The 144,179-nt window shown below is 42.2% G+C and overlaps 1 protein-coding gene across 1 annotated transcript; it reads left to right on the plus strand.

Moving 5' to 3' along the window:
- Positions 1 to 14,092: 14,092 nt before the first annotated feature.
- Positions 14,093 to 87,081, plus strand: LOC139412573 (zinc finger protein 804A-like). The gene is made up of 4 exons (XM_071159288.1): positions 14,093 to 14,203; positions 74,497 to 74,640; positions 83,527 to 83,657; positions 84,336 to 87,081. Exons 1-4 carry the CDS (start codon positions 14,093 to 14,095, stop codon positions 87,079 to 87,081), a joined length of 3,132 nt encoding a protein of 1,043 aa, XP_071015389.1.
- The last annotated feature ends 57,098 nt before the right edge of the window (positions 87,082 to 144,179 follow it).

Below are 144,179 nucleotides of genomic sequence, written 5' to 3' on the forward strand. Positions count from 1 at the left end.
TCTCGGGTCCGACGGTGTAGTAGTGGGGCTGTACAGACGTGAGAGTGCATCAGGCTTCACATTCTTGGACCCCGGGCTGTAGGAGATATTCCTGGTTCTTATGGGCCGTCACCATAAGCAAGGATATGCATATTCTTGGTACCATTTGAAAGGAAACAATGTTAGGTTTGTGGAAATGTGAAAGGAATATACTTCCGGCGCCTCCCCCTACTTCCGGCGCCGACAGAGATGGCCGCCTGGCTTCGCGTTCCTAGGAAACTATGCAGTTTTTTGTTTTTTTACGTGTTATTTCTTACATTAGTACCCCAGGTCATCTTAGGTTTCATCACATACAGTCGAGAAGAACTACTGAATATAAGATCAGCGTCAACTCACCATCAGTACGACCAAGAATACGCTTTTCGCGACGCGGATCCTGTGCTCTGCCTTACAAACAGGACAACGGAGTGGATCCCATGCAGCGACCCAAAAAAACGACTCCGAAAAAGAGGGAAACGAGGCGGTCTTCTGGTCAGACTCCGGAGACGGGCACACCGTGCACCATTCCCTAGCATTCTTCTTGCCAATGTCCAGTCTCTTGACAACAAGGTTGATGAAATCCGTCCAAGGGTAGCATTCCAGAGGGACATCAGAGACTGTAACGTTCTTTGCTTCACGGAAACGTGGCTTACTGGAGAGACGCTATCCGAAGCGGTGCAGCCAACAGGTTTCTCCACGCATCGCGCAGACAGGAAAAAACATCTTTCTGGTAAAAAGAGGGGCGGGGGCGTATGCCTTATGACTAACGTGACATGGTGTGATGAAAGAAACATACAAGAACTCAAATCCTTCTGTTCACCTGATTTAGAATTCCTCACAATAAAATGTAGACCGCATTATCTACCAAGAGAATTCTCTTCGATTATAATCACAGCCGTATATATCCCCCCCCAAGCAGACACATCGTTGGCTCTGAATGAACTTTATTTGACTCTTTGCAAACTGGAAACCATTTATCCGGAGGCTGCATTCATTGTAGCTGGGGATTTTAACAAGGCTAATCTGAAAACAAGACTCCCCAAATTTTATCAGCATATCGATTGCGCAACCAGGGGTGGAAAGACCTTGGATCATTGTTACTCTAACTTCCGCGACGCATATAAGGCCCTGCCCCGCCCCCCTTTCGGAAAAGCTGACCACGACTCCATTCTGTTGATCCCTGCCTACAGACAGAAACTAAAACAAGAGGCTCCCACGCTGAGGTCTGTCCAACGCTGGTCCGACCAAGCTGACTCCACACTCCAAGACTGCTTCCATCACGTGGACTGGGACATGTTTCGTATTGCGTCAGACAACAACATTGACGAATACGCTGATTCGGTGTGCGAGTTCATTAGAACGTGCGTTGAAGATGTCGTTCCCATAGCAACGATTAAAACATTCCCTAACCAGAAACCGTGGATTGATGGCAGCATTCGTGTGAAACTGAAAGCGCGAACCACTGCTTTTAATCAGGGCAAGGTGTCTGGTAACATGACCGAATACAAACAGTGCAGCTATTCCCTCCGCAAGGCTATCAAACAAGCTAAGCGTCAGTACAGAGACAAAGTAGAATCTCAATTCAACGGCTCAGACACAAGAGGCATGTGGCAGGGTCTACAGTCAATCACGGACTACAGGAAGAAATCCAGCCCAGTCACGGACCAGGATGTCCTGCTCCCAGGCAGACTAAATAACTTTTTTGCCCGCTTTGAGGACAATACAGTGCCACTGACACGGCCTGCAACGAAAACTTGCGGTCTCTCCTTCACTGCAGCCAAGGTGAGTAAGACATTTAAACGTGTTAACCCTCGCAAGGCTGCAGGCCCAGACGGCATCCCCAGCCGCGCCCTCAGAGCATGCGCAGACCAGCTGGCCGGTGTGTTTACGGACATATTCAATCAATCCCTATACCAGTCTGCTGTTCCCACATGCTTCAAGAGGGCCACCATTGTTCCTGTTCCCAAGAAAGCTAAGGTAACTGAGCTAAACGACTACCGCCCCGTAGCACTCACTTCCGTCATCATGAAGTGCTTTGAGAGACTAGTCAAGGACCATATCACCTCCACCCTACCTGACACCCTAGACCCACTCCAATTTGCTTACCGCCCAAATAGGTCCACAGACGATGCAATCTCAACCACACTGCACACTGCCCTAACCCATCTGGACAAGAGGAATACCTATGTGAGAATGCTGTTCATTGACTACAGCTCGGCATTCAACACCATAGTACCCTCCAAGCTCGTCATCAAGCTCGAGACCCTGGGTCTCGACCCCGCCCTGTGCAACTGGGTACTGGACTTCCTGACGGGCCGCCCCCAGGTGGTGAGGGTAGGCAACAACATCTTCTCCCCGCTGATCCTCAACACTGGGGCCCCACAAGGGTGCGTTCTGAGCCCTCTCCTGTACTCCCTGTTCACCCACGACTGCGTGGCCACGCACGCCTCCAACTCAATCATCAAGTTTGCGGACGACACAACAGTGGTAGGCTTGATTACCAACAACGACGAGACGGCCTACAGGGAGGAGGTGAGGGCCCTCGGAGTGTGGTGTCAGGAAAATAACCTCACACTCAACGTCAACAAAACTAAGGAGATGATTGTGGACTTCAGGAAACAGCAGAGGGAACACCCCCCTATCCACATCGATGGAACAGTAGTGGAGAGGGTAGCAAGTTTTAAGTTCCTCGGCATACACATCACAGACAAACTGAATTGGTCCACTCACACAGACAGCATTGTGAAGAAGGCGCAGCAGCGCCTCTTCAACCTCAGGAAGCTGAAGAAATTCGGCTTGTCACCAAAAGCACTCACAAACTTCTACAGATGCACAATCGAGAGCATCCTGGCGGGCTGTATCACCGCCTGGTACGGCAACTGCTCCGCCCTCAACCGTAAGGCTCTCCAGAGGGTAGTGAGGTCTGCACAACGCATCACCGGGGGCAAACTACCTGCCCTCCAGGACACCTACACCACCCGATGTCACAGGAAGGCCATAAAGATCATCAAGGACATCAACCACCCGAGCCACTGCCTGTTCACCCCGCTATCATCCAGAAGGCGAGGTCAGTACAGGTGCATCAAAGCTGGGACCGAGAGACTGAAAAACAGCTTCTATCTCAAGGCTATCAGACTGTTAAACAGCCACCACTAACATTGAGTGGCTGCTGCCAACACACTGACACTGACTCAACTCCAGCCACTTTAATAATGGGAATTGATGGGAAATGATGTAAATATATCACTAGCCACTTTAAACAATGCTACCTTATATAATGTTACTTACCCTACATTATTCATCTCATATGCATACGTATATACTGTACTCTATATCATCGACTGTATCCTTATGTAATACATGTATCACTAGCCACTTTAACTATGCCACTTTGTTTACATACTCATCTCATATGTATATACTGTACTCGATACCATCTACTGTATCTGCCTATGCTGCTCTGTACCATCACTCATTCATATATCCTTATGTACATATTCTTTATCCCCTCACACTGTGTACAAGACAGTAGTTTTGGAATTGTTAGTTAGATTACTTGTTGGTTATTACTGCATTGTCGGAACTAGAAGCACAAGCATTTCGCTACACTCGCATTAACATCTGCTAACCATGTGTATGTGACAAATAAAATTTGATTTGATTTGAGAACATAACACAATAGATCTGGTAAAAGATAATACATAGAAAAAAACAACCGTTCTTTTTTATTTATTTTGTACCATCTTTGAAATGCAAGAGAAAGGGCATAATGTATTATTCCAGCCCAGGTGCAATTCAGATTTTGGTCACTAGATGGCAGCAGTGTATGTGCAAAGATTTAGACTAATCCAATGAACCATTGCATTTCTGTTCAAAATGTTGTATCAAGACTGCCCGTATGTGCCTAATTTATATATTAATAACTTTTCATGTTCAAAATCGTGCAATGTCCTCAAACAATAGCATGGTATTATTTCACTGTAATAGCTACTGTAAATGCAGTTAGATTAACAAGATTTTAAGCTTGCTGCCAATATCAAATATGTTAATGTCCTGGGAATTGTCCTTGTTACTTATAACCTCATGCTAATCTCATTAGCCTACATTAGCTCAACCATCCCGTGGAAGGGACACCGATCCTTACGATTAACTAACTAACTAACTGATTAACTAATCACCTCCAATAATCCGTGAAGGAACGTGTCAAACGGGGCTTCCGGGTTCCAGGCACTTTCAGCTGCTAATATGCGAAATTCCAATGTGTAGTGTACCACACAACGGGAGTCTTGATGTAGTTGGAGCAGCTAACGAGCAGCCTCCCACTAGGCCCATCTAACACTTTTCGTACATCTGCCACAAACTCCTCCAGACTGAGGAAAATTGCTCTCACACCGCCTTAGCCCAGGCAAGGGCCCTGCCGAACATCAGCGTTATCAAGTACGCTATCATCGAGCGGTCCAAGTGGAACAAAGAAGGCTGCCGCTTAAAGAGGGAGCACTGGGAGAGAAACGCCTAGCAGGTTCCTGAATCTCCAGCGTAGTGCTCCGGATGAGGTAAGCAAGGTTCACGGGACACCGGGGTAGGCTAGGAAGAAGCGCAGCTAGTGGCGGGTTTCTGAGAGTCTGGGGGATTACTGTTGTGGCTTGCTGCCTAGTTGGGAATCTGCAGAATTGCTCCAGCAATGTATTGAACACATGGTCATGGCATTCTTGCAGGGTATGGAGTCCCTCCATAAGGCTTTGCAGCAACTCTGTGTCTTCCAATGGTGGCTCCTTGAGAATAGAACTTTGCAGAGCTGGTCCGAGTCTGATGGGTCAGTCATGGCCAGTTCGTACTATCACGGCTCAGGCTAAGATCCAGATGCAGACACAGGAGGTGGATAGTATGATTTTATTACAATACAAGGGGCAGGCAATCGGTAGGTCAAGGCAGTCGTAATCAGAGTCATGCAGAGTCATGCAGGTAGAGGACGGCAGGCAGGAGCAGGACAAGCAAAAATCTCAGAAATCTGAAGAATAGAAAAAGCAAAAACTACAGCACAGGAAGTACGGGAACACGCTGGTAGGACTAGACAAACTGGCAACAGACAAACAGAAAATGCAGGTAAAAATATACATGAGGTAATGGGAGACACCTGGTAGGGGTTGGAGACGATCACAAGATAGGTGAAACAGATCAGGGTGAGAAGAAATTGAAATTTAAACAATGTTTTGAAGCTATAATGTTTTTTATTATTTATTTTTTACAAGCAATCGAGTAAAGCAAGGTTATAGTTAGGGGTCTGATGGGGTAAGACAGTGGAACTCAGCTCATGACACATTAATAAGTTATATTATTCATTATAAACAGGGTGGTTTGAGCCCTGAATGCTGATTGGCTGAAATATGTGTTATATCAGAACGTATACCACAGTTATGACAAAAGAAAATCCTCATTGAGTGCTTAAGAACAGCCCTTAGCCGTGGGTTATTGGCCATAAACAAACACTTTCTCGGGCCTTATTGCTTAAATAATATATAGCTATCATAAGTCTAAAAATGTATATATCAATCCCAGATTTCCCCTTTAATTGAATCAGGTTTATATGTTGCGACTCTCTCCATACCAATATAATTTCAAGTTCAGTGTTATCTGCCAGAGTCTGGTTGAGCATATTCTGTCAATGCCCTTACTTTTTGTCTCCCTCTCTACTGTCTAAAATGAGACTCTTAACACAGATTATGCTTTTGTACCCATTGCTGAGTGCTTTGATTTCCAATTGTCGTCTTTGACATTTAAATGCTCCAGCCGGGGCCTTCTGTGCTCATCTGTCTGCTCTATTAGAAGGAAGGTTATATTACTATCAATAAGTCAATTTTGTTGTTGTCCAACAGGCGACTGAGTGCTTTTTACATGTCACTGTGGCATTAGGACAAACTATAATTAGTGGAACTTTTTCCATTTCAAAGGTCTTAGTTGTTGAACAATTTGTTCTTTTAGCTCTCCTTGAATTACCTTTGTCATGACCTCATAGGTTTTTGGGATGTGTATTGGATAGAGAGAGACAGAGGTGAAAGATAGGTGAGTGCAAAAAAAACATTATTGGTGGAATCAGGTGAGTAGAAAAAAACCTTCACACCTTTGGGTCTCTAGGACCAAGATTAAGAAACACTGTGGTGAAAAGTAAGGTGCATACCCTCTGGACTGTGCACAGGGCCATCAGGAACCTCAGAGGGGGCACAAAATAAGATTTAGAATGACTGGGGGTAGTCCGGAGTGGAGCTCGGGTCTAGAAGTTGGATCATTTTTTATTTTTCAAACACCTGAAACAGCGTTTTCCTGTAATCTAGTGCCATAATCATTATACTTGATTCTATGTAAAATATATTGATATTTTTCTGCATATCTTAGCATACCTCTTTAGCTGTGTGTATCTTTCTAACTGATGGTTAAAGTTTGAAATAAACTTAATATTCCTTTCTGCATCTCTGCTAAAATCTCAGTAAAATATTGTATTTATTCAGTTAATGTCATAATTGCTTGCTAATTCTACCAACCTGCCAGCTAAGATAGTTAGACAAGCTAGCTACTCTAAATTGATTTATACTCACAAAAAAAGAAGGGTTCCTCATTTTTCTTTGGGAAAGGTGATGGTTCTATGTGGAACCATACTGACCCAAAGAATCCTTTGTCACGCCCTGAACTGAGATATCTCTGTTTTATTTATATTTTGGTTAAGTCAGGGTATGACTAGGGTGGGTACGCTAGTTTTTGTATTGTCTAGGGGTTTTGTATTGTCTATGGTTTTTGTATGTCTATGTCAGCACTCTTTTGTATAGCTTCATGTTTTGTTATTCTGGTTAGTTTGTTCAGTGTTCATTCTTATATTAATAAAGAATGTACGCATACCACGCTGCGCCTTGGTCCGATTCATACGACGAACGTGACACCCTTTGAGTCCTTCAATGGTTCTTTGCATTAAAGAAAAGGGTTATTTTAGTGAAAATTTAAATGTAGGGGCAGTTCACTCGAAAATGTTGTGCACAGATTTTATTATGCAAGTGTCATTCCAGTTGTTGTACTCTGTTGTGTTATATAATTACATGTTGAATTTGACTATGCCCAGTGATGGTGTCTTGTGAAAGAGTCACGTGTGGCCTTGTGTCAATTGAGAATGGTTGACTAAGTCAGTAATTCTCAATTCTCTTCTCAGGGACCCCCCAGGAATTCCAGAGCTATCACACCTGATTCAAATTCTTTAAAAAACACAATAATTAAACGTATGTAATTTTGACAATATAATATGGCTATTAAACCATAATAGAAAAACCTATATGCTTCTACAAAGAACATTTGAGTTTGAGAAAGGTTATTTAAGGAATCATTCTCCTTAAAGGTTCTGTAAAGAACCATAAAAAAGTGTTCTGTATAGCCCAAAAATGGTTGTAACCATAACAGAACCCCTTTTGGTGCTATATAGAACTGTAAGAAAGGATTTCTTTAAACCACCATACAAATGCCATTTAGAACTTTATGATCATGGTTCTTTATAAACCCTCCATATTACACCAAAACGGGTTCAGCTATGGTTACAAGCCAAATAACCCTTATTTGGCACTATACACAACCATTTGTTTTTAGTGTATAGCCTGAAATGGCTTATTGGTAGCTAGTTGAGTTTGGGAAATAGCTAGCCCAGATTGGGAACCTAAAACCAACTTCCTAAAATTGCTAGGTGGCTATTAGTATTACAGAGTAACGTCAACAAAATTAACAAAAAAAAAATAATTATTATACAGGACTTATCTGAGGAGAAATGGGGTTTTAAAAAGGATTCTTTGGCTGTCCCGATAGGAGAACTATTTTTGGTTCCAGGTAGAACTCTTTTGGGTTCCATGTAGAAATCTCTGGGGGAAAGTTTCTACATGGAATCCAATAGGGTCATACCTGGAACCAAAAGGGTTATCATATGGGGACAACCGTAGGACCCTTTTAAATTCTAGATAGCACCTTCTTTTCTAAGAGTTTATTTGCGTGATGCCTCTGAGCACATACAGTAGCTGTTCAAGCATTAACGATCTCAGTGTCTTGAACACATCAGCCTGCGGTAAAATCAATAATTTCCAGGCCCAGGGACATGTACTAGTCTGTGGCGACCTAAATGCCAGAACCGGACAAGAACCTGACAAACACCTGCCTGGAGGTGAGAGCATCCCCTCCCCCATATACCCCCCAGGCACAACTATGACAACCTAACCAACAATAATGGGTCACAACTCCTGCAGCTCTGTCACACGCTGGGTATGTACATAGTCAATGGTAGGCTTAGAGGGGACTCCTATGGTAGGTACACTTATAGCTCATCTCTTGGCAGTAGTACTTTAGACTACTTTATCACTGACCTCAACCCAGAGTCTCTCAGAGCTTTCACAGACAGCCCACTGACACGCCTATCAGATCACATCAAAATAACAGTCTACTTGAACAGAGTAATACTCAATCATGAAGCATCAAAGCCAAAGGAACTGAGTACTATTAAGAAATGCTATAGATGGAAGGAATGTAGTGTGGAAACCTACCAAAAAACAATTAGGCAAGAACAAAACGTTCCACAGTAATTGTGAAAGTGTAAACTTGGCAGTAGAAAATCTAAACAGTATATTTAACCTCGGCTTCCTTATCAAATCTAAAAATTTCAAACAGAAAATCAAAGAAAATGAACAACAATGACAAATGGTTTGATGAAGAATGCAAAAACCTAAGAAAGAAATTGAGAAACCTGTCCAACCAAAAACTAGAGACCCAGAAAACCTGAGTCTATGCATTCACTATGGTGAATCACTAAAACAATACAGAAATACACTAAGGAAAAAGAAGGAACAGCACGTCAGAAATCAGCTCAATGTAATTGAAGAATCCATAGACTCTAACCACTTCTGGGAAATTGGGAAACACTAATCAAACAACCACACGAATAACACACACATTTCTTCCCACAGGGCCGTGGGATGAGACAGGGATGCAGCTTAAGCCCCACACTCTTAAACATATACACTGCTCAAAAAAATAAAGGGAACACTTAAATAACACATCCAAGATCTGAATGAATGAAATATTCTTATTAAATACTTTTTTCTTTACATAGTTGAATGTGCTGACAACAAAATCACACAAAAATGATCAATGGAAATCAAATGTATCAACACATGGAGGTCTGGATTTGGAGTCACACTCAAAATTAAAGTGGAAAACCACACTACAGGCTGATCCAACTTTGATGTAATGTCCTTAAAACAAGTCCAAATGAGGCTCAGTAGTGTGTGTGGCCTCCACGTGCCTGTATGACCTCCCTACAACGCCTGGGCGTGCTCCTGATGAGGTGGCGGATGGTCTCCTGAGGGATCTCCTCCCAGACCTGGACTAAAGCATCCGCCAACTCCTGGACAGTCTGTTGTGCAATGTGACGTTGGTGGATGGAGCGAGACATGATGTCCCAGATGTGGTCAATTGGATTCAGGTCTGGGGAACGGGCGGGCCAGTCCATGCCTTCCTCTTTCAGGAACTGCCACATGAGGTAATGCATTGTCTTGCATTAGGAGGAACCCAGGGCCAACCGCACCAGCATATGGTCTCACAAGGGGTCTGAGGATCTCATCTCGGTACCTAATGGCAGTCAGGCTACCTCTGGCGAGCACACGGTTGGCTGTGCGGCCCCCCAAAGAAATGCCACCCCACACCATGACTGACCCACCGCCAAACCGGTCATGCTGGAGGATGTTGCAGGCAGCAGAAAATTCTCCACGGAATCTCCAGACTCTGTCACGTCTGTCACATGTGCTCAGTGTGTACCTGCTTTCATCTGTGAAGAGCACAGGGTGCTAGTGGCGAATTTGCCAATCTTGGTGTTCTCTGGCAAATGCCAAACGTCCTGCATGGTGTTGGGCTGTAAGCACAACCCCCACCTGTGGACGTCGGGCCCTCATACCACCCTTATGGAGTCTGTTTCTGACCATTTGAGCAGACACGTGCACATTTTTGGCCTGCTGGAGGTCATTTTGCAGGGCTCTGGCAGTGCTCCCTCTGCTCCTCCTTGCACAAAGGCGGAGGTAGCGGTGCTGCTGCTGGGTTGTTGCCCTCCTACGGCCTCCTCCACGTCTCCTGATGTACTGGCCTGTCTCCTAGTAGCGGCTCCATGCTCTGGACACTACGCTGACAGACACAGCAAACCTTCTTGCCACAGCTCGCATTGATGTGCCATCCTGGATGAGCTGCACTACCTGAGCCACTTGTGTGGGTTATAGACTCCATCTCATGCTACCACTAGAGTGAAAGCATAGCCAGCATTCAAAAGTGACCAAAACATCAGCCAGGAAGCATAGGAACTGAGAAGTGGTCTGTGGTCACCACCTGCAGAACCACTCCTTTATTGGGCGTGTCTTGCTAATTGCCTATAATTTCTACCTGTTGTCTATTCCATTTTCACAACAGCATGTGACATTTATTGTCAATCAGTGTTCCTTCCTAATTGGACAGTTTGATTTCACAGAAGTGTGATTGACTTGGAGTTACATTGTGTTGTTTAAGTGTTCCCATTATTTTTTCGCGCAGTGTATATCAACGAATTGGCAAGAGCGCTAGAACAGTCTGCAGCACCCAACCTCACACTGCTAGAATCTGAAGTCAAATTTCTACTGTTTGCTGATGATCTGGTGCAAACAGCAGAACATATCATTATGTTAGGTCAGCAACTAGTCACAGAAAGCATCAGCCATTTTCAAACCAAAGAGAAGTGTCACAAAAAGCAGAAATATAGATACAATTTATCACTAACCTTTGATGATCTTAATCAGATGACACTCCCAGGACTAAATGTTACACAATACATGTATGTTTTGTTCGATCAAATTCATATTTATATCCAAAAGCCTCAGTTTACATTGGCGCCATGTTCAGAAATGCCTCCAAAATATCCTGTCACGCCCTGACCGTAGAGAGCCTTTTAACCTGTTGGATCTCTAGGGGCGCTATTTCATTTTTGGATAAAAAACGTTCCCGTTTTAAGCGCAATATTTTGTCACGAAAAGATGCTCGACTATGCATATTATTGACCGTTTTGGAAAGAAAACACTCTGAAGTTTCAGAATCTGCAAAGATATTGTCTGTAAGTGCCCCAGAACTCATTCTACAGGCGAAATCAAGATGATGCGTCAACCAGGAAATGAGCAGAATCTCTGAAGCTCTGTTTTCCATTGTCTCCTTATATGGCTGTGATTGCGCAAGGAATGAGCCTACACTTTCTGTCGTTTCCCCAAGGTGTTTATAGCATTGTGACGTATTTGTAGGCATATCATTGGAAGATTGACCATAAGAGACTACATTTTCCAAGTGTCCGCCTGGTGTCCTGCGTGGAAATCGGTGCGCAAAGCCAGGTGCTGGTATTTTTCCATTTGATTGAGGGGAGAAACCATGCTTCCACGAACGATATATCATTGAAGAGATATGTGAAAAACACCTTGAGGATTGATTCTAAACGTTTGCCATGTTTTCAGTCGATATTATGGAGTTAATTTGGAAAAAAGTTCGCGTTTTGAGGACTGAATTTGCGTTTTTTTTTTGGTAGCCAAATGGAATGTACAAAACGGAGCTATTTCTAATACACATGAATCTTTTTTGGAAAAACTGAGCATCTGCTATCTAACTGAGAGTCTCCTCATTGAAAACATCCGAAGTTCTTCAAAGGTAAATGATTTTATTTGAAGGCTTTTATGTTTTTGTTGAAATCTTGCGTGCTGGATGCTAACGCTAATGCTAACGCTAAATGCTACGCTAGCTAGCTACTTTTACACAAATAATTGTTTTCCTATGGTTGAGAAGCATATTTTGAAAATCTGAGATGACAGTGTTGTTTACAAAAGGCTAAGCTTGAGAGATGGCATATTTATTTAATTTCATTTGCGATTTTCATGAATAGTTAACGTTGCGTTATGGTAATGAGCTTGAGTCTGTATTCCTGATACCGGATCCGGGATGGGGAGATCAGAGAGGTTAATGTGGGTATTCTATGTTCATTTTTCTATGTTTTGTATTTCTTTGTTTTGGCCGGGTATGGTTCTCAGTCAGGGACAGCTATCGTCTATTGTTTTCTCTGATTGGGAACCATACTTAGGCAGCTCTTTTACCCACCTGTCTTTGTGGGTAGTTGTCTTTGTTTGTTGGCACTATAGCCTTTAGCTTCACGGTTGGTTTTTGGATTGTTTATTGTTTTTGTCGGCGTCATAATAAGAAAAATAATATGTACGCTCACCACGCTGCACCTTGGTCCAGTTAATTCGACAGCCGTGACACATCTGGAGAAATTGCAAAGAGTCACATCAAATAACAGAAATACTCATCATAAACTTTGATGAAAGATACATGTTTTACATAGAATTTAAGATAAACTTGTTCTTAATGCAACCGCTGTGCCAGATTTCAGAAAGCTTTATGGCAAAAGCACAATATTCATTAATATGAGAACAGCGTTCAGCCACAAAAGCAAGCCTAACAGTTACCCGCCAAATTGGGGAGTCAACAGAAGTCATAAATAGCATTATAAATCTTCACTTACCTTTGCTGATCTTCGTCGGAATGCACTCCCAGGACTCCCACTTCCTCAAGAAATGTTAGTTTTGTTCGATTACGTCCATATTTATGTCCAAATACCTCCGTTTTGTTCGCACGTTTAGTTCACTATTCCAAAAGGTACAATGCGCGAGCGCAAAATCCAGATGAAAAGTCAAAAGAGTTCCATTACAGTTTGTAGAAACATGTCAAACGATGTTTACAATCAAACCTTAGGGTATTTTTATAATAAATCTTCAATAATATTCCAACTGGAGCAGAATACCTCACCACTGTGATTGACCAAAACTTAAGAAAAGCTTTGACTATGTACAGACTCAGTGAGCATAGCCTTGCTATTGAGAAAGGCTGCCGCAGGCAGACCTGGCTCTCAAGAGAAGACAAGCTACTGCCCACAAAATGAGGTGGAAACTGAGCTGCACTTCCTAACCTCCTGCCAAACGTATGACCATATTAGAGACATATGTTTCCCTCAGATTACACAGATCCACAACGAATTTGAAAACAATCCAAATTTGATAAACTCCCATATCTATTGGGTGAAATACCACAGTGTGCCATCACAGCAGAAAGTTATGTGACCTGTTGCCACGAGAAAAGGGCAACCAGTGAAGAACAAACACCATGGTAAATACAACCCATATTTATGTTTATTTATTTTCCCTTTTGTACTTTAATTAAAACCTTTAACCATTTGCACACACTTACAACACTGTATATATACATAATGACATTTGAAATGTATTTATTATTTTGGAACTTCTGTGAGTGTAATGTTTACTGTTCATTTTGGTTTATTTCACTTTTCTATATTATCTACTTCATTTGCTTTGGCAATGTTAACATTTGTTTCCCATGCCAATAAAGCACCTTGAATTGATTTGAGAGATAGCACCTGATTGGCCGGGAAGCGCAGGCTGAGCTGGGAATGTAGGAGAGGTAGCTAGAGTGTGCGACGGCCCCTTCTCCTCCCAGCCCTGGCCATCAGAGTAGAGGGCTCTCAGCCATTGGCTCAGCTCAGCAACACCAAACGCTGTATAAAGGCATGCCTGTCGCCACGGTTTGTGGAAACATCCTCTCCCCAGCAGATGCTCGCCGACCGAGCCGGAGAATGAGCACCTCAGCAAGAGATGAATGAGGAAAAGAGAGCACGCTGCCGTAGAGAACATGAGAGAGAACAGAGAAATAAAGAGATAGTGTGTGAGAGGAACACAGAAGCCCAGAGTGTCTGAGCCTTCTGTTTTGATGGGCTGCAGAGTTTGGAGAGTCTCCCCTTGCTGTGAGGAGAGAATCTGAAAAAGCCCTCCCACCCTCTCCATCCGCATCTGGACAGCCCTGACTCTCACGCCTTACTGAGTCCATCCTATGCGTTCTGTGATTAGTAAAGTTGTTTACATCCGCACACTTTACTTTACTTTTTTCTCTTGCTTTACCAGACAGTGTGCATTTTGCACATGGAAGCCACTGGCCTCCAATGGCTTGTTACTACATTGTCATCAGCTCCACACACCTCAGCAATGGACACTTCAGGAACATCAAGGGAGTTTTCCGGGGTCCCCTCAATAAGAATGGCAGCAAGAACTTGGTAAGGCATGCACCATCTCATAAACCTCTGAACAAGACAAAATTTGACATTTAACTAATGTTGCATTAGGTACCATATGTATGCATTTATGAAAATATGTGCTATATAGAATCCTGTTTTATTGTGTGCTAAGGAAGCCGGGTATTAGTAATGACAACAGTGATAAAGCGTTACATATTACAGAATATCAGCTCTGTAAAAGAGATGACACACACACACACACACACACACACACACACACACACACACACACACACACACACACACACACACACACACACACACACACACACACACACACAAGCCTCCCTGTGTCCAAACCACGGGCCACTTCTTTATCACAAATGACATTATACATGACAATGATAACAATGATACGGCAGCAGCCATGCAGTGTAATTTAATTACAGTAAATTTGTGGATTCCTGGAAGGAAAAGCCTTGCAAAGCTTTCAAGGCACTATTGAAAATGCACACATTCCCTTGTTCCATTTCTTTCTCTCTCTAGTCCGCATTTACACCTCGCTAAGGCACTCCGGTTGCTTTCCCAGCGGAGGAGCCTCCGCTCTAAAGAAGTGGAATCATATTAGATGAGATATTGATGCACTCACTGTGAGGCTATGAGAGACCACTGCTTAGTAGGAACCCTGTTCCCAGGGTTAAATAGACTAATGCAGTTGGTGTGTTGGGCCTCGTCGCCATCAAACAGCAATAGATTGTCTCCAGTCAACTGGAAAGCAAAAGGGTACCCAATCCTCCCTCAGCAGACTCACTCTATCCATTTGACAGTTGATTTCTCACTACAGTCAACACACTTGCAGGCACCTTGTCCATATAACAGTAAGGATCCCAAATTTACCATATGTTTCATTCTAAACATGTGGAATCAATGTGACTGCTAAGAAGCCACCTCAATGGGGTGGATAAGGACTCTGAGCCACTCGGTAAGACTTAGTGAGATATCCTGTAATTAGAGCTATGCTACTCTCACTATGCTACCCTCGCTAAGAATCATCTCACTTACACTTCACCAGATTATGTATTTAGATATGCAAAGCAATGACTTCACTTGTTGCTCTAGCTGTGAATTATATTCTATCCAGGCTATTTATTTAACGGCCTGATTTGCAGATCCTACCTTTTATTTACCTTATGTTTCATGCTACATTATAGTACATGTACGCTACATTATTTGACTATTGACATGTCAGTGACATGACTGCTATTCGGGTCAAGTCCCAAGTCCATCCAGATCCAGCCGTATATATAGTTGCAGTCGAAAGTTGACATACACTTAGGTTGGAGTCATTAAAACTCGTTTTTAAACCATTCTACAAATTTCTTGTTAACAAACTATTGTTTTGGCAAGTCGTTTAGGACATCTACTTTGTGCATGACACAAGTCATTTTTTCCAATAATTGTTTACACAGATTATTTCACTTATAATTCACTGTATCACAATTCCAGTGGGTCAGAAGTTTACATACACTAAGTTGACTGTGCCTTTAAACAGCTTGGAAAATTCCATTAAATTATGTCATGGCTTTAGAAGCTTCTGATAGGCTAATTGACATCATTTGAGTCTATTGGAGGTGTACCTGTGGATTTATTTCAAGGCCTACCTTCAAACTCATTGCCTCTTTGCTTGACATCATGGGAAAATCAAAAGAAATCAGCCAATATCTCAGAAAAAAAATGTAGACCTCCACATCCTTGGGAGCAAATGCCTGAAGGTACCACGTTCATCTGTACAAACAATAGTACGCAAGTATAAACACCATTGGACCACGCTGCCATCATACCACTCAGGAAGGAGACGCGTTCTGTCTCCTAGAGATGAACGTACTCTGGTGTGAAAAGTGCAAATCAATCCCAGAACGACAGCAACGGAACTTGGGAAGACACTGGAGGAAACAGGTACAAAAGTGTCGATATCCACAATAAAACGAGTCCTATATCAACAGAACCTGAAAGGCCTCTCAGCAAGGAAGAAGCCACTGCTCCGAAACCGCCATAAAAAGTCCAGACAACGGTTTGCAGCGTCACAAAGATCTTACTTTTTGGAGAAATTTCCTCTGGTCTGATGAAACGAATATAGAACTGTTTGGCCATAATGACCATCGTTATGATTGAAGGAAAAAGGGGGAGGCTTGCAAGCCGAAGACATCATCCTAACCGATTAAATGTCAGGTATTGTGAAAAACTGAGTTTAAATGTATTTGGCTAAGGTGTATGTAAACTTTCGACTTCAACTGTAAATACTGCTAAAAAAAAGCTACAGGTACATTCATTCATGGTAGCTGAGATCAGACCATTGCACCCTGCACTCTAAGGGAAAACTCAGTCTCAGCATTCCAGTGCAGCACCACTCTAAAGACCCCAAACTGTTATCATTAGCAGAAAATTATATTTTATGCAGTATAACTGCTGAGCTTCTGAACACTTACCAGAGTCTGTGCTCACAGAGAGTGGCTGAGGGGCACCTAACAGCTGATGTGAGAACTGTGTTCATGAGGAGCGGTGCTCCCTCGCACAGCTCTTTTCAATGTGCAATCTCTACAAATAATGCCATTTATTTAATGCAATCTCACAATGGCTATAGGACTTGTTCTTGTTTTAGTGGTATACCATCGCTGCCTGAGGCTAAATTATTGATATGTATATTTCCTTTATATAACAGTTATTTCATTGACATATATGGCTTCCAATAATAAAAAACTAAGCTTTTCATATCAACAAATATACACATTACTTGTGATTATGGTATTTGACTTGGTTCATAATAGGGTTGGGCGAAAGCCAGAATTTCACATAGTCATTACCGTCCTTCTCTCATCCCGGGATTTATGGCATTACCGGCTTAGTACACAAGGGGGAGCCATTAAAATGTTTTAAGCCCATTGGGCGTCTATTACCGGAACAAAATTAGCTAAAGTAATAGCGAATTTCCATGGAGGCTGCTAGCTAAATATGCTAACTAGTGCAAACAGATTCTTTCAGTTGTTGCAAAGTCAGGCAGTCCAGCTCATAAAGTTATACATATATAGGTAGGAGCTACCGAATGTAATTTTTGATGAGTTTTGACATTTACACGCAAGTGTGAATGAGAGACATTGTATTGATGGTATTGAAAAACCATCCTGTTGCTATTATACAGTATATAGTATAACGCTCAAGCCTAGTTCACAAACTTTTTGTATGACATGATGATGGTGAAGTTGGCTCAAAACAAAGTCATGTATGTCAAGCATCTGGAATACCGGGATAATGTTCCATGTTGTCACATGCTACTGTTCAGTTTTAGCAGGGCGCTCTGACCTCACCAGTTTTGCCAGTCATGTGACTGGCCATAGCCCACTGCACCCTGGTTCAATTAAACTCATCCAATGTAATCTAAATACTTTGCCAGAGTCTTTCTTTTCATCACAGCAGCTGTTCCCTTGACATTTGCTGACCCAATAACCCAGGCTTTATCACAACCGGCCATGATTGGGAGTCCCTGTCACATCTGCTCCTGCCATGCCCTCTAGTGCTCATCCTGTTTCTCCTTGACCTGCAGCCACTCCCCCCAGTGCTCTCTCTGTATCTGTGTGTGTGTGTTTGTGTGTGTGACTGTGTGGGTGTACAGGTGTGCTAAAGTCAGAGCAGATTCCCAAAAGCTGCAACCTGTTCCATTATCAAGACCTCTACAAATACTCAGCCCTGCCACTTCCACACTGCCTGATCGTAATCTCTGCTCTGTCAGTCCATGTTTTTACCTGTTTGTTCCTGTTGTGCCTGTTTTCCCTTGCCTGCCGCTGTTTTCCTCTCCACAACAGTTCTGCCCGCTCTGACTCTGGTCCCTGTCTCCAGTCCGACTTCTCGTCAGTCCTGCTGCTCTATCCTGGATTCCCCACTCTCCTCTACCTTCGATTCCCCTCCAGACCTGCTTACCCTGTCCAAACACCTCTCGCTCCAGCCTCATCCTCCGCACCTGATTTCCGGCTACCGGCCCTAGCTTTCCCTGGCCTGCACTAAATCTTCCCCCTGTGTTTCAATAAATACCTTGGTTACCTCCTCCCATTATCCTGGTCTGAGTCTGCTCTTGGGTTCACCTGTTCCGCTCTGCGTGACAGTATGATCTGGCCAAAGACATGAACCCAGCAGACTCAGATCCTCTCCACCAAACCCTCGCCGGCCAAGGCGCCCTGCTCAAGCAACATTACCAAGCCCTGAAAACCCTTCGGGAGCACATCTTGATGTGGTGGCCCACCAGGAGCTTTCACGGAGCCTGTCTGTGCTACAGGGCTGAACCTTCGCCCAGAGCTCGCAACCAGCCCCAAATTCTCCTCCTCTGCTCCGTGAGCCGTTCGTTCCGGCCCCCGAGCGTTATGACGGCAACCTCAGAGCTTGCAGAGCCTTTTTGTTACAATGTTCACTGGTATAAGAGCAACATCCCTACGCATATGCTAGTGAACAGGCCAAGATATCCTTCCTGATTGGCAGCCTCTGTGGAGCAGCGCTTTCTTGGGCTACGGCTGTGTAGGAGAAACAGTCCCGTCTGCTCCTCCTACTCCAGCTTCACAGAGGAGATGAGGAGAGTCTTTGACCACCCTGTCTGCAATAAGGATGCCGCCAAGAAACTCCTGTCCCTCCGTCAAGGCTCCCATAGTGTCGCTGAGATGGCGATCGAGTTTCGCACCCTCGCCGCTGAGAGCAGCTGGAATGAGGAGGCCCTTCAGGGATCATTCCAGAACGCTCTCACCGAGACCATCAAGAATGAGTTGGTGTACAGGGATGAGCCTGACGGACTCGAGGAGCTCATCTCCCTCACCATCCGCATCGACAACCGTCTCCATGAGCGTCAGAGAGAGAGGGCAGATCCCGAACCCACATGGCTCGACCGGGTCCGTCTCTCTCATGAGGAGAGGCAGCGTTGAGTCAGCACTAGGAGCTGCCTATACCTTGGCAAGGTTGGTCACTTTATCTCCACTTGTTCACTGCGGCCAGCTAAAAGAAGGTGGCTCGACATTTGTGGGGGCTATACTGTTGAGTCAAAGAGCAGGTCCATCTTCACCCAGACCCTTGCTAGACGGCACTCTTGTTTGGCAAAGCCAGGCTTTTTCTCTACCTGCCCTCTTCAACTCAGGTGTTGACAAGAATTTCCTGGACGGAGGTGTTGTTACCCAGTTGGGTCTGAACACTGTTCTGCTCGATTCACCCCTCAATGCCAATGCTCTCAATGGACAGCTCCTCGCCCGTTTCAGTGAGAGAACCATTTTGGTGATTCTGCGTCGAAATCACCAGGAAAGGATCAGTCTCCACATAATCAGCTGCCCTCGCTCTCCCCTGGTTCTTGGCCATCCTTGGTTAACTTCTTTGGGATATGGGGCAGTATTATCACGTCCGGATGAATAGCGTGTCCAAAGTAAACGGCCTGCTACTCTGGCTTAGAAGCCAGGATATTCATATTAGTAGATTTGGATAGAGAACACTCTGAAGTTTCCAAAACTGTTTGAATGATGTCTGTGAGTATAACAGAAACCCCGACAAACCATCCAGGATCATTTTTTTAGGTCACCCTCTTTTCAATGAGTTTTCATTGGGAATCTAGAATTCTAAGGCATGGGCTTGCAGTTCCCATCGCTTCCACTGGATGTTAACAGTCTTTAGATATTGGTTGAGGTTTTTCCTTTGTGTAATGAAGAAGTACGGCCATCCAGAACGAGGGTAACTTGAAGTGTACTGTTTGATAGAGGCGCGTGACCAGAAATGCTCGCTACACTTTACACGTTATCATCCTGTATTGAACGCTGTTTATCCCGTCTTCAATTTTATCGATTATTTACGTTGAATACCTAAAGTTGTATTACAAAAGTAGTTTGAAATGTTTGGACAATGCTTACAGGTAACTTTTGAGATATTTTGTAGTCACGTTGCGCAAGTTGGAACCGGTGTTCTGGATCAAACGTGCCAAATAAATGAACATTTTGGATATATATCGATGGAATTAATCGAACAAAAGGACCATTTATGATGTTTATGGGACATATTGGAGTGCCAATAGAATAAGCTCATCAAAGGTAAGGCATGAATTATATTTTTATTTCTGTATCTTGTGGGTTGAAATATGCTTTTCTCTCTTTGGGGTGCTATCTTCAGATAATAGCATCGTTTGCTTTCGCCGTAAAGCATTTATGAAATCTGACACGTTGGCTGGATTCACAACAAGTGTATCTTTAATTCGGTATATTGAATGTGTAATTTCATCAAAGTTGATTATTATAATTTTTTTATATAATAAAAAAAAAATGAATTTTACCCGTTTTCTCCCCAATTTCGTGGTATCCAATTGTTTTAGTAGCAACTATCTTGTCTCATCGCTACAACTCCCGTATGGGCTCGGGAGAGACGAAGGTTGAAAGTGTCCTCCGATACACAACTCAACCAAGCCGCACTGCTTCTTAACACAGCGCACATCCAACCCGGAAGCCAGCCGCACCAATGTGTCGGAGGAAACACCGTGCACCTGGCAACCTTGGTTAGTGTGCACAGCGCCCGGCCCGCCACAGGAGTCGCTGGTGCGCGATGAGACAAGGACATCCCTACTGGCCAAGCCCTTCCTAACCCGGACGACGCTAGGCCAATTGTGCATCACCCCACGGACCTCCCAGTCGTGGCCGGTTACGACAGAGCCTGGGCGTGAGCCCAGAGTCTCTGATGGCACAGCTGGCGCTGCAATACAGCGCCCTTTAACCACTGCGCCACCCGGGAGGCCCAAAGTTGTATTTTTATGGTAATTTATTTGAATATGGCGCTCTGCATTTTCACAGGATGTTGGCCAGGTGGGACGCTACCATCCCACATATCCCATCGAGGTTAAAGCTGCACAACTCACAGATTGACTGACTGCTGGAAGGGTAACTAGGTTTTGGAAAACAGCAGCAGTGAGACCAGCGTTAGTGAGATCAAACACTCAAAGAGTCCAAGTGATGTGTTGAATGCCGTTTTCCACTCATTCCCCTCTCTGATGCGGACAAGGTGGTAGGCATTCCGGACATCGAGTTTAGTGAACACCGTGGCACCATGGACAGTGGCAAAAGCAGAACTGATCAGTGAGAGGGATAGTTTTTCCTAACAGTGATACTATTCAGCCCACGGAAGTCTATGCATGGCCTAAGTGACCCATCTTTTTTCTTGACATAGAAAAAACAGCCCCTACCGGAGAGGAAGAAGGCCCCTCCATAGCCTCTTGCTCGGGGTGCGAGAGGTATTTTTTTGAAATATGTAGCTTTCACAACAAGTACAATACAGCAAATGAAAGATAAACATCTTGTTAACAGTCTGATGGCCTTGAGATTGAAAAACATCTTCTGTCTCTCGGTCCCTGCTTTGATGCACATGTACTGTTCTCGCCTCCTGGATGATAGCAGGGTGAACAGGCAGTGGCTCGGGTGGTTGTTGTCCTTGGTGATCTTTATTGCGATCCTGTGACATCGGGTGGTGTAGGTGTCCTGGAGGGCAGGTAGTTTGCCCCCGGTGATGCGTTGTGCAGACCTTACTACCCTCTGGAGAGCCTTACGGTTGTGGGCGGAGCAGTTGCTGTACCAGGCGGTGATTCAGCCCGACAGGATGCTCTCGATTGTGCATCTGTAGAAGTTTGTGAGTGCTTTTGGTGACAAGCCAAATTTCTTTAGCCTCCTGAGGTTAGTCCATGTTTCTAGACATTTGTGCCTATTTTCCCTTGCCTGCCGCTGTTTTCCTCTCCACTACGGTTCTGCCCGCTCTGACTCTGGTCCCTGTCTCCAGTCCAACTTCTCATCAGTCCTGCTACTCTATCTTGGATTCCCCACTATATGATCCCTTGAATTCCGCTCTGGACCTGCTTACCCTGTCCTAACACCTCTCTCTAAAGCCTCGTCCTCTGCACTTGGTTTCCGGCAACCCGCCCGAGCTTCCCCTGGCCTGCACTCAATCTTCCCCTCGTGTTTCAATAAATACTTTGGTTACCTCCTCCCAGTATCCTCGACTGAGTCTGCAATTGGTTTCACCTGTTCCGCTCTGCGTGACAGTCCCATAGGGCGGCACACAATTGGCCAAGCGTCATCCGGGTTTGGACCATGTAGGCCATCATTGTAAATAAGAATTTGTTCTTATCTGGCTTGCCTAGTTAAAGGTTAAATTAAAAATACAAAAAGAAATTAGCAGCAACGAGGACAGTGTTACATGTATCTGTGAATGAAGCTTGTTCACCGTCTGATACGACAGACCCTCCATCTGTTACCCTATGGCAGGTATTCCAAGAAATGCCATTGGGGGTGCGCCAAATAAAATGTGATTCACATTTATTTATTTTTTACAAATAAAACAAGTGGTTCTATGAAAATTGAATTTTGAATTTTCTAAATGAAATCAGGTGTAGCCGAATACAACAAATCAACGCTACCTTACAATGTCTGCGCTCAGTATCTTGCCTTCGCAAATCGCGCTGTTAAAAAACCTCTTTGGGCTGCAATCCCGTTAACGGGATGATATGACAACAGCCAGTGAAAGTGCAGGGCGCCAAATTCAAAACAACAGAAATCTCATAATTAAAATTCCTCAAACATACATGTATCTTATAGCGTTTTAAAGGTAGTCTTGTTGTTAATCCCACCACAGTGTCCGATTTCAAATAGACTTTACGGTGAAAGCACCACAAACGATTATGTTAGGTCAGAGCCAAGTCACAGAAAAACAGCCAAAGAGAGGAGTCACAAAAGCACAAATAGAGATAAAATTAATCACTAACCTTTGATTATCTTCATCAGATGACACTCATAGGACTTCATGTTACCCAATACATGTATGTTTTGTTTGATAAAGTTCATATTTATATAAAAAAAATCTGAGTTTACATTGGTGCGTTACATTCACTTATTCCAAAAACATCCAGTGATTTTGCATAGCCACATCGATTCAACAGAAAAACTCATCATAAATGTTGATGATAATACCATTTATAGACATGGAATTATAGATATACCTCTCCTTAATGCAACCGCTGTGTCAGATTTAAAAAAACTTTACGGAAAAAGCAAACCATGCAATAATCTGAGACGGCGCTCAGAACAATAGTCAAATTAGCCGCCATGTTGGAGTCAACATAAACCATAAATTACATGATAAATGTTCCCTTACCTTTGATGATCTTCATCAGAATGCACTCCCAGGAATCCCAGGTCCACAATAAATGTTTGTTTTGTTCGATAATGTCCGTTATTCATGTCCAAATACCTCCTTTTGTTAGCATGTTTGGTATACATATCCAAACGCTCGTTCTGGTCGAGCGTTACTTCGGATAAAAACTTTTAAAAGTTATATTACAGGTCGAAGAAACATTTCAAACTAAGTACAAAATCAATCATTAGGATGTTTTTATCATATATCTTCAATAAAGTTCCTACCGGAGAATTCCTTTGTGTCTTGAGGAGCAACGGAACGCAAGTGGAAATCATGTGGAATGCGCATGAACAGAAAATGGCTGACTGCCAGACACCTGTTCATTCGGTTCTTATTCAGTCCCACAACACAGTCAAATTTCGATAGATGGTTGACATCTAGTGGAAGCCCTAGGAAGTGCAACTTCATTCATATCTCAATGGGATTTCAATGGGAACTGTGTTGAAAACAGACCAACCTCAGATTTCTCACTTCCTGTTTGGATTCATCCTCAGGTTTTTGCCTGCCATATGAGTTCTGTTATACTCACAGACATCATTCAAACAGTTTTAGAAACTTCAGAGTGTTTTCTACTATGCATATATTAGTAACTGGGACTGAGGAGCTGGCCGTTTACTCTGGGAACCTTTCATCCAAGTTACTCAATATTGCCCCTGCAGCCATAAGAAGTTAAGACAATGATGCCCTTTGCAACCATGTACCTATGTGAGAGTGGATTCTCGACCCTCACTAGTATGAAAACTAAATACAGTTACAGACTGTGTGGAAAATGATATTGGAGAGAGTCTATGTGCATCCTTTCAAGCACACTCTTCTCATTAACCTGTGGTGAATTATTCACAATTTTTGATGAACAAATACGTTTTTTTTGTAAGATGGCTAAAGAAAGAGCAACATTATTGATCATTATAATATTATTATTTGTGCCCTGTTCCTATAAGTGCTCTTTGTCACTTCCCACGAGCCGGGTTGTGACAAAAACTCACACTCATTCTTATGTTTAATACATGTATCGTATAGTGTGTGCGTGGCAGGCTTACAATGATGTAAAAAAACAGAGTGCGCTGACCCTGGTGTGTGAGGGGGTACACAGCTGGAACATTTGAAGGGGTATGGGACTACAAAAAGTTTAGGAATCACCGCCCTTTGCGTTCAAATGGTCAGGGGATTAGAACTGTAATTTGTTGAGGAAACAGGACAGATTTTAGATACTTTCAGTTTCTCTCTACACCTCCAGGGTTGTGTTAATAAAGCACTGAACAGAAGAAAACTGACTGAAACAGAGAGGGACTATTTGGATTTGTCCAATAAGAAACGATAATCCTCATTTTCCTTTGTAATATGTTTTTAAACGTTTTTAAACGATTTCATACCCCTAATTTAGAAGAAACTCAATTCAGCATCTCCAAGATGCAGTACCCCACCACAGATGCGTGCTTTGGCTTTCCCTCTAGTCTAGAGCAACACAAAGTATAGCTACTGTAAGTATGTGTGTCCCGAGTGATGCAGCAGTTTAAGGGACTGCATCTGAGTGCAAGAGGTGTCACTACAGACCCTGGTTCGATTCCAGGCTGTATCACGATTCGCTGTGATGGGGAGTCCCATAGGGCGGTGCATAATTTACCCAGGACCGTCATTGTAAATAAGATTTTATTCTTAACTAACTTGCCTAGTGAAATAAAAAATAAAATGTATACCGGGGAACACTGTCTTGACATGCTGTCACGTTACCGGGGAAACTGAACGAGTGTGCGAGGTGCGAGTGGGCGTTCACACATCTCTCAACTCTGTCAAACCCCGGGGGTATTGTAGGAGGACGGCAAGCGAGCCACCATTGCCGCACAAGTCAATTAGCCTTCTCTCTTTCTCTTCCTCATCATTTCTGTGCTTCAGAGCCCCTGATTGCCACACTAATGAGCTAGGTCTGAGGAGCACAGTCAGCTTCACACTTTTTGAAGAGAGCGAGAACTCCCCTCTCCTCTCCAGAGAGGTGTTTGAAGTCTATATTGGCAGTGATTAGTTATTCAAGTGTCCTCGCCTTCATTTCTGGGCAATATGCGACAGGTGGAGTTCTCCTTCCACACATAATGACAGTTTTGATGTACCTTCAATAGAGGTGGGACTAGCCTTAATTTAGCTCTCAGCATCACTAGAGTGAAAACTATATTCTATATGTTTGGCCTTGTGTAATGGAACACGCATTGGGATATAGGAGCTGATTAATGGTAATGGTTGTATTGAAGACACTACATGTAATGTATACCAGAGTAAATGTGTGTACAGTTGAAGTCGGAAGTTTACATACAATTAGGTTGGAGTCATTAAAACTCATTTTTCAACCACTCCACAAATTTTGTGTTAACAAACTATAGTTTCGGCAAGACGGTTAGGATCTAGACATTTTTCCAACAATTGTTTACAGGCAGATTAATTCACTGTATCACAATTCCAGTGTGTCAGACGTTTACCTAAGTTGACTGTGCCTTTAAACAGCTTGGAAAATTCCAGAAAATGATGTCATGGATTTTGAAGCTTCTGATAGGCTAATTGACATCATTTGAGTCAATTGAAGGTGTACCTGTGGATGTATTTCAAGGCCTACCTTTAAACACAGTGCCTCTTTGCTTGACATCATGGGAAAATCAAAAGAAATCAGCCAAGTCTGGTTCATCCTTGGGAGCAATTTCCAAATGCCTGAAGGTACCACGTTCATCTGTACAAACAACAGTACGCAAGTAAAAACACCATGGGACCACGCAGCCGTCATACTGCTCACACAGCCATTATACTCTTCTGTCTCCTAGAGATGACTGTACCTGGGTGTGAAAAGTGCAAATCAATCCCAGAACAACATTGTGAAGATGCTGGAGGAAACAGGTACAAAAGTATCTACATCCACTGTAAAACGAGTCCTATATCGACATAGCCTGAAAGGCCGCTCAGCAAGGGAGAAGCCACTGCTCCAAAACCGCCATTAAAAAGCCAGACTACGGTTTTCAACTGCACATGGGGACAAAGATGGTACTTTTTGGAGAAATGTCCTCTGGTCTAATGAAACAAGAATAGAACTGTTTGGCCATAATGACCATCATTATGTTTGGAGGAAAAAGGGGAGGCTTGCAAACCGAAGAACACCATCCCAACCGTGAAGCACGGGGTGGCAGCATCATGTTGCGGGGGTGCTTTGCTGCAGGAGGGACTGGTGCACTTCACAAAATAGATGGCTTCATGAGGATGGAAAAGTATGTGGATATGTTGAAGCAACATCGCAAGACATCAGTCAGGCAGTTAAAACTTGGTCACAAATGGGTCTTCCAAATGGACAATGACCCCAAGCATACTTCCAAAGTTGTGGCAAATGGCTTAAGGACAACAAAATCAAGATATTGGAGTAGCCATCACAAAGCCCTGACCTCAATCCCATTGAAAACTTGTGGGCAGAACTGAAAAGGTGTGTGCGAGCAATGAGGCCTACAAACCTGATTCCATTACACCAGCTCTGTCAGGAGGAATGGGCCAATTGTGGGAAGCTTGTGGAAGGCTACCCAAAACATTTAACCCAAGTTAAACAATTTAAAGGCAATGCTACCAAATACTAATTGAGTGTATGTGTATGTGTCACGTTCTGACCTTTATTTCCTTTGTTTTGTCTTTATTTAGTATGGTCAGGTAGTGAGTTGGGGTGGGCATGTTGTAACTTTAATGTGTTACAGAGTTAATGTTTAAGTTTATTATTTGAGCTGTATCTAAAGATATTTCTTTAGATTTATTTGCATATGTAATTGTATTGGGTTGTGTTGAATTACGCTTTTTGACTGCAAGTCCCAGAATGTCTTGCGAGAGGAACGTGCCAATTATGTGCAGGTGCAGTGATTGTGGCTGACTTTCCGATAGCATCTTACCTGCATTGCTCTGTACCAAAAAAAAGTTGTTAAATGTAACGTGAACAAGTATTATTACTAAAAGAAGCTTTCGTATCAAACCCAACGTCCGAGTCATTGCTTTGAAGTTAGTTAATCTAAAAGGGCAGTCTATGTTTGTGTTTCTATGTTTTTTCTATTTCTGTGTTTGGCCTGAAATGGTTCCCAATCAGAGGCAGCTGTTTATCGTTGTCCCTGATTGAGAACCATATTTAGGTAGCCTGGGGTTCACTGTTGTTTTGTGGATGTATGTTTTCTGTGTGAGTGTTTGTCGCCACACGGTATTGTTGCAGTTGGGTTATTTCACGTATTCGTTTATTGTTTTTGTATTTCATAGTGTTCAGTGCTTTTTTTTATTAAAATCATCATGAACACTTACCATGCCGCGTCTTGGTCCGATCCTTACTCCTCTTCAGACGACGACAGTATGTAGTCTCCTGACCCACTGGGAATGTGATGAAAGAAATAAAAGCTGAAATAAATCATTCTCTTTACTATTATTCTGACATTTCACATTCTTAAAATAAAGTGGTGATCCTAACTGACCTAAGGACAGGGAATTTTTATTATGATTAAATGTCAGGAATTGTGAAAATCTAAGTTTAAATGTATTTTGCTAAGGTGTATGAAAACTTCTGACTTCAACTACAATATATATATATATACATATTTGTCATGTAAATGCTGTATATAAAAATACCACATATACTATTCAACATGTATCTATCAAAGCAAAAATGTGGGGTTTATATGTATTTAATTAAAATAAATTCAAATGACTGCATTTACTGGAACTGGGAAAAACAGACTGTTTTATACACTACACCACATTGTGTGGGTGCTGGCATAGGTGTATGCATGTGTGCTTGCATGCTTGTGTGTGTGTGTACATTTGTCTTTGTGTTTATGATGATTATTGTATCATTATGATCATTGGAACAGTAGTCATAAAATGATTTCTAGTGAAAAGATTTGGTTGAATGGTTAGGTGGTATGCAGATGTTTTTTACACCACTTTTAAGCAACCAGAAAAATATATTTTCCTTGGTGTAATGTGTTTTATTTAACGTTGCTTCAACCAATATAAAATATTTGCCAGGCACGAAAAAGGCATGATGCTGTTAGGAAAGTGATAATTTTATGTAAGTTGAAACAGATTCAAACAGCAATGTTCTATCATTTGACATCCCATTATCATGACACAAACACATGACGCAAACACAGGAGGCAGATGGTTGGAGTCTTACAATATTTGTTAATCCAATAGGGGAAAGCAAGAGAATGTTCGTGGCCAGGCAAAAGGGTAAAAATCAGTTCAGAATCCAAAAGATATCGAAGGGCAGGCAGAATCAAGGGCAGGCCAGGCAGGATGATCAGGTAGGCGGGAAAGAAGTGCAGAGTCAGGCAGGGATCAAAACTAGGACTATCAAAAAGATAATAGAAAAAGGATTACGGTAAAAATACGCTGGTTGACTTGACTAACGTACTGGCACAGAGAGACAGGAAACACAGGGATAAATACACTGGGGAAAACAAGTGACACCTGGAGGGGGTGGAGACAATAACGAGGACAGGTGAAATTTATAGGGGTGTGACACCCATGGCAAATTCTGTGTTGCAGTGGTATGTCCCTTTCCTTTATAGGTCATTTGCTTCCCAAAATGGCACCCTATTCTCTACATAATGTATACTTTTGCACTATAAAGGCAATAGGGGGTAAATGGGGGTCACTCCTTAGGCTTTCAGGGTGACTCTCTTGGGTTCATGTCCCCCTCTAGAATAGTGAGAGAGATGTGCTACACCTCCAACATTTACCTGACCCCTGTACATGCTTCATACACACTTACATTTCTGTTTCTCTCAAATAAAGATTCCTGGGGTGCTATATTCCCCAGGTGTCTCGAGTTCTAAGATGATTTTCAGATCAACCTAGGGTCATACTATTTTCGTCTTGCATACACACACTCTGATAAAAACGTCCCCTATTAGAGCTCCTTGCTGAAATAATAACTTGAATCACTTGATTCAGCAGCAGTAATTGTAATATGGCCTCCATTGAATTTAGCATTTGCAAGATCCCAAAGTTAACAATACATGGGTATAAAAACATACTATTTTCTCAGAGATTTCTTTCTCATGTAATTTATTTTCCAGTTTCAGAAACAAACCAGCACTTTGCAACACATCACAGTGAGACATTACAGTGGCTCTTTGCTTGTGATTGCAAAGAGAGAGCTAGTTTGGGAGGCATACATCAGTTCATCAGCCTAAATCAAAATTATATATTTATTAGTCTGAAGAATGGCTTGAATAAGTATTAGTCAGGAATGGAGGGTAGGCAGGAGCACCAACATACGGGGTGACATGAATATGACCCAGTGTGTACGGGGTACAACACCAGTAACTGTTGTGTTTCTGTCACATTAGTACAAATGAGTTTGATTGCATGTGACTCAAAGCTAGTGCCTCTTCCCAGTGGGAAAAACTGGTTGTAATGATGTCTTTAATGACGTCATGGTGAAAATACTGGTTTTATAGGAGGTTTTTTATATAGGAGTTTGGAGTGTGACTGTTTGAGGTTGTGGACAGGTGTCTTTTATACTGATAACAAGTTCAAACAGGTGCCATTAATACAGGTAACGAGTGGAGGACAGAGGAGCCTCTTAAAGAAGGAGGTCTGTGAGAGCCAGAAATCTTGCTTGTTTGTAGGTGACCAAATACTTATTTTCCACCATAATTTGCAAATAAATTCATAAAAAATCCTACAATGTGATTTTCTGGATTTTTTTTCTCATTTTGTCTGTCATAGTTGAAGTGTACCTATGATGAAAATTACAGGCCTCTCTCATCTTTTTAAGTGGGAGAACTTGCACAATTGGTGGCTGACTAAATACTTTTTTGCCCCACTGTACATTATTTTAACAGTTTTGAAAACTTTTGAGTGTTTTCTATCCGGACCTACCAGTTATATGCATATCCTAGCTTCTGGGCCTGAGTAACAGGCAGTTTACTACGAGCACGCTTTTCATCCGGAGCTAAAAACACTGCCCCCTACTCAAGAGAGGTTAACTCACTTAAAAAAGGAAACTCATTGACTTCCCTGCCGAAGCAAATTACATCAGAATCTGGGATCATCAGTGACCGAATTTAAATGTGTGATGTTTTTAATAAGCGCTTTATTTCTGCTGGTTTTCTTTTTGAAAGAAAAAATGGCCAACATGATCTTGTCCGGTCTATTGTTTCAGTCCCTCGTCCTTCAACTGTCACGGAAAACAGTAAGCCGGTTTTTAATTTCCAAAAAGTCACAGAAGATGAAGTCTAAAGATTCTAAGAAATCTTTAGGCGCTAACAATCTGGATCCACGTTTACTCAAGTGTGCGGCACCTATCATTGCAAGGGCAGTGACCCATATTTTTTATCAAACATTAGTCATAGGAAAGATTCCTAAAGCTTGGAAAACAGCTTTTGTTTTACTTCTCCTCAAGGGAGGTGATGGTAGTGAATTGGTTAATTATAGGCCCATCTCTAAGCTCTCCTGTTTGGCTAAAATTCTAGAGTCATTGGTCTGTAGGCAACTACAATCATTTTTAACTGTTAACAATACTCTTTCTAGCAATCAATCTGGCTTCAGACAGTACCACTACGGCTACGGTACGTGTTGTAAAGATATTACTAATACCATAGATAATAGAAAGTACTGTGCCACCTTTTTTATAGATTTGTAATAGATTTGACTCTGTAGGCCATGCAATGCTTTTGGGTAAGCTGTCGTTAATAGGACTGGGATCGGACGCCTGTCATTGGTTTCATGACTATCTAAAGGATAGAAGTGCGGCTGTTAGAGTCGACGGCATCCAGTCGGAGTCATTGGAGTTGGTTAAAGTGGTCCCACAAGGTTCTATTCTATTCTCTTCATAAACAATATCGGTGATGAGATAAGAACGTGTAAAATGAATCTATGTCCTGATTACACTGTCATGTACTCACTCTATTCTCTTGCTTCAACAGCTGACCAAGCATTATCACAATTGGAGACAGATTTTAAGATATTACAAGGGTATTTTATAAAGCTTAAGCTTGTTTTAAATGCAAAGAAAACACATTTAATGATGTGGGTTGGACTTCGCTGTCCATGAGACGAGAACAACATGCTCTCCTGTTTGTCCATAAAGCACTTCTGAATAAACGTCCTTCTTATTATCATCACTCATCAACAGGATTAGAATTCCTAAAACCAGGTCTCAAGCATGGATTACACTTGATGCCCATGCGATCTCCACAGAGTTGGGTATGTCTGCCTTTTCCTGTTACTCTCTTTACTTATGGAATAGCCTGCAGACCAAACTTAAACTTGAGACTTGTCCCCCTTGTCCCATTTTAAACATTTATTGAAGGATTTTTATTGTTGTATTTTTATTGTTGTAAAACCTATGTGTAAATGTAACAATCTGCTGCTGTCTTTTTATAGCACTGATTGAACAGCACTGTGATTGTTTTGTTTGTCTTGTGTAGTTTCTTAATCATTGTGCTTAAACTGTATGTGTAAACATGTATACGCAGGGCCCAGCTGTAAAAGAGACCTTGGTCTCAGTCTGTGTTCCTTGTTGAAATAAAGTTAGAATAATAAAAGGGCCACATTTTTCCTGTGCAAAGAAAGATGAAGAAATGTCTCTGATTAGAGCTACTCTGCATTGTTCAGAACTGTCTGTTTTGCTGACACTGATTTATTTATATTATTAGACTAAATTATGACTATGCAATCTACTCATCACATTAGGAATAGTAGCATATTTTACATTAATCTGCAAACGCGATGATAGATGCATGCAATACCTTATTATAAAGGTGCAATTTTATGGTAAATATTTTGCTTCCCCAAACTTGAAACTCACAAGCCTATGGATGTCAGCATTTGAAGTCGGCCTTGCTGTGACATGATAGCTATATAACCCATCAATTTCACATTCACTGTATGTACATTTGTCAATTTATGATGAGGTTGAGTAGTGGTTGACATTGTATATGCTGTTCCACAGACCTTCAAACCAAATATTGCGACGATATTTAATGTCTGGGGTCTTTTAAAAAATGTGGGTATAAAAATGCTGTGAATGAGCTTCAACTTCCAACTTCCAACCCCGTCCTCCACACACACTAACTTTGCTGTTCACCGTTTTCACAAGAATGTATAGACACAACAAGCTTGAAGTAAGTGATGTCTTGGACGTCCTCATGTGAACTGATGTAATTGTCATGTTACAGTTGTGTCTTGGACGTCCTCATGTGAATTTATGTAATTGTCATGTTATAACATGAGATTCCATCAGTAAGTCATATCATGTGATGAGCTCAAATATCCAAATGTAAATAGGGGTATATGGGTACAAAATGGTGTCCTGTTATGGCATACCCCCCCCCCCCCCCCCCCCCCCAATTAGCTACTTGCTTAACATTATACAGCCAGGCTCAGATCCAACAGGCGGCATTAGACAGGATTAGCCTGCCATGATTTGTAAGGGCCAGACCTTCATTAAAATTCTCCCATAGTAAAGCATAGATTTTTCCTCCATCTCCCGGCAGATCCCACAGAATGTACTGTATCTGTGGCTGGACTCACTTCATCTCAGCTTGAAACAGCTGAATAGCTAATAGCAGTGGAAGGAACCATGGGAAATGTGCATGGTCAGCTTGGCCGTGCTTTTGCTGGCTGTGTGAATTAAAGAATTCAATCTAGCTGAAAGATATGTTAGATTAAAGAAGGGTTCTCTGGTTTTGTGTGTGTGTGTACTACAGTATTTTAGATTTCATCATCAATGACACCTCAATTGGCCATTCTTCGCCACTTGCTTATTTTACATTCTTACATGACCTTTACCCTCCTAATGTAGTTCCTCGACATAGCTGTTCGATATAAGCTAAACTAACATACATTTTTGCCAAGCGGGTGAATGTTCTGAAGGTTTTTTGTACAGCTAGGGGAAATGTATGGGAATCATATGTGATAAACTATGCTCTCTACCTCCTGCCATAAGCTTGATGGCTTATTATACTGTAACTCTCTGCCTGCTTAATGGTCTGTCTGGTGCTCCCAGCGCTGAGTCACTGCTGTAATGAGGGGTAGCGCTGTTCAGACAACCTCCCCCCAGCTCTGCCATCTAAAGTGATCAGACTGCAAGGGAAAAGGGAGGATGGAAAAGTTGGACAAGGAAAAGGGAGGATGGAGCATTTGGTCAGAACTTCCTGCGACACTAACCTTTTGTGACTGACACCAACTCCTTGTGATGCTGAGGCTGTCCTAATAAGGACACTGTACAAGGGGAAAGGATGGAGAGATTGGACAGGGGAGAAGGGAGGGTGGAGAAAATAGTATAGAAAGGTTGGACAGGGGAGGATGGAGAGATTGGACAGGTTTTTGGGAAAATGGAGATAGGGAAGACTATCTGAGTGGGGTCTCAATATATAGGACAGAGGGATCAATGAGTCTGCATCTTGATTAATGAGTCTGGACCTAAACTATAAAGAGAAGGGTTTGACTCCACACAATGCAGTAGACTGTCATGCATCCAGCACTCAAACACAAGCAGGTCCTAAATCAAGTCCTCAAAAATTACTTTATCAGAGCTTACCATCAGGGTTGGGGTCTAGTCCTTTTCAAGTCAGTCAAAACTGAAATTCTCCTATTTTCCTCAATGCTTCTCTGAGAAGAAATTGGAATTTAAATTTAAATGTACTTTCTTAAAATGGAATTGACCGCAAACAAGATGGTTACAGAGATGATGATACCGTCCAACGTGTAATCCCATCTAATCTTATCCAACTCAATCTCTCTCTCTCTCATCCTTAATGAACAGGAAGCCATAGGTTTATGTTACTACCGATCATCTCCTCCATTCTCCACCTTAGTCATTATGGCTGAAGGAGCCAGATCACTATGTATCATGATGCTTAAACTATCTTCAGAGGGCATTGATGTTTTGCGAGACAAAGGCCTAATTAAGCAGGTGCTTGTCAGTTTGGGTTTATCAAGGCAGAGGGCTGTGGGGGGAGGCATGTGGGCTGGCTGATTTCAGGTCAGTGACTTGGCACCAAGGCCATGAGCACCTCAGCCCTCCTGTCAGCCTCTGGTCAGTCATGATACATTTACCCTGGAGAGGAATAGAGAGAGGGAGGTAGAGAGGGAGAGATGCAAGATTAAAATCACCTTGCCCGCTATATATTACTGCTGTTCATCACAGCATTATGAAGTCAGAAAACATCAAAACACATTGCAACATACAATATCCCATCTTAGCGTTAGAAGAGCTTACCCAACTTTGATACGCAGTGGATGGATGATTAGATTTTTGGGTCAGCCTCAATCAGGTGTGAGTAGTATTTGGGCAGTCTAACACCAATACGTGCGTGTGCATGTGTGCATGCCTGCCAGCCTGTCACGTACACGTGTGTGTGTGTGTGTGTGTGTGTGTGTGTGTGTGTGTGTGTGTGTGTGTGTGTGTGTGTGTGTGTGTGTGTGTGTGTGTGTGTGTGTGTGTGTGTGTGTGTCTGTGTGTGTGTGTCTGTGTGTGTCTCTGTATGTGTACACACATGTGCATGTGTGTATGTGCGCACATGCTTTAGTGTGTGGGAAAGCCTTAGGGATTCAGTGTAGCACCTGGCTCTCTTCCAGGCCAGGCTCTGATGTCCTAATGGATAATTGCTGAGTGGTTTATTGCAGAGACAGCGCTAGCCCCATCCATCTTGTAGGAATGGAACAAGAAACATCAGCAAGCCTATAAACTGGTATCAGGCTTAAGTTCGCAGATAAAAAGACATTCGATCATTTAGAGGAGATTTTCACAGATTTTGTGCTTTTTCCTACGCCAGGCTTTGGGGGCACCCTTGGAAGAAAATAACAATGTTTTCTCTCTTCAGATAAGACCGACAATACCAAGTAAACAATAAAGTGCTATCAACAAGATTTCTTGGCCGAGATAAAAACCTGTTACGTCTCATAAACTCTCACAGCCCCTATATTTTTCATTGGCAATTACAATGCCTTGAACAAGATTCCTCTCAGAGGGTAGGCACGTCTGGTTATCAAGAGGGTGAGCACAATGTCTGGTGATCTTTTGTCTAGAATATATGAAACGTGTCAGCTTACAGATGGAGAAAAATATATATTTTTAATGAATGTGCACAGACAATGTCCCCTGCTTTGTTTTGATGATGCAGCCAGACTCTGAAACAGACGTGCAGAGCAGTAGAGTGCGTTGTGCACAGTGCTTCAGATGCTCTGCTGATAGAGGCAGTACCAATTATAGCCCAACCACCTCACATCTCTTATCCTTCTCTGATGTCAAGCTCCTTTCTGTCTCGCAATCATCAGCTGATCCAGTCCCCCATGCTCCCCCCTCAAACACACACACACACACACACACACACACACACACACACACACACACACACACACACACACACACACACACACACACAGACACAGACACAGACACAGAGCCCCGGAACTGTGAGTGCAGAGGTGTACACCCAGATGAGTTTCACCCTCTGGAGCTAATTAATGCAGAGAGTGCCTGTACCTGACATTCCCATACTGGATTGATCACACTACATATTGCAGCTGATTTGTGCATGGTTGGTATTTACAGTGCTATTCCTTTCCTAGAGCTGAATGTGTGGATTGAGACACTTTTCAGCACACAACAGGGTATTTCAAACCATGGCCGTAGGGTTGTAACACAAAATGTAAACACACAATTGCTGGTTGAATCAGCAGATGTTCAATCAGTGCTATATACCTAAAGAACAAAAGTATTAATAAAAGCACTATAAACAGTCTCTTATTGTGAAAAATACGATCTGAAAGGATACGTTTCAAGTAAAGAGTACATGCTTGACCCAGCTGGAATGAGCATATTCCTTCATATCCATTTGCTGAATTGCTTGGGGTATTGTTCATGCTGTCAAATCTTCACACGCTCAGCTCTCCCAAGATGCAATTGTGTGGGCTTGAAATTGTTAATGTACACAGAGCACTCCCTTTCTCACTGTCAGAAGGGTGGATATCAGGAAAGTGGAAATAGCTTTTCCAGTGACCAGCTTGGCACCCAAAGTCTATCAATTCAGCCATATCACTTTGTACTTGCTGGAATGTTTCTAAATAATGTGTCTTATGTTCTTCCATCTTGGGAGAGAGAGGAAAAGCAATCCAGAAATCCTCCTGCAGTTGATCGTTTTTTTGGAGCGACATTGTTCTCTCCCCCTCTTTCCTGGGATAGAGGGAGCTGTTATGGACTGCTTAAGCAGAACTAAGAGTGGTGCCATATGGGGACTGTGTTTAATAACAGCATGTTTCAGGGTCTCTCTCTGCATTCCTTTGCTCAAATGACAAATGAGTGTATGAGGGAAAGAGAAGGCCACTGTGGGTATTGATTTACTGGCCATAGATTGGATATTGTCTCAGGGTGTTGGGTTTCCTTTAAGAGTCACCATTTGTAATTTGGTCTTCACGTCCTTTTTAAGTGCTTTTACAGATGGTTTTATGCCAGCCATTTCTTTAGGCCCCCACCAGCCAGACACCTAGTTAATGCAGCCTTGTTAGTTGTACTTATACATTGGTACTGTACATAGCATTAAGATCATTGTTAGAACCATCATGCCATTTTTAAATGGAGTTGTTTCCAAAGTTCTAGTGTTCCAAACCATTCGCAAAGCTGCCAATCACAAAGAATGTTTATACCTTGATTTTTTTTGTATCAATCATTGCAGAGAAGCACATTAAGAAGTGAAGCAATGACAAAGAAACCTTAATAGCAGACTTGACTTTTTATACAAATGCCTAGGTTTTTTTTTTTTTTTTTACTGTGGTGAATATGTACAGCAGTAACAGTAGCAGTTTCAAGATGAATTTCAGTTGCCTAAATAACACAAGCACCTTAAAGTTGTTCAAATCTGCAATTTTTGTATAAACTGTTTGCTGGTGTGGTATCAAACATATGTTCTCCCTTTGGCATGGGTTGTGTTCATGGTACAGTATGTTAAGCAATAAAGCATGAGAACCCGTGGATCATTGTGAATAACCCATGACAAAAGGGCTGTTTTTATGTACGAGAAGTGGAGTGTTGGGAAACAGCCCTTATTAACAGTGCCTTTTGATTTTATAAAACACTTACCAACATATCTTTTTTTTAAAGACGAACATGTTTTCAATTAAAAACAGTTTAATGAGTAATCCTAGTCATTTGTTCTATATCTGAGGTTGCAAGCCAAAAGCACTGGTTATTCATTCTATTGGCAAGGTATTTGTATTTATTAAGGATTCCCCTTAGCTGCTGCCAAGGCAGTAGCAACCCTTCCTGGGGTCCAGCAACATTAAGGCAGTTATAAACATTGAGAAATATTACATGGCATTACATTTCATAACAATTTTCATAACACATTAAGTGTGTGCGCTCAGGCCACTACTCTACTACCACACATATTCCAATGTGCATGTGTGAGTAAAGTGCATGTGTATGCGTGTGCCTGTGTGTGTCTATTCACAGTCCCCGCTCTTCCACAAATTTAAAAAAAAATCTGATTCTACTGCTTGCATCAGTTACCTGATGTGGAATATAGTTCCATTTAGCCATGTGCACCTCCCATAGTCTTTTCTTTACTTGCGGATTGTGAGGAGACCTCTGGTGGTATGTCTTGCGGGGCATGAGTGGGTGTCCGAGCTGTGTGTTTTTAGCTTATTTTACCTTTATTTAACTAGGCAAGTCAGTTAAGAACAAATTCTTATTTTCAATGACGGCCTAGGAACAGTGGGTTAACTGCCTGTTCAGGGGCAGAACGACAGATTTGTACTTTGTCAGCTCGGGGATTTGAACTTGCAACCTTCCGGTTACTAATCCGACGCTCTAACTAGGCTACCCTGCCGCCCCACTTCTTACAAAAACAAGTAGTGAATGAAGGCAATCATGAGAGAGTGACATGCATATTATTAATGTTAGCTATCCGTGCACATTTAAAGGCCAGCCGTGCTGCTCTGTTCTGAGCCAATTGCAAAGTTCCTACATTTCCCTTTTTTGGCACCTGACCAAACGACTGGAAAGTAGTCTAGGTGCGACAAAACTAGGGCCTGTAGGACCGGCCTTGTTGATAGTGTTGTTAGAAGGCAGAGCAGGGCTTTTTTAATAGACAGTCTTCTCCCCATTTTAGCTACTGTTCTATCAACATGTTTGACCATGACAGTTTATAATCCATAGTTATTCCAAGCAGTTTAGTCAGCTCAACCTGCTGAATTTCCACATCATTCATTACAAGATTCAGTTGAGGTGTAGGGTTTAGTGAATGATTTGTCCCAAATACAATGCTTTTAGTTGTTGAAATATTTAGAACTAACTTACTTCTTGCTACCCATTCTGAAAATGACTGCAACTCTTTGTTAAGTGTTGCAGTGATTTCACTTGCTGTAGTAGCTGACGTCCTGAGTCATCTCTCAGCCAATCATCAGTAATTTGTGTAAGTGCAGTACATGTTGAATGCCCTTCCCTATAAGTGTGCTGAAAGTCTGTTTACTGTAAAATTGCATTGTATCTGGTCAAACACAATTATTTCCAAAAGTTTACTAAGGGTTGGTTGTAGGCTGATTGGTCAGCTATGTAACGTGTACGCTGGCAGTCGGGAAGCAAGTCCGGAGAGTGTATTTAATAACTAAATGAACATAGAACAAAACAAGAAACACGGGTAGTGTACAGACATGAACACTGGAACAGAAACAATAAACAATAAAGCCTGGGGAAGGAACCAAAGGGAGTGACAGATATAGGGAAGGTAATCAAGAAGGTGATGAAGTCCAGGTGAGTCTGAGGTGGCGCTGGTGCACATAACGATGATGACAGGTGTGCGTAATAAAGAGCAGCCTGGTACCCCCTTCCTGATGCACGTCTCCAGCCGCAGGATGCCGACCAAAGGAACCAGGAGCGAACCGGTCGCCTCTGCTGAGACGTGGGAGCCCGACGAGCCGGCTGAGGCACTGGAACCTGACGAACCGGCTGAGGCGCGGGAACCTGACGAGCCGGCTGAGGCATGGAACTGTTAACAGGCGTTACCCATGGATAATCGTGAATAACTAACGGATATCATCCAATCAGCGTCCAGGATCAGACTTGACCATTAAAACATTCCTTGAGCACTACAGTATATCGTATTAATCAAGCGCTATTTGCATGTGAAAATGGGATTGCATTAGCATCATTGTTTACATTTAGTTGATTGGTCAAGTCTTTGATGGTAGCCTATGCAGATCTTGCAAACCATGAGACTAATCCTAACTTGAAATAGCATTTAAGAGATTTGCATGCCACTTTATGCTGGCCATACATTACATGATTTTAAACGGCGACTTCGCAAATCCTATCATCGTAGGCTCCTACCAAAACGTTGTTGATCGCATTAAGTGATTGATTGAAAGACGTGCGATTATGGGTCTTGCACTCTACCGATCCGCATCCTAAATCCCGATAATTTTTCAGACATTTTTGGTCATAACTTGTGTAGTGAGGGGGGTGCTACGATGCGAATTGCAACTTGTTCTCCGTTGCTTGGCTACAGCCACAGAATAGGAGGCGGGCTACGACATATCTGGTAGTCGCAGGACATGGAGGGGTCTAGACAGGCAGCAACGTGACCAAACTCGTGTAATGTGAACACACCGGTCGCAGACTTCAGGATGACAAGATTATGCAAACAAATGTGCATAATGTAAGTGTTCCAATGATTAAAATATTTTTATCGTTGTCTGATGTATGCCTAGCTTTAGTTGTGCATACAGATCGCAAGTGGGAAATGCGTCCTCGGCGAGGTGAATTCTCACTCCTTGTCTATGCCTAATTACTGTACCTTAATGATGTAAACATATTTTGAGCAGTTTGTATCAGTGGAATTAGTCAAGTGTCTTCATAAGCTTTCTTTGGCAGTCATCAATAAATAACTAGAATAACAGAGACCACTGTGACTCATTGCAATTATCCATAATGAACCTCCTTTTTGGTTAATGTAAGCACATTTTAGAGCACTTCCCCCAATCTGGGTATAATTAACACTTCTAAATTTGGTACCCTATAGAGTCAGGGATTCTGCAGAATCAATGAATGTTTCATCCTTCATTAGCTGCCGTTATATAAGATTAATTCTCAAGTTCTCCCATGTAGGCAACCTATGCATCCTTTTCATCTTCCAATCCTTATAATGCTGAATGAGAAATAATTAAATGGCTCTTGAAATTTCCAGGTTAAGCCGTTCACAATGCCTGGAATATTTATTTTCTATCACGCTGAAAGATGTTGTTGTTGATGATGGTGGATTTCACTGTGTCAATTTTTATTATGAATGACATGCACAGTGCATAATACAGTATGTTTTCCAGTGAAATAAATATTTATTATAGTGTATGACACTACCATAAGATTCATGATTTGAAGAAAAAAGACAGGATGCTTCCAAGCACTTAAAAACTGTAAAAACAGTAGCCTACCTAAATATGAGGTACAAACATACACATGGTAATCAGGAAGTATTAATAAAATATGTGCCAGACAGCAGTGTAAACATAAACACAGCCAGAGGGAGAGATGGAGGGTCAGATAAGATATCAGGTGCTTAGAACTAGCACAATAATTTTGTGCACAAGGTTTTATGATTTACATCACAGGTTTTAGTCTTTTAGGAGTCACTCTTGTTAGTGCAGACAGGGCATGAACAACATTTTAAATCATCCAAAATATAAGGCTTTATTAGCTGCTTAGGTTCGTAAGTGTGTGAATTGCACAAACATACTCAGTTAAAGCGCTTCTTACAGGTGCTTAGAAGTATTGCTTGTCAAATGCATACCCTAATAATTTGATTTCCTACTCATCTCATTTACCTTCTACCTATCTATAAAACATCAGAGTTTCTTATCTTTCACAAGATGACTTTATGAAAAAGCTTCTGTAATCAGAACCATCAGCTTGGTGAGCTTCAATCCAATGGGTCAGTGATCCAGATCCTAGAGGCAAATCACATCAAATCTGCTCCCATCCCTGGGGCTGTGTGGCTGGCTACAGGGCCCCATGTGCTGGCAATGGAGCCCAGCTGTCCCTGGTAATGGAGCCCAGCTGTCCCTGGTGGTGTCCTGAGCAGATGTGTCCCCTATGCCTGCCTTCCTCGCTCCACTGCCTTTGGGCTTCATCATTCACACAAAGAGTCCCCGCTGCTAATGTCACCTGACAGGGTCCTGATCACGGTACACATTTATATTTTATTTCTTTAACTAGGCAAGTCAGTTAAGAACAAATTCTTATTTACAATGAAGGCCTACCCCGGCCAAACCCGGATAACGCAGGCCAATTGTGCGCCACCCTATGGGACTCCCAATCACGGCCGGTTATGATTCAGCCTGGAATCGAACCAGGGTCTGTAGTGATGCTTCTAGCACTGAGATGCAGTGCCTCAGACCGCTGTGCCACTCGGTCTAAGGCACTGGATGCTTAAAAGAAATACTGCCATTTCCTCAGATGAACCATCAAACAAGCAAAGCGTCAATACAGGAATAAGATTGAATCCTACTATGCTCGTCATATGTCGCAGGGCTTGAAAACTATTGCGGACTGCAAAGGGAAACCCAGAAGCAAGCCTACCAGACGAGCTAAAGGCCTTTTATGCTCGCTACGAGGCAAGCAACACTAAAGCATGCACAAGAGCACCAACTGTTCTGGATGACAGTGTGATAATGCTCTCGGGAGCCGATGTGAACAAAACCTTTAAACAGGTCAACATTCTTTAAGCCGCTGGGCCAAACGGATTACCAGGACATGTACTCAAAGCATGCGTGGACCAACTGTCAGGTGTCTTCACTGATATTTTCAACCTCTCTCTGACCGAATCTGCAATACCTACATGATTAAAGCAGACCACCATAGTCCCTGTGCCCAAGGAAGCAAAGGTAACCTGCCTAAATGATTACCGCCCTGTGGCACTCATGTCGGTAGCCATGAAGTGCTTTGAAAGGCTGGTCATGGCTCACATCAACAGCATCCTCCTGGACACCGTAGACCCACTCCAATTCGCATACCTCCCCAACAGATCCACAGATGATGCAACCTCAATCGCTCTCCACACCTATGTGAGAATGCTGTTCATCGACAGTGTTCAACACTATAGTGCTCATCACTAAGCTAAGGACTCTGGGACTAAACACCTCCCTCTGCAACTGGATCCTCGACTTCCTGACGGGCTGCCCCCAGGTGGTAAGAGTAGGCAAGAACACGTCTGTCATGCTGATCCCCTCAGGGGTGTGTACTTTGTCCCCTCCTGTATTCCCTGTTCACCCACAACTGCTTGGCCAACACCATCATTCAGTTTGCTGAAGAAACCACAGTGGTGGGCCTGATCACCAATAACGAGGAGACAGCCTGTAGGGAGGAGGTCAGAGAACTGACAGTGTGGTGTCAGGACAACAACGACTCCCTCAATGTGAGCAAGACAAAGGAGCTGATTGTGGACTACAGGAAAAGCCTGGCCGAACAGGCCCCCATTAACATCGACGTGTCTGTAGTGGAGCGGGTCGAGAGTTTCAAGTTCCTTGGTGTCCACAACACCAACGAACTATCATGGTCCAAACATACCAAGACAGGCGTGAAGAGGGCACGACAAAACCTTTTCCCCTTTCAGGAGACTGAAAAGATTTGGCATGGGCCCCCAGATCCTCAAAAGGTTCTACAGCTGCACCATAGAGAGCATCCTAATTGGTTGCATCACCGCCTGGTATGGCAACTGCTCGGCATCTGACCGTAAGGCGCTACGGAGTGCGTACGGCCCAGTACATCCCTGGGCCAAGCTTCCTGCGATTCAGGACCTACATAATAGCTTGTGTCAGAGGAAAGCCCATAAAATTGTCAGACTCCAGTCACCCTATAGACTGTTTTCTCTGCTACTGCACGGCAAGCGGTACCAGAGCGCCAAGTCTAGGACCAAAAGGCTCCTCGACAGCTTCTACCACCAAGCCATTAGACTGCCACTAGATAATTTACATTGACACACACCCTCTTGTACACTGCTGCTACTCGCTGTTTGTTTGTTACCTATGCATAGTCACTTCACCCCAGCTACATGTACAGATTACCTCAACTAGCCTGTACCCCTGCACACTGACTCGGTACCGGTGCCCGCTGTATATAGCCTTGTTTTTGTTATTCTTATTGCGTTACTTTTTATTATTACTTTTTATTTCACCCTACTTAGTAAATATTTTCTTCTTCTTGAACTGTACTTTTGGTTAAGGGCTTGTAAGTAAGCATTTGACAGTAAAGTCTACACTTTGTAAAGTCTTTAAAGTTTGATTTGATTTGCACATGCACACTCTCTACCTCTGGAACATCATCACTTGTGACAGTCATTTAACATCCAACAACTGCTGTTGGGGCCAACCAGGCACGTCCTATTGGCCAGATAATCCCTTTGATGTGGGGATATAGAAAGTCTGTAACCATAATTGAATTTCCACAAGGGGTGTTCAATCTGGACGAAAGGGGTGCTAATAAATGCAATTTTTTATTGTAATGGATTATAAGAAAGCATTTGGGGACTGTCCCAGTGTCTCTTTGGGTGTGTGTGCCAGAAGGCAGGTTGTTCTTTCACAGGTTTTGGTTTTGTTTGTAATTATAGTGTGGACATTATTTTTAATGACCGATAACTGCAGGTGTGAGTGAGATCATCTCCCGCAGACATCCTCAGATGTCTCTGTAGCTTGTTAACGGTTTCTACAGAAGCCTGTCTGCCCCGGTCTTCAATGAGGTATGCTACATGGCTGTATCCATCTTACTTTATGTCCAACAAACTCACCTGTATGTCTTTCTTGCCTCAGATGTCCAATTTTGACTTGAATTATGTCCCTTGACTCATCAACATTATGACATTTACTCGTCAAATTGATGTATTCAGTGACACAATGAAACTGAATTGGAACACCAACATGTTTAAGGTTAGGGCTGTGGTTAGGAGAGAGGATAAAACTGAGAGAAAAAACATGCTTTCAAACAAAAATTTGTTAGCCAGCTAACAGTCGGCTAAAACTAGCAGTATAAATGCATTTCTGATTCGAATAATATTACTACATCTAGATCATACACGTAACGATAGCTAGCGAGCCAGCAAGCCAAAATTTGTTAGCTAACTAACTGTATGCTTTACCTTGCAATAAAAACAATAAAAACTTTCTGACAAAATTAGAAACTCAAAATGTAGCTAGACTCTTACCCATATACAATACATGGATGAACGCTTCACGGCAGACTCAAACCATTTAACTACATTTTGTTTGTAGCTCCATCTTGTTTGGCCAGCCTTGTGTGAAGTCACTCCGGTTCACACTGACCATGGCGTGTGCAGAAAGTTGCCCATAACTTTTTCCAACTGATTTGTCGATAGTGCCTGTTAAATTCAGAGCATCAATGCGGTTGAGAAAAGTAGCAAAACTTTTGTAGTTCTCAATGGCATAATTGTCCTGTGATGATCGGTAAGGGACTTGATCATTGTCCATTGATGTAACACAATAGGTTAGAAGTGCGCGCTCCAAGCCACTCTCAGAGGTAATAACTATAAACAATAACTGATGGCCCACTCTCCCGAGCGCAACAGATAGCTCAGATGACAGATAACAGATACGGTGGACTTACGTTGATTCGTGGACACACACAATGTCTGGCTTAGACGGAGTTGGGGGAGAGAAAGCAGCAAGTTCGGGCGGGGGTGATTTCTTCCTTTTAATGAGTTGAGATCTGTTGGACATTTCCACCAATTCTATGGGCCTTTTCCACAGCCACCTCAATTGTGTTAAATTCCACACTCCTCAAAATGCTCGAGGCATTTTGAGTGTCCACTATCATTACTACTTTGCCAGTGTCCAGGCTGGCCATTTCTCTTCGCAATTTCCTTCTGCGCTGTAGGCTTGGTAGGTTATCCAAAATAAATTGGGCTCAGAGATCTGGCTGTGCTGCTACCGGTGTCTGTCAATGAGGTTGGCATCAGCATACATGGCTTAAGGAAATGAAGCGTCTAAGCGCTGCATAAAGAGCAGATTCGGTTTGACCGGATCTGGATCAGCGATCTCTGTAAAGATATATTCCAAAGGTTTGAAGTTCAGTATTCCTTCCACTTCTGTCAGGACGGTCCACAAGATGGTTTCAGTGACAGTTTGGTCTCACAGGTCGACATGTAAGGCCGTATTCATCGATTTCATCTCTCGCTCAGAGTTCCAATGCGGCAATTGTTTGCTTGCAGAGGATTATAGGCTTGAAGTGGCTTCCATGATAACGCAGGTTGCCAGCCTATGAAACTCGTGAAAATGCAGACTCAAACCTTTACCTTTTCTATGCCGGTGGCTGGATGGTGTTCATGCATGTTAGATGCATGTCTTGTCGTTGTCATCTCCTGCCTCTCCTCCCCCATCTGGTAGCGGAGTTGAAAGAGCACAGCAAGAGGAGCATGGAAATCAACGATATTCGCATGTCACAAGCCATGGAAGCTGAAAACAGCAGTCTCCCGCAAAGCAGTCTACACTCTCAATGAGCGGCAAGGAGTGGAAACAAACAACAAATAATTTTGCCGCCCTGGAGCCTGATCTTCCTACACCTTCGTCGCTGTAGGTACCTGTGTCTGCGGCCACTGTGCCTACTCCCTATGATTTTGAAGTCGACGTCGGCAACCCTCTGTCCCTGCTCTTTATCAAGTGGGTCTTCTCCATCTGTCGGCGGACTGCACCATCCTGTGAAGCGTGGGAGTGGCCGCATTTCCTAGGTCTTCTCGCCACCTGTGACTTTGGGGTGCTCCATGGTAAGAAATGTCACAGTACTTGGTGCAAAAAAATTGTCTTATCCTGGAGCTTGAGTAAATGACATTACTAAGCTGCTCTTGAACGTACTACACCAGGAAATGGACATCAATTCCCATGTGGGATTTAATGACACTATGAAGGGCAGCTCTGAACTGTTGAAACTGTGTTTCAAGGAGCTTATTGACTCTCTGCTAGGCACTAATAAAATACCCATCAGATCTGGCCCTGTGTCCTTCCTGAATCATGGCATTGAAAGCTTTAGCAGGATTCTTTCTTTTCACAACTGGCTACGTGATTATTGCAGCTCAATGGGTGTAACTTTTGGAAACAAAACACATTTTATTAGGAGGATGGGATCCACCCAAATCATTTGGGTATCTGGATCCTTTCAAAGCATAATAAGAATGCCTTGAGAAAATGACTTAACAATGACCTAAGCCTAGCTCAATTAATCCCAACCATTGTGTCACTGAGTCATCATAAGGCTTCAACAAATGTATATTTTACCAGGGGCATTGATAGACACAATGTAAGTAATCTAATGTACAGTTCAAGTCGGAAGTTAACATACACCTTAGCCAGATACATTTAAACTCCGTTTTTCACAATTCCTGACATTTAATCCTAGTAAAAATTAGGATCAGTTAGGATCATCACTTCATTTTAAGAATGTGAAATGTCAAAATAATAGTAGAGCGAATAATTTATTTCAACTTTTATTGCTTTCATCACATTCCCAGTGGGTCAGAAGTTTACATACACTCAATTAGAATTTGATAGCACTGCCTTTGAATTGTTTAACTTGGGGGAAACATTTTGGGTAGCCTTCCACAAGCTTCCCACAATAAGTTGAGTGAATTTTGGCCCATTCCTCCTGACAGAGCTGGTTTGTAGACGTCCTTGCTCGCACACACTTTTTCAGTTCTGCCCACACATTTTCTATGGGAGTGAAGTCAGGGCTTTGTGATGGCCACTCCAATACCTCGACTTTGTTGTCCTTAAGCCATTTTGCCACATCTTTGAAAGTATGCTTGGGGTCATTGTCCGTCTATAAAATTTGCCATTATATTTGCCATCTGGGTCTTGTTTTAATAATAGAGAAATCAGACCTTCCTGCTGAGTACCTGACAGACTACCATTTCTATAGGAGTAGTTAAGTTATTCCTCTGTAATTTGGCCTTCGCCCTGATTTTTCTGTACATTTGTTAATTTTCCATATCTATTCATTATGGCCATCAAAATGCTAGCTTTTAAAATCAGATCCAATAACAACATTAGAGGATTAGAAGTCAAAGGCTTGAAAAAAAGGTGTCCATGTATGCCGATGACTCAAGTTTCATGTTAAGTCCGCAAGCTAGATCCCTGCAATGTCTCATTAACTTCTTGTGGGACGGTAGCGTCCCATCTGGCCAACATCCAGTGAAATTGCAGAGCACGAAATTCAAAATTACCAAATTCAAATATTTAACTTTCTTGAAAATATATGTGTTATATACAGTGCCTTGCGAAAGTATTCGGCCCCCTTGAACTTTGCGACCTTTTGCCACATTTCAGGCTTCAAACATAAAGATATAAAACTGTATTTTTTTGTGAAGAATCAACAACAAGTGGGACACAATCATGAAGTGGAACGACATTTATTGGATATTTCAAACTTTTTTAACAAATCAAAAACTGAAAAATTGGGCGTGCAAAATTATTCAGCCCCTTTACTTTCAGTGCAGCAAACTCTCTCCAGAAGTTCAGTGAGGATCTCTGAATGATCCAATGTTGACCTAAATGACTAATGATGATAAATACAATCCACCTGTGTGTAATCAAGTCTCCGTATAAATGCACCTGCACTGTGATAGTCTCAGAGGTCCGTTAAAAGCGCAGAGAGCATCATGAAGAACAAGGAACACACCAGGCAGGTCCGAGATACTGTTGTGAAGAAGTTTAAAGCCGGATTTGGATACAAAAAGATTTCCCAAGCTTTAAACATCCCAAGGAGCACTGTGCAAGCAATAATATTGAAATGGAAGGAGTATCAGACCACTGCAAATCTACCAAGACCTGGCCGTCCCTCTAAACTTTCAGCTCATACAAGGAGAAGACTGATCAGAGATGCAGCCAAGAGGCCCATGATCACTCTGGATGAACTGCAGAGATCTACAGCTGAGGTGGGAGACTCTGTCCATAGGACAACACAAATCTGGCCAACACAAATCTGGCCTTTATGGAAGAGTGGCAAGAAGAAAGCCATTTCTTAAAGATATCCATAAAAAGTGTTGTTTAAAGTTTGCCACAAGCCACCTGGGAGACACACCAAACATGTGGAAGAAGGTGCTCTGGTCAGATGAAACCAAAATTGAACTTTTTGGCAACAATGCAAAACGTTATGTTTGGCGTAAAAGCAACACAGCTGAACACACCATCCCCACTGTCAAACATGGTGGTGGCAGCATCATGGGTTGGGCCTGCTTTTCTTCAGCAGGGACAGGGAAGATGGTTAAAATTGATGGGAAGATGGATGGAGCCAAATACAGGACCATTCTGGAAGAAAACCTGATGGAGTCTGCAAAAGACCTGAGACTGGGATGGAGATTTGTCTTCCAACAAGACAATGATCCAAAACATAAAGCAAAATCTACAATGGAATGGTTCAAAAATAAACATATCCAGGTGTTAGAATGGCCAAGTCAAAGTCCAGACCTGAATCCAATCGAGAATCTGTGGAAAGAACTGAAAACTGCTGTTCACAAATGCTCTCCATCCAACCTCACTGAGCTCGAGCTGTTTTGCAAGGAGGAATGGGAAAAAATGTCAGTCTCTCGATGTGCAAAACTGATAGAGACATACCCCAAGCGACTTACAGCTGTAATCGCAGCAAAAGGTGGCGCTACAAAGTATTAACTTAAGGGGGCTGAATAATTTTGCACGCCCAATTTTTCAGTTTTTGATTTGTTAAAAAAGTATGAAATATCCAATAAATGTCGTTCCACTTCATGATTGTGTTGTTTGTTGTTGATTCTTCACAAAAAAATACAGTTTTATATCTCTATGTTTGAAGCCTGAAATGTGGCAAAAGGTCGCAAAGTTCAAGGGGGCCGAATACTTTCGCAAGGCACTGTATAAAAATAAAGCTTAACTTCTTGTTAATCCAGCGGCTGTGTCAGATTTCAAATAGGCTTTACGGCGAAAGCAAACAATGCGATTATCTGAGGACAGCGCCCCGTGTACAAACACATGAAAATCATATTTCAAGCAGGCAGGTGCGCCACAAAAGTCAGAAATAGCGATAGAATTCATGCCTTACCTTTGAAGATCTTCTTCTGTTGGCCCTCCAAAATGTCCCAGAAACATCAACAATTGTCCTTTTGTTTGATAAATTCCTTTTCTATGTCCCAAAAATGTCAATTTATTTGGCAGATTAGATTCAGAAATACACCGGTTTCAACTCGCCCAACATGCCTAATATGTTACCTGCAAACTTGGTCCAAACATTTCAAACAACATTCCTAATCCAAACTCAGGTACCCTAAAATGTAAATAATCTATCAAATTTAAAATGGAATAAACTGTTTCCAATTTCCAATAAAAAAAATGTGAGGAGCGCTTCAGTTCACGCGTATCAAAAATGTAGAGTCCACCTGGAGTGACACTTACAATGAATAGCACTACTTCTTCATTTCTCAAAAGAAAATCATCACACAGTTTCTGACGACTGTTGACATCTAGTGGAAGCCATAGGAACTGCAACCAGGTTCCTAATAATAAGGGTATCACATAGAAAACAAGTGGAAAATCCTATGACCTCAATTTTTTTTTCCCTGGATGGTTTGTCCTCAGGGTTTCACGTGCCATATCAGTTCTGTTATATTCACAGACATTATACAGTTTTAGAAACTTTAGAGTGTTTTCTATCCAACTCTACCAATTATATGTGTATCCTAGCTTCTGGGCCTGAGTAACAGGCAGTTTACTTTGGGCACGCTTTTCATCCGGAGGTGAAAATACTGCCCCCTACCCAAGAGAGGTTAAAGATAACTTTTCTGTACTCTCTGGACTAAAACCTAATTATGATACGTGTACAATATTACGTATTGGATCCTTAAAAAATACAACCTTTACATTACCTTGTAGGTTACCTATAAAATGGGCTGATGGTGAAGGAGACATACTCGGTATTCATATCACAAAATAAATAAATAAGCTCTCTACAATGAATTTCAATAGAAAACGTGTAAAAATTAACAAGATCCTGCAACAATGGAGAGGTAAATACCTGTCTACTTATGGAAAAATGGCCCTGTGTCAACAATCTCCCAAAGGAGAAGTGGGTGTGGAGTCAGGAGCAAGAGAGAGCAATTTACTGTCCAAAGAACAGGACTACAACAAAGAACAGGACTCCTGTCCAAAGAACAGGAAACAGGACTACAACAGTAGCCTCAAAACCACCGGACACCGTCCAGGAAAAAAAACCCTGTTCAACAAAACACCAGAAAACTCAACCCAATCTAATTGACAGCAAACGTAACAATCCCGCACAAAACTCAGAGGGTATGGCGAGATAAAATACCCCCCCAATTACCCTAAATTGAACACAGACAAGACAGACATAACCAAAGGAATAAGGATCGGTGGCATCTAGTAGACCGGCGACGACGACACCCTGACTTCTTAGGGCTGAAATCCTGTTAACGGGATGATATGACAACAGCCAGTGAAAGTGCAGGGCGCCAAATTCAAAACAACAGAAATCTCATAATTAAAATTCCTAAAAAATACATGTATCTCATACCATTTTAAAGGTATTCTTGATGTTAATCCCCCCACAGTGTCAGATTTTAAATATTCTTTACAGCAAAAGCCCAACAAATGATTATGTTAGGTCACCACCAAGCCACAGAAAAACACAGCCATTTCTCCAGCCAAAGATTTTCCAGCCAGAGTCACAAAAAGCGCAAATAGAGATAAAATTATCAGATGACACTCATAGGACTTCATGTTACACAATACATGTATGTTTTTTTGATAAAGTTCATATTTATATCAAAATCTGAGTTTACATTGGCGCATTACGTTCACTAGTTCCAAAAACAGCCAGTGATTTTGCATAGCCACATCGATTCAACAGAAATACTCATCATAAATGTAGATGATGACAAGTTATACACATGGAATTACAGATATACCTCTCCTTAATGCAACCACTGTGTCAGATTTCTAAAAAACGTCACGGAAAAAGCAAACCGTGCAATAATCTGAGACGGCGCTCCGAACAATAATCAAATTAGCCGCCATGTTGGAGTCAACAGAAACCAGAAATTACATGATAGATTTTCCCTTACCCTTGATGATCTTCATCATAATGCACTCCCAGGAATCCCAGGTCCACAGTAAATGTTTGTTTTGCTTGATAATGTCCATTATTTATGTCCAAATACCTCCTTCTGTTAGCGTGTTTGGTATACATATCGAAACGCTCGTTCTGGTCGAGCATTACTTTGGATAAAAACTTCAAAAAGTTATATTACAGGTTGAAGAAACATTTCAAACTAAGTACAGAATCAATCATAAGGATTTTCTTATCATATATCTTCAATAAAGTTCCAACCGGAGAATTCCTTTGTTTCTTGAGGAGCAACGGAACGCAAGTGGATACCATGTGGAATGCGCATGACCAGGACATAGCTGACTGCCAGACACATGGCTCATTCTGCTCTTATTCAGTCCCAAAATACAGTAGAAGCCTCATTCAAATTTCTATAGACAGTTGACATCTAGTGGAAGGCCTAGGAAGTGCAACTTCAGAGTGTTTTCTATCCAATACTAATAATAATATGCATATATTAACAACTGAGACTGAGGAGCAGGCCGTTTACTCTGGGCACCTTATTCATCCAAGCTACTCAATACTGCCCCCAGCCATAAGAAGTTAAGAACAAATGCTTATTTACAATTACGGCCTACCCCAGCCAAACCCTAACACGGATGACACTGGCCCAATTGTGCACCACCCTATGGGAATCCCAATCACAGCCGGTTGTGATACAGCCTGGAATAGAACAAGGTCTGTAGTGACACCTCTAGCGCTGAGATGCAGTGCCTTAGACTCCTGCACCACTTGGGAGACAATTTAAAAGCCATTGAAAAGCCATTTAAAATTGCATTGTCTGATGTATAGTTCCCTGTGCCATAGTGGGCCTTTGATTGAATCCCCCTAAATCAGGACGCTAGTCAATGTGAGCACTGTGTGAAGTCAGAGGTAAAAAACAGTCAAATCCATTAGGCAACTCGGTTCTAAACAAGTAGGAACGTGCACCTGGTTTTACAACCTGCTCTCAGAGCATTTCATACTCTTCTGTATCTAAATCCGAGATACTAATTTAGTATGATATGTTGCGTTTGGTATGGTTACACAAGACAGATGGTTACTAAAGGCAAAAACGGAAGGAGGGTGGTTGGTCGGAGTGGATGTGTGGGTGTATAACGCAAACGTCTAGCAACCCAAAGGTTTCAAGTTTGAATCTCATCACAGGGACAACTTTAGAATTTTAGTTAACCCTTCCCCTAACCCTAACCCTTTTAGCTAACCCTTCCCCTAACTCCTAAACTTAACCCCCAACCATAATCCCTAGCCTAACTAGCGTTAGCAAGCTAGCTAACATTAGCCACTTACAGTGCCTTGCGAAAGTATTCAGCCCCCAACTTTGCGACCTTTTGCCACATTTCAGGCTTCAAACATAAAGATATAAAAAAAAAATTGTGAAGAATCAACAACAAGTGGGACACAATCATGAAGTGGAACGACATTTATTGGATATTTCAAACTTTTTTAACAAATCAAAAACTGAAAAATTGGGCGTGCAAAATTATTCAGCCCCTTTACTTTCAGTGCAGCAAACACTCTCCAGAAGTTCAGTGAGGATCTCTGAATGATCCAATGTTGACCTAAATGACTAATGATGATAAATACAATCCACCTGTGTGTAATCAAGTCTCCGTATAAATGCACCTGCACTGTGATAGTCTCAGAGGTCCGTTAAAAGCGCAGAGAGCATCATGAAGAACAAGGAACACACCAGGCAGGTCCGAGATACTGTTGTGAAGAAGTTTAAAGCCGGATTTGGATACAAAAATATTTCCCAAGCTTTAAACATCCCAAGGAGCACTGTGCAAGCGATAATATTGAAATGGAAGGAGAATCAGACCACTGCAAATCTACCAAGACCTGGCCGTCCCTCTAAACTTTCAGCTCATACAAGGAGAAGACTGATCAGAGATGCAGCCAAGAGGCCCATGATCACTCTGGATGAACTGCAGAGATCTACAGCTGAGGTGGGAGACTCTGTCCATAGGACAACAATCAGTCGTATATTGCACAAATCTGGCCTTTATGGAAGAGTGGCAAGAAGAAAGCCATTTCTTAAAGATATCCATAAAAAGTGTCGTTTAAAGTTTGCCACACGCCACCTGGGAGACACACCAAACATGTGGAAGAAGGTGCTCTGGTCAGATGAAACCAAAATTGAACTTTTTGGCAACAATGCAAAACGTTATGTTTGGCGTAAAAGCAACACAGCTGAACACACCATCCCCACTGTCAAACATGGTGGTGGCAGGACCATGGTTTGGGCCTGCTTTTCTTCAGCAGGGACAGGGAATATGGTTAATATTGATGGGAAGATGGATGGAGCCAAATACAGGACCATTCTGGAAGAAAACCTGATGGAGTCTGCAAAAGACCTGAGACTGGGACGGAGATTTGTCTTCCAACAAGACAATGATCCAAAACATAAAGCAAAATCTACAATGGAATGGTTCAAAAATAAACATATCCAGGTGTTAGAATGGCCAAGTCAAAGTCCAGACCTGAATCCAATCGAGAATCTGTGGAAAGAACTGAAAACTGCTGTTCACAAATGCTCTCCATCCAACCTCACTGAGCTCGAGCTGTTTTGCAAGGAGGAATGGGAAAAAATGTCAGTCTCTCGATGTGCAAAACTGAGAGAGACATACCCCAAGCGACTTACAGCTGTAATCGCAGCAAAAGGTGGCGCTACAAAGTATTAACTTAAGGGGGCTGAATAATTTTGCACGCCCAATTTTTCAGTTTTTGATTTGTTAAAAAAGTTTGAAATATCCAATAAATGTCGTTCCACCTTATGATTGTGTCCCACTTGTTGTTGATTCTTCACAAAAAAAATACAGTTTTATATCTTTATGTTTGAAGCCTGAAATGTGGCAAAAGGTCGCAAAGTTCAAGGGGGCCGAATACTTTCGCAAGGCACTGTATTTCGTTTTGCCCCATTTTTAATTACTTTATTTTATTTCACCTTTATTTAACCAGGTAGGCCAGTTGAGAACAAGTTCTCATTTACAACTGCAAACTGGCCAGGATAAAGCAAAGCAGTGCGAAACAAACACAGAGTTACACATGGGATAAACAAACATCCAGTCAATAGCACACTAGAAAAATCTATATACAGTGTGTGCAAATTAAGATAAGATTAGGGAGGTAAGGCAATACATAGGCCATAGTGGCAAAATAATTACAATTCAGCAATTAAACATTGGAGTGATATATGAGCAGAAGACAAATGTGGGTGCAAAGGAGCAAAAATAAATAACAATATGATGAGGTAGTTGGGTTATGTACAGGTGCAATGATCTGTAAGCTGCTCTGACAGCTGATGCTTAAATATAGTGAGGGAGATATGTGTCTCCAGCTTTTTGCAAATGGTTCCAGTCATTGACAGCAGAGAACTGGAAGGAAAGGCAGCCAAAGGAGGAGTTGGCTTTGGAGGTGACCAGTGAAATATACCTGCTGGAGCGTATGCTACGGGTGGGTGCTGCTATGGTGACCAATAAGCTGAGATAAGGCGGGGCTTTACCTAGCGAAGACTTATAGATGACCTGGAGCCAGTAGTTTTGGCGACGAATATGAAGCGAGGACCAGCCAACGAGAGCATACACGTTGCAGTGGTGGGTAGTATATGGGGCCTTGGTGACAAAACGGATGGCACTGTGATAGACTGCATCCAATTTGCTGATTAGAGTTTGGAGGCTATTTTGTAAATGACATCGCCGAAGTCAAGGATCGGTAGGATAGTCAGTTTTAAGAGGGTATGTTTGGCAGTATGAGTGAAGGATGCAGATTCTAGATTTAATTTTGGATTGGAGATGCTTGATGTGAGTCTGGAAGGAGAGTTTACAGTCTAACCAGACACCTAAGTATTTGTAGTTGTCCACATATTCTAAGTCAGAACCATCCAGAGTAGTGATGCTAGACAATTGGGCAGGTGCGGGCAGCGATCGGTTGAAGAGCATGCATTTAGTTTTACTTGCATTTAAGAGCAGTTGGAGGCCATAGAAGAAGAGTTGTATGGCATTGAAGCTCGTCTGGAAGTTTGTTAACACAGTGTCCAAAAAAGGGCCAGAAGTATACAGAATGGTGTTGACTGTGTAGGGGTGGATCAGAGAATCACCAGCAGCAAGAGCGACATCATTGATGTATACAGAGAAAAGAGTCGGCCTGAGAATTTAACCCTGTGGCACCCCATAGAGACTGCCAGAGGTCTGGACAACAGGCCCTCCGATTTCACACACTGAACTCTGTCTGAGAAGTAGTTTGTGAACCAGGAGAGGCAGTGATTGACAGAGTCGAAAGCCTTGGCCAGGTCGATGAATACGGCTGCACAATATTGTATTTTATCGATGGCGGTTATAATATCGTTTAGGACCTTGAGCGTGGCTGAGGTGCACCCATGACCAGCTTGGAAACCAGATTGCATAGAGGAGAAGGTACAGTGAGATTCAAAATGGTCAGTGATCTGTTTGTTAACTTGGCTTTCGAAGGTAGGTAGGTCTGTAACAGTTTGAGTCTAGGGTAACTTCCCCTTTGAAGAGGGGGATGACCGCGGCATCTTTCCAGGCTAGTAATAGGGGTTGCAGCAATTGCGGTGGATCATTTCAGAAAGAGAGGATCCAGATTGTCTAGCCCAGTTGATTTGTAGGGGTCCAGATTTTGCTGCTCTTTCAGAACATCAGCTATCTGGATTTGGGTAAAGGTGAAATGGAGAGGCTTGGGCAAGTTGCTGAGGGGGGTGCAGAGCTGTTGACCGGGGTAGGGGTAGCCAGGTGGAAGGCATGGCCAGCCATAGAAAAATACTTATTGGAATTCTTGATGATCGGATATTTATCGGTGGTGACAGTGTTTCCTAGCCTCAGTGCAGCGGGCAGCTGGGAGGAGGTGCTTTAATTCTCAATGGACTTTACTGTGTCCCAGAACCTTTTGGAGTTTGTGCTGCAAATTACTGTTTGAAAAAGCTAGCCTTTGCTTTCCTAACTGACTGTGTATATTGGTTCCTAACTTCCCTGAAAAGTTGCTTATCGTGGGGGCTATTCGATGCTAATGCAGTACGCCACAGGATGTTTTTGTGCTGGTCAAGGGCAGTCAGGTCTGGAATGAACCATCTGTTCTTTGTTCTACATTTTTTGAATGGGGCACGCTTATTTAAGATGGCGAGGAAAACACTTTTAAAGAATAACCAGGCATCCTCTACTGACGGAATGAGGTCAATATCCTTCCAGGATACCCGGGCCAGGTCGATTACTAAAGGCCTGCTCGCTGAAGTGTTTTAGGGAGCGTTTGACAGTGATGGGGGTGGTCATTTGACTGCGGACCCATAACGGAAGCAGGCAATGAGGCAGCGATCACTAAGATCCTGGTTGAAGACAGCAGAGGTGTATTTAGAGGGCAGGTTGGTCAGGGTGATATATATGAGGGTGCTCTTGTTTACGGATTCAGCGTTGCACCTGGTTGGTTCCATGATCATTTGTGTGAGATTGATGTCATCTAGCTTAGATTGTAGGATGGCTGGGGTGTTAAGCATATCCCAGTTTAGGTCACCTACCAGTACAAACTCTGAAGATAAATTGGGGGCGATTAATTCATATATGGTGTCCAGGGCACAGCTGGGGGCTGAGGTGGGTCAATAGGAAGAGGCAACAGTGAGAGACTTATTTCTGGAAAGATTATTTTTTTAAAGTAGAAGCTCTAACTGATTGGGCACAGACCTGGATAGCATGACTGAACTCTGCAGGTTGTCTCTGCATTAAAGGACAACTACACCCCCTTTGGCAGTTCTATCTTAGTGGAAAATGTTGTAGTTGGGGATGGAAATTTCAGAATTTTTGGTGGCCTTCCTAAGCCAGGATTCAGACATGGCTAGGACATCACAGGGTTAGCAGAGAGTGCTAAAGCAGTGAAAAACAAACTTAGGGAGGAGTCTTCTGATGTTAACATGCATGAAACCAAGGCTTTTACTGTTACAGAAGTCAACAAATGATAGCGCCTGGGGAATAGAGTTAATACTGGGGGCTACAGGGCCTGGGTTAACTTCTACATCACCAGAGGAACAGAGGAGGAGGAGGATAAGGGTACGGCTAAAGGCTATAAGAACTGGCCATCTAGTGCATTCAGAACAGAGCAGATTTCTGGGCATGGTAGAATATATTCAAGGCATAATGTAAAGACAAGGGTACGATAGGATGTGAGTACAGTGGAGGTAAACCTATGCATTGGGTGACGATGAGAGGTTTCGTCTCTGCAGGCATCGGTTACCCTAGGTGAGGTCTCCGCATGTGTGTGGGGTGGGACGAAAGAAATATCTAAGGCATTTTGAGTGGGACTGAGGGCTCTACAGTGAAATAAAACAAAAACTAGCCAAGACAGCAGTAGAAAAAGCATAATTGACATTAGAGAGAGGCTTAAAGCAATCACAGGTGTTGATCAGGAGAGCTAAGACAACAACGGGCAGAGTGGGTCAGTTAGGTACATACAGGACCTGAGTTCAAGGCTGGGGCCAGTAGGTAAACAAAATGAGGTGCCGTGTTATTGAAACAGTCCAGGGGGCAGCTGTGTAGCCGAGTGATCATAGGCTCAAAAGAGCAGCAATAGGTGAGTCAGGGTGCTGTTCGGTAGTCACTACTATGCTAGGCGAGCAGGGGACACAGCATTCAGAAAAGCTAGTGGGCCGGGGCTAGTAGATGGTTCTTCGGCGATATCGTAACAGAATAGCACGTTAAGACCACATTGGGCGATCAAGTTGGCAGTCCAGTCGTGATGGATTGGCGGGGCTCCATGTCGACAATAAAGGGTTGAGGCCAATTGGCAAAGGAGGTATTGTAGCCCTATAATTAGCTGGTATATGGGCCTAGCTCAAGGCTAGCTCAAGGCTAGCTGGTGCTTGCTTCGGGACAGAGGCGTTAGCTAACATTAGCCACTCGTTTTCAGCTAGCTAGCTGCGATAATCCGGAGTAATGATCCAGAGGGTCAAGAATCCGTTGAAATGGTAGAGAGAAGCAGCCCGATATGCTAAGGGTTGATATGGCGCTGTGCAGACTGGCAGGTGATTGTCCGAGTTAAGGCTGGCTCATCCCTATTAAGCACAAGTTATACATCAGCAAGGGATTCCTGCATAGCTATACAATCTGACTGTAGTTTGACACAGCCAGATCAACAGTCAAAGGCAATAGCATGCATAATAGTATCAGCCACATATAGATGAAGTTTTAAAAAATGTAACAGATTGACCAATGGCGTTTATATAAATAGTGAAGAGAACAGGTCCCAAAATCAACCCCTGTGGCACACCTTCATGCACTCAGACTTAACACCATCAATCACGATGGCCTGGGTTCTGTCGCTAAGATAATCATGAAACCATAAACAGGCATCAGACCTCAGGCTTATCGAGGACAACCTATTCAATAAAATAGTATGATCAATAGTAACAAAAGCTTTTGACATGTCAAACAAAGCAGAACATTTCATTTTAGTGTCTAAAGCATTGACAAGATCATTAACAACTCAAGTGGTTGCTGTAATAGTGCTATGACCATGCCTAAACCATTATTGTTTTACATTCAAAATACATTTCTCAGATAAAAAAAAGAGCAAAGTTGTACATTTACCAAGGATTCAAGAATTTTAGATACACAATGGAGCCTTGAAATGGAGTGATAATTATTAAGATCACTACTATCCCTGCCCTTATGGAGTAGCAGCACAAGAGGTGATTCCCATTCTTTTCAAAAATGTCCTGATCACAACGTTAAATAAAACATGTGGGTTATTGAGCCAATAATGATTGGCGCTGCACACTTAAGCAGAACAGGATCCAATTGATCCGCCCCTGTGGATTTCTTGTTGTCTATTGCCAGCAAATCATCCAGGACATATTTTTCTGTAAGTAGCCTAAAAGGAAAGCTTTGGCAACAATGTATTTGATCATTCAGCAAGTTTCCCCTATCAGCATCCAGCCCAGTATCATTGTGAATAGGCTTCAAATTTCTTTGAAAGAGAGAGCCCACTAAAATAAAATGGTGAAGAAATGCACCAATGATAGCATTTTCCCATAATGAGGCCAGAGTCTGAATTAATGTTTTGTGGCAGAGAGGAGGAAGTAGAAACCTTTAGGGATTTGTGAGTTTTCAAAACTTTTTCTGAATTCCCATTAAAATCTTGATTCCTCAGTTGATTAAAAGCTTGCCTGTTCAGGCCTAAGCCTGTGTTCCTGGCCTTGACCGAAGCATACATTATTTTATGAATGACTTCTGATTATTCTGGCGTGTTCCAGGCATTCAACCTGCCTTTAACCCTTAGTGTTTTGAAGGTAGCATGATTATCCATAGTATTATTGAAGCCATCTACCAGCAGCATACCACCCTGCATCCCACTGCTGGCTTGCTTCTGAAGCTAAGCAGGGTTGGTCCTGGTCAGTACCCGGATGGGTGACCAGATGCTGCTGGAAGTAATGTTGAAGGGCCAGTAGGAGGCACTCTTTACTCTGGTCTAAAAAATATCCCAATACCCGAGAGCAGTGATTGGGGACACTGCCCTGTGTAGGGTGCTGTCTTTTGGATCGGACGTTAAACGGGTTTCCTGACTCTCTGAGGTCATTAAAGATCCCATGGCACTTATTGTAGGGGTGTTAAGCGTGGTGTCCTGGCTAAATTCCCAATCTGACCATCATGGTCACCTAATCATCCCCAAGTTATAATTGGGTCGTTCATCCCCCTCCTCTCCCTGTAACGATTCCCCAGGTCATAGCTGTAAATGAGAATGTCTTCTCAGTCAACTTACCTTGTAAAAAACATCTGTTGAAAGATAAATCAGGTTCAAGGAGAACTAAAATAGAATCAAGGTCACAAAAATTATGTTTAAAAAAAAAGCCTGCTCACTGAAGTTTTTAAAGTTTGTCTATGTGATGTTATGAGGCTTAGATGTTTGTATCTCAAACTCAAACAACTGGGCAATGGTCATTAATATATTGGGAGAAGACACCAGTAGCAACATTAGAATAAGTTGACTTTGAAGAATTTTTAGGGCTGGGCCATTTAGGCTTAGTCACCAGCTGGGTTAGGTTTACATTATTACACATCATTTAGATTGTCTGAAGCCTGCTTTTCCCAATCATAATTTTGGTCACACAAGATAATAACTTCTGATTTAGTAAAAGAAGACAACAAACTTGTTGATAACTCCTCAAGTGAACAAAGGTTAGCTGGACGGTAGACCCTTATAATGTTATGACAAAAAAAATCCCCAGACAAAGGTAGCTAAAATAAATTGGCAAGGGAAATGGATTTCCGTAAAGAGATATCATTTTTTTTTAAATAAAATGGCCAATCCACCACCTCTACTCTGTCTGTCAGCTCTAAACACATTGCAACCCTTAATATTAATATCAGGGCAAACATTGTGATGACCATCCCCATACTGGTTGACACAAGTGGGCAGAGTGTGTTTGATGGCTTATAACGCCATGTTGGAATGAGATATGAGGAAACAAATGTCAACCCAATACCGTGGTCTTTCTCCTAATATTGAAACAAGTCATTTAAGATATACTGGTGCTGAGAAATGCACAAAAGAGTCAAACGTGTGACAACCAACCCCGTCTCCCTTACTTTGAATGGACCATCAGATATTTTTTCCTTTTACCATGTTATGAATGAAGATATCAATAAATATCTGAAATTCAGGCACAGGAAGAAGACAACATTTAATGTTAAAGTTGAAATATCTCAGCCTTCAAATTTTGTCTCTGCTTTTACAGCTGCCAAAATGTGGAGCAGCTGGCATAATGTGTGTGTCAGGCAGCTGGCATGTATTTATCAACAAACTTACACACTTTTTCTTTAGCAGGGTTAAGGGGACACTCAAGCAGGGTAGAAGAAAATCTATGACACCAATCATTAATGGCTCAAGTCACCACACTTTTCAAACATGGGCATGGTTATGACAGGATAGAAGAAGAGTGTATTTGTATTTATTAAAGATCCCCATTAGCTAATGCCAAGAAAGTTCAGGGTAACTCCAAGCTGTTTAGTCACCTCAACTTGCTCAATTTGCACATTATTTAATACAAGATTTATTTGAGGTTTAGAGAGTGTTTTGTTCCAAATACGATGCTTTTAGTTTTAGAAATATTTAGGACTGACTTATTCCTTGCCACACACTCTGAAACTAACTGCAACTCTTTGTTAAGTGTTGAAGTCATTTCAGTCGCAGTAGTAGCTGACGTGTATAGTATTGAGTCACCTGCATACATAGACACTCTGGCTTTCCTCAAAGCCAGTGGCATAGTAAAGATTACCTTTTTCAATGGGCCTAGACAGTTGCCTGTGAAATTCCTGATTCTACCTGGATTATGTTGGGGAGGCTTCCAATAAAGAACACCCTCTTTGTTATGTTAGACAGGTAACTCTTTATCCACAATATAGCAAGGGGTGTAAAGCCATAACACATACACTTTGCCATCAGCAGACTATGATCGATAATGTCAAAGGCCGCACTGAAGTCTAACAAAAGAGCACCCACAATCTTTTTATCATCAATTTCTCTCAGCCAATCATCAGTCATTTGTGTAAGTGCCTGCATGTTGAATGTCCTTCTCTATAAGCATGCTGAAAGTTTGTTGTCAATTTGTTTACTGTAAAATAGCATTGTGTTTGGTCGAACACAATTTTTTCCAAAAGTTTGCTAAGGGTTGGTAACAGGCTGATTGGTTGGCTGTTTGAGCCAGTAAAGGGGACTTTACTATTCTTAGGTAGCGGAATGACGTTTGCTTCCCTCCAAGCCTGAGGGCACACACTTTCTAGCAGGCTTAAACGGAAGATGTGGCAAATAAGAGTGGCAATATTGTCCGCTATTATCCTCAGTCATTTTCCATTCAAGTTGTCAGACCCAGGTGGCCTGTCATTGTTGATAGACAACAACAATTTTTGGTTTCATAGTGTAGTTCTTCTTCTTTTTATTCAGTTTAGTCACATGATTTATCAATTTGCAATAAGTTTGCCAATCGGTTAACCATACAATTTTTTAATTCCTCATCAATCCACAGAGATTTAAGTTTTTACAGTCATTTTATTAACTCGAGTGACTCTCCATCCCGCATGCGGGAGCGTAATCATCGCCCAACACTAATTAGCATAACGCAACGGACATAAATATCCCTAGTAAATATTCCTATTCATGAAAATCACAAATGAAATATATTGAGACACAGCTTAGCCTTTTGTTAATCACCCTGTCATCTCAGATTTTCAAAATATGCTTTACAGCCAAAGCTAGACAAGCATTTGTGTAAGTTTATCGATAGCCTAGCATAGCATTTTGTCCAGCTAGCAGCAGGTAACTTGGTCACGGAAATCAGAAAAGCAATCAAATTAAATTGTTTACCTTTGATGAGCTTCGGACGTTTTCGCTCATGAGACTCCCAGTTAGATAGCAAATGTTCCTTTTTTCCAAAAATATTATTTTGTAGGCGAAATAGCTCCGTTTGTTCTTCACGTTTGGCTGAGAAATCGCCCGGAAATTGCAATCACGAAAACGGCTAAAAATATTCCAAATTAGCTCCATAATATCGACAGAAACATGGTAAACATTGTTTATAATCAATCATCAAGGTGTTTTTCAAATATCAATTCGACAATATATCCATCGGGACAATTCGTTTTTCAGTAGGACCGATTGGAGTAATGGCTACCTCTGTATTTTACGCGAGAATCTCTCTGGCAGCATCAGGTGACCACTTGTGCAATGTAGCCGCTTACGGGTATTCTTCAACATAAATGCGTAAAACTACGCCACAATACTGTAGACACCTACGGGAATACGGAGAAAGAGTAATCTGGTTGATAGCCCATTCACTGCTCAATAGGGACTCATTGGAACGCAGCGCTTTCAAAACATGGGGCACTTCCGGATTGGATTTTTCTCAGGCTTTCGCCTGCAACATCAGTTCTGTTATACTCACAGACAATATTTTTACAGTTTTGGAAACGTTAGAGTGTTTTCTATCATAAGCTGTCAATTATATGCATATTCTAGCATCTTGTCCTGACAAAATACCCCGTTTACTACGGGAACGTTTTTTTTCCAAAAATGAAAATAGTCACAACAGGTTTGGGTGCATGCTTATTAGCAACTGGAATAAGCAATTTCATAAATGGATCAAGTGCAGTGTCTGTTTGCTCCTCATTACACACCACAGATCAGCAAATATTCTTTACATCAATAACATAAGAATCGCTACAAAACTTATTGTATTACCTCTTATACACTATATTAGGTCCAGCCTTTTGAAATTTGGTTTTCCTAGATATGGCAACTATATTGTGATCACTACATCCAATGGATCTTGATACTGCTTTCAAGCTAATTTCTGCAGCATTAGTGAAGATGTGATCAATATATGTTGATGATTTCATTCCTCTGCTGTCTGTAACTACCCTGGTAGGTTGACTGATAACCTGAACCAGGTTGCAGGCACTGGTTACAGTTTGAAGGTTTTTCTTGAGTGGGCAGCTTTATTAAAACCAGTCAATATTTAAAAAGCACCCAGACAATATACCTCTGTTGATATCACATAGAATTTAAAGCATTTCACACGTGTTTTCCAGATACTGACGTTTAGCACTTGGTGGTCTATATCAGCTTCCCTCTAGAATTGGCTTTAGGTGAGGCAGATTAACCTGTAGTCATATTACTTCAATTGTACTTGACATGAGATCCACTCTAATCTTTACAGGAATGTGGTTCTGAATATAAAAAGCAACACCTCCACCATTGTCATTTCTATCTTTTCTATAAATGTTATAACCTTGAATTGCTTCTACTGTATTGTCAAAGGTGTTGTCTAATTGCGTTTCAGAGATTGTCAGAATATGATTGTCATCTGTTACTAGCAAAATATTGATTTCATTAACCTTGTTTCTTAAGCTACATATATAAACGTGGGCTAATTTTGAGCACTTTTCTTATGGGATGCTTACTTGCTTTCATTGCTTTACTGGGAAGCTTAGCAGCAGTAGATGTGCTCATGTTCTTTATGTTAGTGCAGAGTTAGCTGCTCACAGCGGACTTCCTACTAGGGCACACCGGCTTAGTGCTAACAGTATAAATCTGGTTCATAGGCACATTATTACTGCATACAATAGCTGTAGCATCAGTAGAGGCATTCAGGGCAAATTAGGTTACTTATATTGTTTCTACTGACACCCCTGGTGTAATGTACAATTGCTGAAGCATTATGACAACTCTGCATCACAATGGTAGGGATTAGCTGAGCTGGGCTTAAGTCATTGATAAATCATTGTCTCAATGCAGCCTTATAGTGTAGTGAGGATGTGTACAGATGCCGTATCTTAATTTGGTCATCCTGTTGTTTCAGGAATTTTCCTGCATAGAATGATTCTAAAGTTTGTAATTTCCACTTCAAAATGTCATATTTGATTTGCCCTAACAAAAAATGCATCAACCCCTACAAAAAGTCTCTATTAATTATAATCCACATAATAATTAACTTTCTGTTGCTGCAGGATTATTTTCCTACTGTAGCAAACTGGCTCAAATTAAGATCCTATATCTGTACCAAGAAGATAATGAATTAACCATAATTTCAGCACATCAAATCAGACTCTAACCTACTTTGTTTGCGTTACTTTTCAATCTTTTTTAACCCAGGCTTACCTGTGTATTTTCTAAGCCCTTGTGTAGTATTAACATTGTGTATATTCCCCTTGCCCTAAGGGTAAAACATTACCCGCCTTCACTAAACCCCTTAAATAAAGCAGCTTAATTGAATTTTAAACCCCAAATCTATTTTGCATGAAGAATCAACCTGTCATTCATCACAAACTTTGTGAATATCTGGGTTTTCCCTCTTCACAATGCAGAAAGACTGCATTTAATCAGTGGACACCACTCGTTTTTATTACAACACATCTGTCATAATTGTTTTCTTTACTAAAGTAGAGGTTTATTATTATTATTGCTAAAGGTGTTGCAGAGGTGTAAAAAAAAAACTCAAGCGATAGCACTTGTATAGCCTAAGAAATTTGCAGAAATTTGCAGAAAGTAGTTTGTATGCATTTTATTGAAGGAAACAATAACAGTCTTGAACTTTTTTTGCTACATAGTGATATATTCCTATATACACTGTACAATTAAGAATTCAACTACAAAATACTAGTCTTCTCCCATTTTTTTAACCATTTCCCCACCCACAGGGTGTATAAACAACAACAATAAATAAGAATAAAATAAGATAATAGATACAAAACAAAAATGTGAAGAACGTAAATCAATCAACTCTAATTAGCATATGTAGGACAGTATGCATGGGTGTGTGCATGGACTTTGCAAATGTATTTCTCACGTGCAGCACATAGTATTTGTTTCTCTTCCTCTTCCTCTTCCTCTTCCTCTTGCCTGCCCCAGCTGCAGCCACAGGTGGATCAGGACAAGATTCAGCCCCCTGAACAGCTTTCACAAGCGTTGCAGAGGCTGCTGTGCGGGGGAGGCGCTCCCTTCTTTGAATGTGTGGAGTTACAAGTGTCTTTCCCAGCTGCTCTAGGAATACCCTCCTCTTGTTCCGCTTATATCAGGCATCCAGGTAGGGTTGATCTTGTTCCAAATCACGAAGGCATTGTATGAGGACACATCAATGATGTTATGGAAGATGACCAGGGGCCAGCGGGCAGTCATCCTCCTGCAACTGTAAGTTCCAATCACCTTGTCCAGGTTGTCCACACCTCCTTTGTTGTGGTTGTAGTCCAGGATGATGGCTGGCTTCCTGTCCTCACGATTACTGATCTCAGCCATTTTCTGTGGTGTGCTCAGTAGGACCACATTCTTGTTCCTCTTTGGGAGGTAAAAAACTATAGTGGTGGTGGCGGTGAAGCCAAACTTTGATGAGAAGGCCTCTCTCTCCCTTGTTGCGAGGAGTGCAGGGGGAGCTCAGGATTGCTCTTTCTAACTGTGCCAACCATGCTGATCTTCCTCTACAGGAGTTCAATCAGTAGCACACATAAATCTCAATTTCTCATTGTGTGTGTGTGTGTGTGTGTGTGTGTGTGTGTGTGTGTGTGTGTGTGTGTGTGTGTGTGTGTGTGTGTGTGTGTGTGTGTGTGTGTGTGTGTGTGTGTGTGTGTGTGTGTGTGTGTGTGTGTGTGTGTGTGTGTGTGTGTGTGTGTGTGTGTGTGCGTGTGTGCGTGTGTGCGTGTGTGCGTTGCGTGCATGCGTAAATGATTTTAGAACTGCCGGGCAAAATGACCCTAAGACAATATTTGTACTCTGGTGGTGTACAGGTTTTATGGGAATATTGACAATGGTAATGTTTCACTTTTTCTAATGTTGTGGTCACTCTAGGAAAAGTCATCCAATTTCAAGTTTCTCTGCTGTTATACATAGTGGCAGGTCATTTTTTTACCCTTAAGACAACACAAGGGTTAAGCACTCAGGAGAAGCCAGCACCTGAGTGATTTTTTTAAAGCTCTGTTCTCTTTAGCCCTTTCAGAGGAAAGCATTACAGTGGAGTGAAAGACCAGACATTATTGAGTTTGTAATACAATGTTCTCTTGGGGACGGAAGCTCTATTCAATTCCATCATGATCTTTTTCCCCGTGTAAGGGCTATAATAGAATACCAACACCTCAGTCACAAAATTCAACCACAATCTGATTGAGTGTGAGAGCAAAACAAATTGCCACACAGCCTACAAAAATTGATTCTGTGGTGTAGAACCACTTTACTACTGCCATTGTTGACAGGTTTCAACAGGTCTGCCATATGTGCTTGGAAAAAAAGTCATTATTTCCAAACACAGAGGAGTAATTTTCGCTTACATTTTTCACTTACAGTACCACCAATTGAATTTTGCTCTGCCTAGAGTACTCCTGAAGTACCCCCTGATGTGCATTTTACCAGTAGGCCTCAAGTATATAGGCCAAGTACCTCTGGTTGGGAACCACTGCTCTACAAACTCCTCCACATTATACCTTGACTATATTGCAATTTGAAGAGTTGTTTTATAAATCTTTGTAGGGCTCCCTTGTGAAAGAGACCTAATATATACAGTACCAGTGAAAGGTTTGGACATACCAACTCATTACAGAATGTATCTTTATTTGTGCTATTTTCTACTTTGTAGAATGATAGTGAAGACATAAACTATGAAATAACACATATGGAATCATGTAGCAACCAAAAAAGGATTAAACAAATCAAAATATATTTGAGATTTGAGAATCTTCAGAGTAGCCACCCTTCGCCTTGATGACAGCTTTGCACACTCTTGGCATTCTCTCAACCAGCTTCATGAGGTAGTCACCTGGAATGCATTTCAATTAGCACGTATGCCTTGTTAAAAATTAATTTGTGTCATTTCTTTCCTTCTTAGGATAGGGGACGGTTGCGTCCCACTTGGGCAAAAACAGGGAAATTGCAGCGCAGCAAATTAAAAAAATGATATAAAAATCTAACTTTCATTAAATCACACATGTAAGATACTTAATTAAAGCTACACTCATTGTGAAACCAGCCAACATGTCCGATTTTTAAAAGGCTTTTCGGCGAAAGCATAAGAAGCTATTATCTGATAATAGCACAATAGTAAACAAAGAGGGTAGCATATTTCAACCCTGCAGGCGCTACACAAAACGCAGAAATAAAATATAAAACATGCATTACCTTTGACGAGCTTCTTTTGTTGGCACTCCAATATGTCCCATAAACATCACAATTGGTCCTTTTGTTCGATTATATCCGTCCATATATATCCAAATGTCCATTTATTTGACGCGTTTGATCCAGAAAAAAACAGCTTCCAAAAAACGCAACGTCACTACAAAATATTTCACAAGTTGCCTATAAACTTTGCCAAAATATTTCAAACTACTTTTGAAATACAACTTTAGGTATTTTTAAATGTTAATAATCGATCAAATTGTAGACGGGTCTATCTGTGTTCAATACAGGAAGACAACAAACCATGCTACTTTTCACGTCTTGCGCACTCTCAACAGTGTTACCCAGTTCCTAGATGGCCTACTTCTTCATTGCACAAATAAATAACCTCAACCAAATTCCAAAGACTGGTGACATCCAGTGGAAGCGGTAGGAACTGAAAACGGGTTCCTAAGAAATATCGTTTGCCAATGAGAACTCACTGAACAGACAGAGACCTCAAAAAACAAATCTGAATGGTTAGTCCTCTGGGTTTTGCCTGCTACATAAGTTCTGTTATACTCACAGACATTATTCAAACCGTTTTAGAAACTTCAGAGTGTTTTCTATCCAAATCTATATAATCTTATATTCCTGGCATGAGTAGCAGGAAGTTGAAATTGGGCACGCTATTTACCCAAAAGTGAAAATGCTGCCCCCTATACCTTAAGAAGTTAATGCGTTTGAGCCAATCAGTTGTGTTGTGACATGGTAGGAGTGCTATACAGAAGATAGCCCTATTTGGTAAAAGATCAAGTCCATTTTATTGCAATAACAGCTCAAATAAGCAAAGAGAAAGGACAGTCCATCCTTAAGACATGAAGGTCAGTCAATGCGGAAATTGTCAAGAACTTTTAAAGTTTCTTCAAGTGCAGTCGCAAAAACCATCAAGCACTATGATGAAACTGGCTCTCATGAGGACCACCACAGGAATGGAAGACCCAGTGTTACCTCTGTAGACGATAAATTCGTTAGAGTTACCAGCCTCATGAGAGTCCAAATGAATGCCTCAGAGTTCAATAACAGATACTGTTCAGAGGAGACTGCGTGAATCAGGCCTTCATGGTCAAATTTCTGCAAAGAAACCACTACTTAAATGACACCAATAAGAGACTTGCTTGGGCCAAGAAACACAAGCAATAGACATAGTGGACCAGTGGAAATCTGTCTTTTGGTCTGATGAGTCCAAATTTGAGGTTTTTGGTTCCAATCACCGTGTTTTTGTGAGATGTATCTTGACAAAGAAGGAGTGCTGCATCAGATGACCTGGCCTCCACAAACACCTGACCTCAACCCAATTGAGATGGTTTGGGATGCGTTGGACAGCAGAGTGAAGGAAAAGCAGCCACCTAGTGCTCAAAAACTCCTTCAAGACGGTTGAAAATCATTCCAGGTGAAGCTGGTTGAGAGAATGCCAAGAATGTGCAAAGCTGTCATCAAGGCAAAGGGTGTCTACTTAGAAGAATTTCAAATATAAAATATATTTTGATTTGTTTAACACTTTTTTGTCCCCATGAGTGACAGAACACTGAGCCAATCACAGCGCAACTAGAGAACCAACCCCTACGCTCCATATATTCCGCTGGCTGCCCCACCACCACAGAAATCACTGAGCTAGGTTGAAACACCTGCATTTTGAAGCTGTCTTACTCAAGAAAACAAAAGAGAGACCATGTTTGTATGCGGCTTTATTGACTCAAATAACATTTTGCATTTTTACATTGTTTGCAAAGTGATATGTGATATCTGCCCCACTTGCTCTGAATGAGGGGTCGCCACTGGTTATGACATGGTTAAATAAAGTGTTACCTGTCAACATAAGTGAGCCAGATAACAATAAAGGGACTTGGTTCTGACATTGATCTTCATTATAGAGATGGACTGAGTTTCCCAGATCACTGTCTGCTACATTCACCCCCCAATCACACTCCACGGTGACCCCAGCAGTTGAGCTGAGCGCAACTGTAGATCCAAGTCCACGCGTACAATTGTAAAGAACGTTACACTGCTTGCTTAGTGAGGACCACTTCCCCATGATCTGGCACCTACAGTAACTGGTTTGAACTTGGGACATCTGCCTTGCAAACACATGATAACCCTCCTGAGGCTTTTCAACCCATCACACCACCAAATATTCATTTTTTAGTGGTGCAATCAGCGATAATTCAGGCTGAGGCTTGAGTTTCACAGATCCCCAGATCAAAATGATGGGATTGGGCCAGACAATGTGTTAACGTTTGGTTTGGGTGGTATACCATATTACCATATGTCGGGGTATTTATAAATAGCCACGGGATGGTTTTTCCAATAAAACTATTTATTTTAAGTGTTTCAAGACATTTTCATATTAGGAGCTACTTTTAAGTAAATACCTGCAGTCAACTTGTGCAATACTTTAGGAGATAAAGCATTTTCCATTTCACTTTGAACATTATTTTAACTTATAAAGCATACCAGAGTTCCCCAGAACAGTTGAGCCAGCCACATGTTTGTTTGTAAATAACATAAAGGGAGAAGGTCAGTCCAGCTGGGGTCGCATTTTATAATGAAAGTTAAGTGTTTTTTTGCTCTAATATAGTGATCAGGAACTTGCATCTACAGTTCTCTTTCACACAAAACACAGTAGAGCAACACATTCGGCAGAACATTTTAATCAGATGACAACAGAAGTGCAACACAATTTGGCTGGCAGCCACACAAGTAAATGAGTGTACATTGAAAAAGCAAGGTAGATAATTTATCATTTTACCGGAGAAAAATTGTCTGGATTGACCGAGAAAGTGTACCAGAGAAACGTAGCTACACATCAGTCTGCTAGTTGCCGGTTTCTGGTCCTTTATTAATCTGGATTGGATTAAATAAATGCAATACAATGAATGGTGAACCTCAATGCTGCACACAGTGCATACATCTCATCAGAATCAAAACAGATAGTGTACATTCAAGGGATCTAAAAAATTTATTTGAAATAATACCATTACTCCAAAGTAATGGTGAAAAAAAGGCTACATTTTAATCTCATTTGACTCAAATGAACTTCTTCCATATGTTTGGGGAGTCTCCCACATGCCTTTTGGCAAACACCAAGCGTCTTTGCTTATTTCTTTCTTTAAGCAATGGCTTTTTTCTTGACACTCTTCCGTAAAGTCCAGCTCTGTGGAGTGTACGGCTTAAAGTGGTCCTATGGACAGATACTCCGCTGTGGAGCTTTGCAGCTCCTTCGGGGTTATCTTTGGTCTCTCTGATTAATGCCCTCCTTGCCTGGTCTGTGGGTTTTGGTGGGCGGCCCTCTCTTGGCAGGTTTGTTGTGTTTTTTTTATAATGGATTTAATGGTGCTCCGTGGAATGTTCAAAGTTTCTGATATTTTTTTATAACCCAACCCTGATCAGTACTTCTCCACAACTTTTCTCCTGACCTGTTTGGAGAGCTCCTTGGTCTTCATGGTGCTGCTTGCTTGGTGGTGCCCCTTGCTTTGTGGTGTTGCAGACTCTGGGGCTTTTCAGAACAGGCATATATATACTGAGATCATATGACAGATCATGTGACACTTAAATAAAGTCCACCTGTGTGCAATCTAACTAATTATATGACATCTGGAGGTATTTGGTTGCACCAGATCTTATTTAGGGGCTTCATAGCAAAGGGGGTGAATACATATGCACGCACCACTTTTCCATTTATTTTTTTTAAATGTATTTTTTGAAACCTTTAATTTCACTTCAACAATTTTGACTATTTTGTGTATGTCCATTACATGAAATCCAAATAAAAATCTATTTAAATTACAGGTTGTAATGCAACAAAATAGATGACAATGACATTTTGCTTGTTAAAAATGTTTATACCATATGTACTTTTGCACTCACGTGAACACATACTGTACCTCTCCTCAGTAGAATCACTTGAAGATACTGCAGGCCAGAGCAATATACCAAAAAGCAATCGATACACTCACAATCCATGGATATGGTAAATAAAAACCAAATGAAAGGATTTAGATGAAATATATATAAGACAATATTAATACTCGTTACATCGGCATTATGCAATCTTTGGTTAGCAATAACTTTGAGTTAACTGAATCTAGCTGTAAAATCAATCATTTCAGTCATCTTTGAAATACAAGAGTCACACATAATTCCTGTGTGCAAAGCTGTCTTCATAACATTCAACATATGGAAATCAGTAACTACTTCAAAAAGACCAAATATAATTACAACCACAAATCAAATAATGAATAAATAATGAATAGAATATAATTATCTTTTCACGGTGTGAATACTACAAGGTTAAATGCCTCTAGTCTAAATTCCCTGGTGGCAGAGAATAGATTAAAAGCAACCTGACATTTTAAATATTCTCCCGCCCAGAATGAAACACCCATACTTGAGTGACTTGTGATCTTATAAACTTCAAATGTTGTTTTTTCTGTCAATACCACAACCACTTAAAACATTTACCTTCTTATGCATTGCTTTTCTTCTCTTTTACTGAGATAATTGAATTCTCTTTTACTGAGATAAATTATTCACTGATGATTCACTTTGATTCACTCTGAAACACTGATGTTTCAGAGTCATGTAAGATCATTCTTGAACTCTCAAAACTTTCCAAATGTAGTGGTCCCACATGACCTTTTGTGAGTGTATGAAAGATTATCTCTACTGCTAGAGCCATGCTGGTCTACATATCGGTTTATCACAGCGTGAGAGTGTGGGTGGGTTGATGTACAGTAAGTGGTGTGGCAGGAGAAAGCTGATTGATCTACTGTTTGGTGCTGTCAGAGCAGACATGGTGCAGACATGGTGTTGTCATCACCAGGTCCTCAACAAACAGAACCTTGACCCATTCAGCAACGGTCTTATTCATGGCTGACCAACCTGGTCTCAGACTATTTCGTTTTATTCTGTACGTAAACCCATAAATGGGCTCCAACACAAAGACAACGTTGTTAGTAGCCTAAAGTCAAATTAAAATGGAGATTGTTTAAATGAATTAGGCCCTCTCGAATTAGCTTACTTTTAGCACCATAATGCTTTCCATCTCCGTGGCTGCCACTTCATAGTAATGTACGTTATGTAAATTACTTGAATATGGCTTATTGTGAGATCAATAACTCTGATAAATAGCTTCCTTATGGGCAACAAAACATACTGTTTTTATTTAAATTAATTATAGCCGTAGCAAGCTTTTTATTGAACCTTTATTTAACTAGGCAAGTCAGTTAAGAACAAATTTTTATTTACAATGAAGGCCTACCCCAGCCAAACCCGGACGACACTGGGTCAATTGTGCACCGCCCTATGGGACTCCCAATCACAGCCGGATGTCATACAGCCTCGATTCGAACCAGGTACTGCGGTGACGTCTCTTGCACTGAGGTGCAGTGTCTTAGACCATCGGTCTCCTTCTTATCTCAAACTGAACAGGACATAAGTAGGCCCAGTCCACACAGCTATTGTATTTTTTAATACAAATGTACTCACCTCCTGATGTGCCACTGTACAGTCATTGTTTAGGCACTACACAAGGGTTCACATAAGCAAGAGCAGGGTGGGTCAGGGCTCATAATTGGGAATGCCTCTCCATTGCAGTGTAATGCAATGTAGCCTAGTTTTGTATACACACCATCCCAGCAGTGCAAAATAGGCTATGGATAATTTTATTGAGACCACATTAGGTACACTTATATTGAGTGCCCAGCAGAGAATCAAGGATGGGGGGCATCATCGGGCACACATGAGATACTTAAATAAGCAACTGATTCTCAAACCCTGAGAAATATAACATGTAATCGATTACAAATTACATGACCCTCCCCTGGACAAAAATAAATAAATACTAAACCCTCCCCCACTGACTGAAATTGAAAAGTAGGACCCTCCTCCATTTTCCTCCGGGTAACTATTGTATAAATGTATATATATTTCCATAATTATCTCATAATGTAGGTAACCTACATGTATCTGCGAGCTGTTGGTTAGAGCGCACGTGCCAAGACCAGAGTGTGCACATTTGCTATATAACGCAACAGTTTTTGTGACCAAACCATCAGCAGAGTTGAATGCGATGGAAACCCATTTTTAATTTGTCACATTGGAATTTAACCACAAACATTATTGTCATGTGCACTACGTCATCACGTACAGACTTTTTTCCCCAATAAGTCTGTTTGATGGAAACACATCTCTGGTGGAAAAAGGTGCATATTAGTTAATGCACATTTTTGAATATTAACTTGAAATTTTCCCTGACCAGGATTACTCACAGAAGGAGAGGACTATGGCCGAGGCACTTGAGGACCTGAAGGCTAACTTCTACTGTGAGCTGTGTGACAAGCAGTACTACAAGCATCAGGAGTTTGACAACCACATCAACTCTTACGACCATGCTCACAAACAGGTATGGTGCACCTAATACCTCCTACCATGCAATTAATTCAGACTAGTTACATTTCAACGTTGCCAAATGCAAAAAAATTATAATCTACGAATGACAAAGAAAACACTGTCAACATAGCACTCTCCAAAAAAAGGGCATATTTGATTTCAGAGTACAGATCAGATGAATATGAGGGGATAAAAAGGTGTTTGTTCTTCCATACTACAGTATTTGCATGACTTGCTTAACCTGAGAAAAATATTTGACCTGTGCCCTGAATGAGCATTTTCCCCATTTATTACAGTGTACACATTTATATCCCCTGTTGCCCACAGCAGCTTTTCTCAAACCCTGTCCTGGGGACCCCAAGGGGTGCATGTTTTGGTTTTTGCCCTAGCACTACACAGCTTATTCAAATAATGAACTCATCATCAAGCTTTGATTATTTGAATCAGCAGTGTAGTGCTATGGCAAAAAACTAAATGTGCATCCCTTGGGGTCCCCAGGACTGAGTTTGGGAAACACTGAACTACAGTGAACACATTATTCCACTAAAGGGGATTCTTGTTCATGCCTTCAACAAAGTTTGTGGTCCTTTGAAGCTCAGTTGGTAGAGCATGGCACTTGAAATGCCAGGGAAGTGGGTTTGAATCCCTGTGGGATGCAGAAACTGACATCTGTGCAACAATGTCTCTGGGAAACGTCCACATTATTTCAAGGATTAGCCGCTTCGATCACCGAGACAGCAGACCAGCTCGGCGGCAGAGAGACAAGCTAGCTGTAATCAGGTCAGTATGGGACAAGTGGGTGGACCGCCTTCCATGGTTTTACAACCCTGGGCCAACGTTACTGTTGATGAGCAGTTTATGCCATTTTGGGGCCGCTGCCCCTTCAGGCAGGACATACCGTCTAAACCTGCAAAATATGGAATCAAGCCCGCAAAATATGGAAACAAGTCTGGGATGCCTGTGATGATGCTTCATCATATGCGTGGAACTTGCAAGTGTACAGTTGAAGTCGGAAATTTACATACACTTAGGTTGGAGTCATTAAAACTCATTTTTCAACCACAGTTTTGGCAAATCAGTTAGGACATTTACTTTGTGCATGACACAAGTAATTTTTCCAACAATTGTTTCCAGGCAGATTATTTCACTGTATCACAATTCCAGTGGGTCAGAAGTTAACATACACTAAGTTGACTGTGAATTTAAAAAGCTTGGAAAATTCCAGAAAATTATGTCATAGCTTTAGAAGCTGGATGTATTCAAGGCCTACCTTCAAACTCATTGCCTCTGCTTAACATCATGGGAAATCAAAAGAAATCAGCCAAGAACTCAGAAAAACATTGTAGACCTCCACAAGTCTGGTTCATTCTTGGGAGCAATTTACAAACACCTGAAGGTACCACGTTCATCTGCACAAACAATAGTACGCAAGTATAAACACCATGGGACCACGCAGCCGTCATACCGCTCAGGAAGGAGACACATTCTGTCTCCGAGAGATCAATGTACTTTGGTGCGAAAAGTGCAAATCAATCCCAGAACAACAGCAAAGGACCTTGTGAAGATGCTGGAGGAAACAGGTCCAAAAGAATCTATATCCACAGTAAAACGAGTCCTATATCGACATAACCTGAAAGGCCGCTCAGCAAGGAAGAAGCCACTGCTCCAAAACCGCCATGAAAAAGCCAGACTACGGTTTGCAACTGCACATGGGGACAAAGATCATACTTTTCATACAAAAGTACAAAAGTAATGACCATTGTTATGTTTGGAGGAAAAAGGGGGAGGCTTGCAAGCTGAAGAACACCATCCCAACCGTGAAGCACGGGGATGGCAGCATCATGTTGTGGGGGTGCTTTGCTGCAGGAGAGATTGGTGCACTTCACAAAATAGATGACACAATGAGGTAGGAAAATTATGTGGATATATTGAAGCAACATCTCAAGACATCCGTAATGAAGTTAAAGCTTGGTCACAAACTGGTCTTCCAAATGGACATTGACCCCAAACATACTGCCAAAGTTGTGGCAAAATGGCTTAAGGAAAACAAAGTCAAGGTATTGACTCACAAAGCCCTGACCTCATCCCTAGAGAAGATTTGTGGGCAGAACTGAAAAAGCGTGTGTGAGCAAGGAGACCTACAAACCTGGCTCAGTTACACCAGCTCTGTCAGGAGAAATGGGTCAAAATTCACCCAAATTATTGTGGGAAGCTTGTGGAAGGCTACCCGTTTCGGGTTTGACCCAAGTTAATCTAGCCACCGTTTCACATTTCAAAAAGGCTTTACGGCAAAAGCACCCCATCGAACAAACACATGACAATCACATTTCAACCCACCAGGCGCGACACAAAACTCAGAAATAATGATATAATTCATGCCTTACCTTTGAAGATCTTATTCTGTTGGCACTCCAATATGTTCCATAAACATCATAAATGGTCCTTTTGTTCGATAAATTCCGTCGTTATATCTCCAAAATGTCCATTTATTTGGCGCGTTTGATACAGAAAAACACCGGTCCAACTCGCGCAACATGACTACAAAATATCTAATAAGTTACCTGTAATCTTTTTCCAAACATTTCAAACAACTTTCCTAATCCAGCTTTAGGTATTTTTTTTTACGTATATAATCAATCAAATTTAAGACTGGATAAACTGCGTTCAATAGCATATAAAAACAAAGTGGAGCGAGCTTTTAGGTCGTGCGCCCCAACCACAACAGTACACTTTGCTATCCAACCAGATGAGAAATGAAGAAGTAGCCATTTCCTAAAGGAAAAACATCAACCAATTTCTACAGACTGACATCTAGTGGAAGCAATAGGAACTGCAAGCAGGTGCCTTAGAAATCTAGATTCATATAGAAAACAATTGAAAACACTGTCACCTCAACAACAACAAAAATCCTGGATGGTTTGTCCTCGGGGTTTCCAAATAAGTTATGTTATACTCACAGACGTAATTTTAACAGTTTTAGAAACTTTATAATGTTTTCTATCCAAATCTAGATATGCATATCCTAGCTTCTGGGCCTGAGTAGCAGGCAGTTTACTTTGGGCACGCTTTTCATCCGGACGTGAAAATACCGCCCCCTAGCCCAAAGAGGTTAACAAAAAGTTAAGCTGTATTTTGGTGTATTGCACTTGTGATTGTATGAAAGTTAAATATTTCGAAAAAAAAGTATTATTAGATTTCGCACTCTGTTGTCGAAACATTCAGCTAGTGGAACTCCTAGTCGTAAAAGGTTAAATAATTTAAAGACAATGCTGCCAAATACTAATTGAGTGTATGTACACATCTGACCCAGTGGGAATGTGATGAACGAAATAAAAGCTGAAATATAGTTCTCTCTACTATTATTCTGACATGTCACATTCTGAAAATAAAGTGTTGATACTAACTGACCTAACACAGGGAATTCTTACTAGGACTATATGTCAGGAATTGTGAAAAACCGAGTTTAAATGTATTTGGCTAAGGTGTATGTAAACTTCTGACTTCCACTGTATATGGGGAAGCCAGATGGAGGAGCCCCTGAGAAGAGCCAAGGGATGAAGGTTGTCCTTGGATGTGACACAGTGACTACGTGGCCACAACATCATATGCAATAACTTTTTAACTTTGCACAAGCTGGGCCAGGAGTTCCTCAAGAGGAAGCTGACGATGGTAGGAAGAGTACGAAAAAACAAGCCAGAACTCATACCTCAGCTGTTGAATACAGCTATCAATTCCTGTAAGTTTGTGTTCACGGCCGACACGTCCCTAGACATAAATATGGCACTCATGAGTAAATCCATTTGCACCACACAGACAGTAAAACTCTGTCCCTCATGTGGTGTGTAGACCGGCCTTAATTTGTGTTCAATGGGGTTCATTTGTCATTTCCGTAAAGTACTGTATGTAAAATGTGTCCTTCCAATTTGTTCAGGTCAAAGCAATAAACATCAATAGTGATGAAAACCTTGTTTCATTTATATTTGTTCAAGATAAACATGATTTATTCCACCCATGTCTTGATTTTGTTTGCAAATATATTTTTTTTTACAAATAGCTCTTTTATTGATAAATGTGATCTGGCAGAGGTAAATAGCAAATATAAAAGAAGGATTTTTAAGTCTTGAGACATGGACTGTGTATGTATGCCATTTGAAGGGTGAATGGGCAAGACATACGATTTAAGTGCCTTTCAATGGGCTTTGGTAGTAGGTGCCAGGCTGCTGGGTTTTTCACACTCAACAGTTTCCTGTGTGTATCAAGAATGGTCCACCACCCAAAGGACATCCAGCCAACTTGACACAACTGTGGAAGAATTGGCGTCAACATGAGCCAGCATCCCTGTGGAACGCTTTCGACACCTTGTTAGAATCCATTCCATGACAAATTGAGTCTGTTCTCAGAGCAAAATAGGGTGCAACTCAATATTAGGAAGGTTTTCCTAATGTTTTGTACACTCCATGTATATTAAGTTTTTGAGGTTTGATCAAATGTGACCAGATATCTCTATGAATGTCAAATTTAAGTGGTTCCCTTAATTTTTTATTTGATAAAAGTACAGACTCCAAGCTTCAAAATGGTACATACACTGTAGTTGGAGGAAACATGGGAAAGTTATGCTGCTTTGAAAGTTGATAAACTTGATATCCCACTTAGAAGACAAGCAGAAAATACCCTTGAAAGATTTTGATGAGGTTTTCACACTTGCTAAATAGGTTTTCTTTGTTTACTCCCATTCAGCATTGTTCACAACATCTTAATCATTAGTCCCATCCATCTCTTGAAGAATTCACATGCAGATGCATGACCAATTGTCACCATAGTCAACCTCCATGATCTCAGCCAGTCTTTGTTAGCCAGGAAGTATCCTGTCTTTCTCCATATAAAGCTCAGCGCTTCTCCTTGGCTAAACTAGGCTCATAATCATATTTACGGATCACATACATGTTTGTAATTAAGGCCTAGAAAGTTCACATATGCAAGAAGGCATTTCTGGATAAAAAAAATATTATTTCTTTATTTTTCTTTCTTTCTTTCTCTCTTTCTTTCTTTCTCTTTCTTTCTTTCTTTCAAACAGCATTACTGCGAGGTAGGAACTATTGTCAAACGTCCCTGATTCTGTAACGAGTCACAAATGTAATTCATATTTGTTTAAAGATCACATGCTAACCTAAGCTGAACTGTATCTGCATTATTAATTTAGTATTAACATCCATTCTCACTTAACAAGCACAGGTCAATGAATAAACCAGTTTTCCGACATATACTTAACACTGACAGAGCTAATTCCTCTAGCTGGCTGTGTTATCCTACACACAAGGAGTAGGGTGAAGTTTCCCTTAGATCTTGGGTCCGAATTGCATTGTCAGTATTGCAAGGTAAATATTGGGGGAGGGGAAGCTGATCCTAGACCTGTGCCTAGTGTAAACTACTTCCCGGAGCAGCCTACAACAGCATAGTTGGAACAGTCTAAATATCAGTTCCACTTTGACCCCAGCTAAAAAGCAGATTGATGAGAACCAAAAAGACAGTAGCCTGGTTTAGATCTACATGTGATTTAGCAAACTCCTGTGACCAGGGCAGTTGTAGCTAAAGCGTCACACAGATCTGGTCTAGGCTAGCAGGTGAGTGTTTAAAGGTGTCAAAAATTAGAGTACTTCTGTGATGGTTCTCTCAACAGTGTCCGATAATTATTAACAAAAAAAACGTTATTCTGCAAAACAATAACATGACAATGTCACATGCATTTCATTGTGCATTGTGTATTTCCATGTAAGTGATAATGCCCAAGAAGCTGGTGTTTGGAGGATATATTGGCATGGGTGGTGTTAACTGTGCCAATATATCCTCCAAACACCGGCTTCGAGGGTGTTATCACTCTTATCCCTTTATTGCTAGCTAGCCAACTACGGCTAATTTACAGTCAGTCAAAGTGCAGCCAGATTAATAGCAAAGTATCTGCATTTGTTTAAGCTGTGTTCTAGTGACATTTATTTGGATATATCCATAATAATGAGCTAATGAGTTGCAATTTCGCCTGGCATAGAAAATGTGCTTTCTCGTAGGGACACGGTTGTAGCCAACAACACAGCTAATGCAATCACTTCAAACTGAATCTGGAAAGACTGCAAACTAACAGACATTTTTTCAATTGACAATTCTTTGTATATATCCATAAAAATTATGCTAGCTGATTCATGATTTCGACTGGGTGGGAAACTTTGCCTGTCTGTTCCGACGCGTTCATTACTATGGGACAGCTGGAGATCGAATTTGAATATTGAAACAATGTTGCAAAAGTCGGAGAGACAGAGAGCAAGGTTTTTTCAAATCTCGGCTGTTGAAAACAAAATGTTAGTTCAAAAGGAATGTGAGATAATGTTGAGATAATGTGAGATAATGCTTTTTATAGTGGAGATCAAGTGTATAAAGTGCCTGGCTGTGCTGGATTGGATTGCACAGTCAGATGGAATAGAGTAAATAGGCATTTTAAAAGATTAAGCCGGTGGTAACTTGTGGAATAGACACAGGATGTAATGCGATTTTAACCAATCAGCATTCAGGATTAGACCCACCTGTTGTATAATATATTAATAAGTAATGTAAAGACTATGACATTTGGCTGAACAAAAGATTGTGTCTGCATATACAGTCATTTATCTACATTACATTCTACCTTCGAGGGCAACATTTGCATCAATAGTCACTTGTACCTACACCTCACTTGTAGAATGAAAAGGCTAAACATTTTGGAGAGCCTGCAAGAAGTAGAAGCTCAATAGCATGTGTCTATTGGACAGGCTCGTCCTATACTGTAAGCCCAGCACATTAACAATTGCCTGGCCCCTCTGCTCGATAATCCTGAGAGAAGAGGCTACTTAACATGACAAAATTATCTCGGATGCATACAAATTATCTTCTGGCTTTGTGATCCAGCCACTCTAAATGCAACCACCAGAGTACTTCAAAGAGGTAAGGTCACATAGCCTTGCTGAGTTGTGTGTAATACAAAAGAGCCTGTGTAGAATACATAAGGTGGAGCCATTCGTGGGTTTGGGTAATTATAGAGCCCTATAGATGATCTATTCTATTAGGTGAAAAATAAAGATATATTATGGCAAATGTAGGGTTAGTTCACTCAAGGGTGACAACAGTTGTACACACAATAGTTGTGGGTGATTAACGCTAAACACTTCTTTAAAGAACACTAGGTGTATAAACACTAATTGCTAAATGTGCATAATCTGCATTTGTGTTTATGGTCACACAACAGTTGTGGGAAAAATGCATTGTCTAACTTCTGTTCCACTGAGTGTGAACTCAGTCCTAGGGTATGAGTCTATAATTAAACATGTTGTAAATTGTGAAGCAATGTGATCAATAAACCTCACTTTCCCAATCACTGCAATGTTGTCTTGTTTTGATATGTGCTTGCTTCATTGAATTAAAAACAGTTGTAGGGTTAACTGTAAGGATATGGTAACCAATTAGTGAACGTCAGGATTGCTGATTTAGAATAAGTTGGATAAGGTTAGCCAACGTGAATGAATGAGATGTGAGTTGTTGTGGCATAAAATGTGTGCATATAATATTCTTACAACACATGCCTCCAGAGATTTACAGCACTGTGGGTGGCTGTCTGATACTGTACAGTTAGTTTAAAACCTTCTCCATAGAGAAATTATATCTCCACTGGGTTCCAATGCCTTATATTGGAGAGGACCATCTAAGGAAATAAAAAATGATCTGAAAGAGTAATATCACTTAAAACCTCTTACTTCTACCCCCTCCTTTTTCGAACATTCTGTTAAAAATCGCGCAACTTTTCAGCGTCCTGCTACTCATGCCAGGAATATAGTATATGCATATGATTAGTATGTGTGGATAGAAAACACTCTGAAGTTTCTAAAACTGGTTAAATCACGGCTGTGACTATAACAGATTGTGTGTTTCATTGAAAAACGCAAGAAAAACTGCTCTCTGAAAGCTAAAAATAATTTCCATAAGTCACTTCCATGGGTTGTTAAAAGAGGACAAAATGTAATATCGACCTGCATGCAATTCATACAAATTCCACACGATGTCGCCATTGTCGTCATTTTCAATTGAATTTATTGTTGGAAAATCCATCTATCTGGCTTCCGTTTCTTCCAGTCTCCACCCGGATGTTGTTAATGTGGACATTGGCAGCCATTGATTTGCAAACGAGGAGCTATTGAATATACATCGCCCTGTAATCATTTTGATAGATTATAAATGTTTACTAATACCTAAAGTTGGATTACAAAAGGATTTCGAAGTGTTTTGTGAAAGTTTATCGTCGACTTTTTTAATTAAAAAAAATTACGCAGCGTTTAAAAACGATGTTTTTTTCTGAATGACACAGCTTCCATAGAAAGCTATTTTGGGTATATATGGACCGATTTAAACGAAAAAAAGACCCAATAGTGATGTTTATGGGGCATATAGGAGTGCCAAGAAAGAAGCTCGTCAAAGGTAATGAATGTTTTATATTTTATTTCTGCGTTTTGTGCTGCGTCGGATAAGCAGAGTCTTTGTTTACGTCGCATTCAGGCATTTTCAGGTGGTGCATGCTATCAGATAATACCTTCTCATGCTTTCGCCGAAAAGCATTTTAAAAATCTGACTTGTTGGCTAGGTTCACAACGAGTGTAGCTTTAATTCAATACCCTGCTTGTGAATTTTGATCAAGGTTTGAGTTTTAACGAGTACATTTAGCATTTAGCGTAGCGCATTTGCATTTCCAGGTGCCTACTTGAGACATATGCGTCTCAAGTAGAGTCAAGAAGTTAATTCAATTAGTTTGGCTGGAGTAAGCTACTCCAATGGCTGACTCTGTACAGTAGATAATGAGTCTGGTGATATTTCTTCTCTCTGCCAGAGACTGAAAGAGCTGAAGCAGCGGGAGTTTGCCCGGAACGTGTCCTCCAAATCCAAGAAGGATGGCAGAAAGCAAGAGAGAGCACTACGACGTTTACATGAGCTGGCCAAACAGCGGCTGGAGGGCCAACGGTGGGTAGACCAGCCAATGGACTCGTATGTGTCCCTATATGACAGAATTGCAACAGGCTGTAAATTAGTTTTAGAACTAGTTGGAATTGTAATTTACGTAAGTTAAAATACCTATCAAAATAAATGTTAGATGTATTTATTTTTGGGGGATGAATAAGACGATGAGCACGGCAGTTACATGCACACAATGTGATTAGTGTGGATAGTCTAGTTAATATAATAGTTCATTTAGAACATGTCCATGCTTTGCAAGAAGAACAATTTCCCTAACAATTATGTTTACATGGACACATCTCAAATCTGGCTGCTGATGGGACTTTTGATAAATGCAGAAAATCGGCAATCAAAATAAACGTTCTACCACAGTGACCATGTTATTGTGTTAGAATAACAATAACACTATTTGATTCTGAGTTCAGACATATACAGTTTGTATGAAAACCAGGTGTTTTAAATCGGTGTATGTTTACTTTGATTATGACCTTACGCCGATTACGATAAGCAGAGTAAGGTGTTTGCATGACTAATGCCATACTCTGCCTTCTGCCATAATCAGTAAAATATATAATTATTATTGTGCATGTAAACATACTCATTGTCACCAGTTGTTTTTTGGTGTTGATTTTTGGATGTTGGCTGCTATCATACTGATTCTAGTGTCAACTCCTTTCTGTGCAGCGTACCTGGTAGTGGACCCATGTTCCGATCTACCACTGTGGCCGTGGAGGAAGGCTACAGGGGAGCCCGTGGTGACAGAGCCAGCAGCCGGGCACAGAACAGCACCCAGGAACACACAATGTGTCCAAACATCACCTTAGACACACTTGCAGATAACACCAGCACCATTCAGGCCCAGCAAACTCCCAGCACTGTGACCGGAAAGTGTGGCCAAAAAATCTCTTTCTCCTTCCCTAAAAAGGCCTCTCTGAAGCTGGAGTCTTCGGCGGCGGTGTTCTGCCAGGCCGGGGAGGACGGGTCAAGCAGGCATGCATGTAGACAGAGGCTCAGTGTGCAGCTCAACTCCCCACGGCCTCCCACTGGCCTAGACTCCCCCAGCCCCCCTGCCAGAGAGAAGGCTCTGCATAACAAGGGGAAGATTCACATTGCAGGCTCACAGGTTCAGGGGTTAACCAATGCACCATCAGGATCAGACAGCTCGATGCCCCCAGCTGATTTGTGCACTATCCTCGTTTATTCTGAGGATGTGGCTTTTCCCTGCACAGTCCAATCTTCCATGTTTCTCTCCCATTCAAACACATTAGATGACTGTGAACTGGACATGGTGCAGGGAAGTCTAAAATGCAACCTGGCTGAACAAAGACAGGAAACTGAGGTGGAACAGGGACAGAGGACAGAGCCTGACAAAATCATGTTAGCAGATAATGTCTCCCATAAGGGAGGACACCCATTGTCGAACTGTGCTAATCATTCGAATGAAGCAATTTACACTCAACCCCAAGACAAAGATCTAAGTGTGTCAGAGGATGAGAAATGGACAGTTGCAAGGCCATGTAAACCTTTCTACTCTATCCTCAGTAGAAATGGGAAAACAGTGCTCCAGTGGCCCTCTGAGATGTTGACATTCACCAGGACAAGTCCATCTATTTCCTTCAGCTGCAACCCACTCCATTTTGACTTCAGAGCCTCCACTAAAGACGCTGGCTGCAGAGTGGTGGAAAGAGATGTCGAGAAATCAGCTGAATTAGCTAAGAAGTCCTACAGCGATGAAGCAACCCTGGAAACACGTGAGCTGTTTAAGAGCTTGCCAAGCCCAGAGCGCATCCTTGTTCGGGAGGATTGCGAGAGGCCTAAAAGTCATGGTTGCGAGGAGCCAAGCAACACACTCATCAGAAAGGATGAGCAGTGTTGCAATTATTCAGCACAGTTGGCAACCACAAGCTTGACACACACAGCTATGGCTGTGGACACACGCAGGTGTTGTAGCACAAGCCAGAGGAGGAGAAGGCGGCAGGGGCACAGACGGATGACTCACCAGGGGGGTGACAGATATGAAGGGGCAACAGAAAGATTTGGTAATTGCCTGACACTTCCCAATCATTGTGAAAGACTTGATGACCAAATAAGTGATAGCAGTGCAAAACAATTTCAGCCAGACGAGCCCAAGAAATCACCCTCAATTGAGGGCAACGAGGGGAGAATTGAAGCTTACAGAGACACAGCAGGTGTTGTGAGGCAGGCATTGGCAGAGTGTGTGAATGGCCCAGCAGCTAGTCTGGCCCACTCTAATGAGGCTCTCCAGGGTCCAGGACAGATCAACGAGGGCAATATGCGCAATCAGCAGTCCAAACACATAAATGCCATAGAACACACATCTCTCAACTGTGGATCTCTCCAGACCAACCCGGTCATCACAAGCGCAGACCAGATTAATAAAATAGATCCCACACTCTTAAAACACCAGCCACTCCCTGAATCACTGTTACAGGAAGGTGGAAGATGTCGAAAAAGGACTATGGATGACCAAACTGTCGGTAGTACTTGTGTGAACTCTTTGCATAAACCAAACAAGAGGCGAAGAAGGAGGAGAAGGGCATGTGGAGCTCATCAGAGTTCAGTGGCTGATGTGAGCGGTGGAGAGAGATATGAGCAGAGTCGAGGAGCAAATGGCCTTAGCCCATGCACTGGCTCTGACTCCCCTGGACCTGAGGATAAATTGAACCCTGATGCACTTGAGAAGAGTATTGACAGTGTAAATGGCAGATCCAGCTGCAAAGGCCAGATCAATGGGTCAGATCTCAAGAGGTATATTTTTGATTCCGGAGCTAAGGGCTCAGATGTTATTGTTGCACATAAGTCTGTGATGAGCCCAGATCAGCCCAACTTTCACAGTAAGAGTGATGGCTCCTGTAAAGTATTTCTACCAATAGGCAATGGGAAAATGTCAGAGACCTTGAATGCTAGCTACACAAAATTAGAGCAGGAATCATTTAACTCAAAGGACAGTTACAGGTCCACACTGGACAGACTGGAGAAGCATTGCCTCCAACATCTCCAAGCCCACAGGAAGGCTATGGACTATCAAACGTTCCCTGACAAACTGAAACCAGTTTTAGCCAGCCCGCACATCCCTGTGTCCTCCCCCATAGTACTACAACCTATACAACTTCCTCTACCATTATCCACCTCCATCACCATCCACCAGACTTTCCTGCAGCACCATGCTGACTTCCTCCAGCCACAGCCCCTACTCATGTCACCTATCCTCCCCTTCACTCACCTGCCACTGGGGGCAGAGGTTTGCCCACACAGTCACTCTCCCTTTATTTACCAAGACCCAATTTCGGTCATGGCACGACCGAGCCTGCACCCCATGACTATGTCCTTTCACCCCCTGCCTCGCACTATGTTTCCTCATATGTTCCCACATCACCACACTGTCATCCCCCTACAACCTCTGTTTTAAGAATACATTGTCCCCTATAGAATTATAATTACTAGTGTAGCCCTCTTTGCTTTGTAAAGTCTGGTTTTGACGACATAGTATATACACTATATGTACACAAGTATATGGACACCCCTTCAATATGTGGATTCGGCTATTTCAGCCACACCTGCTGCTGACAGGTGTATAAAAATAAGCACACAGCCATGCAATCTCCATAGACAAACATTGGCAGTAGAATGGCCTTACTGAAGAGCTCAGTGACTTTCAATGTGGCATCGTCATAGGATGCCACCTTTCCAACAAGTCAGTTTGTCAAATGTCTGCACGGGTAGAGCTGCCCCGGTCAACTGTAAGTGATGTTATTGTGAAGTGGAAACATCTAGAAACAACAACGGCTCAGCCGAGAAGTGGCCACACAAGCTCACAGAACGGGACCGCCAAGTGCTGAAGCACTTAAAAATCATCTGTCTTCAGTTGAAATACTCAATACCGAGTTCCAAACTGCCTCAGGATGAAACATCAGCACAATAACTGTTTGTCGGGAGCTTCATGAAATGGGTTTCCATGGCCGAGCAGCAGCACACAAGCCTAAGATCACCATGCGCAATGCCAAGCGTCGACTGGAGTGGTGTAAAACTCACCACCGTTGGACTCTGGAGCAATGGAAACGCGTTCTCTGGAGTAATGAATCACGCTTCACCATCTGCCAGTCCGATGGATGAATCTGGGTTTGACGGATGCCAGGAGAACGCTACCTGCCTGAATGTATAGTGCCAACTGTAAAATGCCGAATGCGAGCCTAATCACCCAACATCACTGCCCGACCTCACTAATGCTCATGGCTGAGTGGAAGCAAATCCCCATACCAATGTACCAACATCTAGTGGAAAGCCATCCCAGATGAGTGGAGGCTGTTATAGCAACAAAGGGACACCAACTCCATGTTAATGCCCATGATTTTGGAATGAGATGTTTGACGAGCATATAGTGTACTGGTAGTGCTTTGTTAGAGCGTTAGAACGTTTATCTATTATTTTAGGGCAGCTCTCATTGTATTTATTTATCTATTGTATATCAGCCAGCATAGCGTTCTGTGTGAAAATGTGTGAAGACAGCTTCTCTGTCGAAACATTGATTATTAAAATATTGCATAGGAGCTCTTAGAGGATGCGGCTCTCCTTTTCTTGTTCAAGTGTTCTACTCCGCTAGCCAGCAACTCGCCTAAACAGATGCGTGTTTCTTTCGCCTCCGAAAAATCTATTTCCAGAATGGGTTATCGAACACCCAAGTATTTGATAGAGGTTTCCAACACTTCTCCACTGTCAGTGTGTTTTCTTGTTTTGCATAGTTCTAGAGCAACTTTAAGAATATTTTAAATACAGACCATTCCATTTTAAGGTTTTATCAGCATCAGCTTTATCAGACTATGAGGATTGAGTTTTTAATAATTCACTATGGATTCTAATAGTGTTTACCATTATGTAATGGGAATATGTTTTAGAATTAATATATTGTGCTTAAATGTTATCGTTTTAATGATTCCTTTAAAATAGTTCAAATATAATTCCACTTGGGTGGAGGAAAGATATTCCATTGTGTCATCTATTATGTAGGTACAGTTGAAGTCGGAAGTAAACATACACCTTAGCCAAATACATTTAAACTCAGTTTTTCACAATTACTGACATTTAATCATAATAAAAATTCCCTGTCTTAGGTCAGTTAGGATCACCACTTTATTTTAAGAATGGCAAATGTAAGAATAATAGTAGAGATAATTAATTATTTCAGTTTATATTTCTTTCATCTGTAGTGGAAATTTCCTGTATTTACCAAATCATGAGAGCAAACCACACACAAGTCAGAGTTATCATAAAGTCCATCTTTAATTATATGAGCTCCATCACAACCCTGTGACTCTCAGATTAATTCAGTGTCCATAAATGAATTCTCTGAGAGTGCTTACAAAACAGTTCTTAGTATAATTTATAGCCAAGACACACCCATCTCAACTCACATGACAAATAACAGATCTTAGGAACATTATAAAGGAAGACTTTACTTGAGAGAGGAGTATCCCATAGCCAGACAGCATTGGCTATGAATTATCGATCAGCTTTGTCTCCTAAACTATGTTCTTATCTCGCTCTTAGTACCACTCAGGACAAAAAAACAAAACCTCATCCCCTAGCATATATCAAATACACCCCTCCTGGACAAGACCACAGAGACACAGTGACTGGCACACAGACATTGTGGAGCCAAGAGATAATTGGTTCCCCGTCAATTATCCCTTCACATGGTTTAAAAGATATGTTTACATATGAAGACAAGCTTGACCTCTCCCCTCTCTGCAGCCCAAGTAACTGAACCCAGGACAGAGAAAGGATAACTGCCAATGGCCACCACTGTAGTAAAACAAGATACATTCTAAATGAGAAGTAACTCACAAGCATATAATGAAAATAAAACATCTTATCTATGTTACCCAACTATTCTGATACATCCCCAACACATCACATTCACAGTGGGTCAGAAGTGTACATACACACAATTAGTATTTGGTAGCATTGCCTTTAAATTGTTTACCTTGGGTCAAACATTTTGGGTAGCCTTCCACAAGCTTACCACAATAAGTTGGGTGAATTTTGCGCCATTCCTGCTGACAGAGCTGTTGTAACGGAGTCAGAGCACACGCTTTTTAAGTTCTGCCCACAAATTCTCTCAAGGTTTGAGGTCAGGGCTTTGTGATGGCCACTCCAATACTTTGCCTTTTGTTTTCCTTAATTAAGCCATTTTGCCACAACTTTGGAAGTATGTTTGGGGTCATTGTCCATTTGGAAGTCCATTTGCGACCAAGCTTACACATCCTGACTTATGTCCTGAGATGTTGCTTCAATACCTCATGATGCTATCTATTTTGTGAAGTGCTCCAGTCCCTCCTGCAGCAAAGCACCCCCACAACATGATGCTGCCATCCCGTGCTTCACGACTGGGATGTTGTTCTTCGACTTGCAAGCCTCCCCCTTTTTCCTCCAAACATAACGATGGTCATTATGGCCAAACAGTTTTATTTTTGTTTCATCAGACCAGAGGACATTTCTCCAAAAAGTACGATCTTTGTCCCCATGTGCAGTTGCTTTTTAATGGCGGTTTTGGAGCAGTGGCTTCTTCCTTGCTGAGCAGCCTTTCAGGTTATGTCGATATAGGACTCATTTTTCTGTGGATATAGACCATTTTTTACCGGTTTCCTCCATCATCTTCACAAGGTCCATTGCTGTTGTTCTAGGATTGATTTGCCCTTTTCACACCAAAATACATTCATCTCTAGGAGACAGAACGTGTCTCCTTCCTTAGCGGTATGGCGGCTGCGTGGTCCCATGGTGTTTATACTTGTGTACTATTGTTTGTACAGATGAACGTGGTTCCGTCAGGCGTTTGGAAATAGTTACCAAGGATGAACCAGACTTGTGGATGTCTACAAAAAATGTTCTGAGGTCTTGGCTGATTTCTTTTGATTTTCCAACGATGTCAAGCAAAGAGGCACTTTGCAGGTAGGCCTTGAAATACATCCACAGGTACACCTCCAATTGACTCAATTGATGTCAATTAGCCTATCAGAAGCTTGACATCATTTTCTGGAATTGTCTAAGCTTTTTAAAGGCACAGTCAACTTAGTGTATTTAAACTTCTAACCCACTGGAATTGTGATACAGTGAATGGTAAGTGAAATAATCTGTCTGTAAACAGTTGTTGGAAAAATTACTTGTGTCATGCCGAAAGTAGATGTCCTAACCGACTTGCCAAAACTAGTTTGTTAAAAAGGAATTTGGGGATTGGTTGAAAAACGAGTTTTAATGACTCCAACCTAAGTGTATGTAAACTTCCGACTTCAACTGTATGCGGATGACTCAACACTATACACATCAGCTACTACAGCGACTGAAATGAATGCAACACTCAACAAAAAGCTGCAGTTAGTTTCAGAGTGGTTGGCCAGGAATAAGTTAGCCATAAATATTTCTAAAACTAAAAGTATTGTATTTGGAACAAAATACTCAATAAACCCTAAACCTCAACTAAATATTGTGATAAATATTGTGGAAATTGAGATGACTAAACTGCTTGGAGTAACCCTAGATTGTAAACTGTCGTGGTCAAAACATATTGATACAGTAGTAGCTAAGATGGGGAGAAGTATGTCTATAATAATGCGATGCTCTGCCTTCTTAACAACATTGTCAACAAGGCAGGTTCAACAGGCCCTAGTAATATTCACACCTTAACTACTGTTCAGTCATGTGGTCAGATGCCACAAAAAAGGACTTTGGAAAATTGCAGTTGGCTCAGAGAGCTAATATTAATAATATTCATGTCAATCTCTCCTGGCTGAAAGTGGAGGAGAGATTGACTTCATCACTACTTGTATTTATGAGAGGTATTGACATGTTGAATGCACTGAGCGGTCTGTCTAAACTACTGGCACACAGCTCGGACACCCATGCACACAGTACTGTATAGAGCCATGACTACATGGAACTCTATTCCACATCAAGTAACTGACGCAAGCAGTAAAATTTGATTTAAAAAAACAGATTAAAAAAATAACTTAAACACCTTCACAGCGGGGACTGTGAAGCAACACAAACATTGGCACAGACACATGCATACATAGACACACACAAACACGATAACATACGCACTATACATACACATGGATTTAGTACTGTAGATGTTTGGTATTGGTGGAGTAGGGGCCTGAGGGTACACAATGTGAAATCTGTGAATGTATTGTAATGTTTTTAAAATTATATCTGCCTTAATTTTGCTGGCCCCCTGAAGAGTACAAATACAATGGTAGGGACTAACTGAGCTGGTCTTGGGTCATTGATTGTTTCAACGCAGCCTTGAAATGCGTGGACAGAGCCCAGGAGCAAAGAGGATTTTGATGGACTGCCTCATTCCTATAGAGTATCTTTAGAATTCAAGGCACACTTCCACAGCATTCTGCAGCGATACGTCATCCCATCTGGTTTGCGCTTAGTTTGACTGTCATTTGTTTTTCAACAGGACACTGACCAAAACACACCTCCAGGCTTGGTAAGGGCTATTTGATCAAAAAGAAGAGTGATGGTGCTGCATCAGGTGACCTGGCCTCCAAAATCACCCGACATCAACCCAATTGAGATGGTTTGGGATGTGTTGGACAGCAGAGTGAAGGACAAGCAGCCAACAAGTGCTCTGCATATGTGGGAACTGTTTGGAAAGCATTCCAGGTGAAGCTGGTTGAGAGAATATCCTGGTAGTGTGGTGCCAGGATAACAATCTCTCCCTTAACATGACCAAGACAAAGGATATGATCGTGGACAACAGGAAAAGGAGGGCCGAGCATGCCCCCCATTCTCATCGATGGGGCTGTTGTGGAGCAGGTTGAGAGTTTCAAATTGACTTGATTTGGCACAAAAAAAAGATTGGCAAGGGTCCTCAGATCCTCAGAAAGTTCTACAGCCACACCATCGAGAGCATCCTGACCGGTTGCATCACTGCCTGGTATGGCAACTGCTCGGCCTCCGACCGCAAGGCAATACAGAGGGTAGTGCGTATGGCCCAGTACATCACTAGGGCCAAGCTTCCTGCCATCCAGGACCTCTATACCAGAAGGTGTCAGAGGAAGGCCCTAAAAATTGCCAAAGGCTCCAGCCACCCTAGTCATAGACTGTTCTCTCTACTACCGCACGGAAAGCGGTACCGGAGCGCCAAGTCTAGGTACAAAAGGCTGAAATACATCCACAGATTCCTGAACATTTAATTAAATGGCTTCCCAGACTATTTTAATGTATCCCCCCCCCCCCCCCCCCCCCATTTTTACGCTGCTGATATTATCTATGCACACTCAATTTATCTCTACCTACATGTACATATTAGCTCAATTGCTTCGACTAACCTGTGGCCCCACACATTGACTCTGTACCGGTACCCCTGTATATAGCCTTGCATCTGTTATTTTGTTGTTGCTTTTTAGTTATTTGATATTTGTATTTTTTTTTTCGTCTAATATTTAATACTCTTTATTATATATATACAGTTAAAGTCAGACGTTTACATACACTTAGGTTGTAGTCATTAAAACTCATTTTCAACCAATTAATTAGCCTATCAGAAGCTTCTACAGCCATCATTTTCTGGAATTTTCCAAGCTGTTTAAAGGCACAGTCAACTTAGTGTATGTAAACTTCTGACCCACTGGAATTGTGATACAGTGAATTAATCTGTCTGCAAATAATTGTTGGAAAAATTACTTGTGTCATGAAACAAAGATGTCCTAACCGACTTGCCAAAATTATAGTGGTTGAAAAATCAGTTTTAATGACTCCAACCTAAGTGTGTGTAAACTTCGACTTCAACTGTATATATATATATATTGTTATATAGTTGTTATATAGTTGTTGTGTTACTTCAGTTTATTTTAGTAAACACTTAACACTTTCTGAACACTGCATGGTTGGTTAAGGGCTTGTAAGTAAGCAATTCACTATACTGTATACAATTTGATTTGACATTTTATTTGATTGTATAACCAATGTGTATTTTTGCATGCTGTTGATGCAATGTTTACAGCCTCAATACTTTATAGTGATTTGCATGTCAGAATAAAGATTCTGGAAGCATCTAAAAAGTTTGGAGAAAGTTGCCAACTAGCGCTGAGCAAAATTGCTAACTAGCATTAGCGCAATGACTGGAAGTCTATGCTAGCAGAAACCCATAGACTTTCAGTCATTGGGCTAAATGTAGTTATAATTGGCTCTCAAAACTATCTCTAACTTCCTTCATAATGGACACAGAGACATAACAGTGGTATCGACAAGTTCATCTGACTGGGGAAGTAAACTGACTTGCCTAGTTAAATAAAGGTGAAATAAATAAATACCGCTTGTCCTGCTTGGTTAGTAAAGTGCAGCCAGGATCCATACAGAGAGAAAGTTTTCCACTTTCTCTCTGTTTATCATACTGGCGCGTGTGTGATGAAGTGTGTTTTGTTTGTGTGTGTTTGTCATTTCACTTTGTTTTGTTTTTGGGAAGCGGGGTGTGGGTGGTGTTTGAGTACTAATTTTAGCTCACAACAAGCTTGTAGCATGATGAATACTAGACAGAAAATCTTTGCAAAGCTCAATGCGGAAGAGGAAAATTATCAAGCACTACACTCATGAACTACTCGATCGACAAAAAGTTCTATAAAGATCTAATAGATTTGCAGGAAAATAACTTGAACTCTTTCCTGCAACCCTTTATGGATTCTACCAACAAAAAAAATCTGTTTAAGGATGTAATGGAATTTAAACATAGTTTGGAATTTAGGCAGTTGGAGGTGGAGGAGCTAAAGGGAATGTCAAAAGCCAGACTACATTCTGAGCATTTTGCAATTTTCCAAACACTTGACAAGCACTTCCAAAAGGAGACTTCCTCGAAAATCAATCGAGGCACAATTGCATTTGAATCGATGGTTTTGAAGACTTGGCATAACACAGAAGTCAAGGCCAAGAAACTCCTGGCAGATCAACTCAAATTGGACACCAAACTCATCGAGGGTGCACAGGAATTGCACTTTGTTCTCCGAAGGACAGCCCAGATCTATACTGGTGAAACTGCTCAGGTTCAAAGACAAGGAAGGAGATTCTCAGGAGAGCGAAGTGCCAGAAGGTAACCAACATCTTCATCAATTAAGATTTGTATGAAAAGGTATGCCTCAAAAGAAAGGAACTGCTGCCATGACTAAGTGAAGAATTGAAACGAGGCAACATCACATACCTAAAGTATGATCAGCTGGTCAATTCACCAGCCCACCCCACCTTTCTTAGGCCTATGGTAAGTGACTCCGCTATAATCAACTGATTTGACACACACACACCCACACATACACACACACATATTTATTCTACTTTGTTCATGTGTTTCACCTAACCTCTGAAGTCTTCAGTGGTGTTATGTGGACAGTGTCAATGTGCATTCCATAGGAAGTGCACGCCTATTGATAAAACTAAGACAAACGTTTGGTTGTATTAGACATGTAAGGCATGCAGTACTGTGTTTCCGTTCCATTCTCTGAATGATTCCGACTGTGTATATCTCTTAGTTGGGCAGGATATCAACCCTGATAACATTGTCTTTAACCCATTAGCTATTAATGAAGCAAACAATAAATATAATGATTGTGTCGATCCAGATTCATATTTCCTGAGATTTACAAGAGATGAGTCTGTCACTTGTGATTACTATAATGTTAAGCAATTTAACAACCTGTATAGCCGTTTATCTATTTCCAAGACAAGCTTATTTTCTAGATTTCATTTGAACGTTCACAGTCTTGCTCAAAATCATGACCTCCTTGTTCAATATCTGTCTTCTCTCAGTCCTGAATTTTCCATTGTTACCCTTTCAGACTGAAGATACAACCATGCTTTATAACAAGTCTCCTTATAATGCTGTTCACCACTGTAGAACCTCAAGAATGGGAGGATTAGTGTCCATTTTTGTTCATTATTTTATTTTATTTGTGAGAGAGGACCTTGCAATTACATTTGATAATATTGATGTTTCATCTCTTTTTACATGAATTCCCTTGTGTACATTTTTTGGTGGTAAGAAAATGGAAATTGGATGCATCTATCGGCCTCCCGATTCTGAAATTGGTCATTCCATTGATATCCTTACATCAACCTTGGATTTGTTTAATAATGAAGATAAAAATGTGTTTTCTACAACAAACAATTAAAAGTGAGAACTACTCACTGACATCTGACTTTTTGAAAACTTTATACAGCTATCTGTATCCCCTCATCTATAACCACACAAGGGAGACCCGTTCATCTTCCACCCTTACTGATATTTTTACAAATCTTTTGAATAATGTGGCTAATACAGGCTAATGACATTATTGACCACTTTCCAATGTTCCACTTCTCTTTGGCAGCTGGAAATGAACAGATGGGAGTAGAATATTTAACCAAAGTACTGTAATTGTGAGCGCTTTAAAAATGTTCATGGGAACATTTTAATAATCAGGCCAAAGTGGAGTCTGCTGACCAGACTTTTTTCACCACTGCTTTCCCTTAGTTAAACCACTTAAGAGAGCAGGAGATGGCATCTGGAAACCTCTGTTTTTATTTATAGATTTTTACCTTTATTTAACTAGGCAAGTCAGTTAAGAACAAATTCTTATTTTCAATGACAGCCTAGGGACAGTGGGTTAACTGCCTGTTCAGGGGTAGGACGACAGATTTGTACCTTGTCAGCTCAGGGAGTTGAACTTACAACCTTGCGGTTACTAGTCCAACGCTCTAACCCTGCCTCCCCGGTAAAAACAAAACCCAAGTGGTATAAAAAGTTACTCACCTACTTCGGATATCTCAAAAAATACATTTTACAAACAAATTCCAGTAATCCTTAAATAATATAAAGTCAAGTTGGAAAATAATGAATCAACTGCTGGATATGAAAAAAGCATCGACAACTATCCAATCTCAATTTATTGTTGGAAATAAGACAGTGATCCTGATGTTATTCCATGTGAATGTATTAACTTTGTTCATGTGGGTTCCTCTCTGTCAAAGAAAATATAGAACTGATGGAAATCCCTTGGATTACATTAGGGACATTTCCCTTCTCTTACTCAGATTGATCCTTCTAATGTAATGGGGGTGATGGAGGTAATTGGTCAATTAAAGCTATTAGCAGCAGGTCATGATGAGATTGGTGCCCCTTTGGTGAAATCAGTGTCTTTCTTCCTCAATTACTGAGCCTCTAATGTAAAGTCGAAAGTTCACATATCCTTACGTTGGAGTCATTAAATCTCGTTTTTCAACCACTTCACAAGTTTCTTGTTAACAAACTATAGTTTTGGCAAGTTGGTTAGGACATCGACTTTGAGCATGATACAAGTAATTTTCCCAAAAATGGTTTACAGACAGATTATTTCACTTATAATTCACTGGATCAGAATTCCAGTGGGTAAGAAGTTTACATACACTAAGTTGACTGTGCCCTTAAACAGTTTGGAAAATTCCAGAAAATTATGTAATGGCTTTAGAAGCTTCTGATAGGCTAATTGACATCATTTGAGTCAATTGGAGGTGTACCTGTGAGTGTATTTTAATAAGAACTCAGTGCCTCTTTGCTTGAAATTATGGGAAAATCAAAGGAAATCAGCCAAGACCTTAGAAAAAGGTACCACGTTCATCTGTACAAACAATATTAACGCAAGTATATACACCATGGGACCACGCAGCCGTCATACCACTCAGGAAGGAGAAGCGTTCTGTCTCCTAGAGATGAGCATACTTTGGTGCAAAAAGTGCAAATCAATCCCAGAACAGCAGCAAAGGACCTTGTGAAGATGCTGGAGGAAACAGGTACAAAAGTATTTACATCCACAATAAAACGAGTCCTATAACAACATTACCTGAAAGGCCACTCAGCAAGGAAGAAGCCACTGCTCCAGAAAAATAACATAAAAAAGCCAGACTACGGTTTGCAACTGCACATGGGGACAAAGATCGTACTTTTTGGAGAAATGTCCTCTGGTCTGATGAAACAAAAATAAAACTGTTTGGCCATAATAACCATCATTATGTTTAGAGGAAGCAAGCCAAAGAACACCATCCCCAACTGTGAGGCACGGAGGTGGCAGCATCATGTTGTGGTGATGCTTTGCTGCAGGAAGGACTGGTGCACTTCACAAAATAGATGGCGTCATGAGGAGGGAAAATTATATGGATATATTGAAGCAACATTTCAAGACGTCAGTCAGGAAGTTAAAGCTTGGTCGCAAATGGGTCTTCCAAATGGACAATGACCTCAAGCATACTTCCGAAATTCTAAACTCAGCAAAAAAAGAACTGTTGAATGTGTTTATTTTCAGCAAACTTTACATGTGTAAATATTTGTATGAACATAACAAGATTCAACAACTGAGACATACACTGAACATGTTTCACAGACATGTGACTAACAGAAATTGAATAATGTGTCCCTGAACAAAGGGGGGGGAAAGTAACAGTCAGTATCTGGTGTGGCCACCAGCTTCATTTAGAACTGCAGTGAATCTCCTTCTCATGGACTGCACCAGTTTTGCCAATTCACGCTGTGAGATGTTACCGCACTCTTCCAGCAAGGCACCTGCAAGTTCCCGGACATTTCTGGGAGGAATGGCCCTAGCCCTCACCTTCCGATCCAACAGGTGGGACCCATGTGCAGTTGCTCAACAGGTGCTCAATGGGATTGAGATCCGGGGTCTTCTCTGGCCATGGCAGAATACTGACACACCAGTCATGCAGGAAATCATCTACAGAACGAGCAGTATGGCTGGTGGCATTGTCATGCTGTAGGGTCATGTCAGGATGAGCCTGCAGGAAGGGTACCACATGAGGGAGGAGGATGTCTTCCCTGTAACGCACAAACTCAGTCCAATGATGCTGTGACACACCAACCCAGACCAAAACAGGACCCTCCACCTCCAAATCGATCCCGCTCCAGAGTACAGGCCTGAGTGTAACGCTCATTCCTTTGATGATAAACACAAATCCGACCATCACCCCTGGTGAGACAAAACCATGACTCGTCATTGAAGAGCACTTTTTGCCAGTCCTGTCTGGTCCAGCGACGGTGGGTTTGTGCTCATAGGCTACGTTGTTACCAGTGATGTCTGGTGAAGACCTGCCTTACAACAGGCCTTCAAGCCCTCAGTCCAGCCTCTTTCAGCCTATTGCGGACAGTCTGAGCACTGATGGAGGGATTGTGCATTCCTGGTGTAACTCGGGCAGTTGTTGTTGCCATTCTGTACCTGTCCCGCAGGTGTGATGTTCGGATGTACCAATCCTGTGCAGGTGTTGTTACACGTGGTCTGCCACTGCGAGAATGTTCAGCTGTCCGTCCTGTTTTCCTGTAGCACTGTCTTAGGCATCTCACAGTACAGACATTGTTATTTATTGCCCTGACCACATCTGCAGTCCTCATGCCTCCTTGCATCATGCCTAAGGCACGTTCATGCAGATGAGCAGGGACCAGATGAGCAGGGACCTTGAGCATCTTTCTTTTTGTGTTTTTCAGAGTCAGTAGAAATGCCTGTTTATAGTGTCCTAAGTTTTCATAACTGTGACATTAATTGCTTACTGTCTGTAAGCTGTAAGTGTCATAATTACTGTTCCACAATTGCATGTTCATTAATTGTTTATGGTTAATTGAAGAAGCATTGGAAACAGTGTATAAAACCTTTACAATGAAGATCTGTGAAGTTATTTGGATTTTATCGACAGGGTCCTGAAAAAGGGCTGTTTCTTTTTCTGCTGAGTTTATGTAGCTTAAGAAACAAGGCTCATGAAAATCAATAATTTGCTAGTAACAGATGACATTTATATTCTGACATATTCTCTGAAACTCACTTAGATAATACCTTTGACGATACAGTGGTAGCAAGGATATAACATTTATAGAAAATATAGAAATGCTGTATTTCCTGTATAGAAATGCTGTATTTCCACATTCCTGTAAAAATTAGAGAGGATCTCATGTGTCAACTACTCTTGAAGTAATATGGCTACAGGTTCATCTGCCTTACCTAAAGCCCATTCTGGTGGGAAGCTGCTATAGACCACCAAGCTCTAACAGTCAGTATCTGGATAACGTGTGAAATGCTTGATAATGTATGTGATATCAACAGAGAGGTATATTTTCTGGGTGATTTAATTATTGACTGGCTTTCGTCAAGCTCAAGAAAAAGCTTCCAACTATATCCAATGCCTGCAACCTGGTTCAGGTTATTAGTCAACCTACCAGGGTAGTTACACGGGAATAAAATCATCAACATGTATTGATCACGTCTTTACTAATGCTGAAGAAAGTTGCATGAAAGCAGTATCCATGTACATCGGATGTAGTGATCACAATATAGCAGCCATATCTAGGAAAAACAAAGGACCAAAGGCTGGGCCTAATATTGTCATGCTTGCTCCCGCGCCACCCTGCACTCCTGCCACCATAATTTACCCATGCCTGCCTTCCCTCGTCACGCGCTTCAGCGATATTGGACTCACCCAATCACCTGTTTATTACCTCCCCTATATCTGTCAGTTCCCCAGCTCTGTTCCCCGCTGCTGCATTAATGTTTGTCATATGTCCGTGTTACCCGTGTGCTGACGCTGTTCCTGTCTTGTTCTATGTCTGTTCCCGAAATAATGTCTGACTCCCCATACCTGCTTCTCCTGTCCGGCATTGGCCCTTACAAATATAGTGTATAAGAGGTCATACAATAAGTATTGTAGTGATTCCTGTGTCATTCATGTAAATAATATCTGTTGGTCTGTGGTGTGTAATGAGGAGAAAACAGTCACTGCACTTGACACATTTATTCCAGTTACTAATAAGCACGCACCCATTAGGAAAATTACAGTAAAATATGTTAAATCTCATTGGATTGAAGAGTAATTGAAAAAGTGTATGGTTGAGAGGGATTAGGCAAAAGGTATGGCAAATAAGTCTGGCAGCCCAACTAACTGGCAAATATACTGCAAATTAAGACATAATGTGACTAAACTAAATTAAAAGAAACTATTCTATGAAACAAAGATAAATTATATAAAGTGTGTGCCCTCAGGCTTGGAGGAAAGCAAAATTCATTCCGCCATTAAGAATAGCAAATACCCCTTTACTGGTTCCAATAGCCAACCAATCAACCTGTTACCAACCCTTTTGGAAAAAAATGTTTTCAACAAGCACAGCACTTACACAAATGACTGATGTGTAAGTGTGGCCTTTGACATTATCGATCATAGTCTGCTGCTGTTATGGCTTCTCCAAACAGAATCTTTCCAGATCCTTGACATCCTTAGGACTGCCCTCCACAATTCAAATCACAGGTTTTCATTGGTGTTCAAGTCTGTAGACAGTGATGGCCATTGCAAAATGTTGATTCTGTTGTCAATTAACCTTTTCTTTGTGTATTTTGATGTGTCCTTGGGGTCATTGTCTTGCTGGAAGATTCATTTGCGGCCGACTTTCAGCCTCCTGGCAGAGGCAATCAGGTTTTGCCTAAAATGTCCTGGTACTTTGTAGATTTGATGATGCCGTTGACCTTAACAAGGGCCCCAGGACCAGTGGAAGCAAAACAGACCCATAACATCAAAGATCCACCACCATATTTTACATACCGTATGCATATGCATCCTTCTTTCGAGGCCAAACCCACCACTGGTGTGCATGGCCAGAGCTCTATTTTCATCTCATCTGACCATAGCACCCGGTTCCAATCTAAGTGCCAATGCCGTTTCGCAAAATCCAGGAAATTACATGTGTTGGTTGCTCTCAATAATGTATTTTTTTATGGCAACCCTTCCAATTGGCAGGGAGGTGCCTAATTGTATATTTGGAGACTTGATCATCTCAAGTTGCAACTGTTACAGCCTTTGGTTTTTCCATTTATATTTTGAGGTGGGAGGTTAGCAAATGGGGCGAACCGATTGATGTTACCTCGTCAACCTTTTCTGGATCGGTGTCCCTTCCACAGGACGGTTGAGCTAACGTAGGCTAATGCGATTAGCATGAGGTTGTAAGTAACAAGAACATTTCCCAGGACATAGACATATCTGACATTGGCATAAAGCTTCAATTCTTGGTAATCTAACTGCACTGTCCAAATTACAGTAGCTGTTACAGTGAAATAATACCATGCTATTGTTTGAGGGGAGTGAACATGGAAAGTTATTAATAAACAAATTAGGCACATTTGGGCCGTCTTGATACAATATTTTGAACAGAAATGCAATGGTTCATTAAATCAGTCTCAAACGTTGCACATACAATACTGCCATCTACTGGCCAAAATCGAAATTGCACCTGGGATGGAATAATACATCATGGCCTTTCTCTTGCATTTAAAGATGATGGTACAAATACAAAAGAACAGTTGGTATTTTCTTTAACCTCTAGCGTCGAGCAATCCCGTATCCAGGAGCGTAATCATAGCCTCAAGCTCATTACCATAACGCAACGTTTCCTATTCATGAAAATCGCAAATGAAATGAAATAAATATATTGAAACACAAGCTTAGCCTTTTGTTAACAACACTGTCATCTCAGATTTTCAAAATATGCTTTAACCAAAGCTACACAAGCATTTGTGTAAGAGTATTGATAGCCTAGCATGGCATTAAGCCTAGCATTCAGCAGGCAACATTTTCACAAAAACAAGAAAAGCATTCAAATAAAATCATTTACCTTTGAAGAACTTCGGATGTTTTCAATGACGAGACTCTCAGTTAGATAGCAAATGTTCATTTTTTCCAAAAATATTATTTGTGTAAGAGAAATAGCTCCGTTTTGTTCATCACGTTTGGCTAAGAAAAAAAAATGAAAATGCAGTCACTTACAACGCCGAACTTTTTTCCAAATTAGCTCCATAATTTCGACAGAAACATGGCAAACGTTGTTTAGAATCAATCCTCAATGTGTTTTTCACAATTCTATTCGATGAAAAATCATTCCTGGCAGTCGGTTTCTCATCAGAGTCAAACAGAAAAATACTGCAGCTGGAGATTACGCAATAATTGCGACGGAGGACACCAAGCGACCACCTGGTAAATGTAGTCTCTTATGGTCAATCTTCCAATGATATGCCTACAAATACGTCACAATGCTGCAGACACCTTGGGGAAAACGTGGAAAAGGTCAGCTGACTCCTAGCTCCTCCACAGCTATACAAGGAGTCATTGCCATGAGGCGGTTTCAAAAAATGCGGCACTTCCTGATTGTATTTTTATCTGGGTTTTTTCTGTGGCACTCACAGACAATATCTTTGCAATTTTGGAGTGTTTTCTTTCCAAAGCTGTCAATTATATGCATAGTCGAGCATCTTTTCGTGACAAAATATCTTGTTTAATACGGCTACGTTTTTCATCCAAAAATTAAAAGAGCGCCCCCTATTTCGAAGAAGTTAAAAGTATGTGTTACACCTGTGCTGGCTTGTCCACCTTGTGATATTTAAGAGTGGCTAGCCCAGTGCTTCAGTTATCTTGAGAGACGTGGAGGGTTAACACCTTTTAGTTGGCTATTCAATTTCTAGAAAAACAATCCTTTATCTAAACTTCCCAGTTTTCGTTTTGCTCCACTTTTTGGTTTGCTTCCTGTTTTTAAGTTTGGTGTAGTTTTTTTTTTTTTTCTATTCTTGGGCAAATTTAGTGAGCGCTAATGTTGGGTGTCTTTTAGGTTCCAGTTGTTATTGCTAGTCAACTTTCAGTGGACACCCCCATGACTGTCTTTCTTAACCCCTCCTAAAACCCCACCTGTTTCATTTTATTAGTTCCCCCTTCTGTTTGTGATGTTATCAAATCTAATTTTATTGAGTCAGTATGTTGGCAGCAGCTACTCAATGTTAGTGATGGCTGTTCAACAGTCTGATGGCCTTGAGATAGAAGCTGTTTTTCAGTCTCTCGTTTCCTGCTTTGATGCACCTGTACTGGCCTCGCCTTCTGGATGATAGCGGGGTGAACAGTATACCCTATCCACTACTGTGAACTTTCTACCCTCTCAACTACTGTCCCTTCGATGTGGATAGGGGGGGTGCTCCCTCTGCTGTTTCCTGAAGTCCACGATCATCTCCTTTGTTTTGTGATGTTGAGTGTGAGGTTATTTTCCTGACACCATACTCCGAGGGCTCTCACCTCCTCCCTGTAGGCCGTCCCGTCATTGTTGGTAATCACTGTAGTGTCGTCTGCAAACTTGATGATTGAGTTGGAAGCGTACATGGCCACGCAGTCGTGGGTGAACAGGGAGTACAGGAGAGGGCTGATTGATTGAATATGTCCGTAAACACACCAGCCAGCTGGTCTGCGCATGCTCTGAGGACTCGGCGGTGGATGCCGTCTGGACTTGCAGCCTTGCGAGGGTTGACACGTTTAAATGTTTTGCTCACGTCGGCTGCAGTGAAGGAGAGACCGCAGGTTTTGGTAGCGGGCCATGTCAGTGGCACTGTGTTGTCCTAAAAGCGAGCAAAGAAGTTGTTTAGCCTGTCTGGGAGCAAGACATCCTGGTCCGCTACGGGGCTGGTTTTCCTTTTATAGTCCGTGATTGACTGTAGACCCTGCCACATACCTCTCGTGTCTGAGCCGTTGAATTGCGACTCTACTTTGTCTCTATACTGACACTTAGCTTGTTTGATTGCCTTGCGGAGGGAATTTGACAATGCAGGGGTGGCTTCGGGACAGGTCTCTGAATGTCCTTGAGTGGCCCAGCCAGAGCCAGGACTTGAACCCGATCGAACATCTCTGGAGAGACATGGACATAGCTGTGCAGCGACGCTTCCCATCCGACCTGACAGAGTTTGAGAGGATCTGCAGGGAAGAATGGGAGAAACTCCCCAAATATAGGTGTGCCAAGCTTTTAGCATCATACCCAAGAAGACTCAAGGTTGTTATCGCTGCCAAAGGTGCTTTAACATAGTACTAAATAAAGGGTCTGAATACTTACGTAAATGTGATATTTAATATATATACATACATATTTATATATACACACACACACATACATTTGCAAAAATTTCTAAACCTGTTTTTGCTTCATCATTATGGTGTATTGTGTGCAGATTGAGTGGGGGGGATAATTTAACGTAACAAAACGGAACGTAACAAAATGTGAAAAAAGTCAAGTGGTCTGAATTACTGTCCAAATGCACTGTACATCCATCTCTCTCGTTAAAAGGCGGTACAAGACGGCTGTTTCGACCAAGATCAAACTCTGTTGAGGTTGCAGGATGTGTTGAATGAGTGTTTCCAGATCTATCACTCTGACGAATGGCATGCTCACATTCCCGTTCTTGTTGTTTGGCTGCATGCTCATTTTGTCTTTCCATGTGCTTCAATTTATTTGTTGCTCCAATCTCTCCTCACGTTCTTGAGCTCTAATGCTAATTTCTATTGTTCCTATTGTTTCTATTGTGCACGTTTACATCAACCTCCCTCTTCAAAGGGATTTCCTCCTCCGCCAAAGCAGTACCGATCAACTCTGACTAATGCTTTTGGATTGCCAAAAGAGCATATTCACCTTTGTACATTTGTCTAGTGTTTTCCACAAATGCTTCCAACTTAAAGTCCATGGCTTTTTCAATTTGTAAGCCTTTGTTTATGAAACTTTCAAAATGATTCCACCAATCTTATAACCACTCAAGGTGGATGTCTGTGACCAACTCTACTACAAAAGTGTATTTTGAACACTCAAATATCTGGGCACAGCAGAGCTTCTGAGTAGGTGACAAGAACGAGTACCATACTCATGGGAAACAAGATCTTGGCCGAGACCGCATTTTCTAACATTCCACAGCAAAAAGGTTGCTAAAAAATAAGAGGGAACTAACAGTCAACAAAACAGGTGTGGTTTTAGGAGGTGTTCGGAAAGACACTCATGGGGCTGTCCACTGAGAGTTGACTAGCAACAACAACTTCTAAGACACCCACAACATTTTACCCAAGAGGAAAACAAATGAAGACACCAAACTTAAAGACAGGAAGCAAACCAAAAAAGTGGAGCAAAACAAAATCAGGAAAATCCGATAAACGATTGTTTTTCTAGAAATAAAAATAGGGAGGGCCAAATAAAGCTGTTAACCCTTTGCATCTATCCAGACAACTGGAGCACTGGGCCAGCCACTCTTAAATAGCACAGGTGAAACACATTCCTACCATTGAGATGGCAACCAGCACAGTTGTAACCCATACTGACTAACGAGTTGACGCCAATCCGTGCACCCTAACATGCTACACGTGGAACATTTTCAGCACATTTTAGAGTGGCCTTTTATTGTGTACACAAGGTGCACCTGCGTAGTGATCATGCCGTTTAATCAGCTTCTTGATAGGCCACATGTGTCAAGTGGATGAATTATCTTGGCGAAGACAAAATGCTCACTAACGGACGTAAACAAAATTTGTGCAGAGAAATAAGCTTTTTGTGTGAATCAAACATTTCTAGGATCTTTAGTTCCAGCTCATAAAACATGCAACCAACGCTTTACATGTTGTTTTTTAAAACCACGCCACCCCAAGACCTCTACATCCGGATTCTTCATCTGCGGTATTGTGTAATGGGGTGGAGGGGGGTGCTGATGAGTATTTCTGTCTGTAATAAAGCCCTTTTGTGTGGAAAAACTTGTTCTGATTGGCTGGGCCTGGCTCCCAAGTCTGTGGGCCTATTCCCTCCCAGGCCCACTAATGGCTGCACCCCTGCTCAGTCATGTGAAAGACATATTAGGGCCTAATGAATTCAGTTCAATTGACGAATTTACTTATATGAACTGTAACTAACTAAACTGTTGCGATTTATATTTTTGTTCAGTAGTTACCACAATAGTGAAGTATTTTTATACTGTAAGAAATCATTGCATTCAGGTGCCTGTCACTCATTGAGTTAGTGGAACGGTGTGTGTGTACAGTAAAATATGATAAAGGCATTTTCATTATAATTTTTAACCATGGTTGTGCAGCTTATACTTGTCTGTAGACTGCAGAACAACTTCAGTTTGTTGGAGCCAGGTGATGAGCCAGGTGATGAGTTCCTTGGGCATAACAATTGTTTTTGCGTGGATGTTTACTTGAAAGAATACATGTGTGCATATCCGAACAGAATACTGTTCTGTTTTGACAGCCTCGGATAATGTATGTAGATTTGTGAATGCAATGCATCTACAACAACAGTTCCTTTGAAATAACAACCTCTGGCAACTGGACAGAGATTCCAACCTAGTCCCCAAAATATATATTTTTTAGGGCACATTACTGATTTACATTTGTGGCATGGAAATATTCAGTGCCTCTTCACATCTATTGAAGGTCCTGATCTACACGATCGTAAACTGCTGAGAATAAAACAGTGACCAAACATTCTCCAACCTGAGGGTGTGTCTGTCAGCAAGCCTGTCTTTGAGCTGTTCTGTGAGTCAAACTCATCCCCAAAGGATGAGTGCTTCAGACAGTGATCGAAACAGCTCAGGGCCCCATGTTACAATGTTTAAGAGAAATTCACTCCCTGTGACTACACAGGTCATTCCCCAGAGACATATAGTCACGGCAAGCAGTCTAAACATAGTATGTCATTCCCACAATTGTCCTCTTCCCTCCCTCAGAAACGGTTATTATCTAGATCATAGCTTTGATGCACAAGGACTTATTTGATTCAGGAGGACTCATAAGTCATAGCCTGCTCACTTACGACATTGTCTTCACCTTTTAACAGCACATGGGCTGTGTGCTGTTCTGTCAATGTGTTTCTTTGAGTGGAGTGTCTCATTGACTGCATTGGCACTGAGGGGTAATAGACCAGCATTAAACCTTCCCCCTTCTCCTCTTCCTCTTCCTCTGCTCCACTGTTATGGGGTAGTTCCAGAGCATCCAAACAGTCCTGGGGGAAATAAGCTCTTAAAATGATGGCATTTTGATTCCTAGCGTTTCTAGCCAATAGCTTATCAGCCATCTGGGCATTTATGGTCACTGAGCAAAGGAGAATTGCCTCCCATTGGTGTCCGCATCAACGTGCTTCTGACCTGGGGTGAAAAAACACCCTACGGCTTTTGCAGAGCATTTCCATAATCACAGTCATTTGTATGATCTGTACAGAACCTCATTTTAGGAGAGTAGTGTCAAGGCAGGCGAGGCAATTGGTCCAGAGCCTGATGCTCGGTTTTCCCTGCATGGTTAATGCAGTAAGCAGAATTTCTAATGCTCTCCTCCACTGATACGGCACCTTCCTGTTGCCTGGGAGCAAACAATTACAGTACCAATTGTTAGGTTCTTATTTTTCAGGGTAAATAACTCACGGACAGTAGAGAAGCTTTAACCAAGTTTAATTCTTCCCAAAGGATCTGTACAGCTGTATTTCAGACAACCCAATATTTCTCCCATCGCAGATATATACAGTGGGGAGAACAAGTATTTGATACATTGCCGATTTTGCAGGTTTTCCTACTTACAAAGCATGTAGAGGTCTGTAATTTCTATCATAGGTACACTTCAACTGTGAGAGACGGAATCTAAAACAAAAATCCAGAAAATCACATTGTATGATTTTTAAGAAATTAATTAGCATTTTATTGCATGACACAAGTATTTGATTACCTACCAACCAGTAAGAATTCCGACTCTCACAGACCTGTTAGTTTTTCTTTAAGAAGCCACTCATTACCTGTATTCCACTCATTACCTGTATTAACTGCACCTGTTTGAACTCGTTACCTGTATAAAAGACACCTGTCCACACTTTAATCAAACAGACTACAACCTCTCCACAATGGCCAAGACCAGAGGGCTGTGTAAGGACATCAGGGATAAAATTGTAGACACATGGCTGGGATGGGCTACAGGACAATAGGCAAACAGCTGTTGGCGCAATTATTAGAAAATGTAAGAAGTTCAAGATGACGGTCAATCACCCTCAGTCTGGTGCTCCATGCAAGATCTCACCTCGTGGGGCATCAATGATCATGAAGAAGGTGAGGGATCAGCCCAGAACTACACGGCAGGACCTGGTCAATGACCTGAAGAGAGCTAGGACCATAGTCTCAAAGAAAACCATTAGTAACACACTACGCCGTCATGGATTAAAATCCTGCAGCGCACGCAAGGTTCCCCTGCTCAAGCCAGCGTATGTCCAGGCCCATCTGAAGTTTGCCAATGACCATCTGGATGATCCAGAGGAGGAATGGGAGAAGGTCATGTGGTCTGATGAGACAAAAATAGAGCTTTTTGGTCTAAACTCCTCTCGCCGTGTATTGAGGAAGAAGAAGGATGAGTACAACCCCAAGATCACAATTCCAACCGTGAAGCATGGAGGTGGAAACATCATTCTTTGGGGATGTTTTTCTGCAAAAGGGAACAGGACGACTGCACCATATTGAGGGGAGGATGGATGGGGCCATGTATCGCGAGATCTTGGCCAACAACCTCCTTCACTCAGTAAGAGCATTGAAGATGGGTCGTGGCTGGGTCTTCCAGCATGACAACGACCCGAAACACACAGCCAGGGCAACTAAGGAGTGTCTCCGTAAGAAGCATCTCAAGGTCCTGGTGTAACAGTATAACTTTAGACCGTCCCCTCGCCCATACCCGGGCGCGAACCAGGGACCCTCTGCACACATCAACAACAGTCACCCACGAAGCATCGTTTACCCATCGCTCCACAAAAGCCGCGGCTCTTGCAGAGCAAGGGGAACCACTACTTCAAGGTCTCAGAGCAAGTGACCTCACCGATTGAAACGCTATTTAGCACGCACCAACCCTAATTAAGCTAGCCGTTTCACATCCGTTACACTCACCCCCCTTTTGACCTCCTCCTTTTCCGCAGCAACCAGTGATCCGGGTCAACAGCATCAATGTAACAGTATAACTTTAGACCGTCCCCTCGCCCATACCCGGGCGCGAACCAGGGACCCTCTGCACACATCAACAACAGTCACCCACGAAGCATCGTTACCCATCGCTCCACAAAAGCCGCAGCTCTTGCAGAGCAAGGGGAACCACTACTTCAAGGTCTCACAGCAAGTGACGTCACTGATTGAAACGCTATTTAGCGCACACCAGCACTAACTAAGCTAGCCGTTTCACATCTGTTACACTAGAGTGGCCTATCCAGTCGCCAGACCTGAACCCAATAGAAAATCTTTGGAGGGAGTCGAAAGTCTGTATTGCCCAGCGACAGCCCCGAAACCTGAAGGATCTGGAGAAGGTCTGTATGGAGGAGTGGGCCAAAATCCCTGCTGCAGTGTGTGCAAACCTGGTCAAGAACTACAGGAAATGTATGATCTCTGTAATTGCAAACAAAGGTTTCTGTACCAAATATTCAGTTCTGCTTTTCTCCAATCCTTACATCTTATGGTTCAATAGGAAGAGAGTAACAGGATACTAAACCCTTATTACTCCCTACAGGGGATGTAACCTCCTGATCTCAAACGCTCCTTCGCCTAGTCCACAGATGTCCATCTGTCTCCCCTATAGCAATCCTTTGAGCTCCTCCCAGCCAACCAGCACATTCCACAGCCACTCTGTCTTTCTACAGATCTTACTCCTTAATATACTATGGGTCTGATCTATCATGTCTTTAATATCTCAATGTTCAAAATGTTGAATCCAACAGTCCCTCCTCTTGAACAATAGCATCCTAATGTTCAATTTATATAAAATTGGAAATTAATAAGAAATGGATAAACAATGATAAAAAAACAAACAAATGATTGTTAAACATGAATTAACTTAAGGTATAGGGGGCAACATTTTCACTTTTGGATAAATAGCGTGCCCAATTTCAACTTCCTGCTACTCATGCCAAGAATGTAAGATATGCACATCATTAGTAGATTTGGATAGAAAACACTCTGACGTTTCTAAAACTGTTTGAATCATGTCTGTGAGTATAACAGAACTTATGTAGCAGGCTTATGTAGCAGGCAAAACCGTTCAGATTTTTTTTTTTTAGGTCTCTGTCTGTTCAGTGAGTTCTCATTGGCAAACGGTATTTCTTAGGAACTTGTTATCAGTTCCTACCGCTTCCACTGGGTATCACCAGTCTTTGGAATTTGTTTGAGGTTATTCATTTGTGCAATGAAGAAGTAGGGCCATTATGGAAAAGAATAACGCTGTTGAGAGTTGGCTAAGACTTGAATAGTAGCGTTAGTTTCCTCTCATCCTCTATTGAAAACAGATAGAACCGTCTTCAATTTGATCGATTACTAACATTTAAAAATACCTAAAGTTGTGATACAAAAGTAGTTTGAAATATTTTTTATAAGTTTATAGGCAACTTTTGAAATATTTTGTAGTGACGTTGCACATTCTGGATCAAACGCGACAAATAAATTGACATTTTGGATATATATGGACGGAATTAATCGAAAAAAAGGACCAATTGTGATATTTATGGGACATATTGGAGTGCCAACAAAAGAAGCTCGTCAAAGGTAAGCCATGTTTTATACTTTATTTCTGCGTTTTGTGAAAATATAATATAAAATATAAGAGGACAACAGTACTTGTGCAAAGTTTCAGAATGATAACTTCCAAAATGAGTGTGCTACATGACATTTATCATGAAGTCACCCAGGTGTCCCACACAAGTAGCCCAAATATACCCAAGTGGCCAAATTGGTGAAGGTATGCATTTTGAAACAAATAACTATATACAAAATGCCAAAATGGTATTCTAACACACACCGCCAAAAATGGAGAAAAAAATATGGCAAAAAAAATATGGCAAAAAATATATATACATTTACAAAATAACATGGCTAACTATTTACACACTTTCAACATTTGGAAGACCCTCAGTCCTCTATCAAATCAAATGTATTTATATAGCCCTTCGTACATCAGCTAATATCTCAAAGTGCTGTACAGAAACCCAGCCTAAAACCCCAAACAGCAAGCAATGCAGGTGTAGAAGCACCGGATAACACAGAAGAAGTACTCCAGATATAACAAACTGACCCTAGCCCCCCGACACATAATCTACTGCAGCATAAATACTGGAGGCTGAGACAGGAGGGGTCAGGAGACACTGTGGCCCCATCCGATGAGACCCCCGGACAGGGACAAACAGGCAGGATATAACCCACTTTGCCAAAGCTCTACACAATATTGTGCTGCTGATGCCAGGTGCCATAGCAGTCTCTTTCTGCTGTAAAGCAGAGGGTCACCAAGCATGTGACGCAGGTGATGGGGGACTTAATTTTGCAAAGAACACAGCGACGCCTCCATGCTGTGCCCTTTTGGCCCTGAGGCACATCCATGCCTGCGGAAATACATTTGGGCAGATGAACACCAGTTGTGGCAGGAGCTGGATGAACCAGCTTCAGTGGAGGATGGACACCTTGGCCCTGGGGGCTGCCATTCGGAGTGAGTGTCACTGTGAAAGAAAATGTTCAGTTAGAATAGTTTCACATATGAGCCCTGTATCAACAGGTATAATAAACAGATATATATATATATATATAGAGAGAGAGAGAGAGTACAGGGAACATAAGATTGAATATATTATGACACACCAGTTAGATCTACTGTCTTTATTATGTTACAACAGACCAGCTGTATCTACTGTCTCTATTTCACTTTGGCCATTGTTGTGGGCCTGCCCTCCCCTCAACAGCCTCAAATAGGCTATTTCATGTGGGTTGGGGTGGGGCGGCAGACACATTTCATCACTTTTCATTACATCATCTCATTTTTATATATTGCTTATAACATTTTTAAAAATCACAAATAATATTTTATATTATTAATTTCAAACAAGGGTTTCTTTCAGTCAATACGTCCCACGAAATGACCCATCAGGTTTGGTCGTGTTACAAACAAACCAGATGATTGCAGTGAAACCAAACATGACTGGAAAAGTCACGTTCTGTGTGGGTATTTACCTCGAATGTGTCGTTGAAAATGGAATGAGACGGAATTCACGACACAAGCGGTTCATAAAATGTTTCGTGTTAGGCTATAAAAACTGATTTTATCAAACAAAAGATCATTCATTGTGTAACAATGAGCATTGGGATTGCAAACAGACGAAGATAGTCAAAGGTAAACTATTTATTTTAATGCAGTTTGTGATTATGTTATGCCTGTGCTGGTTGAAATTGTTGTTTTTTATGGGGCTCTATACTCAGATAATCGCATCATATTCTTTCGCAGTAAATCCTTTTTAAAATCTGACAACGCAGTTGGATTAGCAAGATTCTAGGCTTTCAATACATGTGAGACACTTGTATTTTCATGAATGTTTAATATGACTATTTATGTAGCGATCACCGTATGTTGTGGAATTTCAGCCCGCTACCGGTTCCGTGCTCAGAGAGGTTAAAGTAGCTCCCAGACCCAACCCATCTGTATGTCTTACGGTGGAATCTAGTCTCTCTCTCTCGCTCTGCTTCCTCTGTCATGGTGTCTTCACTCACCCATTATGCAACTGTACCTCACGTCACATGAGAACTATGTGAGAACTGGTCCCCCAGTTACCAGTTACCAATCCATGTGGCATGAGTCCTCATAAACTGATATCCCAACAATGCTACTAAAGTAACCACTGCTACTTCCAACATGGCCCATGATTATAGTCTCACAATACCCCTCATTTGCGCAGAAGTCCAATTCCATGCTATCAATACAGCATTCTTCGCTAATAGTTCTAGTCCTTCAGTTACTGTCCCTACAGCGCCTGCCGTGAGAATACCTTCTGCATGTAATCTGTCAAATGTTCGCCGGCTGTTAGAAATTGGAGAAAAATTAATGAGAAGGGAATAGTATCCAACGCACCACTCCCTAGCATACTACTTGCCAATGTCCAGTCTCTTGACAACAAGGTTGATGAAATCCGAGCAAGGGTAGCATACCAGAGGGACATCAGAGACTAACGTTCTTTGCTTCACGGAAACATGGCTCACTCGAGAGACGCTAACGGAGTCGGTGCAGCCAGCTGGTTTCTTCAGTGCGGCGAGAGAAACAAGCATCTTTCTGGTAAGAAGAGGGGGGGGGGGGGGGTATTCCTTATGATTAACGAAACGTGGTGTGATCATAACAACATACAGAACTAACTTTATTTGACTCTATGTAAACTGGAAACCACATATCCCGAGGCTGCATTCATTGTAGCTGGGGATTTTAACAAGGCTAATCTGAAAACAAGACTCCCTAAATTCTATCAGCATATCGATTGTGCTACCAGGGCTGGTAAAACCCTGGATCATTGTTATTCTAACTTCTGCAACGCATATAAGGCTCTCCCCACCCTCCTTTCGGAGAAGCTGACCACGACTCCATTTTGTTGCTTCCAGCCTACAGACAGAAACTAAAACAAGAAGCTCCCGCGCTCAGGTCTGTTCAACGCTTATCCGAAAATCTAATTCCACGCTTCAAGACTGCTTCGATCACGTGGATTGGGATATGTTCCGCATTGCTTCCAACAACAACATTGACGAATACGCTGATTCGGTGAGCGAGTTCATTAGAAAGTGCATCGCCGATGCTATACCGACAGCAACGATTAAAACATTCCCAAACCAGAAACCGTGGGTTGATGGCAGCATTCGCGTGAAACTGAAAGCACAAACAACTGCTTTTAACCAGGTCAAGGTGACCGGAAATGTGACCGAATACAAACAGTGTAGCTATTCCCTGCACAAGGCAATCAAACAAGCTAAGCATCAGTATAGAGACAAAGTAGAGTTGCAATTCAACGGCTCAGACACAAGAGGTATGTGGCAGGGTCTACAGTCAATCACCGATTACAAAAATAAAATCAGCCCTGTCGCGGACCAGGATGTCTTGCTCCCAGACAGACTAAACAACTTTTTTGCTCACTTTGAGGACAATACAGTGCCACTGACACGGCCCGCTACCAAAGCCTGCAGGCTCTCCTTCACTGCAGCCGACATGAGTAAAACATTTAAACGTGTTAACCCTCGCAAGGCTGCAGGCCCAGACGGCATCCCCAGCCGCGTCCTCAGAGCATGCGCAGACCAGCGGTCTGGTGTGTTTACAGATATATTCAATCAATCCTTATCCCAGTCTGCTGTTCCCACATGCTTCAAGAGGGCCACCATTGTTCCTGTTCCCAAGAAAGCTAAGGTATGTGAGCTAAACAACTACCGCCCTGTAGCACTCACTTCCCTGGGTCTCGACCCCGCCCTGTGCAACTGGGTACTGGACTTCCTGACGGGCCGCACCCAGGTGGTGACGGTAGGTAACAACATCTCCACCACGCTGATCCTCAACACTGGGGCCCCACAAGGGTGCATTCTGAGCCCTCTCCTGTACTCCCTGTTCACCCACGACTGAGTGGCCATGCACGTCTCCAACTCAATCATCAAGTATGCGGATGACACTACAGTGGAAGGCTTGATTACCAACAACGACGAGACGGCCTACAGGGAGGAGGTGAGGGCCCTCGGAGTGTGGTGTCAGGAAAATAACCTCACACTCAACGTCAACAAAACAAAGGAGATGATTGTGTACTTCAGGAAACAGCAGATGGAGCACCCCCCTATCCACATCCACGGGACAGTAGTGGAGAGGGTAGTAAGTTTTAAGTTCCTCGGCGTACACATCACAGACAAACTGAATTGGTCCACCCACACAGACAGCGTTGTGAAGAAGTCGCAGCAGCGCCTCTTCAACCTCAGGAGGCTGAAGAAATTTGGCTTGTCACCAAAAGCACTCACAAACTTCTACAGATGCACAATCGAGAGCATCCTGTCGGGCTGTATCACCGCCTGGTACGGCAACTGCTCCGCCCACAACCGCCAGGCTCTCCAGAGGCATCACCGGGGGCAAACTACCTGCCCCCTAGGACACCTACACCACCCGATGTCACAGGAAGGCCATAAAGATCATCAAGGACAACAACCATCCGAGCCACTGCCTGTTCACCCCGCTATCATCCAGAAGGCGAGGTCTGATGTTAAAATGTATCACTAGCCACTTCAAACAATGCCACTTAATATAATGTTTACATACCCTACATTACTCATCTCATATGTATATACTGTACTCTATACCATCTACTGCATCTTGTCTATGCCGTTCTGTACCATCACTCATTCATATATCTTTATGAACATATTCTTTATCCCTTTACACTTGTGTGTATAAGGTAGTAGTTGTGGAATTGTTAGGTTAGATTACTCGTTGGTTATTACTGCATTGTCGGAACTAGAAGCACAAGCATTTCGCTACACTCGCATTAACATCTGCTAACCATGTGTATGTGACAAATAAAAATTGATTTGATTTGAATGCAACAGATTTTTAACTCAATTACGTTTAGAAATGCTACTCTATAAGCAAACCTGATTACTGCTGATGTCATTATTACAATGTTTTACGCAGAACTGAATGATCACAAATCGCCAAGGCATCGATTCACACAAACGCAGACGTCAAAAACAAGAAGTTTCACAGGGAGGAGAAATCCTGCAATACAGTGAAGGACAGCATGTACACCTGTATGTTTTAAGCATCCCAGAATAGAAGTGCAGTAGAGGATCAGGTTTCCTTTGTCAATGTAATTGTATTAATTGTGATGTAAAAGGCAAAACTGATCCTAAATCAGTACTTCTACTCAGATTCTTACGGCCCCTGAAGGGGTCAGGGATCAGTCCTTCAGCACTTCAGGCAGTTCTTAATTCGAGTAGTATTTTTTTTTTAAAGTTAACCTATATGCTTTTGTACCATAAATGTAGTGAGATTTCTCTTTTCCCAGCACTGTTTTACATCTGACCAATGTAATTGTTAGATAATCACATAACCGGATCCTACACATCATTCTGGGAAGTCCTTTTTGACGGACATGAATACGCCAGACGGGCCAAACATGTCATGTCATTTATTCAGTAATTTAAATTGAAAATTGCATCTCTATGGGAACACTGCAGCCCCACCACATTATTTTATCCATCATCAATATTTACCGTGGCATCCCCGTATTGAATGTTGTTTTTATAACATTTTCTGGATTAGCCCAGCAGAACTGATTTACAAAATATGTCCAAGCCTCGAGCTTTGCATATAAATATGAGATGTTAATCATTTATGTTTATTTCCGGAATATGTCAATACTTGTATTTGACTTAATTGACGCAGTAATAATACACATGGATGTGATGTCACGGACCTTCTGTCTAATTTCCCTGCTTTTGCTTGTAATGTCATGTCACCTCCCTACTCACAGCTTCAAGGCCATGGCCACTGTCAGCAGAGTGACTTGAGGATAGAGTCGTTTCATATAATGGATGCTCAGCCGGCGGGTACGCATTAACCACGGCCCTGGCAATGAATGGGCAGACACTAGTGCACATCCCTCCACCGGCCAATACATCACTACATTGACAGGTGAGTAACAGGCATTTACTGGCCCTCCCGTCCTGTGTCCTGCAGCAGTGACTCTGAGAATCGTATTCCTATGTTTGAAAAGAGGCATTAGAGCTTTTATATGAAATGTATACTAAACCCAAGAGAAATTATGAATTGTCATGTCAACACAACAGTGATAGAAAATTAAACTGTTTGTGTTGCAACAAATTCCTGAATGGGTAGGCTATAACGAGTGTCTTTTTTCCCAGAATACTGTGGCTTGCTGAACAAAACATTCTTTCAGAGCTGGATAAGATTACAGTACTAGTTGCGTAAGTGTGCTTACAGCAATGGCAATTCCCTTGAATTGTGGGGTTTACCTGCTGAGGGTTTTTGGGCAGGTCAAACAGTTCTTTTACTATGAATTATGTTGGTAGCTGAATTTCGTATACATTTATTTTTTTTGCAAGACATATTTCATGTTATCTACAGGATGCAGCTGTTGCTCTCAAATATGACATTCAGAAATGATAGAAAATATATAGCCTTTTCCTGCAGTCAAATGACCATAGCGCCCCCCTATGGAATGTAAATATTTTTCATTATTAATAAACATTTAAACAAATTAATCATAGAAAATCTGGTGTTTATTTCATACGATTGTGTTATATTTACACTCAGGTTTTTTATTGTTGCTCCACCTCTATCAAAAAACTATTTTCTAAAGGTAAATACAGCAGATAGGTAACACCTTTTCACAACTCTATAATTACATGGTCCCTTGTATCGAGAAACAAAATTATTCTGAATGTAGCTTATTCAATCAAAACATTTGTTTGTTTTAACAGTAGTGGATTATGGATTATCTATTTCAGCAACGGCTTTATAACTTCAGTCAGTGTGCTTTGTATAAATTCATAAGACACATTTCAATCTCCAGTTAAATATGAAGAAGACCTCACACAATGGAACGTTCCAAAATGTTGAGAAAGAATTTATTTGACTAAGCAAGTCAGTTAAGAATAAATTCTTATTTTCAATGACAGCCTAGAAACAGTGGGTTAACTGCCTGTTAAGGGACAGAACGACAGATTTGTATCTTGTCAGCTCGGAGATTTGAATTTGCAACCTTCGTGTTACTAGTCCAACGCTCTAACCACTAGGCTACCCTGCCGATAACGATCACAATGAGACTAAAACAATTAAGTACACTTTTGTTAAGGAAATTAAGTTGTTCAACAAAACATCTTTACATACACTGCTCAAAAAAATAAAGGGAACACTTAAACAACACAATGTAACTCCAAGTCAATCACACTTCTGTGAAATCAAACTGTCCACTTAGGAAGCAACACTGATTGACAATAAATTTCACATGCTGTTGTGCAAATGGAATAGACAACAGGTGCAAATGATAGGCAATTAGCAAGACACCCCCAATAAAGGAGTGGTTCTGCAGGTGTCTGCTCAAACGGTCAGAAACAGACTCCATGAGGGTGGTATGAGGGCCCGAAGTCCACAGGTGGGGGGTTGTGCTTACAGCCTAACACTGTGAAGGACGTATGGCAAATTCGCCACTGGTTCCCTGTGCTCTTCACAGATGAAAGCAGGTTCACACTGAGCACATGTGACAGACGTGACAGTCTGGAAACGCAGTGGAGAACGTTCTGCTGCCTGCAACATCCTCCAGCATGACCGGTTTGGCGGTGGGTCAGTCATGGTGTGGGGTGGCATTTCTTTGGGGGGACGCACAGCCCTCCATGTGCTCGCCAGAGGTAGCCTGACTGCCATTAGGTACCGAGATGAGATCCTCAGACCCCTTGTGAGACCATATGCTTGTGCGGTTGGCCCTGGGTTCCTCCTAATGCAAGACAATGCTAGACCTCATGTGGCTGGAGTGTGTCAGCAGTTCCTGCAAGAGGAAGGCATTGATGCTATGGACTGGCCCGCCCGTTCCCCAGACCTGAATCCAATTGAGCACATCTGGGACATCATGACATCCACCACAGACTGTCCAGGAGTTGGCGGATAATTTAGTCCTGGTCTGGGAGGAGATCCCTCAGGAGACCATCTGCCACCTCATCAGGAGCATGCCCAGGCATTGTAGGGAGGTCATACAGTATTTATGCTGCAGTAGTTTATGTGTCGGGGGGCTAGGGTCAGTTTGTTATATCTGGAGTACTTCTCCTGTCCTAGTCGGTGTCCTGTGTGAATTTAAGTGTGCTCTCTCTAATTCTCTCTTTCTCTCTTTCTTTCTCTCTCTCGGAGGACCTGAGCCCTAGGACCATGCCTCAGGTCTACCTGACATGATGACTCCTTGCTGTCCCCAGTCCACCTGGCCGTGCTGCTGCTCCAGTTTCAACTGTTCTGCCTTATTATTATTGGACCATGCTGGTAATTTATGAACATTTGAACATCTTGGCCATGTTCTGTTATAATCTCCACCCGGCATAGCCAGAAGAGGACTGGTCACCCCACATAGCCTGGTTCTTCTCTAGGTTTCTTCCTAGGTTTTGGCCTTTCTATGGAGTTTTTCCTAGCCACCGTGCTTCTACACCTGCATTGCTTGCTGTTTGGGGTTTTAGGCTGGGTTTCTGTACAGCACTTTGAGATATCAGCTGATGTACGAAGGGCTATATAAATAAATTTGATTTGATGCAGGCACGTGGAGGACACACACACTACTGAGCCTCATTTTGACTTGTTTTAAGGACATTACATCAAAGTTGGATCAGCTTAGTGTGGTTCAGTAGTGTGGTTTTCCACACCTCCATGGGTTGATAAATTTGATTTCCATTGATAATTTTGTTGTCAGCACATTCAACTATGTAAAGAAAAAAGTATTTAATAAGAGTATTTCATTCATTCAGATCTAGGATGTTATTTAAGTGTTCCCTTTATTTTTTTGAGCAGTGTACTTCGATTTCTCTAATGCTGCTAGTGTCAAATGATGACTTTTGTTTTTTATAAAATCTAACCAATTTGCCTGATACACATCTCTATCTCTGTGGTTTCAGCCGAATTCCCCAAACAACTTCCAATTGAGAGAAAGAGAGATCCAACATTCTCTGCTAATTTGGCAAATTAAAAATGCTTGCCTCAGAGGAAAATGTTGCTTCACTTTGAGTTGGTGTTTATGATGTTGTTTGCAAGCTTTCCCTTGGGCATTCATGTTAAAATTGACACAGGTTCTCTCGGATGTGGAGGTTTAAATCCCATAGATAATTTTCCTGTTTTAATCAGAGCTGCCCAATTGCATGTGGAGAGGTACTGTAAACGCTTGCTGCTGATAGCTGTATGAGGCTACGCGCTCCCAAAGGGACCACTTTAAATGGCAGGAGATAACAGTGCAGACAAGCAATATTCCCTGTGCATGCAATAACTGTCACATTGAAATTCCCCAAAGAATAGCCTCAGCACAAGTGTGCAATATACACAATGTAATTTTACCCTCCTAATCGAGTGGGTGGTGCGAGCTGCGAGGCCTTTCGAAAATAACAGAATATGGTAAGTAGCAACAGTAATACAGTGTGTCATTTTAATACATACAAAGTATATCTCTGAACTCATTTGCAATAGGACAGTATTGATTTTGTCAACATAATTTGTGAATTGTAGGGCAGTATCTATCAGTGTTCTTGTTCCATGATGGTCAGTAAGAGGCTGTTTTAGAAATCATAATATTCCCCTGTATGTCGTAATGGATCCTTAATGGCATTTTAAAATAGAGGGATCTACACAGTAATTGGACAGCTCACACAGCTGTCAGACAGCCTGGAACAGGCAGGGGACCTGATCACAAAACAGATCTCAGAACACACTGAACATGGTTATTCGTTTGGAGCTGGTGCTGTGCGTAGTACACCATGGGTCAACAGCAGTGGTGATCCGTCATTCAGGGAGGATTTGAGCCCCACCTGTTTAGCTATGCCTGTCTTTCATGTTATTTTGGCATTAATACGTGTCACATACTAGTTTGCAAACAATGTAAAAAGAAAAATCATTGAGGTAATGAAGCCGCATACAAACATGGTCTCTTTTTACTTTGAGTAAGGAAGCTCCAAGATGCAGGTGTTTCAGCCTAGCTCAGTACTTTCTCTAGCAGGGGGGCAGCCAGCAGAAAATACGGAGTATAGGGGTTGGCTCAGTGTTCTGTAACTACGTCACTGCAAAATCTACGGGGAGAGCTCGAAAAGCCCCTTGGGTGCTGCCATAGAGTTCCATAAGAAGTGCCCATCCGAGAAGGCTGAAGATCATTGGCCACAGATTAAAGGACGTCAAATCATATTATATCTACCGTAGCTTTGATTGGACTGATCATGTCAACATCATACTTTCAAAGTTTTAGCTAGCAGTCATCATAAATCAAGTCAACAATCTCCTGGCCAATCCTTTTCAATCCTTGTCATATGAAGAGAAATTATGAAGAGAAATGATGGATAAAATGTATCGGTGCTCATCGGTGTTTGGACAAAACATTACGATTTGGAAATCGCAAATTCAACAATGAGGGGTTTGGAAAGAATCAGTGGCTAACTGCAAGCATTGCAAAGCAATCCCTAGCCTGCGAATCGAAGTGGATGTGTGGTCAAAGTCTGAGTTTAAGGTTCCCTTCCCAAGCTTAAAAGGATAAACGTTCACATGCCATGGGCCAGAAAAGTTTGAATACATTGGCCATTCTGTCAATCCAGCATTACTTCTGCCGCGTTCAAAACAATTGGAAACTCGGAAATGGGAAATCTCAGACTGGGAAAATAAGTTTTGAATGGTCATCCAAGTCGGGAACTCTGGCCAAGACATCATGATTTGAGCTGTTTTTTTCCTGAGTTCCCAGTTGTCTTGAATTCACCATAAATCCAGTGAATGCCAGACTTTGACAACATTTTCCCACTAAGGACCGCCGTGCCACCTTCCTGTTCAAGTGAGCACAGCACAAGGTGAGTCCAAAAATGTATTGTATGCTGCTGCATAAATTATGTCATATACCAGGGAGATATGTATACTAAGAAAGTAATACTAAGTGTATGTTGTGTAGAAGCTGTTAGTTGCCCATGTGCCTCACCCTAATAATTTGGTCTGTCACATCCTGACCTTAGTTCCTTTTTTATGTCTCTATTTTAGTTTGGTCAGGGCGTAAGGTGGGGTGGGCATTCTATGTGTTGTTCTATGTTTTTGTATTTCTGTGTTTGGCCTGGTATGGTTCCCAATCAGAGGCAGCTGTTTATCGTTGTCTCTGATTGAGAACCATAGTTAGGCAGCCTGTTTTCCCACTATGGGTTGTGGGTAGTTGTTTTCTGTGTCTGTGTTTTTCCATACAGAACTGTTTCGGTTTTCATTTATTTCTCTGGTTCGTTTGTCTTCAGTGTTTGGTTTTATTTCATTAAAATATGGCCACTTACCACGCTGCGCATTGGTCCGATCTTTCCTACTCCTCATCAGATGTAGGCCCTAACAGTTTGTGGGCACTGTTTGTCACCGTTATGGTGAGATTAATGTATTGTTGTGTTGTGCAGTGGCTTGCTGGCATACATCTAAAGGAAATTGGGGAGTTTGCCCCACCAAGATTCACATGCTAAAATCTCCACTGGTCAACATTCCAAACACCAGCCCAAGAACTGGAGGAGCAGATGGTGCTGGACTGCAATTAATGCAGTCCAGCAAACTAAACTGTCTTTCTCTTGTGGGTGACAAGGCAAGGTGATCCATTTAGGGCTGTTCTGGGGCATAGCTTAGCGTTCACTCCCATGGATGTGAGGTATAGCCAGGGGCCGCCCTCTTGTGGGTAAAATCTTACGCAGTATGGGCAATTGCTACCGGATTTCCCAAGTCGAACATGGACAGCAAGTATTATCTACCATGATGAACAAAAGCTTGGCAAGGCCTAAACTCTCTTATCATATTCTTCCTTTTTCTCTTCATGCCTACTGTAGATTCAAATGATTAGTTGCTGGCTCCAACCTCATGCTGCCGGGTGAGACACATGAAGCTCAGACTGTGTCTTGTGTAAATATCTTTTTATATTTTCAGCAGCTGCTGGGTAGGTACTTTGACTTGTTTTATAAGGATTTTTATTGCTAGCCAATGTTGAATTACCAAATTTTTTTCAAGCTAACGTTTGCTAGCTGAAGCTGACAAACCATTTCGGCCTGCTCTAAATTGCATAAATATCCTGCGATGGGACATAGAAAAACATCACACAGATAATTATTGACAGGAATGTTTTCACTATTAAAGAAAAATGTCTTGTTTCTATTGTTTCTAGCAGTTCAAAAGATATGACCCATATATTACCGGCACATTGGCATAAAGCCAATGCGAATGACCAGTGCACAGGTGTCCAGTGCACAGGTGTTGTATCGAGCTGCATGCTGAACTAATGTGCAGTGGCAGCTGTAACCTGGTGCCTGCAGCAGCTAGTAACGTGGCAAATATTTTCCATCCCATGATTTTATTTCAAGTAGGGTGGTTACCTACACAGAAAATAACTAATGTTGGTAGCCCCATCTAGATGTCACCGTGATACAGTCTACTAGTCAATTGGGAGAGCATGAAAGACCACACTGGGACACAGTGTCCTTTTCAACCATGTGTGATTCTGTTCACTCACTCTTAGCTGTGCGACATATTTCATCGTTTTGCAGGCCAGGGGTGTCTATATACCCTCTCCCCACTAACTTTTTGTTTAATTTAAACATTGCTCTATATAATGTTATAGTATTAGTAAAACTGTTCACTTGACCAGTAGTATGCAAACACTTGGTGGCATAGAAAGAAATGAAACTGAGTCTTGTAAAATAATCTGTGGTATTGTGAAGGCTATAGCAACATTTTTGAAGTAGGTGTATCCACCTGTCCTATTTGTATGTGTTCAATGCCTCAATTGATTTCACAAACTATATTGGATATATGCTGTAGGTTCAAATCAACCCAAGATGATGAGCCCTGAAGATGGGACAAGGTGGCACAGAGGAAGCCAACAGTTCTCAACCCCTACATTGCCCCATTCATCCAAGAGCTCACTGAGTTTGAATGAAGAAATCTAGTGTGGGAGCACACACACACACACAACATCAGCTTGATATGTCCGTTGTCACCGGTCTTTTGTCACCGGCAACAGCCCTGGTGCTCTCTGTGTCTCATTCTATTCTTTATTTTTCTATGCTTGTCCTACGGGTGAGAAGATTTAACAAATCAGAATTGAAGATACTTGTTACAGAGCCCCATGAGGAACACCTGATGCTGTTCTGACATCTCTCTTCTGGATGCTTTCTTGGCCAAACTGTTCCTCTGTGTGTTTCACCGCCTCTGAACCCCCTTACCCCGAATAGAACTGCCCAAGATCATAGTTCGAGGATGGTACCCAATCCCAATTTTAACATCCTCTCTTTCTCTTTGCCTCTCCCCTCCACAATCAATCAAATGTATTTATAAACCCCTTTTTACATCAGCCGATGTCACAAAGTGCTGTACAGAAACCCAGCCTAAAACCCCAAACAGCAAGCACTGCAGATGTAGAAGCACAGTGACTAGGAAAAACTCCCTAGAAAGTCCAGAACCTAGGAAGAAACCTAGAGAGGAACCAGGCTCTGAGGGGAGGGCAGTTCTCTTCTGGCTGTGCCGGGTGGAGATTATAACAGAACATGGCCAAGATGTTCAAACTTTCATCGATGACCTGCAGGGTCAGATAATAATAACAGTGGTTGTAGAGGGTGCAACAGGACAACATCTCAGGAGTAAATGTCAATTGGCTTTTCATAGCCGATCATTCAGAGTTAGAGACAGCAGGTACGGTAGAGAGAGGGTCCAAAACCGTAGGTCCGGGACAGTTGAAACAGGAGCAGCAGCAGGTAGACTGTGGACAACAATATTGTTTTTAGATTAGTGTTGTTATTAAATTGTTAGGTTACATACAGTTGAAGTAGGAAGTTTACATAGACTTACGTTGGAGTCATTAAATCTCGTTTTTCAACCATTCCACAAATTTCTGGTTAACAAACTGTAGTTTTGGCAAGTCGGTTAGGACATCTACTCTGTCCATGACACAAGTAATTTTTCCAACAATTGTTTACAGACAGATTATTTCACTTATCATTCACTGTATCACAATTCCAGTGGGTCAGAAGTTTACATACTCTAAGTTGAATGTGCCTTTAAACAGCTTGGAAAATTCCAGAAAATCATGGCTTTAGAAGCTTCTGATAGGCTAATTGACATCATTTGAGTCATTTGTAGGTGTACCTGGGGATTCATTTCATGGCCTAGATTAAAAACTCAGTGCCTCTTTGCTTGACATCATGGAAAATCAAAAGAAATCTGCCAAGACCTCAGAAAAAAAATTGTAGACCTCCACAAGTCTGGTTCATCCTTGGGAGCAATTTGAAGGTACCACGTTCATCTGTACAAACAATAGTACGCAAGTATAAACACCATGGGACCACGCAGCCATCATACCGCTCAGGAAGGAGACACATTCTGTCTCCTAGAGATGAACGTATCTTGGTGCAAAAAGTGCAAATCAATCCCAGAACAACAGCAAATGACCTTGTGAAGATGCTGGAGGAAACAGGTACAAAAGTATCTATATCCACAGTAAAACGAGTCCTATATCAACATAACCTGAAAGGCCACTAAGCAAGTTAGAAGCCACTGCTCCAAAACCGCCTCTGGTCTGATGAAACAAAAATAGAACTGTTTGGCCATAATGACCATCGTTATGTTTGGACGAAAACGGGGGAGGCTTGCAAGCCGAAGAACACCATCCCAACAGTGAAGCACAGGGGTGGCTGCATCATGTTGTGGGGGTGCTTTGCTGCAGGAGGGACTGGTGCACTTCACAAAATAGATGGCATCATGAGGTAGGAAAATTATGTGGATATATTGAAGCAACACATCAAGACATCAGTCAGGAAGTTTAAGCTTGGTTGCAAATGGGTCTTCCAAATGGACAATGACCCCAAGCATACGTCCAATGCTGTGGCAAAATGGCTTAAGGACAAAAACTTAAAGGTATTGGAGTGGCCATCACAAACCCTGACCTCAATCCTAGAGAAAATGTGTGGGCAGAACTGAAAAAGTGTGTGCGAGCAAGGAGGCCTACAAAGCTGACTCAGTTACACCAGCTCTGTCAGGATGAATGGGCTAAAATTCACCCAACTTATTGTGGGAAGCTTGTGGAAGCCTACCCGAAATGTTTGACCCAAGTTAAACAATTTAAAGGCAATGCTACCAAATACTAATTGAGTGTATGTAAACTTCTGACCTACTGGGAATGTGATGAAAGAAGTAAAAGATGAAATAAATCCTTCGCTCTACTATTGTTCTGACATTTGACAATCTTAAAATAAAGTGGTAATCCTAACTGACCTAAAACAGTTAATTTTTACTAGGATTAAATGTCAGGAATTGTGAAAAACTGAGCTTAAATGTACAGTGGGGCAAAAAAAGTATTTAGTCAGAAACCAATTGTGCAAGTTCTCCCACTTAAAAATATGAGAGAGGCCTGTAATTTACATCATAGGCACACTTCAACTATGACAGGTCATTCACTAGCTCCCCCCGTGTGGTTCTGGGATTTTTGCTCACCGTTCTTGTGATAATTTTGACCCCACGGGGTGAGATCTTGCGTGGAGACCCAGATCGAGGGAGATTATCAGTGGTCTTGTATCCATTTCCTAATAATTGCTCCCACAGTTGATTTCTTCAAACCAAGCTGCTTACCTATTGCAGATTCAGTCTTCCCAGCCTGGTGCAGGTCTAGAATTTTGTTTCTGGTGTCCTTTGACAGCTCTTTGGTCTTGGCCATAGTGGAGTTTGGAGTGTGACTGTTTGAGGTTGTGGACAGGTGTCTTTTATACTGATAACAAGTTCAAACAGGTGCCATTAATACAGGTAACGAGTGGAGGGCAGAGGAGCCTCTTAAAGAAGAAGTTACAGGTTAGTGAGAGCCAGAAATCTTGCTTGTTTGTAGGTGACCAAATACTTATTTTCCACCATAATTTGCAAATAAATTAATTAAAAATCCTACAATGTGATTTTCTGGAATTTTTATTTATTTATTTTGTCTGTCATAGTTAAATTATGTTCTTAATGTTGTTACCAATTTGAATAAATGATTTTATGTACAAATGCATTGTTTTTCTTACATTTAGTTTTCATGTAGAATTTCACTGGAAATGTACACCATTATCTTGGCACCAGGGTTGCCAGCTTAATACTATAATTTTGCTTCACAGCGGCAATGCTGTAATATATGTCAAAGTATTATTTTCCTTACTGTAAAACATTACAGCATCCCTGTAATTTTGCAGCAGGGATGCTGTAATATGTTTTTACTTTAAGGAATATACATTTCTTATCAATGCCAAAATACTTATTTTCTCAAATAAATATAGCAATCAACCACAACAAATTGATAATATAATAGTTAATTGTTTTTCAATGATACTACAAATAGTTCAATGATATGACAAAAAGTTCAATGATATGACAAAAGTTATTTGGGGCCCATTGAAGCTCGGTTCCTTGTGCGCTTCATTTTTTATTGCCTGTAGCAAAGGTATAAGAGCACTTCAATGAGTGAAAAGCTGTACTGTAAAAAGGAAAAGTACTGTAGTTAAGTAAAATATAAATAAAAAGTTACAGTATTATTAATTGCACTTGAGGGACCTTAATAATATTAATCATCTATCCAAAAATCTGTAACAAAATACTTAAATTGACAATGGACCAATTTAGGAGGCATACGAGTGGACACAGCGTTAACACATGCTGCACCCTGGCCTCTGGAAGTATTATGGGGAGTAAATACCTAAATTGGATGAATAGGCTTTGCTAAAATGAGTGTCTATGGTCTGGGTCAGGAGCAATCACAATATAAAATGAGGCAGGAAGGGTTGGGGGCACAGGCCCCAGGGAGACAGCTAGGTGCCAAGGAGGCAACAGGAGGCTGACCACACCTGGCATGTCACCATACCCTGAGAGGTCCTCACCCAACAGGTCACACAAACGCTAAAACCTGACCTCTGTAGATTTGGCATTATAGGTCCAAAACATGTACAAACACAGTGTGTGGCTACAGAGAGTGACAAAGGGAGGGGGCTAGCAGATGGTCCAGAGCCACCAGGGTCAGAGTCTATATATAAACCACCTTTGTCCTTCCAACACACCTGCTATCAGTACAGGGAAGGCTGGCAGGCTTTCAAATCGCTCTAATTCACCACTTTTCTATTCACTCCTTCTCCTCATTCACACTCATTTTGCATTCTGGAGGCCTCCCTCTCTGTAGGGTTGCAGTGCAAAGTAGTAAGAGATTTTAGCAGAGGTGTTAAAGGGGCATCCTGGAATTCAAAAAACAAAAGCCACATCCCGCCATTTTTTGGTAAACAGTTGAGGGATGGGGCTGGATGAACAAGCCACTTACATTTATAGACAGAGCTATTGATGAGATCTGATCATCCATGAGATAAAACAATTGATCGACTACGTTATTGGCACCCTTGATTAAGGTGATAAAAAAAGACAGTATAAAATAAATAAAATACTGAGCTATACTGTATGCACACAAAAAAACACACATGCCCAGAGGAAAAGTAATAACAGGTCCTTGATATCCTTCATCTGCACTTATGGACTGCCCTCTTCAATTCTCAGGTTTTCAATGAGGTTCAAGTCCGGAGACTATTTTCTGTTGTTCAAGCTCAAATTATTGTTGCTCCAACTTTGCTTTTAATTCTAACTCCCTTAGTTGCACAACTACGGGATGTATTCTATTACCCATAGTGCCCTTTTCATCAGCCTCTGATGATTTCTTACTCCACCAAAACAGTACCGCTCAACTCTTTGGCTACTGCTTTTGTATCGACAGATGCCACTTTGATGTCATAATAGTTTGCAATGATGAGAAGATTTTCCTCTGTACATTTATCTAACTTCTGCAACTTTCAAAATTATTCCATCTTATAACCCCTCAAGGTGGATGTCAATGACAGAAACTCTGCCACAATGGTCTTTTGAACACTCAAATATCTGGGCACACCTGAGATTCAGAGTAAGTGATTAGAACAACTAATATACTCATGGGAAAAAATATCCCGGATGAGCCCCTATTATGTTACGTTCCACAGCACGAAAATAAATGATCACTCAACCAGAAGGGACACTAGCAAAGTCATTGACTTTGACTAAACAACCAAAACAGGTGGGGGTTCAGGATGGGTACTGAAAGACGCTCATGGGGACTGTCCACTGAAAGTTGACCAGCAACAACTGGAACTTAAAAGACACCCACCATGAGCTCCCACAAAATTTGCCCAAGGTGCCAACAAAATAAAAACCCATACCAAACTTAAAGATAGGAAGCAAACCAAAAAGTGGAGCAAAACAAATACAGGGAAGATAAGATAAAGGATTGTTTGTCTAGAACTCAAACTAAGGAGAGCCAACTAAAGGTGTTAACCCTCCACATCTCTCAAGACACCTGGAGCACTGGGCCAGCCAAATTTAAATAACACCTGGCCACAGTGAAAAACTCCCACTAACGAGACGGCAACCTGCATAGGTGTAACACATGCTGATTAACAAGATGACACCAATCGGTACGGCCTACTTGCTAAATGTGCAGAAGTCCAACCTTGAAATATAAACGGAAAACCAAAATCTTTAACCCTGGTTGACACACCAAATGATTGACACACCAAGTAGCAGAGTGTTCAAGTTTGGAGATGTAAGAGTTGCACACTCCACCAAAATGGATAAAATCCCAGCTAAGATTGGTGTGAATATGCTACCCTCTTTGTTTACTGTTGTGCTATCATCAGATAATAGCTTCTTATGCTTTCGCCGAAAAGCCTTTTTAAAATCTGACGTGTTGGCTGGATTCACAACGAGTGTAGCTTTAATTTAGTATCTTACATGTGTGATTTAATGAAAGTTTGGATTTTTATATAATTTTATTTGAATTTGCCGCGCTGCATTTTTCCTGGCTTTTGGCCAAGTGGGACGCAAGCGTCCCCTATACCATAAGAAGTAAAAAAAGATAACAAAATATTTGAGACTATATTTAATGATGTTCTACTCAATATACTCTTTAAACTAAATCCCTGTATCCCTTTCTCCCTCATACTAAGTCTCAGCCTCTCTCTTTCCCTCTGATGCTTTCCTATCACATTTAAGGACTTATCAACTGGATGTGTCCCACTCTTAATCTTGTAAAACAAATAGCCTCCTCTCTTCTGTCCCTTCCTGCAGTCCTCCCCTCCCTGACTTTCCTCTGCACTTGATTGAAATAAATGCCTGTACTTGGTATCTCTGCACCATCACTGTCCATATCAGGCTTTTTTGCCTTGCTCATTGAAACTACAACATCCCCACATCTAAGTGCCAGTACAACTACCTCATTCCCCTCCAACCCTACATGGGCTGGGACCCAAGTAAATCTTATCTGTATACCCATCTGTCTAATTCTGCCATGGGTTTGTAGCACCTCATAAAGCAGGTATTGTCTCCTACATGTCCTAAAGGACTGGAGACTCATTAACACTGCACATGAATCAGAGCAAATAACTACTCTGTCTTGCTTGACTTCTTCCACCCACTGCAAAGCCAACAGTATGGCCATCAGCTCCGCTGTCACGTTCTGACCTTTATTTCCTTTTGTTTTGTCATTATTTAGTATGGTCAGGGCGTGAGTTGGGGTGGGCAGTCTGTTTGTTTTTCTATGATTTGGGTATTTCTATGTTTCGGCCTAGTATGATTCTCAATCAGAGGCAGGTGTCATTAGTTGTCTCTGATTGAGAATCATACTTAGGTAGCCTGGGTTTCACTGTGTGTTTGTGGGTGATTGTTCCTGTCTCTGTGTTTGTTGTTACCAGATAGGCTCAGTCATTTGTTTTTTTCTTTTCACTTGTTTTGGAAGAGAAGAGAACGAGTGCCATTCTCCTTGCGGAGATGGTGCTAAATACATCAACACGGTCGGTCCCTGGGATTGGGCTGGCTAACACGATTAGGTTTGCTTGGAAGGAAAAGGAGATGGAGCCTTTAGGACGGGAATCTTTTGGAAGGATAATATTGATGGGGATTCTAAAGCTGACGGTGAAGGACGTGTTTTGTTTCCAAGGCAACTCGTTGGAGGGAGCATACGACGTGGCACTATATACAGAGGTAAAACACGATGATATCCTGAGAAGGGCAAGAGCAGTGGGAGGTGAGAGGCCGATGTGCCACTACGAAATAACAAGCCTGGCGAAGAATAATTTTAGGGTTGTAACTGTCAACATTTACAACCCTTACGTTAAGGACGAAGAGGTGAGGGCTTTTCTGGGGAGATATATGGATAACGTCTCCTCAGCAAGGCACCTCAAAGACTCCCTTGGGTTTTGGAATGGGAGGAGAGGTTTCCAGGCCCTCCTCAGAGAGGACCCAAAGGGACATGGTGGCTACCTCCATCCTCCTGCTATGTTCTCCCTAGGGGCTGACAGGGGGACGTTGTTTTATGCACGTCAGCCCCCATTTTGCAGACGCTGTATGGCCTACGGTCACATATTCGCTTCATGCAGTACAAGAAAATGCAGATTTTGTGCATCTGAGGATCATGAGGCGAGGGATTGTGACAAGCCTAAGACGTGCCATGGGTGTGGCTCGTCAGCACACTTGTGGCGGGGGTGCCCGGCCCGTCAGCGGTCATATGCGTCTGCGGCTGGGGGGGGAGCAGGGGGGGGGGATGGGGGAAGAAGAGGAGGGGAAGGAAGCACGCCTCATGATCAGAGTACAGGTCCAGAGGGGAAGGCCACAAGGAAGGAGGAGGAGCAAGAAGCGGTGGAAGGAAGAGAGAAGGAAACGGAAGGCACGGGAGTAGGAGAACCAGGAAAAGCGGCGGAAGAAGGCAACCGAGTGGAGGAGCATGAGAGAGAAGAAAGCGATGGAGGAGTGGTGGAGAAGGAGACGGTGGAAGAGCAAGTGGACTGGGGGGAATGTGCCCTGGTGGAAGAGATGAGGGGTATGGTGGAGGAGCTGGCGGGGGGGGGGGGGGGTGGTATCTCTCCACTGCCGTCATCACCAAAGAAGAGAATGAAGAGGAGGGAGCGATTGGCCGACAGTGAGAGGGAGGGGATGGCCAAGAGAGTGATGGGGGTGGGAGAAACCTCTGGGTTGCTGCTGGTTTCCACAGGCTCTCAATATCTGTTGGGTGGGGACACACCTAACAGGACTCAGGACTGGGTACAGGAGGAGGTGGGGAGTTTTTTGTTTGGGGACTCAGCCTCCCCGAATTTTTTCCAATCCAGCTGCAGCACTGGGGAGGGGGAGGATTGTGGGGGTAGACCCAGGGTGCAGGGCACCCCGGAGCCAAACACTATTCCTGCATCCTGGGTTGGTGAGATGGAGGAAGAGGGGGGGATGTTGGGAGTACAGATGGTGTTATCACCGGTAGATATGGAGCAGGGGAGCATCGGGTGAGTCTCCTGTTTTTGTTTTTTTCTGTCTGGGTTTAGAATTTGAGTGTATTACATGTTTTTATTTTATTCTTTCATGGGGTCTGATTTTACTTTTGTTAGTTTAAATGTAAGGGGTTTAAGGGATTGTGTTAAGAGGAGGGCGGTTTTTAGTTATTTGGAGGGCGTGGGGTTTGATTTTTGTTTTTTACAGGAGGTTCACCTGAGGGATGGAGGGGATGTTAATAGGTTTAAGAGGGAGTGGGACAAGGGGGAGTCGGTTTGGGGTGTTGGGGGGGTGCACTCATCGGGGGTAGGGATTTTGTGTGGGCACAGGGAGGTTAAAGTGGAGGATTCTTTTGCGGTAATGCAGGGGAGGGTTATAGGGGTGGATGTCACGATAAGGGATTGTAATTTTAGATTAGTGGTGGTGTATGGACCACAGGTGGTGGCAGACAGGAGGGAGATGGTGGACTGTCTGACGCCCCTGTGTGTCACAAATAGGAAATTAGTGATAGGGGGGGATTTTAATACAGATTTAGGAAGAGGGGGGGATAGCAGTGCAGGCGCCATTGCCAGGCTAATGGCTTGCCAGATGGTGGTCTGCACACTACTCCGAAAATGGACGGTCCTACATGGCGCAACTCCAGGGGGGTTGAGCGGAGGCTCGACTATATTTTTGTACCCAGGTCTTTGGGTAAGTTGTCTGGGCGGCTGTTGCCTGTTTTCTTTTCGGATCACGACGGGGTGCTCCTGCAGGTGGGGTCGCCAGTCTGCCTCTTTGGTAGGGGGTACTGGAAGCTAGATCGGGATGTGCTGGAGGAGCAGGCTTTTGTTGACGGGTTTTATGGTTTCTTTTGGAGGCTTGAGGGTCTCCGGTCCATGTGCGAGGGGGTGTTAGAGTGGTGGGAATTAGTTAAGGTGAGGATTAGGGCTTTTATAATAGGGTATTGCAAGAGGAAAAAAAGGGAGGAGAGGAGGGAGGTGGATCGTATCCAAAGGTTAATTGAACTCGAGTACGAGGCAGGCAACCTCGGCGGGTCGTTTGACTGGGAGAGATCCGCAACCCTAAAGGCGCAGCTCAGGGAGTTGCAGGAGCGGAAGGCTCGAGCTTTCCTGGAGCGTGCGCATAGTGGCTTTCTAGAACACAATGAGACTTGTTCTGCTATGTTCTTTAAGTCGGTTAGGGCCAGACAGAGTAGGAAGGTAATGCATGGCGTTAGGGAAGAAAATGGTAGTATAGTTAGAGAACCAGAGGATATGGTCAGGGTGACAACTGATCATTTCCAAGGTTTATTTAAGGAAAGGGAAATAGATGTAGAGCAGGGAAATGTGTTTTTAGAACACTTGTCCAGGCGGTTGCCGGAGGACATTAGAGAAGTGATGGAGGCCCAGATCTCACTAGAAGAGGTTGAGAGCGCTCTTAGGAGGATGGGAAAAGGGAAGGTGCCTGGGATAGATGGGCTGCCGGCTGAGTTTTATCTCAAGTTTTGGGGTATACTTGGACCAGTGGTCCTCGAAGTCTTGAAGGCCATCCTTGAGACGGGGGTCCCGGGGGGATCAATGGCTGTTGGTGTGCTGTCACTTTTATATAAGAAGGGGGAAGTAACAGACCTTGGCAACTGGCGGCCGTTGACCATGCTGTGTGTAGATTACAAGCTACTTGCAAAGGTTTTAGCAGACCGGTTGCGCACAGCCCTTCCCTACGTCGTCCATGAGGATCAGACGTGCGGGGTAGAGGGCCGCTCTATTAGATGGAACCTACAGTTAATCAGGGACTCCATCGCTTGGGTTGAAGATAGAGGACTGCCTTTAATGGTAGCAGCGCTAGATCAGGCGAAAGCCTTTGATCGCGTGAATAGATCATTTTTATTCAGAGTGTTAGGTCGATTAGGATTTGGGGAGAAGTTCATAGGATGGATTCGTACATTATATGTCGGAGCGGGGTGCCGAGTTAGTGTAAATAGTCACTTGGGTGACGTTTTTGACCTCTCGTCTGGGGTCAGGCAGGGGTGCCCACTCTCGGCTCTCCTCTTCGTTCTGTACATGGAGCCTCTGGGGGCTGCCATTAGGGCAGACACAGGGGTGGAAGGCTTGTTGATCCCTGGAAGTGGTGGGCTGCGTGTTAAGATGACGCAGTACGCCGACGACACTTCCTTGCTGCTGTGCAAGGACTCGTGCCTGACAAGGTCCCTTGCCATCTTTGGGGATTTCACCCGAGCGTCGGGAGCAGTTCTGAACCATGCAAAGTCTTCCGTCAAGTTTTTCGGAAGATGGCGCGGTAGAACGGATGTGCCCGGGGGGTTATCTCTCTGTGAGGGGGCCCTGAGGATTCTCGGGGTCCATTTTGAGACCTCCGGCTCAGCGACGCTAAACTGGAACATGCGTATCGCAGTGGTACAGAGGAAGCTAGCAATGTGGAAGGCTAGGTATTTGTCTTTTATGGGCAAAGTCCTGTTTCTAAAGGTGGATGTGTTGCCGTTTCTTTTGTATTTGGCGTACATCTACCCATTGCCGGCTAGTCTGAGGAGGCCTCTAGTGAGGCTTGTGTTTCAGTTCATGTGGAGTGGCAGGTGCGAGTGGGTCGCCAGGGCACGCATGCTTTGTCCCATCGGGGAGGGAGGTAGGGGGGTACCACATTTCCCCCTCAAGCTGGACGCAATTTTTGTTTCTTTCTTGTTAACGGAGCTTGCTCATCCAGTGATACACCCATCCGGTTACCTCCTGCGGGTGTTCTTCTCGTATCAGGCGAGAAGCGTAATGGTGTGGTCTAACACGGGTCCTCGGGCGGAACAGCTGCCGTGGCACTTTGGTCATGCGGCCAAGTGGCTGCGTTTTAGATCACAGGCACCTGTACGAGGAGGTCAGAAAGGCAGGGAGTCCGGCGCCTGTAGTGGGCATCTCGGAAGTGGTCTGGGAGGGAGTGCAGGCGCGGGGTCTGGACAACAGGCTCAAGGACCTGAATTGGTTGAGCCTCCATAAGTGCTTGCCGGTACGTTCCATCATGTACCGGTATAGTTTGGTGCAATCCCCCACCTGTCCAAGATCTTCTTGTGGCAGGGAGGAGACTGTGCGCCATGTCTTTTGGGACTGTGCCTTTGCCGGAGTAGTATGGGCTAGGGCACGGGTGTTGTTAGGTTTGGTAAGGGGGGATTTTGTATTGACGTGGGCCAGGTTAGAGAGAGGTGTAGGGAGAGCGAGAGGGACGGATAGGGACAGGTTTCTGCTCTGGCTTCTCATGAGTCTCTTTAAACGGGGGCTGTGGGAAGCCAGGCAGAACATGGTAAAGACAGGGAGAGATTGGGGGGAGGATTTGAGGGGGAGGACGAAGAGGGAGGAGAGGAAGTGGGGGCAGCATGCTGCCCGGGAGAGGTGGAAGGGGGGTTTAGGGCTGGGTGTCATTTAGATTTGTAAGGGGATAGATTAGGGACGGGGAGATAGGGAAAGGTAGTTTGTAGGATGACGGGGAGGGAAGATGCTCCCCTGAGGTTTTGTTTGGGGTTTTTGTTTTGTTTAAATTAAAACACCACTATTTGAGTTTGTATGGAAATTATGAGTTGTAAAGAATGAATGGTATTGATGATAATAAATTATTTTTTATTAAAAAAAAGATAGGACTGTTTTGCGTGTTCACATTTCTTGTTTTTGTTAGTTTGTTCATGTGAAGTGATTTATTAAAACATGAATAACCACCACGCTGCGCTTTGGTCCGCCTCTCTGTCAATGGAAGAAAACCCTTACATCTGCCGTATATGCAGCCAGATGATCTGATACCCTTCTATACAGTCCCATCTCCTTTGCCTGGGTATTACCCACCCACCCAAAGCTCTGTTCTGTCTTCGCTCATGTTCCCAGCATGCCTGTAAAATCCATTTTGTAGGATGAGACACCCCATGTCCCTGTAGGTTGACCCATTAATTCATTGCCAGCTGCCGTCTTCTAATCGGCAATGGCATATCCCCCATGTCCACCTGTAGTCCAGCCACTGGGGACGACCGAAACGCCAAGAGCCAGGTGGCCCTATACACTCACTACGCAAGTTGTGTAGGGTCCCGCAAATTACGCAAGGGCCCCGCCTCCCCTTCGTGTCAAAGCAGGTGTCACTGTTTACAACTTCAATGAGAGGATGAAGCGGAACTATCCTTCTGGTCACAAAAAGAGAAAAAAAACACCATGAGAGTGAATTGCGGGAACAGCAATCAAATAAACTTGTGTTCTCTCTTCCCCAAGTTTGATATCAGCAAATAACAGTAATGTTAAGTTGGTGTATTAGCTTGCAGTGCATCTCTCTCTAATATGTCTGTCTTGCTAACCTAGCTGGGCAGTGCATCTCTTAGTCTGTATGTGTCTTGCTTGCTTACCAGACACTTCCAGGGCTGTGTTCTGTGATTTTTTTTTTGCTTGACAAAAGTGAGAGTGAAATATAACTATTTATTACGTTTGATAAACACCAACGGGCAATGGAGTTTATAAACTGCAGCTCAGAAAAGATAACTGCGTCACGGGTGAACATGCGTTCATATGCGCATGCACAAAATTAAACTTGCGCTTTCCAGCAGCAACCTCTGTTGGGACCAGTCCAGACAATATATGGGCGTGATGGCACTCCTCATAGGCGCACGTGATTCTAAAACAAGACAATGATTATCTAGTCTCTCAGTCAAGGTTAAGTCACAACTTTCTTTTGCAAGATTGAAATGCAAGGTTGAACGCAATGGACTGACATTGACTGTTTATTTATATGATGAATTTAAAATGTGGATTAGTTGGGCATACTGGGAAATATGGATGCACATCTCAGTAAATAATAACCATCAAGCATTCAACCAAGCCATAGTATGAATAAAAGGAAATCTGGGGGAGCCAGTTTGAATGGGCCTGATGCAGCTCATAAAATTAATACTAGTATTGCTATCTAATTTACAGGTGCTATGCTTAAGTTTGTTCGTCGAGGAGATGCTGATCATCAGCCAGTACAAGCACAGACTCAGTTGTTCCACATCCAGCCTCAGCAAGTACTAACACAGACCCAGAACTGCCGGCTTCAGCAAATACTAACACAGACCCAGTACTGGCAGATTCAGCAAGTACTAACACAGACCCAGTACAACTGGCTTCAGATAAACTAACACAGACCCAATACAGCCGTCTTCAGCAAGTACAAACACAGACCCAGGTGAAGAACAGGCAGCCTCAGCCAGTACTAGCACAACCAGAGGTGTACAGCCAGCATCAGATACCAGCAGCTCAGACCCTAATAGAACAGTTGCTGCTCCACCAAATGACACAGCAGATTGGTCCCCAGTCTTAACAGACTTTATGAGGACTGAGTAAGTGTGCAGAGGTCCATTCAAACCAGGACTGGATGTTTCTTTCCTGAAGACAAGTCTAGAAGAGGTTTCCATTCAGGCTTATTACAGAGACAGCTGCCAAGTGGGGAAAAGATTACCAGAAGCTGGCTTTCGTAATCAAAAACAATGCTGTATATTGTTTTTGCTGTAAGCTCTTTTCTACAAAAGACAACAAAGTAATAAAGAAAGGTATGAATCACTGGTCAAATATCAATGCCATTCTGAAACACCATGAGGGTAACCCTGAACACATAAACAATATGATTAAGTGGAGAGAACTTGATCTGCACCTACGTCAGGGACAGACTCTTGACCACATACAAATGACAATTTTGGAGGTTGAAGGAAAGAGATGGTGGGATGTCCTTACACATTTAATAAGTTTCACCCACCTAGCATTCTGGGGTTCATCAGACAAACTCTTCCAACCAGATAATGGAAACTTCCTAAAAGAGGTTGAAATACTGGGAAAACTTAACCCTGTTATGGAAAATAATCTCAGCAAAATGAAAGATTGAGAGACACATGCCTTGGGAAGCGCACACAGAATATGCTGATCAAGCAAAGCAGTGCGACACAAACAACAACACAGAGTTACACATGGAATAAACAAACATAGTCAATAACACAATAGGAAAGAAAGTCTATACACAGTGTGCAAATGAGGTAAAATAAGGGAGGTACGGCAATAAATAAGTCATAGTGGCAAAATAAATACATTTTAGCAATTAAACACTGGAGTGATAGATGTGCAGAAGACGAATGTGCAAGTAGAGATACTGGGGTGCAAAGGAACAAAAATGACAGGCTATGTACAGGTGCAGTGATCTGTGAGCTGCTCTGTCACCTGGTGTTTAAAGCTAGTGAGGGAGATATGACTCTACAGCTTCAGTGATTTTTGCAATTTCTTCCAGTCATTGTCAGCAAAGAACTGGAAGGAAAGGCAGCCAAAGGAGAAATTGGCTTTGAGGGTGACCAGTGAAATATACCTGCTATGGGTGGGTGCTAATATGGTGACCAGTGATCTGAGATAAAGTGGGGCTTTTACTTAGCAGAGACTTATAGATGACCTGGAGCCAGTAGGTTTGGCGACGAATATGAAGCGAGGGCCAGCCAACGAGAGCATACATGTTGCAGTGGTGAGTAGTATATGGGGCTTTGGTGACAAAACGGATGGCACTGTGATAGACTACATCCAATTTGGTGAGTAGAGTGTTGGAGGCTATTTTGTAAATGACATCGCCAAAGTCAAGGATCGGTAGGATAGTCAGTTTTACGAGGGTATATTTGGCAGCATTAGTAAAGGATGCTTTGTTGCAAAATAGGAAGCCGATTCTAGATGTAATTTTGGATTGGAGTTGCTTAATGTGAGTCTGGAAGGAGAGTTTACCGTCTAACCAGACACCTAGGAATTTGTAGTTGTCCACATATTCAAGTCAGAACTGTTAGTTAACACAGTGTCCAAAGAAGGGCCAGAAGTATACAGAATGTTGTCGTCTGCGTAGAGGTGGATCAGAGAATCACCAGCATCAAGAGCGACATCATTGATGTATACAGAGAAAAGAGTCGGCCCATGAATTGAACCCTGTGGCACCCCCATAGAAGTCCGGACAACGGGCCCTCTGATTTCACACACTGAACTCTGTCTGAGAAGTAGTTTGTGAACCAGGCAAGGCAGCCATTTGAGAAACCAAGGCTGTTGAGTCTGCCAATAAGAATGTGGTGATTGACAGAGTCGAAAGCCTTGGCCAGGTCGATAAATACAGCTGCACAGTATTGCCTCTTATCGATGGCGGTTATGATATTGTTTAGGACCTTGAGCATGGCTGAGGTGCACCCATGACCAGCCCAGAAACCAGATTACAACCTGGTCAAGAACTACAGGAAACGTATGATCTCTGTAATTGCAAACAAAGGTTTCTGTACCAAATATTAAGTTCTGCTTTTCTGATGTATCAAATACTTATGTCATGCAATAAAATGCAAATTAATTACTTAAAAATCATACAATGTGATTTTCTGGATTTTTGTTTTAGAGTCCGTCTCTCACAGTTGAAATGTACCTATGATAAAAAATTACAGACCTCTACATGCTTTGTAAGTGGGAAAACCTGCAAAATCGGCAGTGTATCAAATACTTGTTCTCCCCACTGTATATTATGAACAGAGAGGAGCAGTAGCGTAAAAGAGGGTTTGGAGGGACACACAATGCAAATAGTCTGGGTAGCCAATTGGTTACCTGTTCAGGAGTCTTATGGCTTGGGGGTAAAAACTGTTGAGAAGCCTTTTGTCCTTGACTTTGGCACTCCGGAACTGCTTGCCATGCTGTCGTTGAAAGAACAGTCTATGACTGGGGTGGCTGGGGTCTTTGACAATTTTTAGGGCCTTCCTCTGACATCGCCTGGTGTAGAGGTCCTGAATGGCAGGCAGCTTAGCCCCAGTGATGTACTGGGCCATACGCACTACCCTCTGTAGCGCCTTGTGGTCGGAGGCCAAGCAATTACCGTACCAGGCAGTGATGCTCTTGATGTTGCAGCTGTAGAACCTTTTGATGATCTGAGGACCCAAATCTTTTTAGTTTCCTGAGGGGGGATAGGCTTTGTCGTGCCCTCTTCACGACTGTCTTGGTGTGTTTGGACCTTTCCAGTTTATTGGTGATGTGGACACCAAGGAACTTGAAGCTCTCCACCTGCTCCACTACAGCCTCGTCGATGAGAATGGGGATGTGCTTGGTCCTCCTTTTCTTGTAGTCCACAATCATCTCCTTTGTCTTGGTTACGTTGAGGGATAGGTTGTTATTATGGCACCACCCGACCAGGTCTCCGACCTCCTCCCTATAAGCTGTCTCGTCATTATCGGTGATCAGGGCTACCACTGTTGTGTTGTCTGCAAACTTAAAACACTGTTTCCTAGCCTCAGTGCAGTGGGCAGCTGGGAGAAGGTGCTCTTATTCTCCATGGACTTTACAGTGTCCCAGAACGTTTTGGAGATTGTGCTGCAGGATGCAAATTACTGTTTGAAAAAGCTAGCCATTGCTTTCTTAACTGCCTGTGTATATTGGTTCCTAACTTCCCTGAAAAGTTGCATATCGCGGGGGCTATTTGATGCTAATGCAGTACGCCACAGGATGTTTTTGTGCTGGTCAAGTTCAGTCAGGTCTGGAGTGAACCACGGGCTATATCTGGTTCTGGTTCTACATTTTTTGAATGGGGCATGCTTATTTAAAATGGTGAGGATAGCACTTTTAAAGAATAACCAGACATCCTCTACTAACGGAATGAGGTTAATATCTTTCCAGGATACCCAGGCCAGGTCGATTAGAAAGGCCTGCTCCCTGAAGTGTTTTAGGGAGCGTTTGACAGTGACAAGGGGTGGTCGTTTGACCGCAGACCCATTATGGACGCAGGCAATGAGGAGTAGGATAAGGGTATGGCTAAAGGCTATAAGAACTGGTCGTCTAGTACATTTGGAACAGAGAGTAAAAGTAGCAGGAGAACAGCAAGAGAATAGATTCAAGGCATTCAAGGCATAATGTACAGACAAAGGTATGGTAGGATGTGAATACAGTGGAGGTAAACCTAGTCATTGAGTGACGATGAGAGAGGTATTGTCTCTAGAGGCACCATTTAAACCAGGTGAGGTCACCGCATGTGTGGGAGCTGGAACGAAAGGGTTAGCTAAGGCTTATTGAGCAGGGCTGGCTGGAGGCTCTACAGTGAAATAAGACAATAATCACTAACCAAAACAGCAATGGACAAGGCATATTGACGTTAGGGAGAGGCATGCGTAGCCGACGATCATAGGGTCCAGTGAGTAGCTAGGCGGGCTGGAGACACTGCTATTTAGACAGCTAACGGGCCGGGGCTAGCAGAAGGGCCTTAGAGGGACGTCGCGACGGAAGAAGTGTGTTGTAGCCCCCTCGTGCAGTCGTGATGGATCAGCAGGGTTCCGTGTAGTAAAAGGGTCCAGGCCAATTGGCAAAATAGGTATAGTAGCCCAAGAAATTGGCTGATGGACTTCTTCAGCTAACAGTCCGATCTGCTCTAGACAGCTAGCGGGCTGCGGCTAGCAGGTTAGCAGATGGGTATTCAGGGGACATCGCGATGGAGAAGCCTGTTGAAAAAAAAACTTGGGCGGATTACGCCGGTAGTCCAGTCGTGATGAATCGGCGGGGCTCCGTATCGGCAGTATAAGGGATGGACCTCTTCAGCTAGCCAGGAGATGGGCCAAGCATAGGCTAGCTCCAGGCTTATTGATGCTTGCTTTAGGACAGAGTCGTTAGCCAGGAAATGCCACTCGGATAGCAGCTAGCTAGCTTTGATGATCCAGGTGAAAAGGTTCAGACCTTGCTGGAGGAATCCGGAGATATGGAGAAAAATAAGTCCGATATGCTCTGGGTAGAATTGCGCTGAGCAGACTGGCAGGAGTTGTCCAGGCTAAAGGTTAGCTGATGACCGCTAGCAGTGGCTAGCTGACTACTAGCTAGTAGCTAGTTAGCTGGCTAGCCCCTGTTGGGGGTTCTGGTTCTAAAGTTAAAAAAATAGCAGATCCATACCACATTGGGTGAGGTGGGTTGCAGGGGAGTATGTTGAAGTTGAGGCTAAGAAAAATCAAAACAATATATGCAAAGAAAAAAGTTATAAAATTATATATACACGGGACATGACAAGACGAAGACAAATACGCCTGAATGCTACGCCATCTTGGATACTTTCAATTCTGGTTAGGGACAGTTTGCGCTGTTCTGTGAAGGGAGTAGTACACAGCGCTGTATGAAATCTTCAGTTTCTTAGCAATTTCTCAGATGGAATAGCCTTCATTTTTCAGAACAAGAATAGACTGCCGAGTTTCAGAAGAAATTTTGAGCCTGTAATCTAAGCCACAAATGCTGATGTTCCAGATACTCAACTTGTCTAAAGAAGCCCCATTTTATTGCTTCTTTAATGACAACAGTTTTCAGCTGTGCTAACATAATTGCAAAATCTACTGATAAATTAGCCTTTTAAAATGATAAACTTGGATTAGCTAACAAAACGTGCCACTGGAACACATGAGTGATGGTTGCTGATAATGGGCCTCTGTACGCCTATGTAGATATTCCATAAAAGAATCAGCTGTTTCCAACTACAATAGTCATTTACAAATATTAACAATGTCTACACTGTATTTCTGATCAATTTGATCATATTTTAACCTCTCTGGGATAGGCGGGATGCTTGCGTCCCACTTGGCCAATAGCCAGGGAAAATGCAGAGCGCCAAATTCAAATAAAATTCTATAAAAATCAAACTTTCATTAAATCACACATGTAAGATACCAAATTAAAGCTACACTCGTTGTGAATCCAGACAACATGTCAGATTTCAAAAAGGCTTTTCGGCGAAAGTATAAGATGCTATTATCTGATGATAGCAAAACAGTAAACAAAGAGAGAGTAGCATATTTCAACCCTGCAGGCGCGACACAAAACGTAGAAATAAAGTATAAATCATGCCTTACCTTTGACGAGCTTCTTTTGTTGGCACTCCAATATGTCCCATAAACATCACAAATGGTCCTTTTGTTCATTTAATTCCGTCGATATATATTCAAAATGTCCATTTATTTGGTGCGTTTGATCCAGAAAAACACAGCTTCCAACTTCCGCAACAAAATATCTCAAAAGTTACCAGTAAACTTTGCCAAAACATTTCAAACTACTTTTGTAATACAACTTTAGGTATTTTAAAACGTTAATAATCGGTCAAATTGAAGATGGGATGATCTGTGTTCGATACAGGAAGACAACAAACTGACGCTACTTTTCGAGTCATGCGCCTCCCTCAAAAAGTCCACATGAAGTGACACTCATTCAAGATGGCCGTACTTCTTCATTACACAAAGGAATAACCTCAACCAATTTCTAAAGACTGGTGACATCCAGTGGAAGCGGTAGGAACTGCAAACAAGTCCCTTAGAAATCTGGTTTCCCAGATATTCTCATTGAATAGACAGTGACCTCAAAAAAAAATCTGAATGGTTTGTCCTCGGGATTTTGCCTGCTACATAAGTTCTGTTATACTCACAGACATGATTCAAACAATTTTAGAGACTTCAGAGTGTTTTCTATCCAAATCTACTACTTATATGCATATTTTATATTCTGGGGATGAGTAGCAGGAAGTTGAATTTGGGCACACTATTTATCCAAAAGTGAAAATGCTGCCCCCTATACCGAAGAAGTTTTAATGGACAAAAAATGTTGCTTTTCTTTCAAAAACAATGGCATTTCTAAGTTACTTTTGAACGGTAGTGTACATGTGATGTTAAAGCTATTTGCCGATAGCTTGTTGGCATCATTGGGTCCTTCCCTGGTTTCCAGATTGGTACCACTACCTTCTTCTTCCAAATATCTCGTATTTTCCCCTGCTCCCACAACGTGTTGTACAACACCAAAACCTTATCCAGTGCCTCATCACTAAGATGGGCCAACATAACATAGC

Source organism: Oncorhynchus clarkii, chromosome 7 (assembly GCF_045791955.1).
Source record: "Oncorhynchus clarkii lewisi isolate Uvic-CL-2024 chromosome 7, UVic_Ocla_1.0, whole genome shotgun sequence".
NCBI classification, from domain to species: Eukaryota; Metazoa; Chordata; class Actinopteri; order Salmoniformes; family Salmonidae; genus Oncorhynchus; species Oncorhynchus clarkii.

Coding starts and splice junctions, on each gene's coding strand:
- LOC139412573 (XM_071159288.1), top strand. CDS start 14,093: ATGGCTTGTTACTACATTGTCATCAGCTCCACACACCTCAGCAATGGA. Junction 14,204..74,496: donor AGAATGGCAGCAAGAACTTG/GTAAGGCATGCA, acceptor TTCCCTGACCAG/GATTACTCACAGAAGGAGAG. Junction 74,641..83,526: donor ACGACCATGCTCACAAACAG/GTATGGTGCACC, acceptor TCTCTCTGCCAG/AGACTGAAAGAGCTGAAGCA.